The sequence below is a fragment of the Arvicanthis niloticus genome, chromosome 15, assembly GCF_011762505.2.
Source record: "Arvicanthis niloticus isolate mArvNil1 chromosome 15, mArvNil1.pat.X, whole genome shotgun sequence".
Lineage (NCBI taxonomy): Eukaryota > Metazoa > Chordata > Mammalia > Rodentia > Muridae > Arvicanthis > Arvicanthis niloticus.
This window is the reverse complement of record NC_047672.1, coordinates 56439190-56550674: the sequence shown is the minus strand read 5'-3', so window position 1 is coordinate 56550674 and position 111485 is coordinate 56439190. Positions and strand designations below refer to the sequence as shown.

General features: G+C 39.2%; 1 protein-coding gene across 3 annotated transcripts; it reads left to right on the top strand.

Moving 5' to 3' along the window:
• The first annotated feature begins 1540 nt into the window (after nt 1-1540).
• On the top strand, nt 1541-106077 carry Vps50 (VPS50 subunit of EARP/GARPII complex). 3 transcript variants are annotated; one of them, XM_034519305.2, is made up of 28 exons: nt 1542-1700; nt 8166-8234; nt 21195-21317; nt 22424-22495; nt 24703-24756; nt 25692-25762; nt 26697-26814; nt 28178-28213; nt 29601-29683; nt 37300-37342; nt 38662-38760; nt 41591-41731; nt 49884-50016; nt 53526-53617; nt 57741-57835; nt 58110-58208; nt 68930-69020; nt 71451-71627; nt 73813-73931; nt 77720-77826; nt 86979-87100; nt 89685-89765; nt 94529-94677; nt 96150-96246; nt 96883-97041; nt 102010-102131; nt 103688-103877; nt 105423-106077. In XM_034519305.2, exons 1-28 carry the CDS (start codon nt 1668-1670, stop codon nt 105540-105542), a joined length of 2895 nt encoding a protein of 964 aa, XP_034375196.1. In that variant the 5' UTR covers nt 1542-1667; the 3' UTR covers nt 105543-106077. The 3 variants fall into 3 exon arrangements, with proteins under 3 accessions (XP_076769177.1, XP_034375196.1, XP_034375197.1); XM_034519306.2 differs by lacking the exons at nt 21195-21317; nt 22424-22495; XM_076913062.1 differs by lacking the exons at nt 96883-97041; nt 102010-102131; nt 103688-103877; nt 105423-106077 and having other exon boundaries at nt 1541-1700; nt 94529-94585; nt 96150-96203.
• The last annotated feature ends 5408 nt before the right edge of the window (nt 106078-111485 follow it).

Sequence of the window (111485 nt, the reverse complement as noted above, 5' to 3'; positions counted from 1 at the left end):
TGTCAATCACACATGGCTTACTGTTCATATAAATTATTAGGCTGGTTTTGTTTTACACGGTGAGCATCTATTACAGGCATTTCAAGCAGCTGTGGTCTTTAATACAGACTCCTTCATAAAATTATTTACACTAGGAGGACAATGGGGGGAGAGATGGTGAAGTCCTCAAGACTACATGAATGGTTGTATCTAAGATGAACTGGGGAAGGAAAACATTTGTTATTGTAGTAACTCTGTAATTACATTGATCCCGAAGAGAAGTACATCTATGGGAAGAGGCAGCCACTAGAGGAGGCAACTGCATAGGCGATTTCTGTGCTAGTGTCCAAGCCTCTGTACAGTCAAGTTGGCAACTGCTGCCTCCCAGAGGGCCTATGCTTTAATTTTATAATAAACGTCAAACTAATGTAGTTAAAAGGCACTGATGTCCTGACTTAAGAATCACTTCTCAGTATAATACTGGGAATCGTTAAGCATCTGAGCAATCAGTTTATGCCTCTGTGACAATCTTAGGTGAGTATCTTAACTTCTTCACACAGGTTTCATCACTTTTTAACATAAAGATGATGGTAACTCCAAAAGATGTTCATGCACATGGGCTTGTGGGTGTGTGTTTCTTGTGGTTTTCTTTCTTTCCTTTTTAATCTTTTTGCTTGTTTGTTTGCACATTTTGTTTTCTAGAAGGAGAAAAAAAGAAAGTGCGTGAACATTAGGAGGTGGGAACAGATCTAGAATGAGTTGGGGGTAGGGGAACCTGATCAGAAAATATTGTATGAAAAAAAATCGTGATACAAAAAAACAAAACAACAACAACAAAACAAAGAAAAGATGTTCATGTAGATACATGCATGAGGTCATACACATGAACCCATTAACAAAGTTTCTCCCAATTCGTAAATTTTCATTGTTACCTATTATTATTAGCTCTGGGTTTGCTGCTTCCAACAGCAAAATTCCCCCGTAACTTTTTCCTTTATACCACTAATTACAAGACCAGGACTTAAAGTGACATGTGCTCTCATAATTACTGACATCTGTCTCGACTTGCCTTTGCTAAAGCAGGTAGAAAAATGATAGGTGGGAGTAGACGAAATCCTTTGATTTTACTAGATTGTTTACAGGGAATGCCAAGGATGAAGAACCTACGGCTGCCATCAGTATCTTAGGGGTCCTGCCTCCCAGTTTCCTCTGGGCACACCCAGAGCCACTGGGAAATTCCATGTCTTCGGTCACCTATCCAAGTGCTCTTTATGGAGATCAGTCTCTTAGTCTCATTCCTCGCCCCTTCTAGCCCAGATGTGCTTCCTCTTGCACTCCTAGAGGGCGTCTTGTCAAAGTGGACAGACGCCTCAGAGTTTGTTTAGTTCAGCGGCCAGACTACTTAAGTCTTAGGTATTCGTCTCGCCCAACCCTCTTTCACGTCCAGGTAGTGACTCTGGACCAAGAAGCGTTGCTTCTTGGGAAATGTAGTATTGAGGCTGGCCTTCTTCTTTAATTGCAGCCGGAAGACTACATTTCCCATCATGTCCAGGGAAAGGAAGGCTGACCCAGGCGGGCAGCTCCACGTGACTACTCACTATGGCTTCCCTGTGTTGTAGCCGGCTGTCTGGTGGTCTTATGTGATTTGTTACTCCTCTGAGGCAGAGTAATCGTCTCTCGACTTCGACATGCAAAAAATCAAATCTCTCATGACCCGGCAGGTGAGTTCTGTTGTCTGAAGCAAAGAGCTTCCCGCTCCCGGCTGGGAGAGGAGCCAAGATGCCCATTTCCCGGGTGGCGGCGGGCGGAGGCTTAAGTTATAGTGGGTGGAGGGTGTCAGGGGTGTTGGGCAGTTAAGTAGAACCCTGGAAAACTCACCTGAGCCTCCTAGATCCGACCTCGACTCTTTGTGTGGGAAGTGTCTTCCTACACACATTCATTTAGACAAAGCCAGTCAGGGAGTTGGGCTGTCTTTGTCTCTCCTTTGCTTTAGCTTCCTTTCCAGGAAAGCTTCAGTAGCTTTGCAGAGTCCCCCTCGTCCTCACTGGTGGTGGTTTGCCAATAGGTGCTCTGGAAAGTGAGGTGCGATCTGTGCAATAGAGAAGACTCGAAAAGAGAGAGGGTGAAGGCAAGGGGCTGTTTGTAGGCAACATTGGTAGTGTTGTGGTTTGGGGGCAACTCTCCAAACCTTGTAGCTGTTTTCTGGATGTAAAACTGGGAATGAGGAGTCCTTTTTTATCCTCTCATCTCAAAGTACCGAATTGTAGGTCACCAGTAAGCTAGTATATGTGAACATTCTTTGTCTATTGCTACTTAAAAAAATAATAAATGTTCTGGCAAAACAATGGTCTGTTTATGTTTTTGCCAGAATGATAATTCACGAATAAGACTGCTACTGTATCTTGTCTCACATATGTTAGGGCTTCCTAATACTGTGACTCAACTTCCTTCAAGAAGTTGAAGAAATTTATTTATTTTTTTAGGTATTTATTGATAATTTTATTTCAGCAGCCTTTAGTTTGACTGTAGCATTTTTAGCTATTGTAACATAATTAGAATTTTTCTTTGTTTTAGTAAGAAAAAAAAACCATTGTTTAGATGAGTTTTAAATCAGTGTGGCTTAGAAATGTTGGTAGAGTTCTTTCTTTAAATCTTCACTTGTAATTTCCTTTTCTTAACAAAAGAGAACAGGAATACAAAAGACTTCTTGACCTGCTTGAAAATTCAAAATTTTAGCGATACTGGGACAGTTACATATAATTTCTTACAGACAGTACATACATGATCCTCGCATAATGGTTTTCCTTTTCTTGATTGGAGTCAAGAAACTTGGAAAAATGTCCTGTGAATAGTGAAATGAACAGGTAGGCAAATAGAGGCATTTAGCAATCTTTCACATTGTCAAACACTGGGGCTGTGCTGCTGCTTCTTACTTGAGAATAGGCTTGGAGGCTGCTCCATCCTGAGGGGAGGAGAGAGAGCAGACTTGCAGCCTGACTTGAAGCCACTCAAGTGCTACATGACTACTTTCTGGTTTTGCTTTTTGTCTGCTTGGTCTTGTCTGTTAAGCAGCGTAGTTCATTGTCTGTCATACCCCTTGTAAATGCCTTGGGCTGCTGCAGTTAGACATTTCTGCCTAAGGTTGGCGGCTTCTTCCATTTGGTGCCTGTTATCATAGGTATAGAGTAGCTTTGGTGATTTGACCTTTTGGTTTTGGATCTTATGAAAATGAGTAGGAGAGAAAAGACAAACAATTCCAGAGAACTGGTTATAATACATCCATAATGTTTGTAGATGTAATGCTGAGCCGAAAGTGCAATTTCTGAAGCCTCACACAGTTTATTGAGTTCTAGCAGGTTAAATCTGTGTTTAATTGGAGAGGAAAAAAAAATCTTTAGAACATGTACAAGAACTGTATACATAGTGAGATAAAGTTAGGAGGTTTATGCAAATGTGTAGTCCTAATTACATATGTTTAAGGCTCAATTTATACATATTATGTTGGTGATGCATGTTAAAGAGAGATGAAATTCTGGTTTATGAAAATGTAATTTTCTTTATGTCCTTTCTCTTGCTCGCTCACTCACCATTTTGATCTTTCTTTCCAGAAGGTTCACAGGAATGGATACTCTTTGTTAGCCACCCTTATGTAGATGAGGCCTATGACTCATCCTTCCCCACAATGCTGGCCTCTGTTCTTTCAGCTCTGTCAAATTGAATTGCCCCTTATGGGCCAGGCGCTATTGCAGATTTGGGAGAGGCAGCCATGAATAGAACAGACAAGTGAGTGCTAAGGAAGACATGGCGAGGGAGATGTCTGAGGAAAAGGAGACAAGGAGGCATGGGGGGGTTTTACAGTTTAAGATCAGTTATTTCTGTAGGTATCAGCTGGTCATAGGAAGCTTCAGTGAAAAGGTAATACAAAGGCCTGAGAGAAGTGGGGGGGGGGGGGGTGAACTGCATTAGTGGATACCAGCAGAAGAACAAGTTCAGGAACTGTTTTGGTCTAATGTAGGCAGAGTAAAGGGAATAGAGGAAAAGTCCTTCGGAGATGAGGTCAGGATGAGGAAGCAGGTAACACTGAACGTTAGGGATCATAGCATACCTCGACTTTTGTTCTGAGTGAAATGACATTCGGCCATTTTGGTTTTAGTAATATACTTACGAGGGAAGAAGAACAAGAATAGAGAGACTACAGAGGCTACTGCAGTGATCCAGGTGGTAAAGAGAATGGGCCTTATCCAGGGTGGTGGACATGCACAGAGGCTGCTGGATTGGGGACCTGCTGTAAATGCAGAGCTAGCAAAATTTCCTCATGAATTGTGTAAAGGGTCAAGGGTGGCCCAAGGTGGTTTAGCTCCTGCAGTTAGAAGAATAGAGTTGTTAGAAGAATAGAATGGAGGACACTGTGAAGGAGCGGTGATTTGAGGGAAGAGGCTTTTAGACTTGTTTATATGAAGGCTGCTTAGATATTTAAGTAGAGACTTTGACAAATGGGTCTGAGTTTCTGGGTGGGAATCCGAGGCATAAATAAACCTTCAGGAATTACAAGTTTATTGCCGCCAAACACAGACAGACTGGCAGACAGCGTTGGCTGGAGTTAAGTGGAGTGACTGTAGATACATGAAAGTTTAAACTGCTCTTTCCATTTAATATTAAGAGATGGATTCTTCAGAGCAGAACAGTGATGCATGAAGTCTGTAGCAGCCTGATGCCTAACAAATACTGAATGAATTTGGGTAAAGAGAAAAACATAAAAAAGCAAAAATTTAAAAGATGCTGTAGCTCTACCAGGTAGGACTTGAGTGAGAGTCAGCTATGGGACTGAACAACCTGGGGACCATGGGGACCTAAGAACAGCTCTCCCTCCCTCCCTCTCTCTCTCCCTCCTTCCCTCCCTCCCTTCCCTCTCTCTCCCTCTCATCCCTCCCTGTTTCTCTACCTCCTGCCTTTCCTCTCTTTTTTTCCCTTTCTCTTTCTCTTTAAAGATTTTCTCATTTTTAGAATTTAAATTATATAAATGTATTTAATTTTTATTTATGTGTTTTCCCTGCATTTGTGTCTCTGTGACATATTCCTCTGGAACCGGAGTCACAGCCAGTATGAGCTGCCATGTGGGCCCTGGGAATTAAACCCAGGTCCTCTGGAAGAGTAGTTAGTTCTCTTGACTGTTGAGCCATCTCAGCAGCCCAGACAACAGCATTGCGTATGAAGTAGTGGGGAAGAAATTCTGGCTAGGTTGGGCTCAAGTCAACTGTATTGGGGAGGGAGATGGAGAGAAATGATAAAGACTCGGGTCTTTCTAAGATGAGAAGGAGCAAATAGCTGCAAATGTCATTTTGTTCTGATAGGACGAACATTGCTAATTTTATAAGAGGAACAAAAAGTTCATATAGCTGTAATCTAAGTGTCTTTATTGTTGATTGATTTGGGCTGGAGAAATGGCTCAGCCATTAAAGGCTAGGCTCACAACCAGAAATATAAGAAAGTACAAAAACAGCTTTATTGATGCTGAATGTATATACATTTAAGTAGGGGGAAAATAAATAGAAAAGAGTATTAGTGGATAATGATAATAACACATGTTTTGTGTAATGCAGGCAGAGCACCACAGTTTCAGAGGTAAACTTGTGCCTTAGATGAGAATAGCAGAACATCGACTTTATGTTAGTAAGAACTGAAAGAGTTGACAATGAAAGGGTTAAGAGCCTATCGTCTTAAATCGCGGTTGTGTGCCAGATATATGTAGGGACATGTAGGTCCCTGTTTTTTCATTTCTATTTTGTTAAAAGAAAAGCCATTTCTCTGTGATCTAATAATTGTAAGTATAAGGGTTAAAACTCAAGAGATGTTTGAAAGCTAGCAGGTTCTGCTTTGGTCCCCCACAGCCACTGTCTCTTTCATTCTTTATAATTCTGAGTTCTCACCATGGTTGGGGTCTCTCACACAGGAAGAGTAGGTAGATTGCGCAAGGCCACAGGAGAGTCAGGGCACAAACCAGGAAGTCTGTTCTGGAGTCCACTCTATTGGCTCCTGACATCCGGCTTCCCACTTTTATTTTTCTTACTTTGTATAGTTGGCAGAAAGCTGACATGCTTTCTATTGATAATTGTGTAATAATTTAGAGGTGAAACCTTTTTCTAGATACTGGTTCACATCACACTTCTATTCTGGCATTTATGGAAAGAGGAAACTAGACATGCTATATTCATTTAAGGATTTCTGTCAGATTAATTATACCTTTAAAACATGTTTAAAGACATGCTAGGGCTGGAGAGATGGCTCAGTGGTTAAGAGCACTGGCTGCTCTTCCAGAGGTCCTGAGTTCAACTTCCAGCAACCACATGGTGGTTCACAACCACATCATTGGGACCAAGTGCCCTCTTCTGGTGTGTCTGAGGACAGTGACGGTGTACTCACATACATAAAATAAAGAAAAAAAGACATGCTAATTACATGTTGAAAATGACATTTAAGTAATAGTATCATTTGAATTAAATTAAAAGTTTTACTTTCGAATGTGTGTATAGTTATGAATTATCTATGTCTATGGAGGTTTATTTGTCTCAATCAGCCTTGATATTTTTGATGCTTCAGATGAGTTGCAGTGAGAAACCCAGGATAGGACGAACAGTTCAAGCCTTGCAATGGGATCCAACATGCACTCCATTGCAAAACATATGAGACTGCAGTCCTTTATCCCAGGAGGAGTTCCTGGAAACTGCAGTCTGCAGTCGGTTGCATGCTCCCATGAGAACACAGTGCTGGTAGTTGGAGATTGGTGCCTGAGCAACAACTTCAACCCAATAATTTACTTTTAAAATTTTTTTTAATTGTTGGTGTTTGTTTCGTTTGGGAACTTTGCTAGCCATTGTCCAATAGAGGCAAATAGCATTGCCTTCTCCTCTCCTTGAGACTTACAGTGTGAGAGAAGTATGTGCCCTTTGTATTTAAAACTTCACTGATTTGGCTGAGATTGCTTTGAAAATGTGTAGCTGTGTTTCAGAAGCATGAATAGTCCTCTTAGTCCCCCAGTGTGAGTGAAAGTGCACACCAGTCAGTCTAAAAGGGTTTACTCGTTAGGTGCATGGCAGGGCCCTGGACCTTTAAGAACTTCCCTGGCTGTATTAGTGGACGCAGTCCTCAGCTGTGTTTGGAAGTACTGTGTGCCGTGAAGCATAGGGCTTTAAGGAAACTCCTCAGAGGAAATGTGAAGCTGGTGGGGTTTTAGATTTTTGGAGATAGGAAGGAGAGTGGTAACAGGAAAGAAGGAGGGGTGGGCTGGATAATCTGGAAATAATGGTAGACAACTGCTGTTATAAACTTGGAGATGTGACTGGTGCGATTTCATAGCAAGAAATAGAAGCACCCCCAGAGCACAGTATGTGTTTTGGTGACTAAAGACCTCAAAGAGTCAGTAGGAGACACCTGAAGGGCAGCTGTACCTTGTAAATCTCTCCTCGGAATTATGCTCCAGCCGCTTTCCCTACACACTAATGTCAGTTCTTTAATGTCTACCATATTTTTTTTTAAGATGGGGCTTTAAAACGAAGTTTAGATGTTGAGTCCTTCCCTGTCTTTCTAAGTGTCCCTGGTATATGTATGGCTTTCTGAACCCCTTAGCTGATGTGCATACAGAAGGGACAGCTAGAGAGCAGTGAGACGGGCTCTAAGTCTTAACCCTAGGCAGTATGAACTGACTGTATCAGTGACAAATGGTCAGGATTCACAGAGGGCCTGCCCATGTTTTAATTAGCATCTTAAAAGTTTTGAACTAGATCAGTTGAGTGTATTTTTATCTGTAAATTATAATATTATGGCTTGCTTGGATCCTTTTTTCAAGGTGAATTTATTAATGATTTAAATAAAAGTATGTTTATAGAAGGCTGTGTAATGTTTCCTTTATTTTTGTTTTAAAGTTGTGGTTAAGATAGACTTCTGCTTCTCTGCTGACAGTGCCACATAATACTCCTTTATTTTAAAATATTCCAGATACATTCTTACTTGATTTCTTAGCAGACCATATGTATTAAGTGACAAATGTTCTTAGAATGTATGTTCTCTGTATTTTGAAGCGAGAAAATCTCATTTTAAAACTGTCATGTCTGTTTAACTAGGTGTGCTCTATCTTTTCACAGTTCTTTAGCACAATCAAATTGTGTTTCTCTCTCTCTTTCTTTTTTAAGGGTCTGAAGAGCCCTCCGGAGAGCCTCAATGATCTCGGTGCCTTTGAGAGCCTTCGGGTCCCTGGAAAGGTATTGATCTACATGTGTGGTTGACTTTTCACTTCCCCAAGAACAGACTTTCTGCCCCTGGGTACTAATTGCTTCTCTGAAGCTCTGCTTCCCACAGCAGGTGGTTGCTGTGATAAGCTAGGTGATTTTTTTTGCTTTCATTGTGCGAGGCTGTAGTATAATTCACCAGTAAAGCAAAAACTGCGAAGTTAATAAAGGTAGGGTTTATTATATCAAATTCTTGGTTTGACAGCAGATACACACACACACACACACACACACACACACACACACACACACACACATTAAACTTACCTTTCTGCTGTAATTTGAAAATGTCAAGTAGAATAATTTATTACTGACTTTTTAATGCTGGAGCACTCTGAGCCCCAAAGTGTATTTAATTATGTTTTTCCTTTGGGCAGGGAATTTTGATAAACAAGTGAGACCCAACTTATTCTAAGTCTGATATACTTCAGATTTTAATCCCGTAATATTCATGCGAGCAACTCAGTTTACAAGTTTAATGCATGCCACTTGCAAGCTAGCTGGCTTTCCCCTGGAGACCAGTCAGCCATTGTTAACCCTGCTGTCACTGGTTGTGGGCTGCTGCTGCTGCTGAGAGCTGGTGTGAATCACAGCTCTGCAACAGATAAAGGCTTTCAGATAATTTTAATTTGAGGATCATGGTGGGGGGTGGGATTTGCCTTTAAAAAAAAAAAAAAAAAACAGCTAGGGACTAAGCCCAGTGCAGTGCTTCAGATTTAGTGAAAGCAGTTTTTAAAAATGAAAAATACTAATTTGAAATGAGTATTTAAGAATAACCCTTTCAATTACTATAAAAGTAGTTTATGTGAGGCACAGAAAACAGTCCCTACAAAAATATTCCATGCTTACTAGGCATGCCTACCCGGCATCCCTTCTGTAGCTGAGCTAACCCTCCAGTCCACGAACATCATAATGAAAAGAACTCTCATTTTTCTGTGTCTGGCATCCCCACCCAAGAAGTTTTTTTTTTTTTTTTCTAGAAGTTTCTTTTACATATTTTCATACATTTTTATTTTATTATATGTGGTTATATAAAGGCATTTTCATACAACTTTAAAATGTACTTTGATCACATCTCTATACACCATTACCTGTTCGCTCTGAGCCCTCAGCCTCCTTAGTAGTCCCTTTTGTCATCCAGATTGTTTAGCTTCTGCTTTCATTTCATTTGTATGCACCTGATTTTATGTATTTATAGCATCTAGGACCTGTAAATGGGAGAGAATATACAATGATTGTCTTTGAGACCGAGTTACCTTGCTTAATATGATGATTATGTCTGTATTTCTGTAAATTACATAATGGCCAGAGAAAATTCTATTATGTATACAAAGCACATTTCTTTCCTTCATTCCTCCTGGTTGGAAACCTCTGCTGGTTTCCTAGCTTAGCTACAGTGAGTACTGTTGCAGTGAGCACTGGTGTGCCGTGCATGGCCTGGTTGCCAGGAGTCTTATGGGCAAATGCACAGGAACTGTACAAGGGATGCCATGGATGGCCAGTGTTTCGTTAATTATGGGTGGCCTGGTTTCCATTCCCAGCAGCAGTTCACGTCCTTGTTGGCATATGTGCTGTTTCCTTAATACAGGATTTTTCTTGCTCAATTATCTGGGGTTCTTCACACCCCAGCATCAGTTCCCTTCTCCTTCAGACACTTTGACCAGTGAAGGAAGTTTTATGCTTACTGCTTAATCTTAATGTGAGTTCAGACCCAAGTATAGTATCTCCATATAATAAAATACTAATAATCCTTTTGCATGAAGTAGTTCAGACAAAGACTTAGGCATTTCACACACACACACACACACACACACACACACACACACACACACACACAAAATCTTATTAAATTTGGATGTGGTACAGTTAGGAAATAAGGACTAACCATCCATCCTAACGGATAAATAGTTGTCTTTATGTGATGAAGAAAAAAGATGATTATACATCATGGACACATTTTTTTTTATTGGATATTTTATTTACATTTCAGATGCCATCCTCTTTCCCCATTTCCCCTCCCTAGAAAACCCCTATCCCATGCCCCCTTTTCCTTTTTGCTTTTATACTTTTATACAATTTAAAAAAAAAAATGTTAATCAAAAGCTTTATTCTACAGAGTGAGTTCCAGGACAGCTAGGGCTACACAGAAAAACCCTGTCTCGGGGGGGGAAAAAAAAAAAAGAAAGAAAAAAAAAAGCTTTATAAGTTTGGTAATGCTCAATCAGAGGTGTAACCCATTACCCAACCTAGATATATAAACTATCTTTGACTGGTGGAGACACGTGAACATCTGCCTCCATGCCCCCCCCCCTTTCTCTCTCTCATCACTTAGCTTCTTCTCTCCTTCTTCTCCTCTCCTTACTCCTTCTCTTCCTCTCACCTTAGCTCCTCCTACATATCACTTTTCCTGTTAAAACTTTTCTCTTAAAATACAATTAGAGCATAATTATACCAATTTGTACCAGTGAGGTACAAGATAGACCTAATACCCAGTCCATCATTTTGTTGACTAACCAGAACCTCTGTCATCTCTCCTAACTAAAACACTTAGTTCTGAACCTGGCTTTTTTCTTGGCTTTAGAATGAATGTCAGCTGAAAACCATCCACTCAAATCTTTTCTCTCAAAGTAAATAGCCAGGATTGGCTATGAGACTATATGTTTTCAACCCTGTCAGAAATACAGAATGACTGAGTTAACTGAAATTATGGGAAGCACAAAGCATAGCTTCTAAAACTTTGCCAATTTATAGATACCGCTGAACACCTGGACACTCCCTATACTACAAAACTTTGGAGCATCTGATCTTCAGCCTTCTGGCCCAGGATCATCTGACAGACCTTAGTGGTGCAGAATTATTAAGGGCTGATTACTCTGTCTAGGCAGATATAATCAGTTGACTATTCTGCAAGTGTGTCCTTTTCTGGACAGTAATTTGTCTGTAGATGGAAAGAGGCAATTCTTGCCTAGTGGCTGTCTCACCACAACTGGAGTAACTCCAAAGATGCTCAGTTTCTTCTTAGAATCCAAGACAGGAAGCTGTCAGGAGCAGACAGGTCTCTAATCAAAATGAACATTAATACAGAAATGTTTGTAATGTCAATTCTGTGGACTTCTGACGTTTTGAAAACCAACTATCCATGTAAGGTAATCTGGACTGTTGTCTGTTAACTTCTCTCAGCTATTTCTAAATAAAATATAGAAAACACCCTAGCAATAAACTCCAAGCCATGAATTTGCTATAGGCCCTTAACTCACAGGCTAGCCATCTCAAATTAGTTAAGAACGTTAAAGGACTGAGTCTAAGCCTTGTATTCCTAAACACAAATATATTCTCATAGGCTATGAGAGTATCAATATTCACTTCACTTTTATATCAATAAGAAGCTCGTACCAATGGAAACCTTAAATTTGAAATCAAAGTAAATTTTGTACCATTTAAGAAATTATAACTTCATCTTGATAACAATTATACATATTTCTACCAATAGGTTATGGCTATGAAATAAATCCTAGCTAATCCTCCCTGTTCCAACAGAACCACTATTTTTCCCTAGAAAGACAGCTCAATATTAACCACCTTAGTCCTCAAGCCCAGGGCATAGGGGCGCTGACTCTTCATTAACTTCTTCAAGCTGATTATGGAAGTTGAGATGTTAGAAGAGGGGCGGGAGGAAGAGTAACTTGATAAGCCTCTGACGCTGTGTCTTCACTGCATCATGGACATATCTTAAATTTGATTGTATTACATATTTTAAAATCAGTGTCAGGTTGATGAGTGAATTTCATTAAAAATACATGAATTTCATAAAGGAATGGTCTGTTGTCTTTAAACCCTAAGACTTGATGTTTTTTGTGATAGTGGTGGCAGTGGATTTATGTATAGTTCTTATGGACTCTTACTGTGTTTCTTTCAGATATCTGGCCATGGGTAGAGTGTACAGTCTGGGGGTCACAAAATCAGCAAGTAATTGTGGTCCAGGGGAACGTTATGTCTAAGCGTTGGTCTTCTGGGCACATGCTGAGGAGTTTCTAGTTTGTAAAGTAATTAATGGGAAGTGATGCTTGTGTGCTAAGCTGCAGCTAGCCTTGTGATCAGAACACCTCCCCGAAGCCTCATGTCTGTCTGTTCTCTGCTTACTGGCAGCATCACAGGAACTGGGGGCTGTAGGGCTGCTGCCATCTCTGCAAGTGGCTCTACACACACAAGAGCCACACAGTCCAGGGTGATGATGCTCCAGTTGGTAGACTTGAGTTTGATGGGAATCAGGCTCACAGTCACTACTGAGTGTGACAGCTAAGAGCCCTGGGACTGCTTGCACAGTGGGGCAGAGCATGCATATATAAAATATATAAAATGATTTTTATACTGTTGCCTTAAAATTAACATGTGGAGCTTAGTGCTTAATCACTTAAAATTTGCTGTCTTCAAAAACTGATTCTAAGTTTTTCAGACTAGTGAAAGCATTTATAAAAATGGAAAATGCTAATTTGAAATGAGTCTTTTAAAATAACCCTTTTTTACTATAAAAGTAGTATATGAGATGCACAGAAAATATTCTAGAATTATTTTACAAATTCTAGAAAAATATTATAAAAGTCCCCCGGCATTGTGAAGGGTGACGTTTTCTTCTCGTAGTGTCCCTGTGACTTTTCAGTAACAATTTTGAACATTGCCCGTGTGCTGTAGAACTGACAGCACTGCAGTGGAAAGGCAAGGATGTCCCCCAAGCTGAAGCCTTGTTCCTGTTACAATCACATGACCTTGAAGGACAGAGCTGACAGATAACCTCAGCCAGGCTGCGCTGCTTTCTCTGAAGTGTGCCCTCCTGCTGCTGTTCCACAGGGCTGTGGGCGCTGAAGATGATTTCGAAACTTGGATTATGAATTCAGTAATCTCTCTGTTGCGTGGAAAATACAGTATATTTATTACTAGGGTTGAAGTTATTTGGTGATGGGTTAAGATAAATATGTGCTTTTTTATTTTACTTAAGTAATTTAAATGCTGTGAAGAAACATTTAAATACTTCTACTTAACGCCATCAGCACACGTATCAGCGTATAGGTAGAACATTGAAAATAATCCTTCTGTTCCAGATTGAGCTCGTTCTTTTTTTTTTCTTTTTAATGCTGTAACATTCTGAACCTCAAAGTATATCTAATTATATTTTTCCTTCAGGTAGAGAATTTGAAAAGACAAATGAAACCCACCTTACATTGTCTGATATTTTTTAATCCCCTAAAATTCACTCAAACATCTCAGTTTACAAGTTTAATGCATGAATACTTTTCTCCTTTTTTTTTTTTGTCATAATATATTTCTAGTTGGAAGAAGGAACTGTCAAATTTAAGAAAGAATTGGATTAGCTTGAGTTGCGATATACTGGAAGGCTCTAGAATAAAGGCTAGTGTGTGTAGGAGAGGATTGTTAGGCTGGATCATACCGGGGTTAGTTAGGTTAAAAATGATAAATATTTGCAAATTCTATGCTAGTTCAGCTCCTGTAAGGGAGAGGCAGTGGAGAGGAACTGGAGAACGGTGTGTCGAGCTCTCTGATGAGCCCGAGGCCGAGGGTCTTGCCTATGATGAGCCCGAGGCCGAGGGTCTTGCCTATCTTTAATTTTCTAATTGTATTTTTTGAGACTTTGTAAGTGCTAAGGGAGAGGGGGAAAACTTTGGACATCATCCTCATGGTGCTGGAGAGCAAGGTTCAGGAGCAGGTGCACTCGGAGCAGGGGCCTCCAGAGGCTGGTTAGGAAACGTGCCGGGATCTGGACTGGTTTGTTACCCAGGGGTGAAGGCTTGGCTGCTGATTAAGGAGATACATACGTGAGGTGGAGAAACGGAAAAGCCGTGGGTTTGAGGGACGTTTAAAAAGCAGAATCCAAGATTCAGTTTCCTAGGTATGAACAGGGAAAGCCGGAGAAGCACTGAGGCCGGAGGGGCTGTGATGCTTCTCTCAGCGTAGACCGTGTTTTTTTCTAAGCGGCTCTAAAAGACCGTGAGAGCTGAAGAGAAACAGACAAGGCGTGCGCTGCACTTTTCTGTGAGTCCCTGAATGCGCTGTGCCTCTCTCCAGTGTTAGCATCTCTAGTGGCAGACAGTCTGGGATTCATCGGAGCTGAGCATTATTTTTAAAGAGAGCTTAAACATTTTAAGGTTTCCAATGCCATCATCTCCAATGTTTTTTATACAGTAAATTTATAAAAATATTATAAAGTCCTAGACTTGGATTTACATTTTAACCGTACAAGAAATTGATACAAATATTTGGCAAGGGGTCAAAAAAGAAATCTGTTTGATTTTTGTGATTTTTTTAAAAGTATATCAATGTAATACATTTGTATGGTTGAAATCAGTTTTTATGCGTTACTTACTTTTTTTCATAAAGTGATTAAAAATGCTTTTATTACCTAATCTTATTTCAAGTTTGGATTAAAATAGTCATACTTTAATAGCCTTGCACAGGCGCTCTTAAATCTTTTACCTTCTTTCAAATTGTAATGTAACCAGTACTCCACTAGATGGCACTGAAAACCTGATGAAAACAGGGTAGGCATTTACAGCCTGCTTTACTTAAAGTACAGAAACAAACTGAGGAAGCTGCTCCATTTCATAGATTATTATTGTTGTTCTCATGGGAATATAGGAAATGTACCATTTCTCCACGTAATCAGACATATGGCAGTTCATTATAATCTTATGTGGTGCATGGTTTTAGGGTATCTGAGATCTGAAAATAGGTTTTGAATCGTTTCATCTGGAAGCAGATCAACCCTGTATCTATCTGTTCAGTGATTTATGACTTTCATAATACTGATCAAATATTGAAAACCATATATGTTTTCCTGTTCACTCTTTATATATAGATTTTGGCGACTAAATTTATTAATTTTTTGCTTTCAATTAGGACTCTAACAGGACGTTAGCTTTCTGAAACTGCTACAGTTGTGTCATTTCTGCCTTGTTGTTTGGACTATTGAAAGGATGCTAACAGTTAAAACACAAGGCAAGAAAAAAAACGGGAAATGTATGCTTAGAGGAACAAAATCTCTCCTTGTCATCCTTCCAACACACACACTCAGTCAGTCAGTCTGTCTGTCTGTCTGTCTGTCTGTCTGTCTCTGTCTCTGTCTCAGCATCTGCCATCTAGGTAAAGAATCAAGCGTGTGTAAATTGTGATCTAATATGGAAAGGGATGTTTAGATTCCAGTATTTATTCTATTAATTTTCTACAGAGTTTTGATCATGACCTATGAACTGAGGAATTTATGTCAATTTACATTATATAATTAGTTTGAATAAAGATCTAAAATTGAATAAGGTGTTGTGTATGCTGACTTTAATTGTGAGGGGAGTAGATACAACTAGTTACTTATGGACTAAGTTTTTGGTTCAATCATATGGAGTTTTGGATAATTTGAAAATAGTACCTAAATGGAAAACTCGGTTTTTTTTTTTTTTTTCTTTTTCCTTAAACACAGATGAATTCTCTAAGAAATGACCCTGTGGTATGGAATTGCTTTTTGATGTGATCCTTTGGTTCCTTAGGAACCATAAATATCTTGGAAATGTTCTCCTCAGTATCCTTCATTTGAGGGCTTGCTTTGTTTTATGGATTTGAATCCCCATAAAACCTTTGGTTTTTATGTTGAGATAAGAAGTAGCCCGGCTAAAGCAGAAATATTGACTGAGATATCTGTTAGGAATCTCTTTCTTCATTTCTCACACAGCTACATTTGCAGTGTACATTTGGTGTTTGTTCATGTAGCTTTATCTGCTTCCGAGATAATCAAATGGAGAAGCAGCTAGGTGGTGATGTATTCAACCTGCGTGTGAGGGGGAAACAGGCTCCAAACATCAAGTAACGGTTCCCTGTCAGGCTGCTCAAATAATCCAGCCTGCTTTTTTCTGTTAATAAAATACTGAACATTGACGCTTACTTTTGATACAGTGTCTGGCACAATGGCATATGTTATTTACTTTAATTAGAGGAAAACATAATTCTAACGCCTATACATGTATGCTCGTACATATGCGTGGTTTTCAAAGTCTCAGTTGTTGCCTTGCATCTTATTGCTTCCTGGTGAGCATGCAGTGTTACCTCTTTCTTTCTTTCTTTTTTTTTTTTCCCTCAAATTAAATTTTTTCTTTATTGCTTGATCCTGCAGCACGATTTCATAATTGCATTTTGTTCTGGTCCTCACTTTAAACTTGAATTTCTATCTGTTCTTGTCTTCCGAATGCCTCCTTCTTCCCTGGGGTTGAGAGCACTTGTGCGTTGGTCTTTTGTCTCCTTTCTTCCCTCTGTTCTGCTGGCCTCGCTGTTTATTTGTTCCTCAGGCTCTTTAGTCGCTGCTTGAGGGCAATGCTGAATTTTACTCAGCCCGGCTGTGCCGGGGAGGAGAGTTTTGCATGTGGAGAATAAAACCAGCGATTGTTCTATGTAGCTCCACTGACTGATGGAGGGACGGCAGCGGAGCCTGTGAAGCAGGCCGGCGAGCTCCTGATGGCACTGTGGGCCGGGCAGATTTGTTCTTTTGCTTTCTCGGCTTTCGTTTCCTCTGTCTGCAGTTAAATCCACGACTTGAATTGTTTCTTTCCAGCTTTAATTATGAGATGTACTGATGTACATTTTCTGTATTTTAGTGGTTGACAGTTAAGTTTTGTTGCATTTTATAGCCTTGACTTGTTGACAAATTAGTTTTGAATTTTCACATTTTAAGAGCATTTATACTACACTAATCTTAATACTCATTTAATTATACTCTATAAACCATAAGCCTTACTATAAAATAAATCTTTAAATACTTCATTAATAAGATGACTGTTGGCAAGACTGAACATTTAATTCTAGTCGCACCTGAACTGTCTCATTACTATAACCTCCTTTTTCCTAACACATTTTAATATGCCATAAAGGGTTTTATTTGGATCTAGTTTTTTCTTTTTGCCTTAAATTTTTTTGTAGGGAGTCTTTTGTTCATTTTGTATGTAAAATATCTCATACTTATAAATTACCCTGTTGATTCTGTTTTAGATACAGAATTGCATATTTTTGTACATCTCTAATGCTAGGAAGTGAGTTTTTTAACTCTAGCAAAATTATGTAGCAGTTATATTAAAGTATGCAATGTAGTTGCTTGTGTTTATTTTTCTCATTTACATACATAAAATACTCACCTAATATTTTTGTTATTTCTCATTAATAGAATCATTATGAGTTTATGGACCATGCTGTTTACCAAAACTGTTTTTGTTTTATATTCCTTTTGACTATCACTCACAGTTGAATTATAGATTGGCCTGTAATTATTCCTGGAGCGCTGTGGTTCTTGGCACTGCAGACCATCACGATGCTCTGTGACTGAGCAGGCAGCCTGCCGAGGAAACGTGTAGGGAGTAGTGAGGTGGAGACAGCCTGGCAGGCTGCACATGCTGCGGGCTGGACATGCGGTGGCTGCACATACTGCGGGCTGCACATGCAGCGGCTGCAAGAGACAGTCTCTTCTGAGCATTTAGAATGAGCTCAGAGGTGCACTTCATAGAGAAGTCACTAGATGGGCTGGAAGGAGGGCTGTTTTATTGGGACGCAGTGATGTATTAGGGGATCTGGTTCCGGTAGAGTGTTAATGGGAGAAAGACCACTGACCCAAATTGTCAAGGCCAAACTAATTAAAGCAAGCAATTGATTAAAGCAAGCTTTTTTTATTTGTGTACACAAGCTGCCTCTTCCTAAGGTGGGGATTGAGAGGTCAGCCTTGGGTATGAGGAAGACAAGGGTTTTGTTTTTTTGATTTTGTTTTGTTTTTTTTTTTCTCCTAAATAAAGGATTTGGTGGACAGAATAGGTAGGTTACCGGAACAGAACATAAACATAACAAGTTAGCTAAGAGGGCCTCCTGAAACAGAGACATGATTACAAGGTAGTTGTGACAACAGGTAGTCATAGCAGCGTAGCCATAACAACCCTTTTGAAACAAAGTTAGGGTTGCAAGATGGTTATTAACTTTTGAAACAAAGATATGATTGCCGTTCCTGGAACAGGCAGTAGGGAACCATTTGTAGTTAAGGTGACAGGGAGGGTATAGCCCCCTCCTTCAGAAACAGGTTTAATCATAAACAGGAATTCACTTAGCTTGTCTTTATTGTAAGATGGCCTTGAAGCCTAAGATTGAGGCATGCTCTTGTTTAGTGGTCCTCCACTGTCTTCTGTGGTTTTTCCTGCCTTGCTCCATTTTATCCCTGCGTTTCATTTAGGATTGTTGTATTAGAGTATGAAGTACTCCATGTTGGTTCTTTGTGCTCTCTGATGTTGACTGAAGAGATCTCTAGGAAGGAATGGCATCTGACCTTTGTGTGCTTACACAGATTGTACTGTTTTTATAAACTTATCATATTTTCGAAATCTACATTTGTGAGATATTTTAAAGTGAAATCACATTTTCCCTTTGGCAATTTTAATAACTTTAAAGCAGATGAAAAAATAGGTTTGAAAGGGCTAAATCAGATTTCCAGGGTTGTAAGATGCGACTGAAGCCGGAGTGTCTCTGCCCTCAGGTCAGTCCGCCTGTCCTGAGCTGCGGGAGAGCAGCGCATGCTGTCTGTGCTGCTGTGTGCTAGCTGGACCCTGAAGATCGTTGCAGGCCTTTGAGTGTTTGGACTTAGCTACAAATAATAGTTTCCATTATTACTGATTTAGTAATGTTCAGCATTTCTTTTTGAATGGTACCAACTGCATTTATTTGTTTGAAACTTGTATTTTAGATGCCAGTGTCTTTTTAAGGGAGGGAGGTTTACCAGGAAACTGAGTTTACCAGAGCTCTCTCTCTAGTTCATCCTTCTCACTTTATATGTGCACTGAATGAGGTGCAGATCTCTTCCACAGGTGGTGTGGACTTCACCACCCGCTCAAGTTGAGCACCTACTGTCCATGGTGCTAAGTGGGTTAGAGGTGCAGATACCTCCCCCTCCCATCTCCTGCTACTACAGAAATGCCTTCTCATTGTGACGATGGGAGGGGTTTTGTTTTTGGTTTTGTTTTTTGTTCTGTTGGTGTTGGTGGTGGGGTTTTGTTGTTCTCATTGTTTGTGTGTGCTCGCGTGCGTGTTTTCAGGTGCATGGACATGGTCACTTGGTTGTGGTCCAGAGGCCAGACTTTGATGTCATTCTTCAGGAGCTCTTCCCCATATTTTTGAGCCTATATTTCTCACTTGGCCCTGGACTTTAGGCTGGGTGAGACAGCCAGGGAGCCCAAGAACCAGCCTGTCTCTACCTCTCCATTGCTGAGGTTACTGGTGCAAACCCAAACCTGTAGGTTCTGGGAATTAAACTCAACTTCCTGGGCTTATGAAGAAAACATGTTAGCAACTGAGCTATTCCCAGGCCCAGGGTACTGAAGTTCTTGCTATACTCGTGGTGTTTTTGTTTTTGCCCTTTTCTGTTAGAGTATTTTGTAAATTTACTTTGGTGTACAGGTTTGATTTTATTTTTATGCTTGTGTTTTCTTGTTGAAAACTTTAAAATTCAAATGCTACATTGTTCTTTTACGTTTTCAACATAGTATTCTGACACTTTTAGCTTGAATTTACAATAGTAGTTAATTCTGTGGTTTATAATTTTAATAATACAATGTATGGTTAAAAGATATCCAAGCAAGTTATTTTTCAATAAATAAAATACCCACAATAAGTCATAGACCATCACTCTGTGTTGTTTAATTGGCCGATAAGTTGTGTGATAACTTTGTTATTAATTTAGTGATGATTTGAGCTGATGAGATGGCTCAGTGGATGAAGGTGTTTGCCACCAACGCTCACATGAGTTAGAGCTCTGAGACCCACATGGTAGAGAGAGGGAACCAGCTCCTGAACAGGGTCCTGTCTTGCCTCTGTCCACCGTACGTAGTCCCCCCTCCAAACAAACAAGGAGATAAACAGCGATGCTTGATTAAAATGTTTGCTAAGCATTACACTAATGATTGCAAGGATTTTAAATAACTGCTTCTTTTTTGTACTTCAACGTATTTGCCACTAACTTTGAAGAGTGGAATGACTATGCTGTTACTGTTTGTAACAGCTGAGGGGCTCTTGGCAGTTGATAGCTCTTGGGAGAAGGAGCATTTGTTTTTCTTAAGAGTGTAGCACAAGCTGGATGGAAGGCTGCCCGCACATCTAAGAATATTTGTACAGCACCAATTGAACGTGATGGGTTTAAGACATAAAGAGATTGCAAAGTTGGGCAGATGAGTAAGAATTCTATGGATCTGGGAGGAGCTGGGAGGGCAACGAATAGGATTGATGCACACTGTATGGAATTCTCAAAGAACTAATTTAAAATAACGTCATTGTTTTGCTGTTGTTGTCTGAGACGGGGTCTTTGGTTTTTCTTAGACAGAGCCTTACTGAATAGCTCACGCTGTCCTTAACCTCAAGAGCCTCCCGCCTCAGCCTTCCCAATTTTGGGATTATAGGTATATGTACCATACCTGTCTTCTTAGCTTAGTATTATCACAGTTCCAATGCTGACTGTGACCCAGGGATCATTGAGATGGTATTTTGTTATGTGTGGTCAGACAGATTTTAGAATATTATTGACAGGATAAAATGTGAGTCTTTGCTGTGTGCTTATGATAGATTTAGGTAGTTACTTGCATGTAAATTAAACATGTAAAATTTTTTAACCTTCCTCTCACACAAGCAGTTAAATACAATCTGATTTTTTTCCTTCCTTCAGTTGAAAAGCAGTCTTTTAGTGTTTGTCTATTTTCTAGTTTTCTGGTTTCTAATTAGTTGGTGTTCTTGGTCAGAATGGCTCACAAAAGGTATGTGGTTGGAGATACAAGATCATTTGTTTTTATGCAGATGGAATCTTAACAGTTATATATGCTATAATTAAGACTTTATTTTTTTTTTTTTATCTTTTTATTTTTTAAGGAGGAATTCAGGGAACTCCGAGAACAGCCAAGCGACCCTCAAGCTGAACAAGAGCTAATTAATAGTATTGAGCAAGTCTATTTTTCTGCGGACCCGTTTGACGTTGTTAGATATGAGCTGGAGGTAAAGGGAACTTTGATTAAGACACAGCTGAAGCCCGTTTCTCAGTGCATGTGAATGAATTTGTGAGATCTCAAGTCTGGAGGGAACTAATATTTTTTTTTTAATAACACTAAGAGGTCTGTGATTATCACAATGTGAACGTAATGAACTGTCAGCCCACGTTATTAAGTGCACCTTCAGAGTACTGGTAACAGAAGCACTTCTGTGCTTTTGGTATTTAATTGCTTCTATGCAGCGTGTTGCCACACTGCTTCTCACTTACTTTCATATTACCAAAATATGTTAAAAAATGCTAACTAAACTAAAATAAAAATTTAATTATTTAAAATTTAAAACAAATGCTTAGAAAAGCTTTGTAGGACTTTTTGTTTGACTGTAGATGTGCAGACTGATTTCATATTCCTACATTTAAGTGACCCTCCCACCCCAGCCTCCTTTATAGCCAGGATTACAACCATGCCACTCCAGGCTTGGCTAGAGTACTGACGCTTGATCGTGAATCTGTATTGTGCTGGGAAGCCTTCTGTACAAAACTGTCTAAGTGCTGACAGTAACAGATATCTAGGGACTCCTATGAAGAGTCAGAAGAGCAAAGTGAGCTTTAAGCTTGGGATCTCTTTCCTCATTTTCACAGTCCATGTGCCTTTTGCTGTTTCTTCATGGTGACTTAATTTAAAGTGTTGCCTGTCACCATAATATTTAGTTTATTTATAATATTCCCGAGGGGAAAAATCTTCATTGAAATGTCTTATAATAAGGTTACAGGTAAAATATAGGATCCACATTAGAGTCTTTTCTTTTTGTCTCCTACCTGAAATCTTTAAACTCTCTCCCTGATGATGCCAGGTGGCCCAGTGAGTCTGGGTCTCTGGAGCCAAAGTAGCAGCTATGGGTGTAGCAAGGCTGGACAAGGTTGGAAGCCAAGGATTGTGTAAACCAGATGCCTAGGCTTGTGTGACTGGAGCTGAGTGAAAGACGCTGTACAGAAGCATCAGAGGACAGTGGGATGGGCAGCGCCACATGTGCACTCTAGCCAATTAGAAGGGTTCTGGGAGTCAGATCAAATCCAACACGTTTATTCTTCATTTATAATTGTTTTGTTATAGAAGCTTCCTCCTGTTCTCAATCTGCAAGAGTTAGAGGAGTACAGAGACAAATTAAAGCAACAACAAGCTGCAGTAAGTAAAAGCATTTCTTTCTGGTAAAACTGTACATGAAAACAGAGATGTAGTGTTCACAGAGAAATCACACACACACATCCTGTTGTTTATCCCGACTCAGACAGTCCGTTTGTAATGTCTCACGCCTCTACGTTTGTCTTGCTGTTGCTTTGGCAGGTTTCCTTCTAGGGATCAAGGTTCTCTCAGGTTCCTAGATGTGACCAAAGAGCTTAGAGCAGGTGTCCCAACCTTCTAATACTGGGATGCTTTAATACAGTTCCTCATGGTGTAGTGACCCCCAGATACTTTATAAATGTAGTTTTGCTACTGTTAAGAATTAGAGTGTAGATGTGGGATGTGTGACCCTTGTGAAAGGGTTGTTCTTCTCTAAAGGGGTCGTGGCCCACAGGTTGAGACTCGCTGACTTGGAGCTTGCTTCTGAGCACCTGTAGGCTCCTGCAGTGGTGGGTGTGATGTTCCTACCCAGGATTTTGTAGTAGAGCCTTTCTTAATCTCACAGTAAAAGTCACACAGCTGAAATATTTGGAAAGAAAATGTAGACCTGAGATTCAGAAAGTCACAGTTGTCACTACTTAATGTGACGATGGGCAGCTTGTTGAGCTTCAGTTCCTCTTGTACTTGCAAGATGATAGGTGTACCCACATTTCTTTCAGCGCTATGAAGTTCTGCAATTCTGTATTTCCTTTGTGTGAGGCAAAACTTAAGTTTATGAAATTCACTGGAAGATTAGGTATCCTAATGTGGTCTTGCTAATTATCTTAAGATAGAGGAGCGTTAGTAAGAAGTGTGTTTGGGTTTAACACGTGATTATTACTAACGTATCTACAAGTTAAGGAGATGAGTTTCTCTGTTCTGCTACACACAGGGGACTGCTAGGAGGTCTTGTGGGAAGGATGGTAATGGTGTGGCCATGCGGACGACAGTAACTACACCATCAGTTTCTTTTTGAAGTCATGTGACTCTGATAGGCTCTGTGTGCACATGACATACGTCTCCATGTGGCACATTTTGTGATGTAAAGCTAGAGCTTCCTCTTCCTGATTTCATTCTCTTATGGCTCCTACATGACACTTTCTTGTGGGGATTATGTTATCTAAATTAAGCTATTGTTAGTCTTGGAGAATCTTTAGGATTCTTAAAACAATATTGAGGATTAACTTGGAGTTTTCTTCACTAACTGATCTAAAGCTATTTAAAGCTAGATTGTCTTAACTTAAGCGAAAAACTTCATAGATAAAAACAGTATAGAAAATAATTTACATAATTTCAAAGATGTATGCAGGTTAAACAAACATAAAAGAGTTAATGCAGTCATTTATTATGTTTAATACAGCAGTTCTCAGCATGTGGGTTGTGACCCCTTTGGCAAACTTCTATCTCCAAAAATATTTGAATTACAATTCATAACAGTAGCAAAATTACAGATATAAAGTAGCAATGAAAATAATTTTATAGTTAGGGATTGCCACAGCAGAAGGAACTGTCTTAAGGGGTCACAGCATTAGAAAGGTTGAGAACTACTGGTTTAATTTTTGTTCTCATTTGGCTTGGGGAAGGGGAACTAACTGTGTACCTCATTAAATGCTTCCCCGGCTTAGCTTGGTGCTAGACGTCGTGTGTGGTTAAAAGGCCCCTAAAGCTTAAGAGCCTTGTGTTCACAATCATTGTAATATTAATCTGTGCACATTAATATTATTCACAGAGTTGAAGAACAAGCCTTACCCAGTTCATAGCCTTCCAACCAACCAACAAACACAAAACAAACCAACAAGAAGACCTGTGTATTTTTAGCTTTTCAAGTAGGGACTGAGTGACTTGCTTGTTTTCTTACATGGTGCAAGCAGTTTCTTTTCCCCATATATTAATTACCTGTATAAATTCAGTTAACTAAATTTTGCCTTAAGACTTTCATTCAACTTTCCAAATCAGATCCTTTGTCCTTAAAGATGGTTATACTTCTCTTTCTGTTTGTTAAAACAGGTAAGGAAGCACATATCCCTCCCATTCATATGACCATTTATTAGAGTTTCTAGTAGGGTTGGTCTATGCTAATTTATATTAACTTCCTAGGGAAATGTTACAGGATGATCATTCCATAGAAGTTAGCACGGGCGACTTGTATTACTGTCTGAAGTTTGAAATAAATAGTATAGTGGCAAGCATGAGGCTTTTTCATTATTGTGTTTGATTGTATGTTCTTATAGGTCTCTAGAAAAGTGGCAGATTTGATTCTTGAAAAACAGCCTGCTTATGTAAAGGTAAGATGCTCCTTGCTACTTGTTGTAGTAAAACTTAAGGCTTGCTGTGTGACTTATTTGAAATTTAAGATATTAACTATTACCCTTTTCGCTGTAGTGTGTGCATGTGTATGTATGTGTGTATATGTATATTTGTGACATTTTTACCAAATTAAAGAACTAATGAAAATTGCTTTCATGAGCTCTGTGACAAATGTATAGATTAGTAATTCAGCAGTTTGAGTCATTGTAAAAGTATATTGCTATTGGAACCAAATCTACAGCTGGATCTCTGTCCTCACCAGAAACAAAGAGCTGTAGATTGGAGAGATGTCTCAGTGAGTAAGAATGCATGAGTCTGGATCCTAGTACTCATGTAAACAGTTGGGTATGTTTTATGTGTGTGTGTGTGTGCCCCAGGGCTGTATATTTAGAGATAGAAGGATCACTGGAGCTTGCTGGCCAGTCTCAGTGAGAGACCCTGTCCAAAAGGAACAAGACAGAGCGGTAGAGCAAGATACCCAGTATCCTCTGGCCTCCGTATGCTACACAGGTCTCATAGTGCACACTGAAGTGGGGCCAGGAGAAAAGCATTCAAGATTCATGGAAACCCCTTAGTGAACAGAAATCAGATTTGTCATATCCTTAATTAGTTTGTAAACTTAATTAGTTATCAATTGATGTATTATTGGTATGTATTCCTGCCTGAAATAGATTGGGTTTAGGTTTCCTTACAAACAGTAGTAAATATTTTGTCATCTGTCATTGTGGAAATGAATTGGAAGTAGATATTTTAAATTACTTTTCATGCAATATACTAACAGTTTTCAAGTTTAAGTATCTTTGTTACTAGTTTGTTTTCAAAGCCAGCTTTTATTTAGTCTTTGCTAGAATGTCATCTGAGTAGGAAGAAAGTAAACAACTGAGACAATAGTCTGTATCTGCTCTTCCCGTAGGAGCTTGAAAGAGTTACATCACTGCAGACAGGTCTTCAGTTGGCTGCTGTTATCTGCACAAATGGGAGGAGGTATTGCTTTCCATGACTTTGCTCCCTAGGCTCAAACTATTTCAAGAGCTACTGTGAGATCTGCCATTGATACTGTGTCTGTAATGTGTAGAGTACTTTTCAGTAAGCAGACATATCTAAAAATTGCACCAGAAAGGCATGTGTCATGTCCCCACAGATCTCCTTGCACACTATTGTAGTGAAGAACCAGTGAGTCCCCCTTCTCTTCTTTCTGTTACAGGTTATTTTTGTCATATAGAAACAGATGATTGAGAAAAAGAAACAACAAACACTACATAATGGAGTGCCAGTTTTTTAATTACTAGATCTACAAATAATAATTTATTTATTTTGTGAACTTTTGTACTGTTTTGAGATGCCTATTTATTTGTGTATGTGTATGTATGCATGCATGTATATGTTTATTTTATTTATTTATATTATTATTATTTTACTTATTCACTTCACATCCCACTCACTGCCCACCTTCTGGTTACCCCCTCCCATAATCCTTCCCCAACTTGTCCTACCTCCTTCTTCTCTGAGACAATGGTGGTCCCTTGTATATCCCCCTGACCCTGACACTTCAAGTCTCTGTGAGGCTAGGCACATCCTCTTCCACTGAGACCAGACAAGGCAGTCCAACTAGAAAACATATCCCATAGACAGGCAACAGCTTTTGGGATAGCCCCTGCTTCAGTGTTTCAGGACCCACGTGAAGACCAAGCTACACATCTTGGTAGCTTTGTAGCTGGGACTGGGTTACTTCACTCAGGATAATATTTTCAAGATGCCTGTTCTTAATCTCTGTACTTTGCGTGCCATGGGCCATGAGCAGTTGGCTTCAGTCCACCACCATGTGTGAGCGATAGATGCTTCTCCTTTCAGTAACCGAGGTCTCTGGCTCATTGCTTACGTAGCTGTCACTTTCTCACGCTGTTGTTCACGTCCACAGACACTTGAATGTTGCCAAGGAAGGTTTTACTCAGGCTAGCTTAGGCCTTCTTGCAAATCAAAGGAAGCGTCAGTTGCTGATTGGACTTCTGAAGTCACTGAGAACCATAAAAACATTGGTATGTATGAGTCACTTTTTCAAAATTAAAAATTGCAGACGAGATGGTTCAGCAGTTAAAAGCTCAAACTGCTCAACTAGGAGCCCTGGGTTCAGTTTCCAGCATCTACTTCAGGTGGCTTACCCCGCCTGTGACACTAGCCCATGTAGCCTCGAGCCTCGAGCTTAGTGGGCACCTGCACTCACATGCTCTTACCTCCTACGACTGCAGACACACAATTTAAAACAATGAAAATAATCCTCTGCTACAGGGTCCCTCCATGTATATTCTTTAGTTGGTGGTTTAGTCCCTGGGAGCTTGGGGGTGGGGGAGCGCAGGGAGGGGGAGTCTGGTTGGTTGGTATTGTTGTTCTTCTTATGGGGTTGCAAACCCCTTCAGCTCCTTCCCCTAATTCCTCCATGGGGACTGGGTGTACAGTCCAATGGTTGGCTGCAATCATTCGCTTCTGTATTTGTCAGGCTCTGAAAGAACCTCTCAGGAGACAGCTATATCAGGGCTCCTGTCAGCAAGCACTTCTTGGAATCAGCAATAGTGACTGGGTTTGGTGGCTACATATGGGATGGATCCCCAGGTGGGGCAGTCTCTGGATGGCCTTTTCTTCAGTCTCTGCTCCAGTCTTCATCCCTGTATTTCCTTTAGACTGGAGCAGTTCTGGGTTAAAAATTTTTGAGAAGGTTGGTTGGCCCCATTCCTCACCAGGGGCCATGTCTAACCTCTAGATACGGTCTTGACAGATTTCAGCGTAGGGGAATGGTAGGTAGGGCAGTGAGGCAGGAGTGGGTAGGTGGTTGGGGCAGCACCCTCATAGCAGTGGGGTTGGGGTGGGATGGAGGTTTACAGAGGGGACACCGGGAAGGGGGATAACATTTGAAATGTAAATACATAGAATAACCAATTTTAAAGAAGCAATGAGATAATGATGAAATATAACTAAATAAACAGATAAGTAAGTCTAAAAATAAATAAATAAATAAAATCAAATAAAATCAAATCACAGACTTCTAGGAGATTAACAATGAAATACAACAAAATAAAATAAAAACCAGCATGTCAAAGTTGGGCAAGCCAAGCCAAGAGATAAATAGAAGGGCCTCAAGATACGACCCAAGAATGAGAACCCACTCATTTACACATTCACAAGTTCCGTAAAATTACTAAACTGAAAGTTGTAGTCTAGATGTACAAAGTGCCCGATGCAGACCCCTGTAGGCCCCCTGTGCACGGGGGAGGAACAGGAAAGTGTACAGGGAAGGGAAACTCCATGTAAATTACATTGTATGAGAAAAGCATAAAATTAAAAAAAAATCTTAAAAATATAAAAGTCATTTTTGTAATTGAAACAGATTTGACTTTTTTTTTTCAGCAAAGAACCGACGTGCGCTTAAGTGAAATGCTGGAGGTCAGTGGCCATACTGTAAATTTCTCGATGCTAAATTAATGTGACAAGGAAAAATCACAGAGGACAAACTTCTGATCTGTGGTTTTCTTTGATTGATATCCACTATAAGGAGAATATTTAACAGGAAAGGTACTAAGCCTTTTCTGTCAACATATATTTCATTTGGAAAATGAACTTTGATGGGAAAAACATTTATTTTGTAGTAGTATTTGCATGCTGGCTTTAGGCTTTTGATTGTGTCCAAACAATCAAATTAAATTTCCCAATTAACATATAGAAGTTATTTGTGGAATGGGTACTATTTTCTTTATATTCGGTATCTCATACAGTAATTTGTTTCCTGAACTAGCCATCTGCGTTCTTTGATATTTTTTGTTGTACTGGGTTTTACTAATGCATAATGACATATTAAATATTATAGGAAATTTATACTTAATCTCCTTGGGGTAGGTGCTTTGTCATTATCTTAGCATCCGTAGTGTTTGAATGATTTCCGTTGGATTTAAATTCAAGCATAAGGAAATGTTTTTGAAGTGTTTTGTATAACCAGTGTTACCCTGTACCATAACTGATAGCGTCTGAGGCTCTATTGGAAATATTCATTTGAAATTAAATCACTGTTTGGGTAACAAGATGTTCTTAAGTTACTGAGTTAGTTACTTACTGTGACAGAATCCCCAGGAAAATAAACTAACAGAAGGAAGATCGCCTCAAGCTTTCAATTCACGGTCACTGGGTCTGCTGGGTGTTAGCCTGTGACAGAGGACCTGGCGGGTAACACCACTTCCCTCACCTCTCTCATCTAGGAAGGGAAGAGGGAAAAAGTGGAGGAGCGGAGGAGGGGCCTCAGTCCTCCTCAGGGCACATCCACAGCGACCTTAGGGATCCTTCTAGAAGTCTGCATTGCAGTCTGCTCACCAAGCCTGTCACTTGGGTTTTTTTAGGGGGAGGGGTTGTGGGGGGGGGGGAGACAGTTTTAAGCTATGCAGTTATCAATATTTGTTCAGAAATATTTATTGATCGTGTGGTAGTAAATCAGTTCAAACTCACAGTGAACAGCATGCAGACTTTTGACACATTTTATAGAAGCATTACAAGAAGATACTATAACTGCTAGAGAGAAGCTCCCTGGGAGGAGTTCTGTCCTGTAAGTCACACTGGCAGGCTCAGTGCCAGGACTGTGGCACAGCCTTTTCTCCTCGCATATTTTAGGCCTGAGGTTAGTCGCCTCTTTTTTTTTGCCTGCTTTGTTACTTGTCAGTCATTAGTATTCTAATCTTTGTTTCAGAGATACATTGTTAGCCTGTGAAACGACAGCAGTGTATTTCTGTCAGGCTTTCTAAGAACTTGCTTCTTTCTAGTCTGACGGCTTTCCTTCTGTCTTAAGGAAGAGGACTATCCAGGAGCTATTCAGTTGTGCCTGGAATGTCAGAAGGCTGCCAGCACTTTTAAACACTACAGCTGTATAAGGTATGGCAGTATATACATTTTAACCCGGTTCAGTTTTTATTTAGGAATATGATGTCACTAAGCATTGAGGCTTACCATGAACTTGTTGCTTTAACGTTTCATGTTTGTGTTCCTAAACGGGCACTGCAGTGGAATAATCAACGGCTGTAAGGTGTGGCAGGCACATGCTTTCCCATCCAGCCTCTTCAAACTCTTTCCTGTTCTTTCCGGTCTCCGTGATGCCATTTTTATATAATAATATTTAATTATAGGTGAGAATAAACCTGCTCCCATCTTCCTTGCGTCTCTTGGGGACTGTTGCTCATTGTAGGAACATTGAAGTATTATTGCAGCTGTAGTAAAGGTCTAGTTGGTTCAAGTTGTTGGTTTTCTGGAGAATTTAAACATTATTTCATTTAATATAGTAGTGTTTATGGTATTTAATGATTGTGTTTCATCTTTTGTTTAAAAGAGATGTTTAAAAATACACACTACTAAACTGGCTGCCGTTATTCACTGTCATTATTAAAAAGCTCAACAACAGCATTTACAGGAAAGTAGATTATCCAGGTGAATACAGAACTACCTCCAGGATGTTAACTGCGCGCAGGAGCTCCCTTTCTCCCTTTTCTCTCCACTCAGTTTTAATATTTTTCCCTTGCTGGGAAGTGAACCCAGGGCCTTGTGAAGATCCTTGGAAACTTCTGACATGTTTTGAGTTCTGAAAAAACAGAGTATTCATTTAGTCTATTTTTTTTTTTTTTTTTTTTTTTCTGGTACTTTGTCATGGTGGTAATAACTTGGCTTTGGAAGTTAAATTATTCAAACCGCTAAAAAAAAAAAAAAATTATTCAGACCGCTGTGCATTTTCTAACTGTTTATATCAGGACATGGGGAGCCACACGCAGTATAGTCAGTACAAACCCTTGGTGTGTCCTTACCTGGGGCAGCAAGAATTAGTACTGGAAACGCAAGGCTCATGCACTGGAAGCACTGATCTCACTCTCCTCCAGGGGTCACCTTTGGGGGTCTCCTATGAGAACCTGAAGGAGAATGGGGGTAGGAGGTGAGTTAGGCCAAAGTAAAAGAGTCAGGGGTGAGAAATTCCTACACCATGAGTGAAACCTTAGCTTTGGAGATGCTAGGAAAATGAGTCCTGAGAATATCTGTTGGATTTACAGCAACGAAGAAGTTACGGCCAACCATTCTGGGGTCAGATTTAGGGAGTGTTGGCTGAAATGTGGATGTAAAATGAGGAACTTTTGTGAAAAAACATGGAATTAAGAAAAGAGGGACTTGAATATTTGAAACTTGATGGAAAAGAGTGAGAAATGGAAAGTAAAATAGAACATAAAATGCCAAGAGTTTGCAAGGGTTGACTTTGCAAAGGTCACTGTCGATTACAGCAGGGAGAATGAATATAGAATTTGGTGGCAGGAAATTGAGGAAGCTGCTTAACTGTGTTGAAACTATACTTTCCATTAATTAAAAGTTCTGTTTTAGTTATGCTAAAGTAAATGTCTCATATAATAAGATTTGGCTGTAAAATGTCTGAAAGTCAGTCAGATTTGGGCCTTTTACATTTATCAGGAAGTTCCCAAGAGCTTTTGTATTAATGAATGTTTTGATACAAGGAGTAGGTGTTATCAGACATGAAATTGAAAGTGATCTGAATGATGATATAAATTAATAATTGCTTTATTTTAGATGATGCTGTGTTTAAATAGCATGTATAGTTTGTGTCCATGAATGAGGGTGGTGTGAGGTGAGGCTTGTCTTTCTCTAGAGATGGGTAAGGTTTGCCATAGGTGCATTGGTGTGTCTCAGGAAAGCTGTGGTAACATGCGCTCATCTGAGGATCCCTAAGTAAATTGCTGGCTGGAGCTAGTGTATACCATGTGACTTATGTAAAGGTGCAGCATTGGCTGGGGCCAGGGCCCCTCTGGCTTGTAGTAGCACAGTTGGCTCTGGCCTGCCTAGCTCTGCCACTTCCCCATTTCCTGTTGTCTCTTTATGGCACACCTTGTTCCTGCTTATTTTTTCCTTTAAAAAAATTACTTACTTTTGAGGATGATTTATACTTTTATGTATTAAGTTATGTATTTATGGAGTATGAAGTGATATTATGATTTTCCTAAATAGTATGAAATGATAAAAATCAAGCCAGTTAACCTACTGTGACGTCAGACACTTGATTTTCTGTGATAAGAACATTTGAGTTTTATTTTTACAGCAATATTGAAATAAACCATTCTTGGTTACTTGGAGCATTCAGTGTTTTGTGCAGCAGATCTCTAAAATGCAGAACTTGCTATGTTACTTGCATCCTGTGTTTTGTGTCTTCCAATGATCCTGGGAATTCCCAGTTTTTACACCAGAGTATCAGTGAAAAACAATTTGACACTCTGCTAATCTTAGGAGTATTTAATTTAAAATTGAATCTCCACATTTAGATTTTCAGTACTGTTTATCTTTCATTCTTGTTGAGTACTAGAGAATCATTAATATTTTCTTTGTAATTATTTATTCACCTGCCTACTTCTGCTACCTACCTACCTACCTATCCATCTATATCTATCATCTATCTGTCTGTCTGTCTGCCTGTCTGTCTGTCTATCTATCCATCCATCCATCATCTGTCCATCTATCCATCATCTGTCCATCTATCCATCATCTATCCGTCATCTATCCGTCTATCCATCATCGGCAGGGGTGGCCTGGAACTTGCTGTGTGTGTAAATTGGCCTCAGATTCACTGAGATCTGAGAACATTTGCCTCCCTAGTGCTGGGATTGAAGGTGTGTGCCGCGCCTCCGACCCCCAGTAGAAATGTCTTTAAGAGAACTACTTCATGATATATATATTTTTTTAATTTCAGTTTTGTTTATCTTAACCATGTATCTGCTTGGCCATGTCTTAAATTTGGTCTTGGTTGGTTGCAGGTTCTAGTCACCTGACTCCTTTATTTGAAATGAAAGGAAAGTTTGGGGTTGAGCATAAGGTCAGTGGTCTACAAGGAGGAGCTTGGGTAGACTAGGGACAACTTCCTACTAACTCCTAAGGTTCTGAAAATAGGAAAACCAGAATCTGCACATTTGCTTTTATATAAGGAAACACTAGCCATGTGCAGGAGACTTCACATCTCTAGTTTAACACTTGCTGTTCCAAATGCTACTTGAGGCACTCAGTTGGTTACAGAATGAAAGGCAACAAAGAGGTGCCTCTTCTGTACCTTGTGTCTTTGTTGAGATGTGCTGTTTCAGTATCCTTAATAAAATAAACTGTAATACCAATTTTGTTCACTTTAGGACTGACAGAGAACCTCTGCAATGTTATTGGAAAATTCTGGAGTTGATTGACATGGAGTCATATAGTTGGAATTTACTGGGAATACAATTCAGAATGTGTTATGTTAAAATGTATCTGAATGAAGTATTTAGTTTTCACTTGAAATTTATCTAAATTAGTTTCAAGGAAAGTTATCCCAAAAGTCGCACTACTTTATTACTTTTTATTTCGTTGGAGAGAAACTTGTAGACAGACCCCGAGAGTGCTGTGTAGACAGACCCTGAGAGTGCTGTGTTAGGTGTGCAGAGTGTGAGTTGTAGGAGTTGCTTTGTTTAACACTGTACTTTTACTGTAAATAATGTTTAAGGTATCCCCTATTTTTTTCTCAGAATATGATGTTGACAGTTTTATGAACTTAAGTTACACAGTGAATGACCACAGCTTTTAGTGGTGGACATGTGCATGCCAAGGACTTTGCTTTTTTGTTTTCCCAAATTTGCTAGAATTAAGAATCCATAAAGTTTAGAGATATTTGGCTATTTAGCATTCTTAGAAATGGACTCCGAGCTTTGTGCTGATTATGTTCGAAGTTAGGCAGAGGATTTGAGGATAGAGATGTGATTATAACCAAAACCACCTTACTCGTTCTGCTGTGGTCTAGTCATGTCTATGTTAGAAGGTCATGTAGACGCTTCATGGTGAACATTTCACAGTATTTGGTCTTCTTTGAAGTTTGTGGGTAAATTCTCTTTCCCATGTGTAGATTGGAACCCCTTGGAGCGGGCTCTAAGCTAAGCATATTGTTAATTTTCATGGAGTATGGATTTTAAATACTAATTTAGAATTCCATTTATTTACATTTTATTCTAAAAGTTTTAGAACTTGCTGAGGCCAGCATCCAAAGATGTGATAATTGAGAACTAGTATTCAGGAAACCTTAGAGCTGGAAGCAGTCTTTTGAGTTAGCCTACCTTATAGAGCAGATTGATGTCCAGAGATCTTATGGAAATTGACTTGAAACACTGGCTTGTGACCAGACCAGGCAAAGTTCAGTACACTGCTGTTATCTTTGTATTATAATGTCTTTGTATCATCAGATTTGTACAAAGGTTTTATTTATCTTCAACCTTCTTAAGACCAATTTTTGAAAGTGAGTGTGTGTGTGTGTGCGCGCGTGCGCACGCACAGTAGAGCAGTTACATAAAAGGATTTAATTAGTTACTTATGGGTCCGTTATCTTTACATTTTTTCCTACTGATGCCCAGACTAGCGGAAGCATTTAGTTTATTCTGTTGAGCTTGCAGATAGCTTTTAAAAGCTTTTAGCCTTTCATCTTAGAACTAGGTTTTTTTTTTTTTAACCATAATGTAGCTTTTATTTATCAAAATGTTTGAGTAATTCTTTTGAATGTACTCTGATTAATTGACTAAAATGATTTGAACTTACATTTCTAACTGATACCTAAGGGCTTCTTTAAAAGCTGCACATCTAATGCCCACTTCTTTATCACTAATTTCTCTCTGTGTATATTTAATTAGTAGACAATTGTGGTCAAACTGCAGTTGTAGATTTTGAGAGCCTTTTTAATAAAATGAAATTGATTTCTAGATTTTATGTTTATAGTGTTCTGCATGCTATTTACATAAGCATTCTCCCAGAAAGAGAATGATGTAACTATAAATAACTGTGATAAAAGCAGCCAGATTTACAATTTTATAAATAAACAACCATTTTTATAGTGATCGAATGGGTGTGAATGAATTTAGAAATACTTCTTTTTCCTCCAAAGTGAAACTGGTCCCTAAAAGATAGGGATTGCCAGATCTAAAGTGCCATTATGTTGCTATTCTTGCTGTCTCCTAGCTCAGCTCAGGTGGACTTTTCCACCTCAGTTGGTGGAGGAGGGTATCTAGGTTTAGCTGTATTTATCCTTTTATTGCTGAAACACTTGCAGGGTCTAATAGAACTGTTTTTCTTCTCTTTTTTCTGTATAGTTTTAGTTATTAAAGTAGAAATGCAAGCTAATTAATGATTTTTCTTTACATTACAGATTTGACCCATAGATATCTGTTACTGGCTGTCTGAGTCAGGTAGTGAATTTGGTCTTGGGGAGTCACTGAGGAATAGTAATTGTTCCCTGGAGGCTTGCCCCTGGGGACACAGTCACAGATGCCCATTATAGGGGACCAAGAAGTGGACAGAAGAGGATCTCCTAGAGAAGGTGACATTTAGGGCTGGAAAGCTAGGCGGATGTGTGACAACAGAAGGGTTATTCAGCTGTGAACACTGAGCAGGAATAAGCTTGTGGAAGTCTGGGGTTTCGTTAGACTTGTGCATGCAGTCCATATGGATAAAGGATAGGCTCTGGAAACTGCATGAGAAGTTGAGGGTCTCACACTCCATGCTAACTTTTGTTTTGTCTTTATTTTGGGGAAGCTGCAAAAGCATTTATTGACTATGGGACAGTAATGTGATTTTACTTCTGCTTTAGGTAGGTGCTGCAAACATTGCTGTGTTAAGAATCAGCCAGACAACAAAATCATGAGATAGAAGCCCACAGGGGGTAGAACAGGCAGCCCATGGGTCTGAGGAGAACTTGTTACAAGTATTCTTCTACCCATCCATGTGGATGCTGGTGTATAATACCATGTGTCGGTTCTGGCTAGAGATCTGATTATTTCTAAGGTATCAACCCTGAAATGCTGGTGGACAAAGGATCTGGTTTTGCTCAGTCTGTTTTTACCAGTGTCTTACTTTAGGCTAAAATATGCATGTGGCAAGCATTATGTGCTTTTAGAAAAGCACAGTTACCTCTATAGGCTTGAACATTTATCCTTAGACCATCAAACACATCATGCTACTGTTTTTCCTTTCTGGTAAGTTGCTTTGTACCTCTATGTGGCCTTCTCCCTGTGGTGTTACCTCCTTAGCTTTCAGTGAGAGACTCAGGAGCCATTACAAGGAGCCGTTGAGGTATATAGCATGAGGGTAAGGTTGTCAGGGGTGCCTTTGGCAGTGAATGGTTTTCCTTATTAAAAAATTATGAAGATTTCTCACAGAGACTAATGACATCAGAAATAAACTTTTTTTCTGTGTTTGTATGCTTTTCTGCCCTTAAGTGACTAGTGTGCTTTGATCTTATGGGTGATGACTTATGTATTGTAATCCTCCCTGTTTGCATGGGCTACTAGGAACTTGAGAGTCAAGTTTATCATCAGCAGGTGACATTGAAAAACCCAGGATTTCAATGTGTTGAGCTAAATGTTTTACTTCTTATTATTAAAAAGTTTGTCTGTTTTTTGAGATTAAATTTATTTTGTGAGTGGATTTATTTTATTAGACTTCAGAGACCTTTTTTGGTAATATATAATTTTAAAATGTCAGCTTTAAGGTTTTTGACTGTTACAAATAGGCCTCACGAATTGTGTGTACACTTTGATTAGGTGTGTGTACAACACTGGAACTGCCAAGATGCAGAGTGTGTAGGCTGCTAGCCTTTAAAGATTTCCAAAGAGCTGGTCATACAAATGCTAGAGTGTTCCATTTGTTCCACAGCCAGCCAGAATTTGGAGATGCAATCTTTAATTCTTTAAAAATGTCTTTTGGCCATTCTGTTTGTTTGTTTTGCTGTTTTCCATAGTGGCTTTTTCAGAATGACTGATGGGCTCAAGTACCACTTTTTTGTTTTGTTTTGTTTTGTTGTGTTTTGTTTATTGGCAGTTGAGTAGTCTGTGCCAAGGATCTGGTGGAGCCATTCCTGCCCCCCCATTACCCCTCCCCCGTCCCATGCTCACTTCACTCTGTGTCCCTCTGTCAGCAGCACACTGTCTCACTGCTGTATCTTTACAAAAGGCCTTGCTAACCTTGTTCTCTAAGATTTAAGTTGCCACGGAGATTTTAGAAGCTGCTTATTCAATTCTCCAAATCAAAAAGAATGTTTGGTTGGCTTTTGATTAGAGTGTGGGTACTGTAGATCACTCCGTGAACACACTGTGGGAAAGTTTGATCTGTTAACATGATGTGCTCTTCCCTGTGTTTAAGCCCAATTTATGTCAGCTCGGCATTGTATAATATAGCTTTTGTTGATCCTTGGTCTCCTTAAGTTGTATTTATAAAATGTTTGTTTCCTATTTCTTTATTCTTGTGTTGTAGAAATTAAATTTGTTAAATTTTACTTTTTAATTTAATTTTAAAATGTACCATGAACTTTTCATTCTTAATTCTCTGTAGAATCTTCAGTTCTTTCTTTTGTTTTCTAACCTCACTGTGCATACTGTGGGTACTGGTTTTCTGTTTATTCATGACACGTATTTAGCACTAGATACATCTCACTCTGCTTCATTCGGTAGTGAGCTGAATTCTAAGCTGCAGGACACTTTGGAGCAAACCGAGGTAAGGAGTTTAATTACACATTGGATGTCATTTTCTTCTTGGAGGCTTTTAGCGGGTGCAGGCACATGTTGTTTTTTGTGTTTGTTTTATTTCCCTTGTCCATAGATCACTACATTCAAGTCTCTTGGGCTTCATTTGAAATTTCCATGAAATTAAATCAGATTTAATCTACTTATAAACTAAATAATCTTTCGAGAATTAAGGGGACCTTAAAACCGAATTAGAAGATACACTTTTTTCTAGAAATAGTAAATGAGAAATGGATGTGTCGTCATATTGCAGTACAATATAAATACATATTGTATTTTATAAATTACTTCTCTCTTTGGCCCTGTGAGTTGATTTCATTGTGTTTATTAATTGACTAAAAACCCTCACAAATTCCAAAAACAGACTGCAGTGTAGAGGTGGGAGGCGAGAGTCATCAGGAGCCTTCTAATCCTCCTGCCTACATCAGAGGCCGGCTGCCTCCTGCAGTCTTGGCAATGCAGTGAGCTCGGTTTAAAAAGCAATGCAAGTTCCTGGATTCCCTCTCTGCCTCTTGCTCTCTGATCAGGATACTCTAGTTGTACAAGTTAGACTATCAGATGACCTTTTGTGAAAGAAGTCTGGTCATAAATTATTTAATAATTATAAGAATGTCTGTTTATTTGCTAATCAAAAGCAACTGACTTGAATTCTGTAAGTAAACATTGCTGTGAATATTTTTAATGAGGGCTTTGTTGAAAATTCAATATTCATTCCTAATACAAACAAAAATATTGTTCTGTGCATGTAGAAAATCGTTATTTAAAAATAAAGTCATTGAAATAGAAACCTAGTAAGTGCATTTAAGATGAAAAAGCTTAATTGGGGTATGGATTTTCAAAGTCAGTGTTTGGTTGAAAATTACTTTTTCTTGGTTTCAAAAGAATTACTATATTATTTTTTAAATAATTCTATATATTCAGCTTATATAATTGTGTAATCTAGCAGATATTTGAGGAAATAGTTAAGAAATAGTACAAAATAAGGTCTCTTGAAGTCTATGCTTATTTTGTTTCTTCTGAAATACTAGACATGGGTTTCAAGGTAAAGAAATTACTCATAATGCTAATTATTTATACAAACTTAATTATAATGGCTAATTGTGATTATACTTGGTTTCTACTAACCCAGTAAAATAGTGAATAGTATTAATTATAAGTGGAGGGAATGTGGTCTTAATATTTTCTTTATATTGCCTTGAAAAAAGAAGTTTGAGGGAAGGTAGTCTTAATATTTTCTTGCCTTGGGAAAAAAAGTTTTCTCATCAGCCCTTACTTCTGTTGATTGCATAGGAACAGTTGGATGTAGCTCTTTCCAAAATCTGCAAGAATTTTGACATTAACCATTATACCAAGGTTCAGCAGGCTTACCGGCTTCTTGGAAAAACACAGGTTAGTTCCCAGCAGCTGTCACTCGTGAACCTTTGTGATTGAATCTGATTATTACCAATATGATATCCTTACAAAATTTCACTTAACAAAAGTGCATTTTAATGCTGAACTAATAATGGTAACATCTTACTAACAAGAGTCTCAGGGTGTTAAATAATCTGACAGAAACATCCCAAAACTTTGTTTTAAACTATATTTTCCAGTTTTGATGTTTTCACTATTTTATGTAGGATTTAAGAAGAGTATATTTTACTTGAGAGGCTGAGGCAGGAAGATTGCAAACCCAAGGCCATAGCAAAAATCTGTTAGCAAGCAAGCAAGCAAGCAAGCCAGTAAAACACCGCACAGGAAGGGATGAGACGTACAAGCTAATTACAATTCAAGGGGACATTGCCTGTAGTATCTTCTACCTTAAGTTTGGATCCTGTGAGGGAAATCTTAATAAGGGGCTTTTTTTTGTTTGTTTGTTTGTTTGTTCCTAGACAAGCTAGCCTGACTCCCTCCAATAATATATAAACTATTTCTTACCGAGTACATTTATCTGTCAAATAGATTCCCTTGCAGCTCACAGATTTTCCCAGTACTGTAGCTTGCTATCTAATGTGTGGCTTTGCACACATTATCCACAGCATGAACACTGATCTCAGTTAAGCAAGAATATTTTATTGAACACACACCTCAAGACCACAAAAAAGGACTTGTGAGCCTAGTTGTGGTACCAGTCTATTCTTAGGGCAGGCTTTTTTATAGAAAAAATCAAGTTCAGAAGTTGAGAAAGCAAGGGTGGAGGCAGTACTACATGAATGGCTAGTAGACAGAGTATTATCAGTTAACTGTTATACTGATTGGTCCTACATGATGAGGGTGTGAAGGGTGCTGGATGGGTGGTGAACAGGAAGTTTCCAGAATATTGAGATAACAGGGCATAAGTAATATAACCATGGTGTTAGGACCTTTTAGGAGAATTTTTCAGTGTTAGCTATAGATAATTACACCTCTGGGAACCTGAACTTAACTTCATCTTATGAGCAAAATGGAGACTGAATCCAAAATGGCTCCAGTTATATTAAAGGGAGCAGGACTCAACAGAAACAGGGGAAATGAAACTTGATTGTATCTCCTATATGTAGAATTATGTATTTAGTCGCTCAACCTTTGTACATAATAGACACAAGCATTCATCTTTTTCTTTAAATGGTGCCTTCTTTGAGAATGAAATTCAAGACTATACCAAATGTTTTGAATTCTGTTTAGTATTTAAAAGCTGATTTTTTTTATTTTCTTAATTTTCATATTGTTAGCTGTATCTTGGGAAAACTACAAAAAGAAAGACACTTCATATTTCTGAGTGACATGTGTAAAGACCTTTAGAAATAAGAGTATGACTTTTAATTTTCTCCGTAATACTGTTTTTAATTATTTATTATTCATGGTACCTACTTACTGCATTGTTCCAGGTCCCAGAGTACAGATTGTCATATATATCCTGTTCGGGGGAGGGGAGCCACTGTAGTCAATGTTCTCTTGCCGGGAAGAGACACTATGACCAAGGCAACTCTTAGAAAAGAAAACATTGAGTTGAGAGCTTGCTTACAGTGTCAGAAGGTTGGTCTTATTATCGTGGTGGGGAGCAGAGCACCGCTCAGGCAGTCATGGTGTTGGAGAAATGGCTGAGAGCTTTCCATCCTGAGCCATAGATAGCAGTCAGAGAGAGATGTGGATCTATGCCCTCCTTGATCCACAAGGGCAATGGGAGCAGAAACCCTGTGAGTAAGTACCGTGAATAACCGCATCGGGACCAGCTATCCAGAGGCAGATCACCTATTTTAAGTGATTTAAGACTTACAAAGTTTTGGGGGATTGAGGATAGGCACATCCAGGATGGGCTAAGGTCATTGGTTGGGGGGCTTAGGATACCTGAAATACCTCATTAGCATAGGGAAGCATTTCAGGAATCTCAGGTGCTGGCTAAACGTGTTCTATCAGGACAAAGGAAATTGATCCAGCAATCTAACTGAGGCTACATGACGTTCCTCCAGTAGAGGTATGTGTTGGGCCTAGAATTCCCTCGACAAGGCCACTAATAAAGGGAGTCTTCCATATTGCACTGAACCTAGAGGCTGTCTGGTCATGATGGACTTTGCCCTTAATTAGAGTTTCCCCATAAGAGATAGGGAGTCTGTGCCTGAAACCTCAAAGCCTACCCCCAGTGACACACTTCCTCCAACAAGACCACACATACTCCAGCAAGGTACACCTACTTATCAGTCTAATCCTTTCAGACTGTTCCACTCCCTGGTGACCTAGCATTCAAACATATAAGCCTATGGGAGCCATTCTTACTCAACCCACCACAGATGCACATGTTAAAGCAGTCAGTGAAGATTCTGTCAGGTGGTATAGGAAGTGCTACAAACAGCTATATCCAGAGAAACCAACAAAGTGTGGTGGAAAAACTACTGATTTAAATAGTTTAGTCAGGAAAGGCTTCTCTGAGAAGCTAACCATTGAGAAATCTCCTGAACAGTGTAAGAGACAGAGTGTGGTAAGACAGGTACAATTATATGTGACATAGTTAAGAATGAACCAGAATGCCAGTTACAAATGAGAACTGCAGCACAGTTTCACAGTTCACACTCAGCCTGAGTGGTGTGATGCCATGGTTAGATGAAGGCTGCTTTGCAAACAGTGTGCACTGCACTTAATTCTGAGGATGGTAATGATCTCTGTGCTATTGCTATAGTTGCTGGGGTTTTGCTTCCCTGCTTTGTCAAGTCTCTTGACATGTATTTAAGATTAGGAAATTACATTTTTCTTTTGTCTTTCCTAGACTGCAATGGATCAACTTCATATGCACTTCACTCAAGCCATTCATAACACCGTATTTCAGGTTGTGCTTGGCTATGTGGAGCTGTGTGCAGGAAACACAGACACAAAATTCCAGAAGCTTCAATATAAAGATCTCTGTACGGTAGGTATTAGTTTCTTTAGTCTTCCTTTCTCCCTTAGGTTTTAAATCAGTAATTCCCTGATCCTTCGCACCTATTGTGTGAAGATGCCGATAAAAGCAAGCATGTTTATCATTGTTTCCTTTTCTAATGTGGTTCTTCATAGAGAACAGGTGAGGAGTGGACAGGAAGCGAGGCTGACTGATAGCTCAGGGAATATCTACAGAGCCACAGAGGAAACCAAGCATGGGTTTGCTACTCATTGGGGCTTGGGTGTTTGTTTGTTTGTTTGTTTGTTTGTTTTTCAGATAGCTTGTATTTGGGATTACCTCCCTTAGTCTCTTAAATTTCACATGCTCCCATCTTAACTTGCTTGGCACCTGTTAACCATCAAGTGGCCTTGTAGATGATGTTGTTAGTGTGACTGTAATTGCTAGATGACTAAGTGATATAGCAGGTTATTACAAGTTTGTAATTTCAACAAAATAGGAAGTAATGCCTACTAGTTCAAAAAGCAATTTAAAAAATTTTTTTTTCAAAAAGCATTTTTGACAAATAAAGGTCCAGTCTTTTTACAGTGGTTAGCTCTGGTGTTTATATCTGTTTGTGCATATTGTTTTTGTATGCTTTTTAAAGTCAAGGCTTTATGAGCTGTCCTCTTCCCTCAAATTCTTTTTTTTTTTTTGTTTGTTTGTGATTCCAGTGATTTATTTCCACACTTCAAAATTGTGTCCACAGACTTGGCACTTGAGTAATTAAAATTTGAGTGTGATACTAAATTTTTACCTTAATAATAGTGTCATATATTCAAATATTTCAATTTCTGAGTAAATAGTGCTTTCTCATGTAGTGGCGCACGCTGATAGAATTTGCTGAAGGAGGCAGAGGCAGGACGATCACGAGTTCGAGGCCAGCCTGGGCTATCTTCAAATTCTTAGTTCTACAATTAAGACAACCATGTGCTTTGATGAGTGAAAAGTTATGCACAATGTGTTTCTTACTGTGTTTCTTTGGATTATTTTCACTTAAAAAAAGTGATGATAAGGTGATCTTTTGACATAGCTGTATTGCTTTAAATTACAACAAATAGCTTATCATTGTGGATTATATCTTGAGTAAATGCTTTTTAAAGTTACTCCTAAAAGATATCTGGTACCTCATTACAAAGGTAATCATATCTATGTGGTAGCAGTTGAACTGTATATAACTCAGTTGTGGGCACAGTTGGTTTGCTAACACTCTAGAGCTTAGTCATAGGAGGCACTCATACATGTAAAATATTGCCCAGTATGAAGAAGTAAAACATCTTTCAGAGAGGAGTATAGTATAGACTGTCTGTGGCAGTTCTGGGCTAGCATGTAGCCTCAGGTGATTGCAGAATTGCTTTAATTCTTTCCCAAAACTGGTGCCCAAGAAATAGACAGCCTGTGTGGTGTGCCGCAGTGTTCAGCGACTGTCACCTTTTCTTTTAAGTTCCTGCATAGTGCCGCCCTGCACAGCCGCTCCTCCCTCCCTTCACTAATGCTCAGCACAGGTAGGACCGACTGGGATCAGCGGTGCAGTGCTTGAGAATGTATGTGAGGCCTGCTTTGGGGGGTGGGGAAAAATGACTTCAGTTCAGTTTGTTGATTAGTGTATCAGAATAATACCGTTTAGTGACTTTGTTCTATAAAAGATGGTGGTTATCTCAAGGAAGTGAAAGTAGAAGGCCTTTGATGTTGACTAAGGAAGTTAATGAAAAAAACCTAAGCACATTTTTCTCATGGGAACAAGTAAGGTCCTCACTGGCATCACTCAGGCAAGGGAGTAATTCAGGAAGGAGTCTGGTCATAGGGCATGGAGTTTTTAACTCTCTGTGCTGGTGGGACTCTGTTCTGCCTCCTGTTAAAAGTAGCTGGTGACAGTCAGCAGATACAGACACAAGGTCTCAGGAATCAGGGAGCACTGGAGACCATCATGCTGACCAGTGCTCTGGAAACAAGAAGGGCGAGCCTGGGAACCTGTGTTTCATGTTGCTATACTGTGGCTGTATTTTCAATGAAGTACTTGGTCATAAGTTGTTTTGAAAATATTCAAAATTAAGATAATTGAATGACACGAAGTAATCTGGAGGTAGACATCCTCTGAGCAGAGAAGTGTGCTTCTTTAGTTGGGCAGATCTTGGGAATGAAAGGAGACAATGCCAGCCTGCTTTCTTCTTGATGCCGTACCTAACATGTCAGCCTGAGTGAGCAGGATTGAAGTGGAGATAGTTTTTAACAAATCCTCCTTTTACAAAGAAAGTGGGCAAAATTATGTCCTATTTTTATTAACTGGTAAACAGTGTCTCATAGGCCCAGCAGAGAAAACAAAACCTCTGTTCTCTTTTACTATTTCTCCAGTTCTAGAGGTTAACATACAGCTATCAGCAGAAACAAAATAATTAACCAGTAGAAAATCATTTGAAACCTGCTGAAAACTGCTGTTCTTAATTCAGTAGTGTTCTTATATTTAAATAATGTAAATATTTAAATAATTATGGTCATTTCAGATTCCATCATACACTTTATCATTTGTAACTTTGAAATACATATTATAATGATGTAGGCATTGCTTGTTTTATAATGCTAGTCTATACCTGTTTGATTAAGGATACTTACCAGCAGTTACAAACAGCTAACACTGAACTCAAGAGACAGTTCTGTGTCACAGTTGTCATTTGTGCAGTACACTTTTGCATTACCTTTTTGTTTGTATTCCTCTTTAGCACTAATGATCAAATGCCCAATAGGTGAGAATGGCAGTTTTCTCCACAAGCTGTTTGTATTTGTGAGTCAGGCGTCTAGTCAAGTGGTAGGAATATTTGTCATGTCTCGTGCTATGCAGGAGTCATGGCCAAGGAAGTAACAAGGATGGACTCCAAGCTCAGCCCTGTCCCATCCAGTTCTTTTCTTTTTCTGCTGTTGCTGATGTGTTTGGGTGGTTAGAAATTACATAAGATATTAACATTACATACAGCATGGCACATGCAGAAACCATTAGAGGTTTACAGCAGAGGGAATGTCTTTTAGGCACTTTTCCACTTAGAGCTTTCAGCTCACTGAGGCTAGTGCTGTTTTAACCAGGGACTGCCCATACAGCAGCATTTTCCAGTGGTGTTAATGACCCTGTGGCTGTGGTATTTGGGTAAATCCGTGAATCTCTCTCTGTATGTGTGCGAATCTGGATCTTGGTAAGATATCAGAGCATCTGTTCTCTGCATGTTTGTTAGGATGTGAGTAGAGGGCTAAACCTAAATATGAAACAACAAAAATGCCCTAGGAACCTCTGGGAATTTCTGTTTGGTCTTTCTGATTTTTTTTTTTAAATATATACTTAAGAGTTTTCCTATGAGATCAATTGTATAATAAATAAGAGACTCTCAGTCTCATATTCATCACTTTTCACTGAAGCGACTTCGAAAAGATATTCTTTGACTATATGCTTCAAGTTCAGAATTTAGAGTGTTTACCCTATGCATTGAAAGTCAACCAAACTCAGTTTATAATGAAGACTAACATGTAGCTGCTTGAGAAGTCAATTTCTGCATTTGAGTTTTGATCAGGGAGTCTCCTGGCAGGGGTTGATAGTAGAGATGGAAGGTCCTAGGCTTTCTCTGAGCCTATTGTGGTGAGCTGGGAGGTCAGATCCATGGAGTTTAAGCATCAGTCAAGATTAGATTGGGGGCCTTCATTTGTTCAGGCTGTGCTCACGTTTCTTCACTGTGAGAGCCAGGTTTGCAGATCCAGATCTTGTAGTGGGTGCTTGTTGCACTCTGTGCTCATCCAAGTTAGGAGAATGGAATGTCTTTTCTATATGTGTGGAAAAATTTCCCCTTAAACATTATTTTATTTAAACTCTTCCTTTTCTGTACTAAACATTGTTTCTCAGAGGCTTCAGCTAGGGACGGAAGTCCATGCATCACTGCCCATGCAGAATTATTGACTGGTTTGATCATGAGTTTGGTAGTGAAGCAGAGCTCACTATATAGCCTGAGCTGGACTTGAGCTTATAACACACCACCCTCCATCTCTTGTGTTAGATTTTAGGTCTGTGCCACCATGCCTAACTCTGACTTGCAAATGGTTTTAAGTACATGGCTAGGAAGAATTGTGTTTTGAATGTAGATGCTAATTGCTTGCATGGTAGAGTGGAAATGGCTCAATTATGCAAAATGACTCTTATTGCCAGCATAGGTTGCAAGTACAGAGGTTAATATGCCATAATTTATATACATTGAAAACACTTTTTAAAAAATCATTACATTTATTTAGTAAAATGGTCTCTAAAGTTTATATTTTAAATATTAACTTCGATGAGAGTTACCTTGCAATCTGGTATTAAATTTATTATTCTCATATGCTTGTACACATTGATGTATTGGATTAGAATAAAATTTGAGTTCTTTTGGAAGACTTTTAGACAAGATCATTGATTCAGCCATAACTTTGAATCATTTACACTTGAATCAGTGACAAACAAGTTTGCTGTAATTTCAGTTGATTTTGAAAAAAAATGGCAGACATTAATATATCTTGCTTGATACATCTGTAAACTACAGTAAGCTCCTGAGTGATAGCATAGGAGAGGAGCTTAGAGAGAGCATAGGGAGGAGCCCTAAGAAAGAACATAAGGAGGAGCCCCAAGGGATGGCATAGGGGAGGAGCCCCAAGGGATGACATAGGGGAGGAGCCCCAAGGGATGGCATAGGGGAGGAGCCCCAAGGGATGGCATAGGGGAGGAGCCCCAAGAGAGCATAGGGGAGGAGCCCCAAGAGAGCACAGGGGAGGAGCCTCTTTTCCTCACATTGTGTAGAATAAAAGGTAGTAGAATTAAGTTTTAATTTTATGGGTTGATAAACTATGATCTGTTGTAGAAATTGTTTGACTGTAACAGTTAACAGTTATTTTTATAGTCCTAATGTTTCTGAAAAAAAATATTCCTGATACTATCTTCCTCTTCTAGGCAAAATGTTGGGCTATACCTAGATGAAATGTAATTGCATAATATAAATGTATATTAAGTACTGTTGAATTTGTGAAAAAAAATTTTTTTAAGTTGGCCTCAGAGGAGCTTTTGTTTTGAGTACAGGATCCCTGAAGTGCAGCCTGGAACTTTTTTGAGTTTTGTTTTACTTGGCCATATATTTTTAATCTTTCCTAATTTTGTTCTTTTTTTTTTTTAAGTGTATATTTGACAAGAAATGAGTCAGGTATAATGATGTGCTAAATTAAACTGAAGAAAAATAAGCAAAATTGGCTCATTGTGAGCTAGCAATTATAAAAATAAGCATGTGAAATTATTTTACATGACTACATGCTATTCTTTTATGTATATGAATGATAGTTTCTTCTGCATATTCCTGAGTTTGGGGTTTATATAGACTCCAGTGGTTTTAGTTACACATTTTGTTATGGTGCATCATCAGGATACATTTCTAGGGGTAGGATTGCATGGTTGAAGTTGCTGTTTTGTTAGGTGATTCCTATGAGATTATACCATTTCAGGTTCCTTTCAGCAGTGGTGTGGGAATTGTGTTTGGCTTTCCCTGTCTAGATTAGATAAACTAAGCATCCTCTCCCATGTCATCCTTTGTGTTTCAGTTTGTGAAGCATATTCTTTTGTGTTTGCAAGCCACCCCCATAACCAGACAGTTGTTTCGATTCTTCTCTTTTCTGAAAGAGGCATCTTACTGTACTGTCCAGGCTGGCCTCGAACTCATAGGCCCATTCCCCTGCCTTAGCTTTCCAACGAGTAAGGACTTCAGGCATACACTGCCACATCCAGCTTTTCACTCATTAGAATTCCATCTAGACATGAGATATTAGTTCTTTATATTTGTATGTGGATTTTTCAACTATTTTGTTTGCATTTTGACTTGTTTATGGTCATGTAAATTCTGCTTTTAGTGTAAAAATAGTTTTGTTACCTCTGAATGTTGAGTTTCTAGAAGAGAACCTTGTATCAACATTAGAAAGGAAATGCTTCATATTTTCTCTTACTTCCGTATAGTTATAGATTTTATTTAACTTTCTTACTATTCTTTTTATGGTGGATGAAGTGTGTCTAATTTTGACTTTACTCTACTGCCTGTCTAGTCGCTGAACTCTGAAAACAACTGCCTCATGATGCGAGGAGCCCCCTCCCCCATATGCTAGGTTTTCATGAGAGAATGGGTATTTTAAATTGGTATCTTAATAAGATCTAGAATTAGATTAAGTAGAATATATCAATAACACTGAGCTGTCCTCATCGAGAGTACCTTGACTTTCTGTTAGCTCGGGTCCTTTACATTTTTGACAGTGTCATTTTTCTTACGGAGTCTTTGAATATATATTGCAAAGATTATTTCTAAAGCATTTTATCTCTTTTATTGTAAAATAAATGATTTTTATTGGTATGAGTCCTGTTATTTTTTATAACCCTTATTGTTGCTGGGTTATTAATGAGTTAGTTTTATAGATCTGTAGGAATTTTCATTTATTATGTCAGTTAGTAGATTAAAGTAGGTTTTTGTTTGTATGGCCCCTAGTTGTTTAGTCTAACTGTTTTGACCAGTATCTCCCAAAACTGTTGAATAGTGGGGGTCATTCTTAATATAATCACAAGTCGTCAGTAAGGAGTGGCTCTGGATGAGTGGTGGTCAGTTTTTTGGTTTGGTGTCTGTGAGGCAGTCACTTGGTTTTGCCTTCTTAGATTATTAATAGGGAACACAGTATTAATTTGTTTTATAATATTAAACCAGTATTTTGTTATAAGCCTTACATGGGCACTCTGGTTCTAGAGGTTAGCTCTTCTGCTTTGTGTGGTTCAGCTTGAGAAATTTGACATGCTTACACATAAGTGTGCTGAGACATCCTGGTTAGTGTTTGATAAATAATGAGTTTTGGGAGGAGTGAAGTTATTCTGGGAAGGAAAGGTCTTCTTGAGAGTGAGGTGACTGACATGTGAGCATCCCAGGCATGCTGCATCACAAGCAGCCCTGTTGGTATGTAAACTTCTCGAGCAGCCCCATGGAGGCTGTGGGCCTGGGAGCGTGCTGAGGAACAGCCTAACACATCTGTCTATTCTCCGGAGCCATCTCTGCTATCGCTTCCCCTGGAGGACTACTCACTCCAGTGCCTGAGCCCGTCAGTGCTTATAAGCAGAGTCCTTGCTGGTGGATTGCGCACAAACGTAAAGGGTCTAGAAAATCTGACAAGGTGTCAAATGCTGCCTTAATAGAGATGAGAAGCCTGAAAGGTAGACTAGGTAGAGAAACACAGAAGGTCTCTTAGAGATGTAGAGAGGTTGGGCCCAGAGCCCTAATGGTGATCCCTTAGAACGTTGCAGTGTTCCACAATTTTTGTTTGTAATAGCTTGCTTTAAAATGATTTACTTTACTGGAATATCTGTGAGTTCTGGAGTACTTGTAGAATTTGAAGTTGTAAATCTAGTCACCATTTTTCTAGTTGTAACTCTGGTCCAAGGATAAATATAAAGCCATGTCTGCTTAGTTAGACATGTGTTTGAAAAGTATATATGTATTTGGGTGTTTACTGGTTTAGTTGGTGCCATGAACTTGGGAATGCAGGACCAAGTCTCATGCAGTAGCCAACTTTATTCAGAGCACCATACTCTGGAGAGTTCAGAAGGGTTCAATCCCAAGGACAAACCTTACCTTGCAAAACCATATTTCACATATGAATAACAGTAGCTGAAAAAGCTTATTCCTGTCTGCCTTGAGACATACAGAAAACACACACTGTTATGGAGGGACACTGATTACCAGACTCTCTTCTTGTTTACTCAGAGTTTTCTCACAAGGTCTCAGAATTCCCCTTGCACAGTTCCACTCTTGGACCGTGTCCCAACATTTGGGAAAGTTAAAAGTACTGTTCAGAGTACTTATCTGTTCAGGAATTTCTTGGATCCTTTGGTTCAGGGACTACAGTTGATTCACACTATATGGAGTGTTGTTACTAATGAGTAATAAAACACTGTTGAAATGGGAATTACTTGAAAGTTTTTTTGTTATTGATATTCTTAGGCTATTCCAGTGGAAGAAATTTGTTAAACTTGTAATTTTTACTTGTATTTGATTAATAGTAGAACTTTTATTTTGATTAGCTCTATTTAAGAAAATATAATTCTTGGGAATTGACTCCTTTTCTTTAGCACGTTACACCAGACAGCTATATTCCATGCCTAGCAGACCTGTGCAAAGCACTGTGGGAAGTCATGCTCAGCTACTACAGAACCATGGAGTGGCACGAGAAGCACGACAGTGAGGAGACAGCTGCAGCTTCTGGTAGGAGATGGTTTTAATTCCTCATTTAAAACTGTGCTGCAGCATGTGCTGCATTGCTGGAGTACAGGCGAGCAGGGACAAGGCAAGCGAAGTCACTCAGACCTATAAATAAGTCTTTGGGGATTAAGCAGTGCAAAGGGCTTTTCAAGTGGCGTGGCACTCTGTTTTTGAGGGAACATGTTGATAGCCTTAGTGTTGAATTGTTTTGAAAAGGCTTAAAATTTTTTCCTTTAGTGTTATCAGTTGTAAACCTGGTAAGAGATGCGGCTTTTTTAGATTTACAAGGAAATACTAAATACTTAAATATTCACTAGTATTCTAATTTGCAATTTTTAAAAATTAAATTGGGTTCTAAGAGTTAATAATTATGTTGATATTTTCTTTTTTGAAAATACAGGAGGACAGGGCCATGAGGAATTTAAAACATTCATTTTTGTAAGGAAAATACACTTTTAAGTAGCTATTCTGTGCAATGCTAAGTAATTAAAAAAAAGTAGGAACTTCAAATTCTTGAGTGATTCTTTTCAAACAATATTCAAGATTAAGCATTTCAAATAATTTGTGAGATGACTCAGTCAGTAAGGGACTTGGCACTCAAGCATGAGGACCTGAGTTTGGGTTCCTGTGACTATGTAAGAAACCGTATGGGGCCTGGCAGTGGTCAGTCAGCCTAGCCAAATCAGCAAACTGCCGGTTCAGCAAGAGACCTTGTCTCAAAACATAAGGTGGAAAACGGCTGAGGAAGAGACCAGATGTCGTTGTCGCTGTGAGGAGACACCATGAGCGAGGAGACTCTTAGGAAAGACGTTTAATGAGGAGCTTGTTTCAGTTTCAGAGGTTGCTGCTGACCATTTCCTTCTTTGCTTAGCTTTCCCTTAATCCCTTCTTACAGGTTGGCAGCTTAGCTGGCTGGGGTCTTGCCCTGAGTTCACTAGTTATTCCCTTTATTCCATTTAGCAATTTTTTTTTTAAACTTTTCTTATCACCTTGAGTACTTGACATGGCTCCAGCAAAACATTTCCTGGTGTTCCTTTTCTCCTCATGCCATACGTTTTGTATTTCCCTTGCCCTACTTGCTCCCTTCATCGTAGATCTGCATAAGAACAGTCACTACTAACCACATGGCAGAGTCAGTAGTAGTCATCAAATCCTCTGCCAGCCCTGTTAATCCAAAACTCTTCAATTTAGCCTCGAGGAGATTTTTAGGACAAGGGCAAAATAGAAGCCACATTCTTTGCCAAAGTATCATAACAACGATCTCTGGGCTGCTTCCTAATATTCGTCCCTTCTAAAACTTTTTCAGCTACGACATCATAATTTACATTATCCTGAGCACCATTGTCTTCTGTACTCCTAGTATGACACATAAAGTCCCAGGAAGACCATGTTTTTCTAATCCAACGTTCCAGAGTTCACAGTCCACCAAGTAGCATGGTTAGGCCTATCACAGCAATACCCTCCTTCCTGGTACCAACTTCTGCCTTAGTCTTTGTTATATTGCTATGAAGAGATACTGTGACCACAGCAACTCCTATGAGAGAAGCATTTAATTAGGAACTTGCCTACTGTTCTGGAGGTTTAATCTCTTATCATCATGGTGGTTAGCATGGTGACAAGCAGGAAGGTGCTGGAGCAGTAGTGGAGGGCTATATCCTAGTCTGAGAGAGCCTAGAGCCTGGCATAGAGTTTTGAAACTTCAAAGCCTGCCCCAGTGACACACTGCCTCCAAGAAGCCACGCCTCCTAATCCTTCTAATTGTTTCAATGAGTTCCACTCCCTGGTGACTAGACATTAAAATATGTGAGCCTATGGCAAGCCATTTTTATTCACACCACCACACCACAACAACTTGTGGCTTCCACAAGCATGTGCAGATACACACATGTGTACCTCTACACCCATTCACATTTACCTACACACAGAATTTTACTTTTAAAACAATAATTTTGTTAACATTTGTTTAATACACAGCATAAACCATGCTGTGTTGTGCAATTTAATGCCAACATTATATTTGCAGAAAGTAGAGCACATGGGATAAGCCAGAATTGCTAACCAGTGGGGTGGGGATGCAGCTCAGTGGTAAGTGCCTGCTGAACACGTGAGGCTAGGGTTCAGTCAGAGCTGAAATCCTAGGCCAGGAAACCGAGATGCCAGGTTTTCATAAGGCTTATTCTACTTTGCTAATATTTTACATTTTTTTTTCTAGTTATAGGAGTGGCAAGATGTTTCAGCATCTTTTTTGTAACTTAAAGATAAACCAAAGGGCAGATTTCAGGTAGAATTAGCAGATATATTAGCTATAAAAACTCCTAAATATGTATATTCATGATCTCTATATAAATGTTATAACCAGTGGTAATGGAATATGGAGTCATATAGATTTGGGCTTTAGATATTTAGACCTTTTTTGTTACAGTTTCCTATTCCTAGTCTAAATCTTAAAGCATTTGGGTTTTCTGACTAGTTCGGCAGTCCCCAGCAGTATATAGAACTCTGAATAGTTTCCTGCAGACATGTAAAAAACACAGTATAAGAACCAGGGATATGCAGTTGTTCCTAGTCCCTTTGTAAAGGTGATCGGCCTCTAAAACTCACTTTCTGTAACTTTATAGTGATACTGTTTGTCTTCCTAGCACTGTAAATTCTATACAGAACACTAAGGGTCCCCACAGCTGGGTCGTGGTAAGCTCTAGCAGTACTCGGAGGTGGGTAGAGCGGGTATGTGTGGTCTTTCCTTACTTACCACTGGACCCCAGCCAGCCTGACCAGAGGTGAGTGGCTGTTACTTGTAGTGCACTAAGCCACAGTTGCTTTAATACAGACGTGTGTTTGTATTTTCAGGAGGGAAACTTCTTTTAGGAACAATATTGATCTTACCTGTGGGACTAGATATTGTAAATTGTTTATCTGGAATGATTAATGTTATTGTTCATTGTAAAAATATAATATGAATTCTAAAAATTAAAAATATGCCTCCTGTTGTTCTACTCTTGTTGGCATGCACATTACCATGTATGTATGCATGCTCTGCATGCATGGTATGCAGCTCTGGGGCCGCCATGCCTTCCTTGGGCTCATAGGCATATTCACATGTGTACTGCAGAGTCTTGGATATATTTAGCATTTCTGTTTGAAGTTATCCATGTATCAAAAGAGTTTAATCCCAGTGCCTGATTTTACTGTTACTTTCAATGTACATATATTGAGTATATATTTTAATTTTATGTGTCTGGATGTTTGCCTGTATGTATGCCTGAACACCACGTTCATGCTGGTGCCCCCCACAGACACCAGAAGAGGTCGTGGGATTTCAGGACCAAAGTTACAAAAGGTTCCAAGAACAAAATAATTGCTAGGAACTCTACCTTTGAGCCATATCCCGTATCCTGTCCTGAGGGTTGTTTTGTTTTTTTTTTTTAAATCTTTGGTTGGCTTATAAAAATGAGAAAACAACAAAAATTTAGGAAAAAACTGAATTAAAAACATATGCCATCTTTTGTTTTCAGAAGGAAGTAATGTGATCAGCACTGAAGAAACCAATTTTGATCGTGGCTATGTAAAAAAGAAATTAGAGCATGGCCTTACGAGAATATGGCAGGTTTGGCTTATTTCTGTTCATTTTTACAGAAGCTGTGGTCCGAAACTCACATGTTATAGTTGTTTTAGAAATTCACTTTCTAAACTTTGTGTGTTGATACTCTCTGAAGGCTTAATCATATGCTAGTTTGTCTGTGGTTATCATTTAGCTTAATTTCTGTAATTAGTTGGTAATTATATAAATTACAAAGAGCAATAGACAAAAGTCTCTTAGTTTGAAAATCTCTAGTGTGTTTCATGATTAAGGAATCTCATATTTTCTTAAAGATGTGCCTTTTTATTGAGATGTATTATTTATTTTTATTTTAATTTTCTTAATTTCCTTCTTGCTTAATTTCAGAAAATAAGTAAGTAGGCCGTATTTTGTCAGAATATAGGAAAGAATAATTTTATTTCTTCAGTGAGGTTCATTGAGGAATACTGTATAATTTTTACTTGAATTTGGGCTGATGGTAGCGTCCTCCATTTGGGCTGCTGTAATAAATACCCTAGCTTGGAGTGTTTCAGAAGAATCTATAGTGTTTCTTATAACTCTTGAGTCTGGGAAGTTTAAGATCAAAATTCTTTTTTTAATATATAAGATTTATTTATTTTATTTATGTGAGTACACTGTCACTCTTCAGAAACCCTGGAAGAGGGCATCAGGTTACAGATGGTTATTAGCCACCATGTGGATTCTGGGAATTGAACTCAGGACCTCTGGAAGAGTAACCAGTGCTCTTAACCACTGACCCATCTCTCCAGCCCAAGCTCAGAATTCTTGAAAGAGCTTGTGTTGGATGAAGTTTTGCTTTGAACTTCCATAATTGCCCTTACTTACACACTTTCTTAAAGAAATAAAATTTATTCTTTCCTATATTCAGACAAAATATTGCCTACTTATTTCTTTTCTAAAATTAAGTAAAAAGGAAATTATAAAAATAAAATAAAATAAAAACAAATAATATATCTCAATAAAAAGGCACGTCTTCTTTAAGGAAGTATGAAGTCATCATTACTTGTGGAACTGGAAAACCGTGCCTTCAGACATCAATAAAAGGATTGGCTATCATTTAACTTAAGTTAATCCCATTCACAAGGGCCCCTCATGACGTAAAGCCTCCCTAAAGGCCTACTTTGTGCTCTCATCTTGCAGATTCAGATGTTATCATATGGACTATAGATAGACCCAAATATGAGACCAATAATGATCTTTTTACATTTTTTTAGTCGACAGGTTCACTTGTAATCTGAAATTTAGTTAAGACTTGTTTCTTCCTAGATCAAAGTGTAATTTCCTTGGAATCTTTGTAACCTTGAAAGACTGAAAAAACTTGAAAGAGCCTTTTAGGTGTGCGGTCCCACAAACCCCCATTTAGTTCACTTTCAGTTTCATCATCTAGTATAGGGTTTCTTTTAAAAACTCATTTAGAGAAACCACCTAAAAACATAAATTTCCTCAAGACTCATTTAACTTTATTATAATTTAGTGCTCTGGTTTTTGACAGCCCTATATTGGTTAGACAATTTTAATTTATATTTTAGTATTTAGATATATTTATGTTGTAGTTATAATTGTTTGACTTCTATATTTTTCTTACATGATACTAAACTGTTACATATTTATCAAGTAATTGTGGTTTGGGTTGTTTCTGTTTGACCATTACATATGAAGGGAACACCATACTCATTAAATGCTCGCCCAGGGCTGGCGTGAAGGGTTTGTGACTTAGTCTTCTAAAAGACCCGTCCTGTACTTAACTGAAGCTAGTGTATGTATGGTAGAATTTCTGGTAATCAGTTGTGCCCTTTGAAATACCTGACATTTTATGTAGTTAGTTATCATCTGACATGGCAACCTGATTGTATTCCTAGTAATTAACACCTATTTGATGTAAAATACAGTACACCCTTCCAATGTAAGCATCTGGCCAGCTCTGGAAGTCACCATGCTTTCATACATGACCCTCATATTTCTTCCTATGTAAGCATCTGGCTAGCTCATGGAAGTCATTATGCTTTCATACATGACCCTCGTATTTCTTCCTATGTGAGCATCTGGCTAGCTCATGGAAGTCATTATGCTTTCATACATGACCCTCGTACTCCTTCCAGTTGACTGTCACGCTCCACTGCCAAGTGTTAATTTGTTGTTATTTCTGTGATCCCTTGTTAACCTCTGTATCTTCTGCGCCAGTATTAAACCAATTCTGTATTATAATCTGCTGTGTGGATTATTTGTTTTAATTTGTTTTTATAGATTGGTTACTTGTGCTATCTAGTAATCCCTCACCTGTTACTTACACTTTCCACTTACTTTAAGTGCAGTAGCATTTCTGTGATGCCATACTGTGATCTGTGTCATGTTGTCTTATGCTGTGCATATGGCCTTTTCCCATGTAAAGCTTAGCTAAGTAAGTGCTCACCTGATAATTGTATGTTGGCCTCTAAACTGCATATTAGTTGCTGTATCCAGAATGCCTAGAATATTATCAGAAGCACTAAAGAGACGAGTCAGGAAATGATTTTGTCTTAGTAAGTTATTCTGGAATTTCTAATTTTTACCCTTTTGAGACTATATAGGAATCAGCAATCTGTGTGTTTTGGTTGATATCTGAACAGTAAATGTTTTCCCTCTACTAGTTAAGTTTCCTCTTTGCTACTTTCTGGATAATTCTACTTCTGTCTACTTCATTAGTTGCCAAATACAGAGGAAAAAATGAAGGTAGACATCCATTCAAGACTTATGTCTGCTAGACAGCAGGCACAAGAGCTTAGACAAAACGTTTGACCCTTCTAGTCTCTGCTTTTCTTCAGAGATACAAATGCCTGCTCAACAAGTCTGGTTTTGTCTTGTATATAATGTGGTTAACATAGATAAATAATAATAATAATAAAAATAATCAAGGAGATTTTTTTCACAACTCTTTATTCAGCCTTTGTATATGTTACATTATAATATATACTCTTTAGTTTTACTGAATTATTTGGATTATTTAGCTGAATATTTTATTCTTTTGTTTTAAACAGCTTATAGTGTATTTAACATATTACAAGTCTTTCAGCAATACTTACAATGTTTTTTTTTTATATATAGTTTCACTTTTAAAAAGGCAGTTATTGGGAGGGGCACCATTTGGAATGTAAATAAATAAAATAATTAATTAAAAAGCAGTTATTACCTATTCTAGGTGAATTTTAGAATAATTGTTTAGAAACAAAATTTCTTGTGAATTTTGGCAGAAGTTTCCTTTGACATATATAAAAATTTGAAAAAAAAACTTGTCTCTACTGGTTAGTCATACACTTAGTCCCATTTCACTCACTGTACTGATTCATTTAAAATAGACATACACACACACACACACACACACACACACAGAGTTCACAGTTTCATTAGAGTTATTCTGTTTGTATTAATTATCTGGAATTTCTTATAGGCTTTTTAAAGATTTAGTATATTTCCAAGTGAACGTTCCCTACTTTATAACACTTTTGCAAGTAATTGTGAAGGCTATCATTTTTTATATATTAGCTGATACTTAATTTTACAGTTATTCATTTCCAAATATGCTGCATTTAGGTTCCTAATGAACTAGAAACATGCATTAATTATGATTTTTGTCCTGTCATTTATAAGAGTATAATTTTTTGAAAAAGGATTTTATTTAATATTTAACTATAAGTATGTGTATGTGTGTGTGTGTGTGTGTGTGTGTGTGATTGTGGCTATGTGCATCTGAAGACAAGTTTCTTTAGAGGTCAGTCATGTGGGATCCCTTGATGCTGAGTCACCGTCAGTTATGAGCCACTGGGGGACTAGATCTTGAGTTGTCTGCAAAGTATTATGGGCTCTTCACTGAGTCATCTCTTCAGCCTGGGTATCATTCTTATGCTAAGAACCATGTGTGTACTTACGTGTGTCTTTACATTAGATAAAATTGAACACAACTCTGTCAAGTTGTAGTGAGATTGTGGCCATTACTATTTCTTAAAAATATTCATGGGACTATCTTCATTAGGTTACTCTTAAGGATTGGCTGTTGATCTAAGTAGATAGATGTCATTGAACTAAAAACATACTACTATCTCACTTTAGTCTTAACTCGAAAAAATTTACTTATTTATTTATTTGTGTCTTACAGGATGTTCAACTAAAAGTAAAAACCTATTTGCTTGGAACTGATTTATCTATATTCAAATATGATGATTTCATCTTTGTTCTGGATATAGTCAGCAGGTAGCGTTTGAGATACTGACTTCTGTTGACATAATTCACTTAACTGTAAAAAAATTTTAAAAATCAGAAATTGAGTTTTCCGTCTAACTTGTTTATGAAAAGGATATAATTACTCATGACTGATGGTGGGACTTGTAGGGTGTTTATAATTTTTTTCAAATACCTAAATTTCTATTGGTTGTACTTCTTAAAGAAAGAACCTGGATGAGTGCTAGTTTTGCTTTGTGTTTTTCTATAAGGATGTTCTGAAACTTACACCTTTCTATCTAACTAGGTTGATGCAAGTCGGAGAAGAATTTTGTGGCAGCAAGTCTGAAGTTTTGCAGGAGTCCATTAGAAAACAAAGTGTCAATTACTTCAAGAACCACCATAGGTAAGAAGTTCAGTAAGACATGAGTAAATCAGTGTGGAAATGAGGCCATTTGTCTATGCTTTTATAAGATTGACTGACCTAAAGCTACTTTTAAGTTGTAGTAAATAAATTTATTGTGTCTCTTTTTAAGATAGTTAGGGCACTTCATCCAGAGTCTATATGCTAGAACGTATTCTCATTATTCCTTGTAAATCTTAAATTATTTGTTTTGACTGGGTTGAACGTTTTGGTTTCTTTAGAGGTAAAACTTTAGCATCAGATCAGGATTACTGAAAGATTTTAGTCACTGTTCTGTACCTTCAGGTGTGGTGGACAAGTAGAAGGGACGTGAGAACGGTGAACAGTAATGGCAGCATTCCGTGGTGTGCTTTTGAGTCTGCTTTCCAAGGAATGAGAAGGCTTGTAGTGTAGCGGATGTGCTACTCAGACCCTAGCTGCAAAGACAAGATTGTGTGCTGCAGTATTGCTTTGCTAGCTGTTACTACAGCCAGTGTTGAAAGGGTGGTTAGGTGGTGCTCTGTGCGTGCAAGAAAATGTAAAAAAAAAAAAAAAAAAAAAAAAAAGTCGCCATGGCAGTGTGATCATGTGCCCAAGCCATACCAGATGTAGAGGAAGGAAGAACACTGATTACACTCTCAGTTTTAAAATGTGTTTTTCTTGGAGGGAAAGAGAGTAAGAGCAGCACATCATAGCATGCAGGTGGAAGTCAGCTAACAACTTACCGGAGTCTGGTCTCCTTCTCCAGTATGTGACTTCTAGGGCTTGAGCTTGTATTGTCAGGCCTGGCAGCAAGCCTCCTGACCCCTGTCACCAACCCCTAGATTGTTCTTGATATAAGGCAGATTCCAAGTCATGTCTTTATATGTTTTATCATTAGTTATTTATAAATATATTTTCATTCTGAGATTTTAGTTTTTACAGCTAAGTTTTGATTTTGTTATTCTAATTCGGAGCCTCATGGTTTTAAATTCTGCTTTCTCTGTTCTGTCAGTACCTTCATAGAGAGATAATGTAAATGTATCATGTCAGTAGAGAGATTATTGGGCGTCAAACTGTTGATTGATTATTAAATATATTTATGTTAAAGAAGAAAAGGTTTTTGATACAAATGGGAGAGAAAAGACCATAAAAGAGCCAAATGCTTAGCTTGCTCTGCCACGTGCCTACCTCCCCAAAGAGCACATTACACCCAGCGTGACAACGGGGACACTTGTTGTTCCTAGTGTCTGGAGCTGAGGTCTTTGTCAGACGTGGATTTGGGGAGTGATGTCCACTTTGGATTGTACTGTTGGGACTCTCAGAGGGTATCTGCTCTCTCTGGTATCCAAGTGTAGGCATTTTAGCTTTGTACTCTGATCATGGTGGAATATTCCCATGAAAGTTTATTTTGCAGTGATCAGAGAATCTGGAAAAAGTAAAAATTACTGTTTCCTAAATACTCAGAAAGTTTCAAAGCTTCTTAGGCACATGTGCAGAGCCTGCTTTTCATTGATGAAGCGTCACTGTCTTGTTAGGACTGGACTGGGAGAGAAGGGGCTCAGGTTCTTGTCCCACTTGTGGTGTGTGCCAACTCTCAGGTAGTGGGCAGCTGTTGATCCTGTCGGGGCTGTGGCTCATAAAGTGGCTCGTAGAGTGAGGTGGCTGGACTGACCGGCCTCAGTAACTGATACTTCCCAGTTATCCTTTCCTCTTGCTGCACTGTATGTAGCACAGACTACAACAGGTGAAAAAGCAAAACAGTTTAAACCAAAGCCTAGACCTTTGTAGTTTATTTATTGACTATAACATTTCTAATGGTTGTCACTTAGAAAGTGGTAACTAAAGTCACCGGAAAGTTGGTGCTCGTGTCAATGCATTCTACAGTATAGTAGTTCCTTAAAAAGCCAGATTAACTTGACAGGCAGCTCAGCAGTGACACATAACTGAGTGCATAGCTGTATTGACTAAAATTAATCAAGACATGGTCAAGTCTAAGCCTATTTTTCTTTTCATCAAATTGTACTACATAAACACTGAAAAAGTGTGAAATGCAGATTTTGTGTGATTTTATTTTCTTAACAAGGTGCTTAAATATGTGACTTGTTTTGTAGTTCTCTCCTACTTAACAGAGCTCTTGGGGAGGATGAAGAACTCTAAGTTACCCTAACTCCATGTGGCTGCAGGCAGGAATCTGACATTAAGCTAGAACAAAGAAGTAATTTCAGATAGGAACCTAAATATTAGGCTAGAACAAAGAAGTAATTTCAGACAGGAATCTAAATTTTAGGCTTCAGACATGAAAAATGACCTTGGGCTAGGACAGGGAAGTAAGCTCAGAGACTTTAGTCATCCTGATAAGCTCTTAGAAACAGTGATCACAAGAGTGTTCACGTAATTGGGGAAATGCCTTGCTTTTTCTTTGACTATTTGTGTTTATTGTCTTGCTTGTTCCTTGACTATTTGCATCTATTGTATTGCTAGACCCTCAACCTAGAACTGACCTTAATACATGCATGTAATCAAAATGGTATAAAAGCATAAAGGAGGAGGGGGGATGGGATAGGGGGTTCTAGGGTGGGGAAATCTGGAAAGGGGATGACATCTGTATTGTAAATAAATAAAATATCCAATAAAAAAGGAAGGAAGGAAGGAAGGAAGGAAGGAAGGAAGGAAGGAAGGAAGGAAGGAAGGAAGGGAGGGAGAAAGAGAGAGAGAGAAAGGAAGGAAGAAACAAATAAACAAACAAAGGGTTATTCTTTTCAAGAGTAAGATAAGGGACTGGACAGATGGCTCAGCAGTTAAGAATGCTTACTGCTTTTGCAGATGACCTGGGTTTAGGTTCTCAGCACCAATATGATTGTTTACAGCCTCTGAGGGCACTGTGTACATATGGTGCACATAAAATTAAATGAATAAATATTTTAGAAGATCATGCCAAATTGAAAAATGATATACTTTTCTTTCCCCTTCAGCATACATTCAGCAAATTTCAAGACCATCTCCCCCAAAATTGTAATTGTTAACTTACTAGGAAACACACACTAGGGTATAATGTTATATTAAGAATTTTGCCATGAGTGGCAGAGGCCATTGCTGGTATAATACTCCATGTAACATGGGATGTTACTGGAGTATCTGACGTGGGCCATTAGTGCAGTAACTGGTATGGGTGGTTACTGGTGTATCAGCAGTGTGAGTATACTGTGGGTGGTTAATGGGGTATCTGATGTGAGTGGTTCCTAGAGTATCTTCTGTGGACCATTAGTGGGGTATCTGATATGGGCCTTTAGTGGATTGTCTCGACTCTGAGTGTACTGTACTGTATGTGTAGTGGAGTGTCTGGAGTGTGAGTACTGACCCACTGAGTGTTAAGTGCACTGTGGTTCTAGACACTGAGTCACAGAACTATGGGGGATGATGATTACCTTTCTGTTTTCGCTTAGTAGTCTGACACTTGACATATGTACGATACACTAATACATAAATATGTGTGAATTATACAACCTGCTAGTTGTTTTCTATTTTGGCATTGGTACATGATTAGCTAAGACAAATTTAAATGCATGAGTTAGGAACAGGTTTTATATTGGTTCCTCCTTTTTTTTTTTGAGGGCTGACATTTTATTAAAGATGTTAGTTCTAACAGCTTTTCTTTTTTTTTTTTTTTCCGTTCTTTTATTGGATATAATACTTACATTTCAAATTTTATCCCCTTACCTCATTCCTCCCACCACCCAGGAACCCCTTATCCCATCCCCCATCCTCCTGCTTCTATGAGGGTGTGCACCCACCTACCCCCGACTTCCCTCTCCCCACCTTCAGATCCCCCCCCCCCCCCCCAGTGTTCAGCCTTCATGGGACCAAAGATCTCCTCTCCCACCTATGACCAACAAGGCCATCCTCCCCTACATATACAGCTGGAGTCATGTGTCCCTCCATATGTGCTCCTAGGCTGGTGGTTTAGACCCTGGGGAGCTCTGGCTGGTTGGTATTGTTGCTCTCCTCATGTGGCCACCAACCCTTTCGGCTCCTTCAGTTTACTCTCTAACTTCTCCATTGGGAACCCTTGATCAGATTAATGGTTAGCTATGAGTATCTGCCTCTGGGTATGTCAGACTCTGGGGGACCTCTAAGGAGACAGCCATATCAGGCTCCTGTCAGCATGCACTTCCTGTCATCCATATCAGCGTCTATTTTTGGTGACTGCACGTGGGATGAATACTCAGGTGGAATGGTCTCCATACAACCTCTCCTTCAGATTCTGTCCCACACTTTGTCTCCATATTTGCTCCCTTGGGTGTTTAGTTACTCCTTCTAAGAAAGACCTAGGCATCCACACTTGTTCTTCCTTCTTCATGAGCTTCATGTGGTCTGTTAGTTGATCTTTGTTGTTTCAAACTTTTGGGCTAATCTCCGCTTATCAGTGAGTAAATACCATATGTGTTCTTTTGTGATTGGGTTACCTCACTCAGGATGGTATTTTCTAGTTCCATCCATTTACCTAAGAATTTCTCAAATTCATTATTTTTAATAGCTGAGTAATATTCCATTGTGTAAATGTACCACATTTTTTGTATCCATTCCTCTGTTGAAGGGCATGTGGGTTCTTTCCAGCTTCTGGCTATTATAAATAAGGCTGCTATGAACATAGTGGGACATATGTCTTTGTTATATGTTGGGGCATTTTCTGGGTATATGCCCAGGAGTGGTATAGCTGGGTCCTCAGGTAATGCTATGTCCAATTTTCTGAGGAACCGCCAGACTGACTTCCAGAGTGGCTGTACCAGCTTGCAACCCCACCAACAATGAAGGAGTGTTCCTCTTTCTTCACATCCTCGCCAGCATCTACTATCACCTGAATTTTTGATCTTAGCCATTCTGACTGGTGTCAGGTGGTATCTCAGTGTTGTTTTGATTTGCATTTCCCTGATGACTAAGGATGTTGAGCATGTCTTAAGGTACTTCTCGGCCATTCGTGTTTCCTCAGTTGAGAATTCTTTGTTTAGCTCTGTACCCCACTTTTAATGGGGTTATTTTGTTGTTTGGCGTCTAATTTCTTGAGTTCTTTGTATATATTCGATATTAGCCCCCTATTGGATGTAGGATTGGTAATGATCTTTTCCCAATCTGTTGGTTGCTGTTTTGTCTTATTGACAGTGTCTTTTGTCTTACAGAAGCTTTGCAATTTGATGAGGTCCCATTTGTCAATTCTTGATCTTAGAGCATAAGCCATTGGTGTTCTGTTCAGGAACTTTCACCTGTGCCTAGGTATTCAAGGGTCTTCCCCACCTTCTCTTCTATTAGTTGCAGTGTATCTGGCTTTATGTGAAGGTCCTTTATCCACTTGGAGTTGAGCTTTGTACAAGGGGATAAGAATGAATTAATTTGCATTCTTCTACATGCTGACCTCCAGTTGAGCCAGCACCATTTGTTGAAAATGCTGACCTTTTTCCACTGGATGGTTTTAGCTCCTTTGTCAAAGATAAAGTAGCCATAGGCTTGTGGGTTCATTTCTGGGTCTTCAATTCTATTCCACTGATCTTCCTGTCTGTCTCTGTACCAATACCATGCAGTTTTTATCACTACTGCCCTGTAGTACAGTTTGAGGTCAGGGATGGTGATTCCCCCAGAAGTTCTTTTATTGTTGAGTATAGTTCTTGCTATCCTAGGTTTTTTGTTATTCCAAATGAATTTGTAAATTGCTCTTTCTATCTCTATGAAGAATTGATTTGAAATTTTGATGGGGATTGCCTTGAATCTGTAGATTGCTTTTGGCAGGATGGCCATTTTTACTAAGTTAATCCTGCCAATCCAGGAGCATAAGTGATCTTTCCATCTTCTGAGATCTTCTTGGATTTCTTTCTTCAGACACTTGAAGTTCTTGTCATACAGATCTGTCACTGGCTTGGTTAGATTCACTCCAAGATATTTTATTTTATTTGTGGCTATTGTGAAGGGTGTCATTTCCCTAATTTCTTTCTCAGCTTGTTTATCCTTTGAGCAGAAGAAGGCTACTGATTTGTTTGAGTTGATTTTATATACAGCTACGTTGCTAAAGTTGTTTATCAGGTTTAGGAGTTCTTTGGTGGAAGTTTTAGGGTCACTTAAGTATACTATCATATCATCTGCAAATAGTGAAATTTTGACTTCTTCCTTTCCTATCTGTATCCCTTTGACTTCCTTTTGTTGTCTAATTGCTCTAGCTAGGACTTCCAGTACTATATTGAATAGGTAAGGTGAGAGTGGGTAGCCTTGTCTAGTCCCTGATCTTAGTGAGATTGCTTCAAGTTTCTCTCCATTTAGTTTGATGTTGGCTACTGGCTTGCTGTGTATTGCTTTTTACTATGTTTAGGTATGGACCTTGAATTCCTGATCTTTCCAAGACTTTTAACATGAAGGGATGCTGAATTTTGTCAAATGCTTTCTCAGCGTTTAGTGAGATGACCATGTGTTTTTTTTCTTTGAGTTTATTTATGTAGTGGATTACATTGATGGATTTCTGAATATTGAACCATCCCTGTATTCCTGGGATAAAGCCTACTTGATCTTGATGGATAATTGTTTTGATGTGTTGTTGGATTCGGTTTGCAAGAATTTTATTGAGTATTTTTGCATCAATATTCATAAGAGAGATTGGTCTGCAGTTCTCTTTCTTTGTTGGGTCTTTGTGTGGTTTAGGTATGAGCATAATGGTAGCTTCATAGAATGAATTGGGTAGTGTTCCTTCTGTTTCTATTTGATGGAATAGCTTGAAGAGGATTGGTATTAGGTCTTCCTTGAAGGTCTGAAAGAATTCTGCACTGAAACCATCTGGCCCCGGACATTTTTTGGTGGGAAGATTTTTAATGACTGTTTCTATTTCTTTAGGAGTTATGTGACTGTTTAGATGGTTTATCTGCTCCTTGTTTAACTTAGGTACCTGGTATCTGTTTAGAAAATTGTCCATTTCATCCAGACTTTCCAATTTTGTTGAGTATAGGCCTTTGTAGTAGGATCTGATGATTTTTTAAATTTCCTCTGTTTCTGTTGTTATGTCTCCCTTTTCAGTTCTGATTTTATTAATTTGAGTACTGTCTCTGCGCCCTTTGGTTAGTCTGGCTAAGGGTTTGTTTCTCTTGTTGATTTTCTCAAAGAACCAGCTCCTGGTTTTGTTGATATTTTGTAGTTCTTTTTGTTTCAACTTGGTTGATTTCAGCCCTGAGTTTGATTATTTCCTGCCATCTACTCCTCTTGGGTATATTAGCTTCTTTTTGTTCTAACTCTTTCAGGTGTGCTGTCAATTTATTAATGTACATTCTTTCCATTTTCTTTTTGTGGGCACTTAGAGCTATGATTTTTCCTCTTAGTACTGCTTTCATGGAGTCCCACAAATTTTGATATGATGTGTCCTCATTTTCATTTAATTCTAAAAAGTCTTTAATTTTTTAATTTCCTTTATTTTTTAATTTTAATTATTAATTATTTTATAATTAATTTTATAATTAATATAAAATTATATAAATTTTTATTTTATATAAAATTTTATTTTATAAATAAAATAAAATATAAATGAAATTATATTGTATATTTCATATATTTATATATAAAATTATATTTTATATAAAATTATATAAATTATGTAATTTTATAATTAATTTATTTAATAATCATTAATATTTATTATTTATTTTAACTATTTCTTTATTTAATTATTAATTTTAGTTATTTATATAAAATTTTGTTTATTTATATAAAAGTCTTTATTTCTTCCTTGACCAAGTTATCATTGAGTAGAGCATTGTTCACTTTCCAAGTGTATGTGGGCTTTCTGTTGTTTTTGTCCATGTCAAAGACAATTCTTAGTCCATGGTTGTCTGATTGGGTACAAGGGATTATTTCAGTCTTTTTGTATCTGTTGAGGCCTGTTTTGTGAACAATTATATGGTCTATTTTGGAGAAGGTACCATGGGGTCCTGAAAAGAAAGTATATTCTTTTGTTTTAAAATGAAATGTTCTATAGATGTCAGTTAAGTCAATTGGTTCATAACTTCTGTTAGTTTCATTGTGTCTCGGTTTAGCTTCTGTTTCCATGATCTGTCCATAGCTGAGAGTAGGGTGTTGAAATTTCCCACTATTATTGTGTAAGGTGCAATGTATGCTTTAAGCTTTAGTAAAGTTTCTTTTATGTATGTGGGTACCCTTGCATTTGGGGCATAGATGTTCAGAATTGCAAGTTCCTCTTGGTATATTTTTCCTTTGATGAATATGAAGTGTCCTTCTTTATCTTTTTTGATTACTTTTGGTTGAAAAATGATTTTATTTGATATTAGAATCGCTACTCCAGCTTGTTTCTTGGGACCATTTGCTTGGAAGATTGTTTTCTAACCTTTTACTCTGAGGTAGTGTCTGTCTTTTTCACAAAGGTGCCTTTCCTCTATGCAGCAAAATGTTGGGTCCTGTTTATGTATCCAGTCTGATAGTCTGTATCTTTTTATTGGAGAATTGAGTCCATTGCTATTAAGAGATATTAAGGAAAAATGAATGATGTTTCCTATTATTTTTGTTATTGGCAGTGGGGTTATGTTTGTATAGCTATCTTCTTTTAGGATTGTTGGAAGATTACCTTCTTGCTTTTTCTAGGTTGTAGTTTCCCTCCTTGTGTTGGAGTTTTCTACCAATTATCCTTTGAAGTGCTGGATTTGTGTTGAGATACTGTGTGAATTTGGATTTGTCATGGAATATTTTGGTTTTTCCATCAATAATGATTGAGAGTTTTGCTGGGTATAGTAGTCTGGGCTGGCATTTGTGTTCTCTTAGGGTCTGTATGATATCAGTCCCGGATCTTCTGGCTTTTATGGTCTCTGGTGAGAAGTCTGGTGTAATTCTTATAGGTCTGCCTTTATATGTTACTTTGCCTTTTTCCCTTACTGCTTTAGTATTTTTCTTCGTTTTGTACATTTGATGTTTTGACTATTATATGGCGGGAAGTATTTCTTTTCTAGTCTAAACTATTTGGAGTTCTGTAGGCTTCTTGTATATTTATGGACATCTCTTTCTTTAGGTTAGGGAAGTTTTCCTCTATAATTTTGTTGAGGATATTTACTGGTCCTTTAAGTTGGGAGTCTTCCCCCTCATCTATACCTATTATCCTTAGGTTTGGCCTTCTCATTGTGTCTTGGATTTCCTGTATATTTTGGGTTAATATCTTTTTGTGTTTTGCATTTTTTTTGACAGTTGTGTCAATGTTTTCCATGGTATCTTCTGCACCTGAGAGTATCTCTTCTATCTCTTGTATTCTGTTGGTGATATTTGTGTCTATGACTCCTGATTTTTTTTTTTTTTTTTTTTTTTTTTAGGTTTTCTATCTCCAGGGTATTGTCCCTTTGTGATTTCTTTATTGTTTCTACTTCCATTTTTAGATCCTGGATGGTTTTGTTTAATTCCTTCTCCTGTTTGGTTGTGTTTTCTTGCAATTCCTTAAGGGATTTTTGTGTTTCCTCTTTAAGGGTTTCTGTCTACCAGTGTTCTCCTTAAGTTTTTTTGACAGTGTTGTTTATGTCTTTCTTAAAGACCTCTATCATCGTCATGAGAAGTGATTTTAATTCTGATTCCTGCTTTTCTGGTGTGATGGGGTGTTCAGGTCTTGCTATGATGGGGGAACTGGGTTCTGATGATGCCATGTAACTTTGGTTTCTGTTGCTTATGTTCTTGCACTTGCCTTTCGCCATCTGGTTAACTCTAATGCTGCCTGTACTTGCTGTCTCTGACTGAAGCCTGCCTTTCCAGTTATCTTGCTTGTGTCTGATCTCCTAGGGGTTCAGATGTCTCTGTGATCTTCTCCAGCTGCACTGAGTACAGTGGTACCTCTAGGATGCCGCAGGATATGGTGCCTCCAAGGTAGCAGTCCACCTAGGTGTCTGATGTTCCTGGGTGCAGTGTCTCCTCTCGGATGTCTCAGGATAAGGTGCCCACTGATCTGAGTGCAGTGGCTCCTCTAGGATATCTCAGGATATGTTGTCTGACGCTCTTGAGTTCAGTTGTTCCTCTGCGGCTCTGGGTTGAGTGGACCTTCCAGAATGTCTCGGGTGGAATCCGGGGTCCGCACAAGAGCAGACCAGGCAAAGGTCTGCTCCAGGCCTCAGATCCGGGACAGGGGCGAAAGGGGAGTGCTATTCCGTGGGGGGCAGGGGTTTGGGTATCTGCTGGAATCTGAGGGCTCCTGGCACCCAGCTATGGGCTTAGGGCAGTGTGTGTGTCTTCCTACCTACTGCTCTGAGATTCGTGGAGCTTCCAGGATGTCTCAGGTGGAATCTGGAGTCCACACAAAAGCAGACCGGTCAGAGGTCTGCTCCAGGCCTCAGACCAGGAGAGGGGCTAATGTAACTATTTTAATCTGAATTACTTTTTTTTTTTTTTTTTTTTTGATGCAACAGCAAGAGGTATATTTCAGGATCAGTAGACTGATGGTCAATTAATAACCCATGCAGGAGCAGAGGAATTGACTTATCGGTTCCTTAATAATTGTATTTCTACATCTCATTTTTATATTGGTTTAAAAATATTTAGCTTAGTAAATAATTTGACATATTTTGTTTTTTCTTAAGGAACATAGGGTAGCTAACAGAAGCAAGCTTTTGTAGTTTCTTGTGTTAATTGAATGGGTTATTACAATGATGATAATTTTGTTGTTACATTGTATTATGTTTTCTTGGTTCTTGTATTTCCTGCCCTTTCTTCCTTTAGACTGTTCATCTTTTCTTTAGGATTCGACTTGATGAACTGAGAATGTTCTTAGAGAATGAGACATGGGAGCTTTGCCCTGTTAAGTCAAATTTCAGCATCTTGCAGCTTCATGTAAGTTTTTACTATGAATAAAGAAATGTGTCCTTTAGTTACTATTTGAACTTTTGTTTTAATAACAGAAACACATGTGAGAATATTTATAAAGCAACCAAAGTTAAGAACAGTGAAACTTCTGTCCTTGAAAGGCATCCCTAATAGGCCCTTTTGTAGGAATTATCCACTGATGGACCTGAAAATCTCCTTTCCAAAGTTTATTTTAAATGCTTCAATAAACTCTTTTGCCAAAAAAAAAAAAAAAAAAAAAAAAAGACAAGTACAGTGGATTTTCTTTTGAATTCAGAAGAGAACCCACTGTTTTATTTATTTTTTCAGAGAATGAATTGGCTGTATTTTGGTACCATGTGATAAAAATGCTTATTTTCAGATGTGAAGTACTAGTAATTTCCTAGAGGGATGGATGGGCACTTAAGTTACAGCGTAATTATCAGATTTGCTTATGTGGACAAAATGCTTTATAAATGAAAGAGGCACTTATAAGAAATACTAATTTTTACTAGTTAATTGTAGTCTTTGGAATGAAGTTTGTAAAAACCTCTTTAATTGGTTTGATTGAAATGCATTATAGAAAGTACTCCTGCGTGGAAGAGTATGTTCTACTCCGTGGCCTGAAAGTACAGGGTGTTGAGTGGGCTCCCTCAGATGGAATAACTTTCTAGAAGCATTAAAACAAAATTTGGTTATATTTAAAGAGTACTTGGTTAGTTTAAAAAATTTTTTTATTTTGTATGTCTGGGTATTTCGCCTTATGTATGTCTATGTATTACATGTGTCCAGTGCTTGTGGGCAGCCAAATGGGGACATGGACTCCACTGAATCTGGAGTTGTAGGTGATGGTTAGCTGTCATGTGGGTGCTGGGAATTGAACCTGGGTCCTCTGGAAGAGCAACTAGTGCTCTTAACTGCTGAGCCATCTTTGCAGCCCTATGTTTTCTTTTAGTAGGGGTATTGCCTTTGTGTTAGGTGGTTTCATATCCAGTTCTATCATATTGCTTCCCTAACATAGTAACAGTAAAAACACTAGTGTGGTGATCACTACATGTTCAAGGACAGCAAAAATTACCTAAATTTTAATTGGCATTAATGAAATAACATTAAATTAGCAGAATCTATGAATTCTAAAACAGTTATTATTCTTAACATTTAGAATTTTAAGTTAAACATTAATTTTAGAGTATGTAAATAATTTATTTAATTTTATTTAACAGATTGATCATGAATGGATTGATCTTGCATGTTTTAATGTATATTCAGTATAATTGTAAGAAAACATTTAATAGAAACATTGTTTCCATCTAAGCAAGCCTTATTTTTTTCTTTGAAATGGTTGCTTTAAAAACTATTTACAACTTAATTACTCACATGTATTCTCGTAGATTTATTTTAAAAATCATGTTGTTATATTAAACACATTTAGCTTTATAAAGATTTTCAGGCATCCTGTTAGATGTGATTTAACATGTAGTTGAAATTTGTAAAGAGAAGAAGCTGAGACTGACACACAGTGTAATGGTGGAGTGAAGGTGTCAGTGTACTTGGTAGAGATTTGGGGCTCTGCCCTTGGACCTTCTAAGACTAATACTGAGTATGAAGGGCATGCAGCCTGGGATTACTATTGTTAGGTGTAAAAAAGGATTCTTTTTGTGGTAAGTCGTCAAGTCAGAAGTTTTGTACTTTAGGTGACTGTTGGGGATCATTTGAATCTTTTCTCCACTAAGCTGCAGCCTTGTGCTTGGCACTCTGCAGACCGCTGCACTTGCCTTGTTGTTGTAATGTGGAATTTGGATCAGCGATTGCATATTTTTAGGTTTATCATTTTTTAATTTCTCCAAGAAAAGGATAGTTTCTCCCCTTTGAAAGCTGAGGACATGTAAGCAAAGAGAAGGCAGATGGCGTTTCATAATAGTTTGACTATAGCAGTCTAGGAGCAGAAGACACATCTGACCCAAATGAGTTCTAGTGCTCTTAACTTCTTGGTCTATAAAGTTACAGATACCGACATAGTAAGGATGCATTGGCACTTGATACCTTCTATGTAAGAATGTTTTGCATGCTCCAAGTGTGAGGCAGCAGTGTATTAGCAGTTGCTCCTGTGAAAGGGTATTGTGGGTTCAAAGTGGGTTCCTGCTCCTGTGCCATTCAGATTTCTTGTCATTTCAAAATGTGTTTCTGCCTTTCCTTCAGGGAAGGGCAGAGCTGTTTGACAAGGCAGTTCTGACTCAAGTGATGCTGTTGGTGTCTTTTGCCTTTCCAAAATTGTGATCTCAGATAGCTTGCTAGATATAAAGGTGAATAACTTGAAGACCATGAAGGTCATGCTCCCCTCTCCAGTTCTTCTAACTACATTTACATTTAATGGATATGTTTGTGTGCTCAGGTTTTGTTACGTTTCTAACAGCCGTTTGGTCCTTTCTGAATGTGTAGGAGTTTAAATTCCTCGAACAGTCTCGCTCCCCGTCAGTTTCACCTAGTAAGCAGCCATCAGCAACTTCTTCAAAACCCGTGACTTTGTTTGAGCAGTACTGCAGTGGTGGGAATCCATTTGAGATTCAAGCCGACCACAAAGACGAAGAAACAGAAGATGTCTTAGCCTCTAATGGGGTATGTGATATTTTTAAGATGCTTTGTGAAACAGAAGTGAGTTTTCTTTTTAAAAGTATTTAGAGTGAGTTGGTAATTTACTGGATCGTTTATATGTTAACCACTCACATTCTTGCTATATGCTGTGCCCCTACAGAATGTCTTGTGAAATAATGACTCTACAGTGTGTTTATTCACAATGTTGTCCCGGGCTACGAATTTGTCCCTGTTTGTGTAATATTCTTATCAGTGTATTTACCGCTGGCGGTCTGTTTCCTTGGGATATTCTCATCAGTGTATTTACCTTTTGGTCGTCTGTTTCCTGGAATATTCCAATGACTAACAGACGGCTGAGGGAATAGTGCACCTCTGCTTTTTTCAGGACTTCACTCCTGAGTAACTAAGTCAGTATTTTATTCCATGTTCCTTCATCTGAGAGTCACTGTTCTGTTGCCATGAAAAGACCATGACCATGGCAACTCTTGTAAAGCAAAGTGTTTAATTGGGGCTGGGTGCTGAAGAAGAGCTGAGAATTCTACCTCCAGATTCTCAGACAGGAGAGAACTACACTGGGCCTGGCTTGAGCTTAAGCCCACCTCCAGTGACACATTTCCTCCAGTAAGGTTACACCTCTTAATCCCTCCCAAGTGGTGCAGCTCCTGATGACTATTTAAATATAAGAGCCTATGGGGCCATTCCTATTCAAACAACCATAAAGTCATTACCTTGTTGCCTGACAGTGAATTTAGAGAATTGTGATAGTTTAATGATCCTTCGAGCAGCTTGAAACAATATTAAATACAGGTCTTGCTTAGAAGGTAGGATCTCAGTGCAGTAGCATCCCTTCAGTTTATTAGCTGTGTGGGTCTTGACAAGTTACTTTACATTTGCGCCCCCATGGGCTGTCCATATTTGCAATAGAGAGCAGTGCCTGCCTCATAGTCTTTTGTAGCATGCTTTCAAAATTGTCCTTTGACCCAGGATATTATTACTTGGTATGTCCAGTTCTCCATGATTTCTAGGTGAACCCACTATAGATTTGATGAAACCAAAAAAAGAATTGTTTAGGTCTGAGAACATCTATTTTTTTCTTTTTTCTATTTTAGTTTTGAAACCTATTTTGGGCAGATTTTTGAGACAGGCATTTTTTTTTATGCGGCCCTGGCTGACCTTGAACTCAGCATGTAGATTAATCTGGTCTCAAACTCAGAAATATCTACCTGCCTCTGCCTCCTGAGAAGAATTTTTGTCTGAATGTCTAAACACAGAAAAATGCCACGATTTTTTTTCTAATTATTAGTGCAGAATCTAATCTTTGAAGATACAGTCTAAGTCCTTGAGGATCTGAGTTTATATCTGAGGAAGGCCTGACACTGTACTGCAGTGATAAACTATCAAACAGTAGACAACTTAGGGGCACTTCTTTCCATTTGTTGTCATGTTGGTGTCCTCAGCTGTACATGGAATTGACCTAACACCACAGTTGGTTAAGCTATAAGTCCTAAGGTTTTAGGACGTGTGTGTGTGTGTGTGTGTGTGTGTGTGTGTGTGTGTGTGTGTGTATTAATTACTGCAAACTGAGCACAGTCACAGTCCATGATCAGAAAGGCAGAATGCTAACCAGTCTTTAGTTACGGCTGTGTCTAACACTGAGGGCAGTGGTGCTGCTACCACTCTGCCCTTGATTTGCAATGCCCTTGTTCTGCTGGCATCATTCCATTGTGCCACGGGGGCCAGGAAGATGTTAGGAAGGAAGCTGTATCCCAGGAGGGAGCCTCTCAGGAGGCCTCCGTGTGCTTAGTTTTGTTTATGAGTAAAGTAGTAGTTCTGGGGCTAGAATTGAGTCCTTAGCCTTGTAAAGAGTTAACAGCTTGAAGGTAAATATTACAAAACCATTAGAAGATCTTTTTAAGTCTAAAATACACCATTCCTTCTTTGAGGTCCAGTGAGGTAATAGTTGTGGTTGTGAGTATTTGATTTACGTTTTCATTTACAAATACCTGACACGTAAATGATATTTTATTTTTTTTCTTTCTTTTGGGCGAGTTAAAGTAGGATGAAAAAAAATGGAAGGAGAGTTTGCTACTTCATGGTAAAATTCAAGCTAACTTAAGAATTTTCCTTTAGCCATTTATTAAAACTCACAAACATTTTTGGGTTGAGCCCCTGTGTGCCCTGTGTTGCATATTCCACCATGTTTCCTCAGTATGAATCTGACGAGCAAGAGAAGAGTGCCTATCAGGACTATGACAGTGACAGTGACGTCCCTGAGGAGCTGAAGCGCGATTATGTGGATGAGCAGACCGGCGATGTGCCCGTGAAGAGGTAATGCTGCCCTGGACTGGGTGAAGAGGGAGCAGAATTAAATTAAAAAGTTAAAATATGGCAGCAGTTAATGTACGTTAGAAAACGATTTCTGAAAGACTTGAACATGCAGGTTTTTCCATAACTGAACTTTCAGGAAAAGTAATAAAACAGTTACATGAAAAATACTCAAGTTAAACAAAGCCTCACTAAGTATTTCACAGACCAACTTATTTGTTGGAATTTGACTTTATTGTATTAGAAATATTAGTTGATTCTCCTCACCTAAGCTGGCTTAAATATACCTTTTCTTTTGACTTATAGTGTATTTGACATTGTAAAAATTATTCTAAAATTATTCATTCAGTCAGTGGTTTTGTGGATTCTTCTGTCCTGTAAAACAGTTTCCTTGACAGATACTTTCTTTTTCACATATATTCACTGCATAGAATAATAACTTTCATTATGACATTCTTGTACATATTTATCATTGACATTGTTTTTTGCAGCAAGATTCTAAGTTTTTTGTTTTTGTCTTTTATTGAGAATTTTATATGAGTATTATACCTACATCATCCAGAGCTCAGTTTCTTCCCTCTAACTCTTCTCATATCCCTCTCCACTCCCTCTCAGGTTCATGACTCTTCTTTAATTATTACACACACACACACACACACACACACACACACACACACACACACACCCTACCTGCTTTGTCCATTTACTCTTGATCATTATGATATGAGCGTTTAGGGCTGACCACTTGGGATTAGATCACCTAGGGCTCGTCTGACAATAGTAGACTAATCTCCCTCTCCTAACAGCCCCTAGTTAGTTACCTGTAGCTCGTCATCTCGCAGCGCCGTCATTCATACAAGATTTTTTTCATTCATGATCTCATTTCTTTATAAAAATACTACTAACATGAGTTGGTGAGTAAAGACACTAGTCCCCAGGCATGACGACCTGAGTCTGAGCCCAGGTTCCTGTCAGCTGTCCTCTGACCGCCACATATGTACTTTGTCACTAATGCCACTGCCACCCCAACCCCCAATTCTAAAAAAGAAATCTAATTAAAAGAATAAAAAAACTATGATTGCAAGCTAATCTCTTTTCAAATCTGTATTTTTTGGGAGGTGGGGAGTGGGGGGTGGGGGGATGGAGACAGGAATTCTTTGTATATCCTTGACTGTCCTGGAACTTATTCTATAGACCAGGCTGGCCTCAAATTCAGAGATCTGCCTACCTCTGCCCTCTGAGTTCTGGGGTTAAAAAAGGTGTGTGCCATAATTACCCTGCCTTTTTTCTTTTCTTTTCTTTTCTTTTCTTTTCTTTTCTTTTCTTTTCTTTTCTTTTTTCTTTTCTTTTTAATTTATTTAATCTTTTTTTACAGTCCAGATTTTACCCCTCTCCTAGTCTACCCTCTGACATCCCATACTGTCCCTGCCCCCCCCCCCCCCGATGATGTCCCCACCCCACACCCAACCAGACCACTCAACTCCCTGCGGCCTCCAGTCTCTTGAGGGTTAGGTGCATCTTCTCTCACTGAGGCCACACCCGGCAGTCCCCTGCTGTATATGTGTTGGGGGTCTCATATCAGCTGGTGTATGCTGCTTGGTTGGTGGTTCAGTGTCTGAGACATTTCAAGGTCCAGGTTAGTTGAGCCTGCTGGTCCTCCTACAAGGTCGCCCTCATCTTCACCTTCTTCCAGCCTTTCCCTAATTCAACCATAGGGGTCAGCAACTTCTGTTCATTGGTTGGGTGTAAATATCTACATCTGACTCAGCTGCTTGTTGGGTCTTTTGGGGGGCAGTCATGATAGGTCCCTTTTTGTGAGCACTCTCTAGCCTCAGTAACAGTGCCATGCCTTGTGGCCTCCCCCTGAGCTGCATCCCACTTTGGGCCTGTCAGTGGATCTCCTTTTCCTCAGGCCTGTCTCCATTTTTGTTCCTGGAGTTCTTTCAGACAGGAACAATTATGGGTCAGAGTTTTTGACTATGGGATGGCAACACTTTCCCTCTACTTGATGCCCTATCTTTCTCCTGGAGGTAGACTCTACAAGTTCCCTCCCCACTGTAGGACATACCTTGAACCTCTCAGGAAATCTTAGAAGTCACTGTATAATCTCATGCAAACATCGAGCCCACTCAGAGAACCTTCAGTCATTTTGTGCTGATCTGGTGGATACAGCATCTGTTCTAATTTTCCAGTCTTTGGGAGTGTGTGTTTGATTTTCTAGTGAAATTTCCAACTAGTAATTAAGTTTTGTTTTATGGTAAGCTTTACTCTTCAAAACTATAATTTTCTTAAGAATTTTTGTCACCTTTATCCAGTTCAGAGGACTTGATTTTTATGGTGAGCTAAGTTAATTTCAGATATTTTTAGTTAATATATACACATACTCACACACACATATTTCAATGCTAGATTTAAGTATATTTTACACTTCATTAATAATTGACTTACTTAGAATCCTGATTGATGTAATTCTCTCCTTAATAGTGAACAATCCATATAGTTGTAAATATTTTGATTGGGAAAGTTTGATTTTATTGGATTTTACATATGTAAGTACTAGGCAATCTTTGAGCTAAATAGGGTGATTCTGTTGAGTTTATTCATTGGATATGTTTAGGAACTTTCTTTGACTAGAAGGAAAGCTGTGTTTTAGCTGAAGTGGACATGGAAGGTCGTGTCTGTCTTCATGAGTGTATATCCTTGTTTACTACAGTTACTTCCGCTTCTTGTCTTCAAACTTTCTCATCTTTTAAGCTGTTCTTAGTTACAAATTTAGATTTTTTTTCTTAGATAGAAGTTGAATTCAGTACCATAGAGTTTTTCTGGGTTACCTTTTGATTGGTTCACCTTTGCATTAGAAAACCCCTGTGTTCCTCAGGCTTGATGCTTTTGCTGACCTAGTCTGTGCATGCCTCTTTTCTGGTGTCCTCTGCCTGTCTTGTATGTGGCAGTATAGGGAAGTTCTGTTCATCTCTCAGTAGACTGTTTTCTCTGCCTGTTATGTAGTAGATCCCCTTTTTCTACACTCTTTTCAAAATATTTTCACTAATTTTCTGAGAATTTCATTCATTTATTGTGATTATATTCACCCTCCTCTATCACTTTTTAAAACTGGTCTTCCATTAAGTTCTGCTTCTCCTTTGAATCAGTGTCACCTGTTCAGCCTATACTCAGACGTCATGTCTTCTCTTAATCTCAATTTCATAGAGGGCTTTCTTCCATAAGTTTCCGAAGTCTGTAGATCTGATATATTTGTGCTTACAGCCTCTCACATCAGACAAACAATAAAAGCAGCTTATCTGCCGAAGGGACACTGAAAAACTCCAGCAGAATGAAATCCACTAGTCCTATAAGAATGGTCTCCAATTGAAATAATCTAGATGAACCCCAGGACCCAGAACTTGAAAGAACACTTACTTCATCAGAGCATCCCAGGAGTTGAAAATGTAGCAACTGAAGGAGCTTAGAGAGGAGAGCGGTCAATAGCTGAGTGACATCTGAAAACAAAGGACACAAGCTGAATAGAATGACAAAGACTTGGGGAAGTAAAAACTGAATGCATTAAAGAGATAGAAATGTTAACAAGAACTCCAGGTGATGGATTCAGAATGCTTACAAAGAAACACATTTCTAGAACTTCTTTTCTGCATTCTTTCTCCTCTCTCTGAGCTCTGAGTTCACTTATAGGATTTCAGATATAATTTATGAGTGGAGCTAGACAATAATCTGAGTAACTCACTGGTGATTAGACTGCAGTCTAATGGCGCGTCTCCTTTGCTTTCCATGTGAAGTGTTTCACGAGAGACCCTTAAGAGCAGGAAGAAATCGGATTACAGTCTAAATAAAGTGAACGCACCCATCTTAACAAACACAACATTGAATGTAATAAGGCTTGTTGGTGAGTAGCCTTGCCTTTCTGCTTTTTAAATATTGGGTCAGTTACATTACTTTATTTTTACTTCAGTTTCTTTGTGTGGTTACTTTGTGTTCACCCATCAGTGCTTCTCATCTTGTAGTGTGTGGAACAGTAGTAAACAGATGGTAATGTTGGTCCCACTTTTTCACTGAGCTGCTTAGTACGCTATCCTGTCTTCTAACGTTTCTGAAGCGTTGCAGGTGACTGAGTGAGAGAGCCATGTATTAGGATGATAGTGCCAATTTCACAGCACAGTATTTTTCAGTTTAAGTGCCCCATAGAGCTTCCCAGCCTTCTGTCAGATACACAGAGTGAATAGTGAGTCTGCTCTTCCCAGACATGAGGGTTTTACAGAGGAAATGTTCCCATTGTAGGAAGTGGTGTCTCATTACAGATGAGACCTTTACATGATGTCACCAAAGGCCACCAGCAACAAATGCCATCCTAGACATACAGCTCCAGGGGCATGTTGATTTTTAATGTGGGTATTTCACCATCTTGCATTCATTCAGACTTTATATTTCACAGATAGGACCATACATTCAGCATGTAAGCTTGGGAGTCTCTCTCACAGTGCTGTCCATACCAATCAGGGATTTTAGCGGTTGGCTACAAGGACCTCTGTGTTCTATTTGTGAAGATGCCTTTTATCTACTCCCTTGTTTGAGTGACCTCGGAGCTGATGACATAAATCTGTGTTATTTAAGATAATTTCCAAATATCATTAATGAACATGATAAAATGTACAAAATGCTTTAGTCCTTCCTTCTTTAAACAAAAATATGCAAAAGTCATATTGAACTGAGAAGAAAAGGTATACATTTTCATGCCCCAGAAAAAAAGACAGATTCTAAAAAGCTATTCTGTAGCTAATTATTGTCAGGATAATTAGCTTTTCTTCTTTTATCCAAGAGAAGTAACAGAAAAGTGGCGTGAATAACTCTTTAGAATTTGCAGAATCAGAATTGGACAGGTCTGAGAGGTGGTCTGGTGTAAGGCCCACAGAACGAGATTTTTTTCAGTGGTGCCCATAGTCTGTAATGCCTGTCAGGCAAGCTCTTGTTTCATGACTCAGAGTCACTCAAAGCATTTTATATCACTAGGCTACTTATTCGACTATTAGACTGATCTAATTCCTAAGTCTCTTTCCTATGTTGAATCGGATTCTTTAGATAGTCTGCCTAGAAGATAAAGCATATATCTGTGCTTGTTGTCCTCCAGTTTTTCCATGGTCACTTTTCAGATATGTGAAGGTAGTTTTCTGTCAGTCTTTCCTCATGCCTCCTACTCCAGCCCACTTACCCCTCACCCTGTGGTCTTGTAGGAACCTTGTTGTCTTTCTTAACTCCATTTGGAATTTGAATATGCTGCTTGAGATAGTTTGACTGGTTTTACTGAAGGTTAAATTAGGGACAGCTTTGCCCTATCAGTGGTTTTAGTGGCAGAAAAGTGTCTGGGGTGGTGCTGTAGTCAAGATGTGTGGGTGCATAATTCTCTGATTGGGAATGGGGATACAGGTAATGAGAATGCTGCAGCTGCCATCACACATACGTGGCCGCTTTCAGCCATGCCCAGTTAAAGAAGCTAGAGGACTCATGCTGCATTTGATTCTAAAGGCTTTAGTACGGTAAAGGAAAACAAGGAAGGAGGCTGTGTGTCTTCATTTCTGTGTGTAACATAACAGGATAATGTGCTTCCTCTTAAATCCAAGCCCGAAACACAATTCTAACCTTGGTTGGTGTAGGAAATTTGAAGAAGATATGTATTCTTTTGTGTATTAGAAAGAATTCCTGGTCTTTCCGTTGCCCCGACCCCCATCTCAGTTTGTACAAAAACTTAAAACAGGATTTGAAGAGAGCCACTCAAGGCCAGGGTCAGAAGGTAGGTGTTGTCCTTAACGACTGAATGCTTGAAGACTCCAAACTGGCACAGGTAGTACTTCTTACATAAATAAGAAAAAAAAAGTTAATGGGGCTCCCTGTATCATAGGCTGGGGACACTTCCCACTGATACAGAGGAGAAATGGCAGTACAAGCCCTATGAGCAGAAAGACAAGTGCTCCTGTGAGAAGCCCAAGATCATGTCTGTCTCACTGGGCACAGCTTTGGCACTCAGGGGTCTGCTTCTTGAGGCAGCTTTTACTTGCATGGTGGACAGATTGAAAGGACAGGAGATATGTTGGCAGGAACCCATACTTGGAAGAGCTACAGAGTTTACAACAGCATACACAGTAACACCTCTGCACCTAAAATGAAGGCAGACTCTATTGGTCTGAGAGACACTGAGGCAGACTGTGGCTGTGGTGTGGGTAGTGTGGGGTGAGGACAATGGACTGAGGTCCAGCCCTTCACTGACACATTCTTTGTCACTGGCACCTTTGCTTATTCATTAGAGTACTGAAGGTTTTCATTTGAAAGATAGTGTATAGAAGTGGTTTAAAATTAAGATGCCTCCAAGGTTAAACAAATGCTTTGCAGTCCAGATCCCCTTCCTTAGAGAAAGCACCCACTTTCTTCTGTTTTTTTGTTTTTTAGTGCTAGTTTGCATTTCCAAGAGTGTTTAGTGTGCACCATCTCTCTTGATTGTTTTCACTTTGGTTTCAAGACTAGCTCACACTGTGCAATGTTCTATAGCATGCTTTTCCCCCACTTTCCACATAACATTAGGTTTCATTGAAAATGCCCTAGGTGTGGTCCGTTGCAGTGAGTCCCACTGTAGCTCCTGCTGTGCACGTGTGTGAGACTCAGCTTACCACTCTCTAACTTTGAACATTTGTCGTCTCATTTGACATGATATGATATGGTAAACCAGTGGCACAGCAGGTATCTAGGAGAAAATCATGTTGCTCATCTGAAAATGCAGCTTTCAGACAATTTTGTAAGTACTTACTCAGTCTGGGTTAAAGAGTGTATACTTGATTGTCAGCTTGACACACATTCTTGACTTAACTGTAGAGGCTTTGTCAGTTGGCCCTTCTGCCAACAATCTAGGGGCCTCTTCTCGGTGTCACCAATGCTGTGTATCACATACTGAGATGCCTGTTTGTCTAACAGGCTAAATGACACCTCATTCAAATATGGGTTTAATAATGTTTGAGTTCAAGAATCTTTTCATATGTTTAAACTATACTTCTGTTTATTTTTCAACCCTTGTTTTTATCTATTACCTACTAGTTTTCTATAATAAAGTTATATTTTAATGTTTTACTTCTCTTTTGAGCTTTTCTGCTTTGTTCCAGGCAATCTGTTATCTATTGGATATAAGAGTTATTAAAGGGACTTAGTTAAGGACCCCAACATGGGAAATAGCACACCAAAAAAAAACCAAAACAAACTAAAAAACAACCATTTTATAAGCACAGATAAGCAGAGAAGAGACAGGGAGACAGAATGGTTACTTTTTCCTCTTTGCTAATGAGTGGAAGGGTTTATTGGGAGTGTGGACAGCATCCTAGTTGGCTTTGAAAGTTGAACATATTCTCAGATTAGGAAATTGATAAAGCCATAGAAAGAACAATGTGCAAGTCACAGTATGTTCATATTCAGAGAGCACTTCTGTTCAGCTTGCAGGCATGTGGGAAGCTTGTGGGGACAGGTGGGAGTAAAACCAGGGAAGATGTGGCCAAAGGTAGGAGCTACTGAAAAAGACCTCATGCAGTTCCCTCCAGAGTTAAGGCATGAGCCTCATTTTAAATGTTTTCATGTGGTCTGCAAGGAAAAAATGTATGCTGTCATTAGATTGTATACATATTAACATCAGTACTGATATTTAATACATATTATTATAATATATAAATTTGGTTTTAAAACTGCTTTGGGTTAATGTCTTGGTTGCTAGCTTTATATACAACACTGTATATTGAGATGATAGCCAAGAAGCACAGTCTTTCAGTATATGTCCCCAGAAAATGATACTGGAAATTTAAGAGACTGAGCTATAATATTTGAACAACAATGAAAACTGGTAGCCAGACACCTGTTAAGTTTTGCTCTAGTCCTCTTTGTTGGGTACTTTTAATAATTTACCTCGATTGGACTCTGTGCTTCCTGTATGTCTTACTCATTAACCTCTCCATTTTACCTTTCCATAGGCTTCATTCACACATGCAGATGCATATGTACACACACACACACACACACACACACACACACACACACACACACAGATTGATGAATATTATCTTAGCTCAGATTTTATTTGTGCTTATGCCCTTTTATACTTAAGCTTCTACAAATAAGAAGCAGGACAGGTTTTGCAGCATCCATGTGTAGCAGTCAGACAAGTATTTTTTACTTTTGTAGATCTCCCACATCTGTCAAACCTTAATGTTTCTAATTTTAACTCTTAGGGAAGCCCTTTCCCAGTGCTTGCTACCCACAGTCCAGGAGTTCCCCCGCCCCCTCCCCCCCTTCCCCCCCCCCCCCCCCCCCCCCGCTCTAGGTGCTTCCATTCCTTGTGCATTTCCTAACCCACACAGGAGATCTGGGTTTCCTTGGCTGTGGTGGTTGCCACACCCCTCTCTCTGTCTCCTACTGAAAGTTGGCCAGAGCAGACTACTTATGTGTCTTGTTTCTAGATTCTGTCCATGCTAATATTTGGCTTCTTTGTCTTTCCTACCGGGTCTTTTCCCAGGCCTGGAGTTGTGAAGAAGGGTTTCAACCAGGGTTTCTGTGAAGCTTTTCTGTATCTTTAGATTCCATGTGCTTTTCTTTATACAGCATATCATGTCCCTTCCTAAGGTGTCCGTCATAGTTATAATTTTCTTAAAATGATACCAACAGCTGAGATTTCTAAGCTGTATATCATCTGTGAATGTTTAATGTCTTGTGAATTCTTTGTAATGTATGTATATCCTTTTTAAATAACTAAAACTTAGAGACCTTATATGATACATCTGGGAGATGAGAGAATCCATGCTGTCCTTTCCTAAAGCCAACAGCTCTTAACTTTCAAGCATCTCAGTCAGAGGAGAAATCATGGTTGCTGATTTTTTCCTTTCTCCACAGAGTTAGTTATTCACAGACTAGAAAGGGATCATATAGATTGGAACAAGACATGAGTCTGTCCCGTAGCGGACCACATGGTCTTTCCCGCTCGCCTTGGCTATGTTAGGTAACTGATAGATGCGTAACAGGAACGGTGACCACACTTTCTAAACCTATCCAGGTAGTCAATCTCACTGAAGACAGTCCTCAGCTCCCTGACAGCAGTACAGAGGTAGACTCTTGGTCTGTTGGGCTTTTTATTTTCCAGAAAAAGTAATGTAAGAGGGAAATGTTTTACATTCCTGTTAGTCTAAAAAATGTTATTACTCTTCTCTTTCATTTAAGTAACAGTCCATCTGTGAACAGAATTGTAGATTGAAAGTTGGTAACTTTGAAACTTGTGTTCTTTTTGTTCTGGTGTAGATGAATTTCTGTTTCCCACTGTTGCATAGGTACTCAGTCTCTTTAATTGGTCCTTTATTCTCAGTTTTCCATTAAGTCATCTCCTGCATTCTTGACATTTTCCAGTACCTTTTAGAAGACTTCTGTTGTCCATTTCATTGTTGGCTTGTTTATTTTTAGGAGTATATTTTCAATTGCTAAGAGCCCTTCCACAGTCAAAGCTTTTCTCTGTGTGCTCCATGATCATTACGGCTTTGCTGGAGCTGCTTTTCTCTACATAAGTTTCTGTAGTGTCATTCCCCTTGTCCCTGTGTCCCTGTGTCCCTGTGTCCCTGTGTCCCTGTGTCCCTGTGTCCCTGTGTCATGTGCTTGATGGCTTTAATTATCTGCTCATGCCAAAGGTGGAGGTCTGGACAGCTGTTGTAGAAATCTTCCCAGTCATTTGAACTGGGTTTGGCTGAGTTGCTGCCTCTAATTCAAATCTGTGTTTAGAAGCATCGTGCAGAATGAAACAGGCGCAGCCGATGTCCTGCCAGTCTTTGCTTTTTAGGAGCAGAGCTCTGACTCCCAGGATAAGGTACATTATAATCTGTGGTGTCTGTACCCATTTCGTAAGCCTTAGCTTTCTTAATTTAATATTTTTACAAGTTCAGCTGCTTAGCTAGTTGTTTGTCTTTTTTGTTTGAATTTAGAAAGTTTTATTATCAATTCATAATTGGGAAATTAAGAGGGAGGAAGAGCCGTGATGTTTAGGTTAGTCGAGGAAGTCGTTCACAATGCACATAAACAACCACATGGAGTGGAAAGGCACATTAGAGAAAGGGTTAAAAAAAAAAGTCCAAAATACCAAAGAGCACACACATAGGATCTGGCCAGCACCCCAAAGGAAAACAGAAGAAAAGAAAAGGGAAAGTTACCTCTCTCAGAATCAGGATTCAGAAGGTAGGCAGCGTCATACAGCCTCATGGTGGACTGTGCTAGGGCTTGTGCCAGAAGCCTGGGAGGGAGAAGTACATCATCTCATTAAAGACTAACTATCCACCTTTTTTTTTTTAAGCATGGGCTGGGGTGAGCCTGCCTTCTTGAGTGGGTCCCTTGGCCAAGTGCTCGGATTTATGTTTAGGGAGGCTTGGAATGTTGGGTCTGTTCAGGCTAGAGAGATAGTTCAGTGGGCCTCCATAATAACCCTGATCAAGCCTACTACATTCTCCCTTATGAAGAGGTAACACTGAAATCATTTAGGAGATAAACTGAAGCTGGGGAATAGACATAACCTATTTCTAATAAAAGTCTGGAGATCCATTTCCAAAGCTGTCTACTAGATTAGAGTCCAGGCTAGAATTCTGTTTCCTGCTGAGACACAGAGCCTCAGGCAGGTGCTTATTTAGAGGGAGATGAAAAAACAGCTCTCTTCTGGCTTTCTGGCCAGAGAAACAAAAACATCTGTGGAATTGCTGCCTTGGGGATCTTTTGCCAAGTCTGCCTGTCCGGTTCTGGCCTCTGTTGTCATCAGTCTCCCTGCTGAAGACTAACTGCCATTTAGGCTGCTGTGGTCCATCTATCTTGTTTTTTCAAGCTCAGTGGGATTGTCAGAATGGCATTTGGGTACCTGTCCAGCGGGGCTGTCTCAGTGACCCTGAAAGGAACTCAGTAGTCCCATCTGTCTAATGGGCAGGTATAGGGATGAAAGGGCGTTACTGGCTGGTGCCTGACTATGAGGGAATAAAACCAAGAGGGGAATCAGGAACTCAAGTTGGAGCCCTTTGAGCAGAGGACATGGTTCATTCCACTAGGAATAGTTAATAGGCATGTGTTAACGCAGAGGTTTACCATTATAAGACCTAGACAGAGAACCAGGAGACCCCGAGCGAAGGTCCTCAGAGGTCTTCTTTAAAGTCCACTAGACATCTGCCCTTTGGATTTGCCTCGGAGTATTTGTTCTGTTGGCTTCCAAGGCTAGACTTGAAAGTGATAATGTGCTGTCAGACACTTTGATGGATGTTGGAGTGGCTAAAATCACAGTGTGAGGTCCCTGTCAGATGGTGTGAAGGGGAGGCCAGGAGAGAAGGGGCTGTAACTGTCATTTGAGTTTGAGGTTAAACAGCACTGGGCATGTCTCTAGGCTTCAGGTCCTGTGTATGTACCACAGTGTTGAAGTTAAGCCAGTGCCTGGGCAGCATTTTCCTTATCAAAAAGAAATTTGTTAGTGAGAAATAGTTTTCTTGTGTGGATTTAAGCCTCTGTCTACAGAGTAAAATCCCCTTAGTTTTTTAAAAAGAAACCTTACCAGCCATTTTAATCCTTACTTTTACTTTCATGTTAAATATTTAAAACCATGTAATGTATGGTCAAATGTAATGGTCAAAGTTAACCATTTCTTTGCTCTTTCTTTCTTTTGCCCTCTCTGTGCGTCTGTCTGTCTGTTCTCTCTCTCTCTCTCTCTCTCTCTCTCTCTCTCCTTTATTCATTCTCTTCCCTCTGTTTTGTTTCTGTCTTCCTTTCTTTCTTCCCCGCGTCTTCCCTCCCTTCCTATTTTTCTTTCTTTCTTGTCAAAGTCTGATTTTCGGAGGCCTCTGGGACTTTAGGGAATCCCTGGTTCCTTTAGCATTTTTGACTCTTTAGCTAGTTGTTTGAGCTATAGAAAATGTCAACTGTTATTTAACTTAGTTTCCCTTATTTCGTTTTTTGTTTTGTTTTTGTCGTTGGCTTAAAAGAGAGAAAACCTAAGGATGTTAGGTGGTTAAGCCTGGTGGCCAGCACTTGATGGGTGGCCACTGTGAGTGAGGACACAGACCAGTCCAGTTTGGCTCATGGCAGTCTCTATCTCATCTCGTCTCAGCCCGTTCCTCACCTTCTGTGCTATCGTGATTCTTCAACAGTCACTGAGGACTGTGGACCTTCCGTCTTCCCCATGGTTGCCATCTACCTGGTTCTATCATCTTTATTTTAAAGATTTATTTTGATTATTTTGTGTGTGGGGTTCTTGTTGAAAAAGAAACATAGCTAGATACTTGGAATTGTTTACTTGATATTTAAAATTTTACTTGTTCCTCATGTGTCTATTCATCAGATAAATTGGTAAATACTGTTTGTCTATTAATTATGATCATATGTTTAAAAGAGAAGAGGACATTGGAGTTTATCAATGAAAGGAGTAAGAATTATATGTCATTGGTACTTTGAGGGTGGGTATTGAGCTTATATGTATGTTCTTATATGTGATAAATGTTCTTGGCTTTGACACATGAATTCATAGGGCTAAGGTTAAAGGACACTGGCATCACTTCTGTTGTGCACTTTTCTCTTGCTCAGTTTTCTCAGTTTTCTCACTTTTGCTATGTGTATGTGACCTGCTAAAAATGACCTTTTTTGTCAAGGAAGTTGTATATTACCTTATTGAGGTTAAATATTTTTAAACAAATTATTTTAAGTAGAACCATTCAGAACATGGATTATGTGTTTATACAGTGTTATCTACAGAAGAGTGAAGGAGTCTGAAGAGAATTTGACGAGCAGGCAGTGCAGGGTAAATAGGGAGATGTGGCGGCAGCATTCAGTGTGCTGCACAGCTGGAACTGTTCTAGTTCCCACCAAGTACAGAAGTGCATGTATCTCATATGATGAGGAATGTCAGATTTCACTATTCAGATATCTTCTGTAATATTCTTACTGCCTTTAAGAATTACAGAGTAACACAGGTTTTTTTTTTTTTTTCTAACTAGTCTTTTGGTTTTCTTCTCCTTTCAGGAAAGTACATGCAGATGATGAACATCCTCAAGCCGATCGCCTTTGATGTTATCCATTTCATGTCGCAGCTCTTCGATTATTACCTGTATGCCATATATACCTTTTTTGGTCGGAATGATTCAGTAAGTCAACTTTTGAGGGAAAAATATCTCTTTTAAAATGAATTCATCTCCTCAAATGTAAAGTTTTTATTCTGTATAAGTGGATAACACTGGAGAATCTTCCATCAAGCATGGAATTGTCATCAGATGTCTGTCTAATTGTGTTGTTTATATATTAATTTTAACTTTGACATGATGATCATACTTCTTATTATTCAGATCTTTGGCAGAAAAAGTGAAATTTCTTTTTCTAACCTTTCTATTTTTTTGGCAATGAAAAATGTGTAGGTTTCTTTATGTAACCTGGACCTATCTGTAGTTAAAGTATAATAATTGAGAACTTTTTAAATATTGGCTCACCACCTTAGCAGATAATGACAGGTATTTATCAAGTCATTAATTTTGTTAACTGAACCATCTGCCTTCCTCAGAATTGTTTTCTGTACTTCCTTTGTGTTTCAGGCATTTACTAAGCTTATCTCCTTCTGATCCAGCGTTAGTGGCTCATCTTGTGCTGGAAGGATTTGCATAGCCTGTCTGTGTTTGTACAAGGTTTCTGTGTGAGGGTAGACCCTGATTAATAGGAATAACTTTTCTAATGTAGTATTTTCCTTTTGAAAATGTATAAACTCTAATATATATATATATATATTTTTCTAGTAATATTTGTATCTTTGCTGTGATCACAAATATAGCAAGGACATGACCTGTTAATAGACAGGTGTCAAATTCTGGACTGCCTTATGGAAAGAATGTCAGTACAGTCAGGAACAAACAGGTTATTGCATCCAAGTGTGTACTTAGCATCAGTCAGAATTTAGTAATTGGTGGCTAGAGAAATGCCTCGGCGGTTGAGAGCACTTCTTCACAGACGTGTTCAGACTAAAGGTAACATGCTAGATGAAAACTTGGCTCTTCATGTCTGGACCACTAAGCACATCCTAAAAGATTTTAAAGGCTTCAATAATATCCAGGTATAATCTAATGACTGTGTAGTTGGGTTGGAATTTAATAATAATAAGATAGCTAGGAAAATTCCAGATACTTAGAAATTAAATGATATACTTCAAAGAGAAATAGAAAACACTGTGAGCTGAATGTGATGGTAAAAGCATACATATTACATGTGTAGTGTGCCTTGGTAGTGCTTTGGGGAAGTGTGTACCCTTCAATGTCACTAGCAAAAAAAAAAAAGTGCAAATTAATCCCCCCCAAAAAAAAAACACAGAAAGAGGTAAATAGTAAGGAAAAAAATGTGTCAAGCAAGATATTTACCCAAGAAAATGAAATTAAGTGTGATGGCGAGACAGAGACTGTAATGCTCATGGTAGTGTTATTCAAAGACCCACGCTGTCACTCAGATGTTTAGTTAGACTGCCTCATGTCTGCACTGTAAGTGGAACTAAGCAGCACAAAATGCTCAGTTGCAACCACAGATGGATCTTAAAGGCATGCTAAGTTTTAAAAAGTCAACAAGAGTGTAATTCATTTGATTCTGTTTATGTGAAATTTTAGGAAAACACAAACTGCTGTGGTCTAGGGCGATGAGAGGCTAAGGATGGGAGTGGTAAGTGCCGAGCTGTGTTGCCATCTTCAAGTGCAAAGAACTTTGCATCTTAGTTAAGTGGTGTTGGTTGAAAGATCCTAGTAACTACTGAATGTCACACACTTACAATTGATTGGTTTAGTTTCCTATAAATTATAAAAGGGGAGAGATGAGTTAATGAAGTGTATAAAACCTGGAGAAATATATTAGCTCGTGCTTTCCCACAGTGTGTCCCACATCGGCTCCAGGTTGGGTCTTTCTATTCTTGCGCCTTCGGTGGAAGAAAGTAAGAATAAATGTGGGTTTATGCTTGTTCATGTGTCAGGTCACACAATCACACATTCATCCTTCCTATGTTAATCACGTTTTATTTTATAGTTTACTACGAATAATTTAACTTTTTTGCAAGTACCTGTATGTATTTACTGTCACTTCCCACTTAAATTGATTTCATCTATTAAATTACTATAAAAGGGACTAACTTTTCATTTTTTAAGACTCAAGCTTTCTCATTTATGTGCTATATGTTGGCTTTTGCGAATTTTTTGACTTTGTTTTCTAATGAATAGAATGGAGAGCTGTGAAATCTTCGATAGGCCTAAGAGATTTCATCCCACATGCCAGTACACTTTCTTTGATTCATGTATGGAAAAAATAGTAACACTTCATTTTCTGATTAAATATAAGCATAGCAGATAATGTACACCAAAGTGAACCATTTTTAGGAATCTAAAGTCTTAACTTTTGTAACTAAAAATGTAACTTGCAGGAAAGAAATTCTGATGAACTCTGTCCTGATAATTGACAAATTCCTTAGATGTTGCCCTGACCTTCAAAGACTCATGAGTAATTTATTGTTTCCTTTTGGGCTAAGATTTGACTGGTTTGTTGTTGTCGATGATGATGTTGTTGATTTTGTTATTATTGTTCTGTTGGCATTTTTAATGCAGTTTGGAGACCTGCAGACGCTAAGTATCTGAACTATTAAACCCATTACTACTTCAGGTCTTCTGCAAAGGCATCTGCAGAGCTGTGTAATGTGATTTTCTTTATTTTCAGTTTGAATCAACAGGACTTGGCCTTAGTAGTAGCAGACTAAAAACAACTCTAAACAGAATACAAGAAAGCCTCATTGATCTGGTAAGTAATGAGTTGTAATCCATTCATTTCAGTTATGTGAAATAAGTAGTCGCAAATCAACTGTATATAAATGTACACATATGTCTGAGTGTCTGAGCCCTTTAGTGTTATATCAAGTTTGTACAAGAAGTAAGAACCCGTTGCTAATAGTCATGACTTATCTCCAATTGGCCACTGGTAGATACTGAAGATCTGTGTTCAGAAAGTGTCTGACATCACTTTATAATCACCTTGAAATTCAAGAGCAAAGTTTGGGTGTGTGTTTTGTAGCAGGCACTCCTGGTCTTGACTGGTGTGTCAGCTGATGAAATGCATGGTTTAAGATTATAAAGCAATTCACAGGTGGTCCTCAGTGGGTTTTAAGGTAGCATAAGCATTGGAAATTAGAAAGGAACTTTTGTCTTCTGATTGGTCACTGTGGTGAGAAACTGCTTGGCAAGACATCTTTGTGACTACATTGACACAGACTTCTCTGAATTTTCCTTTCTTCCTTTAACTTACTCAATACAAGCTTCATTATCCTGTTTTTCATAAAGTATATATTGTATGCATACTTCTGTTACTGACATTTTTATAAAGCAATGATGATACATCTCTTAAGAAATAATGACTGGATATGGTGATGCATGCCTCTGATCCCAGTCCTTGGGAAACTGATTGAGGAGGGTTTAGAAGTCAAGAACCACATGGCTATAGAGCAAGCCTCTGTCTTAGAAATAAAGGATGAAATAGTGAAAGAAAATGGAAAAGACAGAAAAACTGAAAACTTTTCAGTGTACAAAACTTTTGGCAGTGTGTAAAAGTAGCAGTCCTTATCTTTTGCTCTTAAAGTGTATGTGCTGTTGTGGTGGAGAGGCAGTGAGGCAACTGTATTCTGTAATGTATATGATATCCTATTGCATCATGATGAATGCCGTGATGGATGGAGTGCAGAGTGCGAAGATGGCGACCTGTGAGCACTGGTGGAGCAACTGAATGTGACGTCTCAGATGGCTCACTACACCAGAAGAATAAGCAGCACCCACCTTGTTGGGTTTGTTTGTACTGCACATCTGCATCCTGCAGCCATTACAGGTCATTGGTTCCAGGATCACACTTACCACCTGTATTCACCTCCCTTGTGTAAAAATAGCATTATCTTTGTATATAAACTATGCATAGCCATGTATTGTGTGTCATCTCTACAGTCCATACATACCTAACACAACATAAATGTTGTATAAATGGCAATATGCTGTGTCCTTTAGAGGTAATGACATTCAGTACAGATGTGTGCCCTACACCTCAGGTATTTTTGAACTGTGACACGGACCTGTGGGTGTGGCGAGTCAACAGCATGGCTGTTACACTGCCTTTCTTGGCATATAGACATCCCATGGAAATGTTCATAGTGTGCAGGACTCTGCTAGGGCCCTTGTATCCTGATTTAGTCTGACTTCTTTAGGTTTTGGTGTTTATTGATCTTTAATCTTTGTCTCAGATAATGGCTCCTTTTTTGACCCCACATTTATTTCCTTCCTTCCTTTTTACCTGCCTGCCTTTGTTTTTTTTTTTGTTGTTGTTGTTGTTGTTTATTTGTTTCTTTGTTTGTTTTGTTCTGTTTTTTTAAAGCTGTTTTCCATCAGCTTTTGCTACTTTGACTGTTTTCCATGTTTCCTTATGCATTCTTGTTGCCTTGGGATGGCTCTGACCATCAGTTCTTACTCTGTGTTGAGCTTAGAACTCAAGTTTTTCTCGCTTTCTGACAGACTGCTTCAAGACTGCTGTGTTGAATTTCATCATTAAAATCAGCCTGGCGTTTCTCCATCACTTCTGCTGGTTACTAGATTAGAATTGTCAAACCAGAATTTTTAATTTGACCCTTAAGGCATGGATTCATACTTCAGATTTTGCCACAAGGCATATCAGAGATCACACAACCAAGTAAACAGTGGGCCCAAGCTAGTTCTTCTTGAAACATGCTGTTACTCATCTTCTTGACAGTGACATTTGCCTAACTCGTAGGGTGATAACTGAATGAATTTGTATCCTAGAGTGGTGAATTTGTCAAACTTAAAGCTGTATGTTCAAAAGTAGCATGCTTTCCTTTCTTGTTTCCTATTTTTGCCACTTTTTTTTCTAAACATGTCACAATTTTTAAGTGTTATGCTTATGTTCTCTTACATCAGAAGATTAACTGTGGGATATAAAATCTATCAAGCCGTCATTCATCCTTCAGTGTATAACACTCGCCTGTCCACTTCCTGAGGCCTGGTAACTAACACTCCCTAGAGTACAGTCCAAGTTTACAAAGTAGTTTCCGTTTGTTTCTGGGCATCTTTGTTTTTTTTGTATTGTTTTGTTTTTCCTGTTGGTTTCTATACCTTTGCATATATAAAAGCCTTGACTTATTGTTTCAGAAAATCTTGTTTGCTGTTTAATATACCTTGATCTAAGATTATTTTTAAGTTAGCATGTGAACTTTAACTTGTATCCATGATGTCAGAAAGTGTGATGAAAAGTGTCGCTGCATTGTGTGGATAAGCCAATAATAAATAGCCGGAACAACTCAGAGCCAAGCAGAAATGTTTTCCTCATATTACTTCTACATGGCTGTTAAAACTTTAGACTTTTTCATAGTTTTATTTTCTCTATACATATCTTCTGATTTTCACTTTTAAGTTATAAATGTCAAATGGAACCATTTTGATCCTTAAAAATGCCACCTGAAATAATCCATCAGATAAATTCAGATAAAATTTAGAAAATGTGTTTTCCTCATCTAGGGGAAGTTTTCAAGGTCTAAGAGAGGGAATGTACGTGAGAAAGTGACTGTTGCCGATCTCCTGCCAGAAATAAGTCTTTACTCTTCTGCTTGGTGACTGTTAGTCACTGTTCTATTGCTGCGAAGAGACACCATGTTCAAGGCAACTCTTAGGAAAGAAATCATTTAATTGTGGCTTGCTTAAGTTTCATAGGCCTAGTCTGTTATCTTCACAGCAGGGAGCATGGGGGCAGGCAGGCATATTGCTGGAGAAGTAGGGGCTGAGAGCTACAACCTGACCTACAAAGTGGGAGTCAGCAGACAAACAGAGACGAGACAGACACTGGGTCTGGCATGGGCTTTTGAAACCTCAAAGCCTACCCCAGTGACAGGCTTCCTCCAACAAGGCCACACTTTTTAGTCCTAGCAAAAAGTTCACTCCCTGGCATTCAGATATATGAGCCTATGAGAGCCATTGTTATTCAAACCACAAGAGTGATGATAACTAAATTGCTTAAAACCTTTGGCCAACTTTCAGTGTTTGTTTATTTGAGACAAGGCCTTGCTCTGTAGCCCAGGCTAGCCTCAGACTAGTAATCTCCTGCTTCAGCCTCTTAAAGCTGAGATTGCAGGTGAATACCACCACACCCAGCTTGAATATTTGATTATTTAAAAAAGCATTTTCCATTTGACCAGAAAATCTGTTGATTTAAATTTTCTTTATAGTGGTAGGATAATGGCAGCATTGGTTAGAGAGAGTAAACTTTCTCTTCTGTCTTCAGAGGGCCCCACGTTCCTCTCATGAGGCTGCAGTTCGATGAAACCCAGCACTGTGTGTTTCGCAGTCCACTTACCTTTGTCAGCTTGGCAGGTTTTGTAACTGGCCAGTTCACTGAAATGTATTTTCTTATGCAAACTTAGTGTAAGCAGAGAAATGCCGGAAACGTTGATGCCTAGCTGCCAGTGTTAATGAGCGCAAAGGAGAGCACTAGACGGGGAGTTCTTTCTAACGCAGTGGTAACTTTACCCCCTTGACACCCTCTCAAAGAGAGGAAATGGAATTAGAGTTAGGAGACCACTCTGAGGGCGGTATTGTCAGCAGCAGTTTCTGCAGAGTGTTCCATAGAGGGAAGCTTGTCCGCCCAGGGGCAGCTCTGTGCAAGTGTTTGGCCGACTTCTGGGCCTTGACTCCTTCAAGTGGCCAGTTGATCATTCCTTAGCTAAGACCTGATGACACTCTCAACTTCTCTAGACTGCTTATAATACGAGATATATCTGTTACGTTCAGGAATGTGTGTGACTTATACCTTCCTTACTCAGGCCCCAGGCAAAGATCATGTAGTAAGGAGAGCATTTCTAGTGAGTATGGTATTAGAGGAAGGATTTGACACGAGAATCTGCCTGAGCACGGATAAACTGCAGCACTGCTGTTGGCTACGCAGCTGTTGGTGTGGTTCAGTGTCTGCTGGCCAGTGCCAAGGAGTGCAGCATAGCCATGGCCACCTCTCACCTAAATTCACACAGACCATCTTTGTTCACATGAAAAGCCAAGATATATAGTGCTTTAGTTTTGTCTGTGTTTATAACTGCGTTCTAGTCCTGCCTTCTTGAGAGTATACCAGATTACCTTGATTACGTTTTTGATTGTGAAGTAATTAATCAAACCATACGTTGCTATCTCACCAGTAATTCTCAAGGATCAACCCCACGCCTTCCAGTTTTTAAGAGACATTGCTCTATGAACAGCTGTCAGTTACTGAAGATTTCCTGTGTTGGGTAACTTTAGGTTGTGTCCATATGGTGGCAAGTTATATTGGGTAACATATGGAATTAGCTTAATTTAGTATAAAAAGGAAAATTCCAGTAGTTGCAAAGCATAGAAGTAAGAAAGAAGGGCTGAAGCTAATATGTATTAACTATGCCTGCAAGTGTGTTCACTGTATTATGTAGCTCCGCTGTCAAGTGGACCTCATTGCTGTGAGACTTGCTGTTTCAGGTGGTGTGTGTGTTGTCTTTCCAGGAGGGCTCAGCTGATCCTACTGCCACTCTCACAGCTGCCGAGGAGAGGAAGGAGAAGGTACCCAGCCCACACCTCAATCAGCTAGTGATTTTGACATCTGGGGATACATTGTATGGGTTGGCAGAGAGAGTGGTAGCCACAGAATCCTTGTAAGTTGTTGAAAACAGTTGCTTTGCCATAAATATTTAAGGAAAATTATGAAAAGTAAGGATTGTGTAATTATACTTTTTGCTACGTACTACTACTACTCCTAAACACCACCTAGACATGTTGCAAAACGTATGTTAGCATAGATTACTAATTGATTTCTTTAGTTGCATGGTTCCATGTGTCTGTGTCTATATGTGTTCATGTGTGTGTGTTCATGTGTATGGGAGAGCTCATGTTTGTGCAAGTGTATGTCATTGTATGTATGAGGCTCAGAGAACTACCTTGGGTATCATTCCTCTGATGCTGTCTACCTGGTTTTTGAGAAAGGCCTAGAGATTGCCAAGAATGATAGATAGGTGAATAGCCCGGTGATCCACTTGTCGTCGCCTGACCACTGCTGGGAGGACAGTGTACCACCCCTGGTTTTTTATGGTTGGCTTTAATTATATAAATGAAAGTAAGCGCATATGTTAAGTTTATAGTTAACAAGATGATCCTTGTTAGGTAAAACTTTAAAAAATGGATGATATATTTCTGCTTCCTGGTAGAATCCATGGTCACTGTAGTCCACTGTTACTGTTACATAGAATTCATTTTGGGTGTCAGCAAGAATTCCTCTTGATCTCACTAAACCCCTAAGTTAATTCAATTAAATCATGTAACCTGTTCCATAAGGTGCAGTCCAATATAAGGTAAATAGTCTCTCATTTAGAACAGAAATCCAAGAAAAGCAGTATTTAGTGGCAGTGCATCTGCAGGCAGCAGCCAGGGAGCACTAGCCCAGAGTACACGTGCCTCCTCTCCTTCTCCCGAGAGAGCCTGTTTGCCTAGGTTAGGAATACTTATGACAAGTATGTATTCCTTTGAATCTCCTGAGTTTCAGTATTTTGAATATGTTGAATGGAATCTTCAAAAGAAATCATCTAAAGCACAGGCCATGGACTGGAGAGTTGGCTCAGCAGATGAAAGCATTGTTGCTGTCTTAGAGGACTGGGGTTCAGTTCCCGGGCTGACATGGTAACTCATGGTCATCTGTAGCCCTAGTCCTAGGGGACCCAATGCCCTGTTTTGGCCTTGGTGGCACCAGGCATTCACATGAAGGCAAAGCATTCACATAAAAAGGAAATAAATAAGTAAATCTGTTTTTTTTTTTTTTTTTAAACAAGCTCTATATTTTTATGTGGTTTTTTTTTTTTTTAATGTTACCTGGACATATATGCCACATATGAGGTGATATTTAACTCCACACCTTAGAGCCTGACTATGTCCCTGGAAATGACTCTCCTTTTAACTTATAAATGAACATCTGCTGCTGTGCAGTGATAGGGAAACTTTTCCCATTCACAGTATAAAGTTACTAAAGTGAAAACAATTTTCAGTTGGTTTTTGTTCCTAACAGATTCATTACAGGATCAACAACAGGTTCAGAATCCTGCAATAAGTTTATACCGTGGTTATTTGTTCTCTTTAGAGTGTTCCTGGCTGAGCAGTTTGAGTTCCTCCAGCCACATTTGGATGCTGTGATGCCTGCAGTCAAAAAGCCCTTCCTGCAGCAGTTTTACTCCCAGGTCAGATGTTCCTGTCTGTCATTTCAGCTGTCAGCAAGGTAGAGCTGCTGCCATCACTTCGCTGTTGGTTAGTTTTATCACTAGAGCGCAGGTTCCAGGGGAGCTGGATGAAATGCTCTTCCGTTGGTTCATGACTTCCTATGTTAGATTAAACAACTTAGTGAGCAACTAGTGGGGAGCGGATGTCGGGGACACTTGAGTGTGTAAGGAAAACTAACATCATCAGTCAGAGCAGGGAAGAGGAGAGAATCTGCAGTGACAGGCAAAGGAGCCTTTTACATCCAGGCTGTCAGCCTGGAGTGAGGATGTATTCCGGGGTCACCAGGAAGGTCTGGGAGTATTGGAGAGAGGTGTGTGCCTGGAAAGGAATCTGGAAATAAAGAATGTTACATGGCACCCCTAGGGGTAGGTGGGGATGGGGGTAATTGAAGGTGGAGAATGGAATCCCAAGCTAAGAGTTCCAGGAGGAGAGATGGGGGAAGTAGAAACAGGGCCGTTGTCTCATGTTAAAATGTTTTCTTAATTGAAGTCTCCAAATGTATATTATATATTTTACAAACTAGAAAAGGACAAATTAATGTTTTTAGGTGTGGCACTTTTAGAAATAATTGTTTTTGTTTCTGTGGACCATTTCAGACAGTCTCAACTGCCAGTGAACTGCGTAAACCTATTTACTGGATTGTGGCCGCTAAAGCCATTGATTATGAACAGATGCTTCTCCTCATGACTAATGTGAAGTGGGATGTCAGAGAGATCATGTCACAGCACAACATCTATGTGGATGCACTGCTGAAGGCAAGTGCTCTGAGAAGCTGTGCTGATGCCCACTTTTATTAAGAGACGTAGCTCAAGTTGGCTGCTGCTCGTTTCTGGAGTGGGGGCGTTGGGTCAAATGGATGTATGTGACCTTTATAGTTTTTGCTTGTTTGGATCTGTGATACTTGCAGATTTGAATTTTATTTAATTTTTTTAACTTTGCTCCCTAGTTTCTAACATTGAATTAGTTTGATTATTGCATGCCATGGCTACTACCTTCCTGATAGAACCCAGTAGTTACACCTGTAAACACAAGAAGGTATTTCTATTTAGTTAGAATCATTGCTGCAGCTCAGTGTATATTCCTTTGACAGGATCATACTTCTCGGCCCAGGTTGTGTCTATAAATGGCATGACTTTTGCCAGGTCTTACGTATCAGCTATTAGTATGTGATGCCTGCTTTTGTAAGTCCTTACCTAGAAGGAAGGAGCTGCCATTCACCTCTTTCCATGTGTGTGTCAGCTGATGTTTACGACCACCTGATCTATCCCAGACCTGGTAGAAATCTGCCCGAGAGTTCCTAATTAAGGAAGGTATGTGTGACGTTGAGGAAGGGCCGTGTTGGTGTGGAGGTAGGAGTGCACAGAGTCTGAGGTGTTTCCTGTCTATCGGTATATAATGCTGTGAACAAACACACCGGGCACAGACAGAAGGATGACAGGATGTAGGTGAGAGAAGAATGACGCTTGTTCATTCCGCTCACAGAGGACTCTAATACTGGAAGTTGGGTAAGGTCCCACACGAAACAGCGAATAAGAGAGCATCTGAGAAAAGGAAAACAACTGCCACAGTTCTTTCTCAACATAGAGAAACTGGCCTGTAAAGTTCTCATCTTTATCTCATTTACAGTCATTCTTAGTAGGGCAGGATAGCTGAGAACCAGTGAAGCTGGAGATGAGAGCTTAGCTTAAATACGGTTGGGCTGCTTTGCTTGACCACAGCTTATGATGCCCTTCTGTGGGGCTGTCAGCCTCTCGAGACTCGAAGGCTTGCTTGGCAGTATCTAGGCTTGGAGATTTAAAGGGTAAGGGACACGTGCAAGCCTTCGATTTTTGCTGTCGTGGAACTGAGACAGCCTTGTCTTCTGAGATTTCAATTGTCCCTTTAAACTTGGAATGGAAAAATCAAGTGCCGTTTATAATAATGGTACCTCTTTCTTTCAAAACAATATGCTCTAGTTCTTAAGACGTTTCCTCATTTTATTGAGGCAGTACACAAGGTAGGTGCTTTTTGTTTGGTTGGCTTTGTTCTGTTTTGTTTGTCAGAGCTCAGACACCTAGAAAGTTCACTGTCAAGGCCCAGACAGATTTGCTGTGCAGGCCAGGCTGACCTCCCGCCGACCTCATCTTCCCCACACACGCTCTAGCGATGAAAAGGGGCAGGCAGCTGACCTGAGCAATCCCCAGGCATCTGGACTCTGTCCTCAGGACCTAGTCACTTTCCAAAGACCCGACTTCCAGCACTGTCACCCTGGGGTTTTAGAAGATGAGCTTGAGGCAACTGTCAGACACCTGGGATGAAGGAAGACGAGTTCTGTGCTGAGGGCACAGCTCTCAAAGCACCGCTTGCTTCTCTGTCTTCATTCCTTGAAACACGATGGTAAAGAAGAACCGATCTCACTCAGGTTATTAATCTCAGTCTGTCCTTCTTTGTTGGCCCAAGGCTTTCTTTAAGCTTAAAAGTTAATCATCTGATATTCTGTTCTTTACGTTACTCTCCTGAAACTAGGTGAAAACAAGCCATGCCGTTGCTCTCAACTAATCCTGAGTAAAATGCAGTGCTTTACTTAACAGGCGGTGCTCATGCACACCGAACTTAGCAATAAATAGTTTGTGTATGAAGCCTATAGCTTTCTAAAGTAAAATATTAATGAAAATTACCAAACTATGGCTTGAAATCCAAAGTAGTTTACTGGAGCAAATGCATGAGTAAATCCCGTTGCCAATGCTGCTGCTTTGTGAGGTCTGTGAAATGGGACAGCTGATGGAGAGCAATCATTTATTTAACTTTGATCTCAAAAGGTAAGCTTAGTGAATTGGAGACACATTCTTCAAAATAATAATTAAAAGCAATGAACTGTTAAAAGTAAATCAGCAAGCAAAGCTGTGATTTGTAGTGTAGCCGAAGAGCAGTGGGTGCTGCCTCTGTCACTGTGGCAGCTCACCTGGGCAGAGCTCATCTGTCCCATTAGGATCTGTGAGCGCATGTTGGTCCCAGCGTACTAAATTGCTTGTCACTTTCTATCCAGAAAACTTGAGAAAAATTCCACATTAATTCTTCTTAAATTTATGTGAAATATACCCCAGGGAGGAGTCAGGGGCATTCCTTTTGTGTGCGAGCATTCAGATGACAGGAGCTCAGTTAACAATTTTTTTGTACTGCTGTTACAAAATCACTCGTGTTCCTTAATACAGTCTTGTGAACGTTAAGAGCTAATAGAAAATATTTTGTGGTTGTTTTCCTTTGTATTAAAATTTGTGACTATAAGGTAACTTTGAATCATTTTTTAAATGTTAAGTAATGATTAGGAAAGAAAATTATGTACCAGGTTTTTTTTTATTTATTAGAAATACTGACAAGCTATGAATAGTTAGCTTTGAGTTGAAAGCTTATTAAAATAGACATTAGGATTGGAGGAACTAGAAAGGTCATGGACACCACGAGAACACTGCCCACAGAATTAACTGACTCATGGGAGCTCAGAGAGATCAGGGAGCCTATAGGGGTCTGACTTAAGTCCTTCATACTTATGTTAGTGATGAGTGTCATGTTGGTCTTATGAGATTTCTAGCAGTGGAAGTAGGAGCTGTCCTGAGTCTTTTGCCTACTTGTGGGACCCTTTTCTTCCTCCTGGGTTGCCTTGTCCAGTCTTATTGAGATAGTATGTTCCTAGTCTTATTATAGCTTCTTATGCTGAGTTTGGTCGATATCACCTGAAATGCCTGTTCTTGTCTGAGGAAAGTCATTCTGGGGGAGAGGAGGTGTGTGGGGAAGAGGTTGAGGGGAGGGGACAGAGAGGAAATTGCAGTCAGGATGTAATATATGAGAGAAGAATATTTAAAACAAAAACAAAAATGGTTTCTTCAAGCCAATAGTTTTTTTTAGTCTATACTAGACAATCATAGAAAATTTTGAGATGTAAAAATATTTAGGTGCCGGGCGGTAGTGGTACACGCTTTTAATCCCAGCACTTGGGAGGCAGAGGCAGGCGGATTTCTGAGTTTGAGGCCAGCCTGGTCTACAGAGTGAGTTCCAGGACAGCCAGGGCTATACAGAGAAACCCTGTCTTGAAAAAAAAAATTAGGCATGATTTATATGGTTTAGTCATTATGATGCTTATTTCTCCTTAGATAAATTCTGTTATAACATATGCTTTTTCTTAAAATGTTTATTTGTGGGTGGGTGATGGGGACATCCTTGTGGAGATGGATGCGGGGAGGAGGTATGGGATATGGAACAGTTGGAGGTGGACCAGGAGGGGAGTAAAATCTGGAGTGTAAAAAAAAAGATAGATAGATAGATAGATAGATAGATAGATAGATAGATAGATGATTAAATTAAAAAAAAAAAAACACTCCTATGAGCCGTGAAATCAGAAAAAGACTTAAGGATTATACTTGAATTATTTGAGGTCACTTCTTCAAGTTCAGATTCCTGAGACACACACACACACACACACACACACACACACACACACACAGAGAGAGAGAGAGAGAGAGAGAGAGAGAGAGAGAGAGAGAGAGAGAGAGAGAGAGAATGAATCATTTTGATTAGGTTGAGGTCTGAAAATCCTAATTTTGACAGTTGTCTCTTCAGTTACAGTCTCACTCTGGAAGTTCTAGTGCCCAGTTTAACCTCTGTGAATTTGCTTGTTCATTGCTGTGTTTAAATAACATTCAGTGCTTAATGAGTTAATGAAATTTAGAGACACTTCACGAGAGTTTTGAACCCTTAATATCTGGGATGGGATACAATCAAGGAAAAAAAAAACTTGTAAGTTTTTAAAAAGTCTCAGACACCAAACCCTTGACACCGTTGCCGTTGCCAAGAGGCCCTTGCTGATAGGAACCTGGTGTGGCTGTTCCTTGGGACGTTCTGCCAGCAACCGATCAATGCAGACATGGATGCTTGGATCCAACCATCAGACTGAGCTTGGGGACCCCAGTGGGGTAGCTGGCAGAAGGACTGAGGAGAAGAGGGGGATTGCAACCTCATAGGAAGAACAATGTAGTCTGACCTGACCACCCAGTGCTCCCAGGGACTGGACCACCAACCAAGGATTGTACAGGGAGGGATCCTTGGCTCCAGATACATATGGCCTGTATGTATCTGGATTGTACATTGTACAGGGAGGATGGCCTTGCCTGACATCAGTGGGAGGGGAAGCCTTGGTCCTGTGGAGGTTTGATGCCCCAGCATAGGGGAACGCTGGAGCTGTGGGGTGGAAGAGAGTGGGTGGCTGCAGGAGCACCCTCATAGAGGCAAAGGGGAGGGAGGAGAGGGTAGATGTGGGGTGGGGGAAGCTTTGGAGGGGTAACCGGAAGTGGGATATCATTTGAGATGTAAACAAATGGAATGATTAATAAAAAAATAAAATAAAACAACTTAGGTAGGAAATAATTATGCTAACTAAACATCTCTGGAAAAAATGTTTATTGTTTACTTACTGTGAGGAAAAGAGATCTAAATGGTCATGAGGTCAGAAGACAACTTTATGAGTCGGTCTTACACAGAAGGGCCTTTACCTACTGAACAGTTCCATCTTTCTTACTAAGTCCAAATTGTCTTTGGCATAAATCTGCACCCCCACTTTTTCTTTTTTCCTTAATTTGGTTAATAGCTACATCCTTGGATCTTTCTTGGTTTTTTTTTTTCTTTTAAATAATTGTTTGTGGGAAAGTATTGTGGCATTAAAATTATAGTCATGCCTTGTGTGTCCCTCTTAGGAATTTGAGCAGTTTAACAAGCGGTTAAATGAAGTTTCTAAGAGAGTTCGGATACCCTTGCCTGTATCAAATATACTTTGGGAACAATGTATACGATTAGCTAACAGAACTATTGTGGAAGGGTAAGTTTCATGAAAGCATTAATTGTTTCTTAAATTGTAATGCAGTATATGAATGAGTGTCATGTGACTACTAATGGATGGAAAGCACGGCTAGAGATAATGATCAGTAGCAGACGAGCTTGATCTCAGCCTGAGAAGGAGCCATAGACAGGTGTGTCTGTCTCCTGTGGGTTATTCTGTTGATACTGACATTGAGCCAAGATAGCAGATGAATGAGGAATACAGAGCCATTAGATATCTGAAAGTCGAACTAATAATTAGTATCTAATAAGTTTTGTGAGTATTCCTTACATTTATTGAACATTATTTACTGAGCCAAAGATTTTATAGACTTTATTGACAAATCATGACTTGCCTCAGCTTGTAACTGTCAGTGGAAAATCTTGTGTCAGAGAGTCCAGACTTCTAGTGTGTAGTTTGTCCAGGTCCACAGTGTTCAGATACAGGGAAGGCTTCTGCACGCCTGATGCTCAGGTGACAGGCCAATGTGTCACTGCACATCCTTGTCTTCAGTCTGTCCATGGGAGCGTTCCCTCTTACTTGACATCATCCCTGCTTTGTGCACTCATAGCATCTGACACAAAGAAGAAAATGGGCCCAAGAGGCAAACATGTGCACATTGAGTTTCATACCATCTGTCACCTACCTACCTACCTTCCTTTCTCTCTCTCTTTCTCTCTCTTTTCTCTCTCTCTCTCTCTCTCTCTCTCTCTCTCTCTCTCTCTCTCTCTCTCTCTCTCTCTCTTTCTTTTTTTCTTTCTGTTATGAGAAGAGTGCCTTAGGCCAGGCAAGGTAGTGCACACCATTAATACCAGCACTCCCTCAGGAAGCAGAGGCAGGTGGATTTCTGAATTTGAGGCCAGCCTGGCCTACAGAGTGAGTTCTAGGACATCCAGGGCTGCACAGAGAAACTCTGTCTCAGAAAGAGAGAGAGAGACAGAGAGAGAGAGAGAGAATGCTTCAGAAAGTAGGAAAATGATGGGTATGACTTATTAAAAGAACAATGTCATATATAAGATGGCCATGTCAGCAGGATAGTGTAGAAGTATTAAAAATAAATTTGTTTTAAATAAAAAGCAACAAATATGTGTTAAGTTTACACATACACCACTATCAAAACACACACACACATAAAATTCATTGGTTACTAAATAATATTAGCCCTGATTTTCTGGTCATTTTTTTTTTTAAGGAAATGGCTCATTTTCTAACATCGAATACATCTCTGACTTAAGTGTATGTAGTCAAATACTGTGCTGTGAGATTAATATATGTATTATTATCATTCATCCACTTTAAAACCCAGTATTTCAGTAGTATATGAGAATACATCCTTGAGTTAATTTATTATGGAAAATATGTAGGGTATTGATTGGAGAAATACTTCATTTGTTCCTTTTTCGTTGAGTTGCTACAGTGTTGAAATGTGTTCTAACATGGGTATGTCTTTGGAGTGTTTGAGCATAGTTGTGTGAGCACAGCTTGTTCTGGGACACAGGCTCCTGTACTGCTTCTTACCGTCTCATCACTTGTCACCCCATCCTTGTGTCTCTTAGGTATGCTAATGTCAAGAAGTGCAGCAATGAGGGCCGGGCCTTGATGCAATTGGATTTTCAACAGTTTTTAATGAAACTCGAAAAACTAACTGACATTAGACCTATTCCTGATAAAGAATATGTGGAAACATATATCAAAGCCTACTACCTAACGGAGAATGACATGGAGCGTTGGATCAAAGAGCACAGGGTGAGAAGAAGGGCTAGTGTGTGCTCCTGTGCTGTTACTGTCTGGGGTGTTGTGTGAGTCGGATCTTGAGAATGGAATACAAAGGAACCCACTCAGGACACTTTCCCCATAGTCACACTATCTAGTGTGTGCTAGAGTCAATATGAGTGTGGTTTTCCTGTGCTGCATCATAGGAAGAGACTGAACACAGTTTATATCAAAACAAGTGGAGTGGAGTGACACTGAAATGGTTCACTAGTTGTAGAGCCTAAGTTTTGTATCTTAAATAGTGAAATGGGAACAACCTTGTGATGGCCTGTAGGGACGGCTCAGAAATCCTTAGTACTTACGGCTACGCTTTTACCAAGCATCAGGTTTTACCTTTAATATAAGTCTGATAGGTTTTCCTCAGTTATGTGAATGTTGAATTTCTACAATTTAATTGAACACATACACAAACATTTCTAGCAGAGAGCATCTGCTCTCATCTTCTGTGTGACCCCATGGATCATTTGTCTGGATAGACAGTTTGTGAAGGGGTCTTGAGGAAAGCATGGAGAATACTAAAGTTACCTGCAGTCAAGCAGGAATAGCCTAAGTTCAGGAGCAGCCTTGGCTTCATAGTAAGTTTAGGGCCAGCTTGAGAGAAAGAGAGAAAGGAAAGAAAAGGAAAGGAGAAATCATCAAATCTTAATACTTTTGAGTTTAATATAAAAAAAAACCAAAATGAACCTTATTATGATTTTTTTGTAAATGTCTAGTGTGTTCGAAGCAAGTTGAAATGTGCATGCTATTTTTAAGGACCTTTTGATAAATAAGCCAGAATTGAGAAAAACTTCACTGCCCTTATCCCCACATACATCTGAGAACCAAAGTGCTAGCCCTATATACAGATGCACTGCCAAGTATTCAGTCAGTTAGCAGAGCAAGCTGCCATGTTCAGTGCTGGTGTGAGGGTTGGGGGAGGTGAGGATGGATGTACAGGGTGCAGGAGAGAAAGCACAGTTCTTAAGTGTCCAGTACCTGATGCAAAATGATGCCTTTTTTAGGATTTGTTCTTTTAATACAGTCAGTAAACTTTTTAAGTGGGCATCTTAGAAGCTTTTACTGGGTGGTGTTTTTAGTTAAGTCTTCTAGGGTGTCTTTTTGACTCGTAGCCTTCCTTATTTGTTTTCATGTCTTAAAGGAATCATTGTTCCTTGGGAGATTTTAATGAATAATGCACTTTAAAATTTGAAATGAAAATGTATTTTGATAACTTGAAAACACACTACCACAAAACCAAGTACAAAGTATGCGACCTTTCAAGTTCTGAGCAGCACATTACGCTGCTTCATCATGCTGACAGTGTTGCTGCCTGCCTCCAGTATCCTGCTCCCGGCTCCTTGCCTGGGTAGCACAGGAGTGCTTTGCCTTTCATGCTTTGCCTGAGCCTCCCGGCACTCTCACTGGGCCACAGCGCTCAGCCCCTGCTGCCCTCAGATGTCTGACTCCTCTGTTGTATTAATCAGATGCATCAGTTCTAGTGCATTGGGTGTTACATTTGGATTTTCTTTCTTTGGGCAGGAATATTCAACGAAGCAGTTGACCAACCTGGTGAATGTTTGCCTGGGATCTCATATCAATAAGAAAGCAAGACAGAAGCTCCTAGCAGCTATTGATGATATAGACAGGCCTAAAAGATAATGAACAGAGTTCTTTCCTCGGGGGCATTGATCTCTCAGCCTATACAACATGAAAGGCAGTTCTCCATGCACTCCTGATAATTCTCTTCTAAGAAAACTTTGAGCATGTCCTTTTGAACTGGAAAATAGAAAATACTCAACTGTGTGTGGTGTTCTCAGATGACTTTTATATGCTCCAGTTTCTTCAAATTTTGCTCTTATTTGTTGTAACCTTTTCCTGGAATTATCTTATTGTCATAATTATTATTATGTGGCTACAATTATACATTTTACAAGAGTACATTATAAATACATAGTTGGAAGGAATGGTGGCTACTGTGTCTATGAATAGTTTTTGGAGTGTCTTAATAAAATGAAAGGATGAATGTACAGTATTTCCTAATTATGAGCATTGCATGAGAATTTAAAAAATGTAAGTAAAATAGTTGGAAAATCAATATGTTCTCTGTTTTTAACTGTCAGAGCTTCTGCCAGGGTTAATTTGATTATAACAGTGATCATAAATGATGAAATTTAATAAATGTTACACTCTAAAATGTGTGAGACTACCTTTTGATATTCCTGTGGGATGGGAAGAGTTCAGGAGACAGCAGTGTAATCTTCCAGTATGTTCTCCCCCTAGTTCTCCGCTATCCTGAAACACTGACCAGACGTCATTTTGTTGCTTGGATTTTCCAGAGCCTGAGTAGCATATTGAACAACTATTATGCATTTTTTATAAGAATACAAACTATTATACAGGCTTTGCTGTCTTTGAATGCTGTCTTTGAATTCAACTTTTAGGACAACAAAATCTGGGTCAAATGGCTGAAAATAGAGCTATTATTAATTATATGTAAGTATGGGTTATCCACAGATGTGAAATCTATGATTCTCTCAGTTCAGAGTTTCAGAACTATGTGCTGCTGCTCTGAACATTTACCTTGAAATCAAGCATCTTCTCCCAATACATACACCATGAAAGTCAGTTGAATTTGTGTGTTCTTTCTGACCTAGGGGTGCAGAGTATTTAGGCTGAGTGGCATTATGCCAGAGCATCAGTGGCATCAGTGACCCCAGGACCCTCAGAAACTTCATCAGAAATTGATCTTGAGTCTAGTGAGGCTGAGGGGATGAGGTGAAGAGTAGATGGGTGGTTATGGTTGGCATGGTCACTCATTTCTCTCAGTCAAGAGACAGCAGTATAATGAGAAGCACTTTCAACATTGCTCTGTGTGGGGATGTGGCAGGGCATGCTGGGTAAGCACTATGTGTGGGGTGTAGCAGGGCATGCTGGGTAAGCACTATGTGTAGGGTGTAGCAGGGCATGCTGGGTAAGCACTATGAGGAGTTTTGTTTTCTACCTTTTGCTCTAAGTTTATGATCAATTTAAACTGTTGTAACAAGATGAGTTTGGTGCATTATGGTCTCCGTGTGGTAGGAAGTTCTGTACTTGTAGATTCTCTGGCAGACTTCATTTATTTGCACCCACTTGAAAACCACATGAGAGCCTTGGTCCTTACATTTAAATGGCACATTCAGTTAGGTACATAAAAAAACTAATTAATCTTGTTATGTCTTAATTGACTAGAGGCTGTTAATTTTTTAAGAGATTTTATGTTTAATTTTCATTCATGTTTCCTTTAGTAACCTATGGGTAAAATGAGCAGAAATTAACCTTGGTAGAGCCTTTTGGGGTAATAGGACTAGGAACAAAAGAAATGCTTCTTTTAAAATAAGAGATTCAGCCCCATGCTCTGCAGACCTTTAAATCCACTTTTGCTTTTTCCATTTTCAGAATAAAAATGGAAGGTTTTCTCAGTGCTTTTTGAAAAGGTTTTGTTTTGTTTTGCATTGAAAGGAAGCATAATACACTCAGCATCAGAACAGTTAATGGGAGAGTCGGATGCCAATTACCCAATCACAGGAGAGACCAGACAATTCCTGACTATTTTATTCAGTGATATTGAATGACAGCACTAATATTTTGTGATATAATGCTATGTGGTAAATAGAACTGAAAAGCTAAGAAAGTAAATAGAAGTAGTCTGTTCTATAAAAGGACTGCGGGTAACCTCTCCCTTCCCTTTGAGTTTATAAATTTTTCTTAATTCAAGCATTTCATATGAAAGTGTCTTGCAGGATTCCGAAAGTTCATATGGGAGCATGGTATCCTTTGAAAAATTATAATTATTTATACAGATAGATGTGTTGCTTCACATTTTGAAATGCGAGGAAGATGTGCAGAGGCTCGAATGAGCTAATGTGTTTCCATTTGTCTAGAAAGACCTGTGTGGAGCATTCTCATTCCCTTTAATCATCTCCTTTAATCTGCTCACAAATCAGCTTCTGTCGAGGAGGAGCCCGTGTAGTAGTTTATCAAATCTTTAGGAAGAACCTCCTTTTAGGTTGTTTTGTGTTTCTCTCTCTCTCTCTCTCTCTCTCTCTCTCTCTCTCTCTCTCTCTCTCTCTCTCTCTCTCTTATAGCAGAGTGCTATGGTGAAACTTTAAATAGCTTTCTTTCACTTTCCCACTGAAAAGTGGTTGCCAGAAGGCTTATAATTCAATTCACTTTGAAAACATTGTTATCTTCTGTAATAGAAAAAAAAAATTGGAACCTGAAGATGAATTCCAGGTGTCCCCAAAGCAAACAAAAGTGGTGTTGGGGAAGAGAGACGTAACCGTGTATCACATCCCTTTGAAAATTAACTTTGGTATAGATGCTGTATTTAATAAAATGGCATTTGGCTCTTGCCAGTGATTGATGACTAGTGTCTTATTGATAGTCTGCTGTAATCTTTGTAAATGTTGAGACTAGTTCAGCCTTTTACAGGTTTTTTTTTTTCTTATGGAAAACATTTGTTAGGTTCTAATGGTCTACAGATTTTTGAAGGCTATCAAGAAGTCTAGGCTGTTGAACTCTAACCAAGGCAATGCTCTTAGATGTATACACAAGAATCTTTGTATTAAAAATAAACTTTTGGACTGGAGAGATGGTTAAGAGCATTGACCATTCTTCCAGAGATCCTAAGTTCAATTCCCAGCAACTACATGGTAGCTCACAACCATCTGTAAGGGGTCTGATGCACTCTTCTGGTGTGTCTGAAGACAGCCACAGTGTACTCATATAAATAAAAATAAATCTTAAAAAAAAAAAAAAACTTTCATGGACCATCCTCTTGTGACCATTACTAAGTATACCTGGATATTTGTCTTTAAACACTACCAGTGAATGTCTTTCATTTCAAGCAGCCTATGTAAAATTGTGGTAATGTGTCTGGTTTGTCTCTGATTGAAGTTACTTCAGCCATTGCTTTCCTATCTTAGGTCTGAAGAGACCCAGCCTGTTGGTCTCTTCACATTTATCCTTTAGTTGTTTTTCACTATGAGCGGAACCTTTTCATCTGGAAAGGGTTGCTTGTTTCTAGGCTGAATCTTGTACTATGCAGCCCAGGAAAGCTTGAACCTGAGGCTGCTCCTGTCTCTGCCTCCCCAGTACTGCATCTAAAGGAAAGCCTGGCAGAAAGCCCATCTCTGAATGTATTGTATTGCCTCTTCCCAATACCTGGTTCTTTTTCCTGTTTGTCTGTAAGCAAAGAGATTTGTCTTAAGTTGTTATTTCCATTCTGTGAGAATTTTTATTTAGCTAGTGCAAGCAATGCAGTATTCACTGACTCAAAAGTGGGGTCTCATGATACAGCCTGTATAGTCCAACTTTCAGAATGTTACCTGCCTCTGCCCTGCTCCCCGACCAATATGGGGATTACAGGTGAGTGTTTTCCCTTCTGCAAAGCTCAATTCTAGAGCCTTTGAAAAGTGTAATATCATGTGCAATCAGCAGGAGACTCCTTATGTCTCCCTGCTGCCTATCTCCCCTTACTTCTGTTGTCTTGTGTTAGCAGAGTTTCTGACCAAAATGAGCCATTTCTATGAAATTGACCTTCTCAAGGACAGGTGTGGTGGAGTGAACTTGGTAGGGAGCATTGGTGGCAATCAGTTTTAATGAGTGTGATACCTTGTGGAAGGAGTTGACGGGCTGCCCCTGGGAAGTTGAGTAGATTGTGGCAAGCTGAGAGAACATGGTCAGAATGCTGGATAATAAGCAAGGGGACCCTGTGGCCCACATAGTAAGAGAATTCATAGGAAGGATGTGACAGGAAGGGTCCCATGTGTAACTTTGTAGAGCACAGGAAGAAACTGATTGGGATTTGATTCAAATGGGAAACGCCTGATCAGAGTGGTGGACTGATTTATGACTTCAGCTTTCAGCAAATTACTATTTTCAAGAAGAGGCCACAGAGGGCTCCCCAGCAAAGCTAGAATACCATAAAGCCTGCCAGGCTGATGGACCTCCGCAGTATTGGTGGGGTTTGTGAGATGCTGTCAGACCACAGGTATTTGGAAGTCAGTAGAATCTGGTGCTGAGGTGAAGAATTAAGGATGATTTGAGATTCGCTTGAGAGAACAGAAGTCTGGCGGGACTGAGTTTGTGAAGATCAAAAGATCAGGCATGGGAACTTAAGATACCTTAAGATAGGGGTGTTGAAGAGCACCTTGAAGGCACCTGAGGCAGGTAACTGAGGATGTCAGAGCTGCCATTGCAGATGTGAATCACAATGTGTGGCAGAAAACCAGGCACAAGATAGGAAAATCTACTGCAGCCAGGAATGTTAGTGATGCTGGGAAAGATGCTGGCTTCTCTTAGCCATCTGCAACAGCTTCTGGAAGATGCCACATCATCTAGAATGTGGATTCCGTGCAATGTAATTTCTGTTACATTGGGTTGTGTACCAGAAGAAGTGTGAACTGTGGATCAGGGAAGCTGCCTTAAGGAACAGACACTCCAGAAGAGACTTGAGGTGAATAGCGCTTAGATGAGAAGGTAGAGCAGACAGTGTGCTTGAGGATCAGAAAGGCCAGTGTGCTGACCCAAGAAAGGGGCTGGAGTTGAGGGCAGGGCTGGGCTGAGAATAACTCGTGTAGCCAGGCAGGAAGCGTGAGTCCATAAACAGCAGATGGGGCAGTACCAAGTGACGGGCATGCATTTGGAGAAGTGGGCAGTGCAGGCCAGCCAATATCTAAAGCACTGAATTGTCACTTAAAACTACATCAAAAGGAAGAAACTGCTTTCTGCCGGCCTGTTAGTTGGTGTGCCAGAGGAATAGTGAATAGAAGAAATTATGGCCTAGAACTTCCAAGTGTGTATTTCAGGGTACATCCTGAGCAGCACCTAGCATAGAATCTTTGCTCAAAACTCTAGGATAGATGAAAAGTAAGCCCCCAGGCCCTTGGACAGGAGTTCTTGCCTACCTGGCCTGAGTACCTTCCAGAACACTCCATCCTAGATCAGAAAATGATTGGGCTTTTTGTTTTAAATTGACTTATCAACATTAGGTGGAAAAGTTTACTTCTCTCATGCCTGTTGAAAAAAGATATATATATATATATGCAATTTGAGACAAATATTTACAACTTTAAAAGAAACAAGTAACTTCACTTTCTTTTTAAAATCACTGCAAGCTGCAGAACACGAAGCTTGACCTGTTTTCAGACTTGTTTGTGGTTCTCAAAAGCAATGCCCAGCAGCCTCAGATCACCTGTGAACTTTTAGACATGCAGATTTCTGTGCTGTACTAGTTCTGTAGGAAGCTTGGCCCTAAGTCTTTTATCAAGCCTGAAGGCACAGTGAAGTCTGAGAACCATTGCATGTTGCTTAACCACTTAAGCCGATAGTTTTCTGTCACATTGACAAAATACCTGAGATCAAGTCAAGGAGGAAAGTTTTCTTTGGTTCCGGTGCTGGCGCTTTCAGTCCATTGAGGGCCACCCTGCTTCTGGAACCAACTGTGAGACAACACATCATGGTGGTTGGGGAAGAAGTTGTTCATGATGGTCAGAGAGCAGGTAGAGCTCACTTTCATAGCCAAACCTTCCTCTTCAATCTATAAGCTACAAATCTGTACAT

Bases quoted from the DNA above. Each gene is read 5' to 3' on its own strand.
- Vps50 (XM_034519305.2), top strand. From the start codon at position 1,668: ATGCAAAAAATCAAATCTCTCATGACCCGGCAG. The intron at 24,757-25,691 runs GTAAGATGCTCC...CTCTTCCCGTAG, and splicing joins AACAGCCTGCTTATGTAAAG to GAGCTTGAAAGAGTTACATC. The intron at 97,042-102,009 runs GCAAGTGCTCTG...TGTCCCTCTTAG, and splicing joins ATGTGGATGCACTGCTGAAG to GAATTTGAGCAGTTTAACAA.